Below are 135824 nucleotides of genomic sequence, written 5' to 3' on the forward strand. Positions count from 1 at the left end.
AGTTGTCTCCGTCATAGTCGCACTCTCCACCAAGGAGTATTCGTCCCAGGACGGTGCTGTCGAATACGATTAAGTTGGGTCTGATTGTGAAGAGTCGGTGCTGCACCGAGTGTGTACGGGACGCCATTGTGGTTATTGTTTGTAGGCTTAAAGAAAAGAAAGAGAGAGGGGAGCGAAGGGAGCGGACGTCGAGAAGTGATGTTTGTTGCGTAAGATTCGCTACTGTAAACGCGAAGAGTCTGCACAGCGACAGCCGATCACGCCCTCACCTCTCCGCGAAGAGCCAACACCATAACGGACCTACCGATCATGAGGCCGAGAGGCAACACGAAGGGATAGCACACGTTAGGTCAGCGATAACGACGAGGCGAGCTGGGCAGCAAGCTAGACGAAAAGGTGAGGAAAGAGTGCGCAATGGCGCATAGAGCCAAAAGAAAAAAGATTGCGGAGTTGCGTCATAGTTGATTGCGAAGCCGTTGAAAGCGGATGTGTCGGTGGCTGCTGCAAGACACGTTGATCAATCCAGTATCCGCTCAATGGCCGCAGGTTCAGTTCAGCTCCTCTCTTCCCCTTCTTCCGCCTTGTTGATGTTAAGAGAATGCATGATTGAGTCGACCACGCCTGCCGCAAAATCTGCCGTGTTGTTGTCTCTGGAGGCTTGCATCGTGCGCCATGCCAAGTCCAATTGAGCATTGTCTGTTCTGTCCACACCTAGAGTACCGTAGCTGAATTGCCACCACTCCGCCCACCGATACGGTAGATTTCCTGTTGGGGTTATTCTTGTGAATGCAGCTTCGCTTGTGCCCGAAGGCTCTGTCCATGACATGGTAGATGTAGTCGTATCTGCTTCATTGTCGGTGGCTTTAACAATGACCCTTTCGGTTTGGAGGGCAGCAGCGCCGGCAAGGGACTCGTTGATGCTGGTCAGTCGGAAGCTCTGAGACTGCGAATGGGGTTTGACACGCTTCCGTGCCCGACCGGCGCTGGTCTCCGCCTGTTTCTCAACCGTGTCTGTAGACCTTTCTCTCTTCTTGTCTTCCCTGAGACCCGTCTTGTCCTTGACACTGGTTTGAACTTCGGTGGTGCCAGGCTTCGTCGAGATGCCATATTCCTTCCACTTTGCTTCCACCTCTGCCATATAGCTTGCTTCGCTTGTACGTGCTGGGAAGTCCATGACGGGCACTGCATTGAATCTCTCCACGGCGCTGTCGATGTCCATGTCGTTGTCCCTGATGAAGAAAAGCATGACACGGTTAGCACGCGATAGAGAACGCATGAGTCCCATGTGCTTTTGCACCTCGGGGCGTTCAAAGAATTGAGGGTTGGGGCGATTTCTAAAGGTCAAGATCGGAGGGTGGTGGACTCGGAAGACCATCTCGCTGGCAAATTGCACACCAAGCCGAGCCAGCCCGTCTGCAACGAAATCAGGCGTGTATGCCTGCTCTGTGTGGTGCGTACGGGTGGCGATTGGCCCGAGATACCTCGCCGGATAGAGAATTGAGGGGCCGATGCATGATCCGAGACCTTCTGCGGTAGGTTTGAAAAGGGAAATTCGCAGGCTGGGGGACACGACAGCGCTGGCATGCTCGATGCTGAACTTGGCAGTGATCTTGCGACAGGGCTGTTCGCCATCGTGTCCAAAGAATCCCAGTCGCTGAAGAGAGCCGGGATCTGAGTCGTTCCAGAGAGCGGCTACGGAGGTGAGCTGAAGTGAGCCATGCTCGTCCATAAGTGCGGCGCTCGGCCTTGAGTCGCACCGTGGCGACTGATCGCGCTCAACGGACTTGGCTGCGCTGGGAGCTTGCCGTAGGGCGAGACGCTTGGGCGACATCAAGAAGAAAGGGTGGTTGAGAAAGGCGAAAAGGAAGAGGTGGAGTCGGTGCAGGAAGGCGCGAGACCCTGCAAGGCATCGACGGCAAAACCCCGCTAACCGAATTTGGTCATGCGAGCGGGTTCGGAGGGCGCAATCCCAGAGTGAGCAGCGGAATCATCTGTCCGGACGTGTTTGTGAGATTTTGACACCTGCATTTGCGTCTGGAGATGTTATGAAATACCCATGTAGGAAGCTCGGCACGCCACCATCGTCAGGAGCCTCACTCGCTCCCAGCTTCTCAAAAGCGCCTCTCATGGACTTCTTAAGTCCTGGTCAAAGCCAGCACGGGTCTGGTGAGCTATGGGCAGTTCAATTCGCTATCTGTTGAGCTACAAAAGTAGCAGCATCCGTGGCGACATCACGGACAATGAGCTCAATGAGGTCCCTTGTTCAGATGAAAAGGGTCCTGGGCTGGCCGGGTATTAAAGCACCCTTCTCCGAACAGTGGATATTGGAATCAAGAAATCAAAATTGGGCTAGTCAGTAGATGACGTATACCTACCAAAATGAAGAAAAAGTGTGACCAGTCGTCTCGCAAAAACCTCGGTCACCTCCTCCGAAGAACTATCCCGACAGCAAATATAGAATCAAAAACATTACACGAGGATGCAGAACCTTCGTTTCCTGGCGCATTGAAGAAAATGCAGGATGAGCAAACTTTGAACCTTTAGCTAGCCAAATTCCTGAGCGCTTTTCCAGTACTGAGAGAGTTGAGTCTTTCCCATCTCCAATGGGCACCGGGAACCGCTGGGATACCTGATCCATGACCCACCACTCCACTCCCTGGTATGTCCATTTAGTCGATTTCCATACCGTTGTTGACATCATCCGAGAATTCGGACTTGAGAACATCTTCATCGGTCGCGGTTCCACTGCCGGGCTGAGTGAGCTCGGTAGGAATTTCCCCACGGCGCTTGGTAGGACGTGCCGAGGCAAGCTGATCTGAAATTCTTTTCTCCGTGGCCTGTCCCCAGTGACGACGCGCCATACCGAGCATTTCCGGGTTATCCGGCTCGAGTCCCAAGTGTCGCGCTATACGGGAGTATTCCTCGACCGTTTCGAAGAAGTCGACCGCCGTCTTCCTGCCGCGCGGCCAGGCAAGCGTCGTATTCCTCTCTCGATCCTTGGGCATCTTCGACAGTAGGCGCTCGATGAACAACGGCTGCGGTGCAAGCTGCGTGTGTGTGTCGGCTCTAGCAAGACCGCGTCTACAAAGGTCCTTCTGAACTTGTTCTTGCGTGGTAACCATGCCACCGCCAACATGGAACTGCGGCCAAGAGAGGTCACGATGAGCGGGAAACGTGTAGTGTGTAGGAGGTACGGGCATGTCGAGACCCGGGTTTTCCGTCAGCATAATCCCACAATGGTGAATCGCTGTACGTAGCTGCCGCTCATCCAAGAACCAGAGCTTGAGCTGCGTCCTCGTTGAGAGTTTTCTGAATGCCATCAAATTCTCCAAGTCCACATCCGACTTTAAGGCACCGGGGTTGTTCGGTGCCATGATCATGGGCGGTCCAAGGAGTTGCAGTGGTATGTAATGAACGCCGCCGGCCTGTATAGCCTCTTTGCCATGGATATCGCGCAAGCCGACGAGCAAATCCTGGATGTAGAGTGGAATCTCGTCGCGTTCAGGTGTGACTATGGTGAGAGGTTTGCCAAGGTGGTCGCTACTGATCATGAGGGCGAGTTGACTGGCAGGATCCGCTTCTTTGGGGACTCCTCGCTCGTCGATTGTATCCGGGGAGAAGACGATGCGCAAAGAAGAGGGAGCAGGTCCGTGGCGCTGCCCACTGTGGAATTCGGCGGTGAGGTGTCCAAAACAGGCTTTGTCATCTCGTGCGTTGCACCATCGGCTTGCGATGCATGGAAGAGTGTCCAGGGTATCGGAGTAAGGACGGATGACAGCCGGCTGCTCCATTGCGCTTCAGTAAGATACCGTGTTGGGAGAGTAATGACAAGGGGAGGAGGGATTTTGAGAGCGCAGTGGTGTGTTGCGGGCGACGAAGAGTGTTTGATGGAAGCTTTGAGGGCGGAAACGCGCCAGGAATAGGCGAGGTCGGGCAGTGGAGGAAAGTGGCGCGCTCTTGCTGTTTGTGTTAAGAGTCACGCTCAACTTCTCCAAACCTGGAAGTCGCGGATCACGCCAAATTCCTGCTTCCACTGCCCACGTCTACCTGTCCCCCTGTTGTCGGTCAGTGCTTGCTGCACCTCAAACACGATGCCGATAGCTTACCGCAGACCTACTGCAGCAACTGACTCTGTATTCGGGGGAAATGCCCACGAATAGTTGATCACCGAAGCCGACACAGCTTCGCCTGCGCTGTGGCAGACTAGATAATCGTAACTCTACCAGACAATGATTCAAGCGAGGAGTCGTCGGCAGTGGAGCGGGAGTCGAAAATGGCGAAAAAGTGGATGTATGAGGAGAGGTGGGATCGGATGGTCGAAAAAGGACGCTTGAAGAAGGGGAAGGTGCAAGACTGGATGGGCGGTTCGGTTACGCTAGCGGAGTGCTGGCGAGAAGGCGAGTACGGCGGTGGAGTTGGTGGTAGTGATGAAAGTGGTTTCGGCAGTGGTCATGAGGGCGACCAACCTCCTTGCCACCAACCAGTACATGGTGTTAACCGCCATCCACCGGACAATGCTTGATCCGCATCCCTTTTAAGGCCTCACTCTTCTTACTTCCTCTCCACCGTACCAACTCTTTCCACCTTGCTATCCTCGAGGCAGGACCAACGCAATGTCGGCTCGCAATGTCCACCCCGGCATTGCTACCGAGGCTGCCACTGCTGCCACTATTCAATCATTGAAGGATGGAGACAAGACCGAATGCCCTATCTGCTATGGCACCTTCATCGAAACGCAAGAGCTCCACGGGCTAAGCCACCAGCGAAACACCACCACCATCGGCCTGATGCCCATAACCCCCATCGATCCTTACATGCGCCACTTCGCCGGTCCGCATCACTACGGTCCAATGAACGTCCTGGCAACCATGGGTCACCATGCCTCGGGTACGTTGACGACTCCCAAGCGCTTCTGCACCAACCCGATCAGCCTGATCGCCTGCGGCCACACCTTATGCGCCACCTGCCTGACAACCTGGCTCCGCGCGGACTCGCCCTTCGGCAAACGCACCTGCCCCTACTGCCGCACCGCCCTGGCCGGCCAGCCGCCGCACTGTTTCGACATAATGATCCACTTCGACAACGCCTTCGCGACCATCCACGAGTCCAGCGACCCCCTCGGCATCCTCGCCGAGTCCCACAACGCCTACAACGCCGCCATAGCCACCGGTACAACCGCCCACTTCAGCGCCGGCCACCTCATCGCCGCCGCCGCCGCCATCACCACGGTAGCGGTGCTGACCCAGACCACCTCGCCGACCGCCGCACCGTGGCCACTCCAGCTGGAGTACCTCCAGGCGCACCCGGACGTCTGGCGCGACATGTTCGAGCTCCTCCTCGGCGCCGCGAAGCGCATCGCCCTCGTCCCCGGCGCCCCCGCTTCCACGCCGACATACCGCTACCTCCACCCGCTCTACTCGCGCCGCAACTGGGAGCGGTGCCGACGCCGCGAGCATTCGTGCTTCGGCTTCGAGGCGCCCGCCGAGGAGCTCAAGCGCGCGCTCGTGGCCGAGATATACGGCGCCGCGCTGCGCCACGCCATACCGTTGCTGCCGCCGCCGCCGACGACCGCGCAGCCCGACCGTGAGCCGACCGACCAGGAAGCGGAGGTGGGCAGGAGGCTGTTCAAGCTCGCGGCGGCGGGCCTGCCGGTGGGCGAAGAAGACGAGCAGTCGAAGAAGACGCTGTGGAGGTGCTTGCTGATGGTGACGCCCGTCACATCCGCAACCGGGGAGATGGAGGAAAAGTTCTTCAGGTGCTTGAACGCGCACACTAGCCGAGAGGTGCCGAGCCCGGATCTTGACTGGATGCGCATCAACGCTATCGCCAGGGTTGCGGTCGGCTGGCTTGTTTTGCAGACGGAGAGGGCGGTGCTGGCGGCGGCTTGATGGGGGAAGGGGAACGTTGCTGGACTGCCCCTCCGTCTTTCGGCAGCTGGTGCGGTCGTACTGGACAATGCACGTTGTTGCCGGATCCTTTGCTTGCAGGCGCTGGAAAGGCCGAAGAGGTAACAGGGAGGCTACTGGAACAATAATTTGCTTCTTGAGTGCGCTTCCGACACTGGTAGCTTGCTGGATGATGATTGGGTATGGAGTACTTGGTTATTATACTTAATAAACAATAAAAACGGCGAAATGAACAACATTGCCTGTGAGCTTGCTGTGCTTCGTGAAAAGCGCTACCCTCTTCTCACGTGGGTAGTCGAAGCAAACACCCGGACATAGGAGCGAACTTTGGAATTGCATGTGCAAACGCTTACAGCGAAGAGATTCCACTAATTCAGATAGATGTAGGTAGACTCAGTCCGTTCACAGCCCGCTGTCAGTTCGCCCGCGGTGCATGAGCAGCTGAAATAAGATACAGCTGTACACGGCTGTAGCGTACCCACCTTTAACATGATTTTGCGCAAAACTGCAGACGAACAATGCGTGATCCCCGTTCGACAGCACGATCCGCACGCTACCCATTCTGTCGTTATTGCGACTCCATTATTCCGCGTACTCTTTTGCGCATGATCCTGCCAATTTCTTCATCTCAGCATATTAGCCTGTCCTATTTAAATTGTAACAGGCGCTGGAACATACCATCGAGCGAATAATCATGGCATCAAGCGCAATGTCAAAATTGCTTGAGACTGTACCACGGTATGAATTGCACGCACAAGCTTATCGAAGGCGAAACAATTAAGACTAGTCTGCGCGTACGTCATACAGTATGGGGATGATAATTCTCTGTACTACTTCCAGTAACTGGGCGGGACCGTTGACCATCTTTTCATGCACCTACGGAATGATAACACTTTGTGATGACACCCGGAAACACCCTCATCGGCCACTTCGAGAAGCAACTGACATTGCTCAGCATTGCGCTTGCAACACAGTCTCCGTCTAACCCAATGCTCCTGTTCTCTCAACATCGCATCCAGCGGAGCCTTGAACCTGGTCACTGACCAATGGTGCCTTTATACCTCTTTTGCCATTTTCAAATTTCCACAAATCAGAAAGCTGAGCAATTGCCCAGCGAGACAGAGTCACGTGCAGCCCGTGTGTGCCCCGACGGCGTATCTAAGGGTGCCTAAGCAGATCCGCTGCCAAGACGTCCACGCCCCCGGCGGTTGCTTATATATCCTCGCGCGGTGGCACAAAACCATTCCTCTTCCTCTTCTTCTCTCTTCAGCGCTGTTACTGTCTTTGGCTCAGCGTCTCGCTCTGCCTAGATCAGAACCCGACGTTCCTTTCGTCACTGTGGCCGCGTCGCACGCCAGCATCAGTTCTCGATCTGCGCCAAACGAGCCATCCTTGCGCTCCATCAACAGCCCGGTCGGATCAACGACGCCCTTGACCTACCTAAAAAATTTTCAGATATTCTACCCACGGCGGGGTTGTCCGATCAACGTCCGCAACCTCCACCAGGCCACCACCACACCCCCACTCCAAGATCTCCAAACTCCAAACGACAACACCATGCAGTCCCACAACCCCATCTCACCACACTCGCCCTGGCGCCCGCTCGCGGCCGCCCAGCACGCCGCCCGGCCCATGTCCTCCTTCGAGCGCGCCCACCGCTTCCAAGCCGACATGGAGCGGCGGCAGGCGCGCGACCGGCGCGCCGCCCTCGCCGCCGCCGTCGAGTACACAACCGCCTGCATCGTCGAGTACTACCCGGAGTCGTCGTCGTCGTCGTCTTCCGGCGGCTCCAACAACAGCAACAAGAACAGCAAGGACCGCCGCCCGTCCTTCCTCGGCTGGTTCCCTCCCGCCGACGCGAGCAACGTCGCCAACCCGCCAGACGAATGCCTGCAGTTCCGCGTCGGCATGGACCTGGACACGAGCCGCGTGAAGCGCTTCGGCACCGGCGACGATGGCTACTACGATGAGGATGATGATGAGGAGGAGGAGGACGACGATGGCTGGGACGATTGCGACATCGACGACGATCTGGATAATATCAAGTGCCCCGCCCCGCTGCTCTGGCTGCGCTTCCCGCTGTCCGTCATCCCGCCCGCGGGCGCGCCGGCATCGTCGTCGCGCAGTCAGGCCGCCGCCGCCACCGCCGCAGACATGGAGGCCGTGCACCTCGTCATGCCGGCGCACGTCTTCCTGCCCAAGAGGCTGGGCGCCGCCGCATCCGCCCCCGCCGCGAACAAGCCGTCGACCAAGCCGCCCACCACCGCGCCGTCGTCCCGGTCGACCAAGCCAGCCGCCGCACCCACCGGCGCAAGTACAACCCGCGACCACCCGCATCGCAAAAACCCCAGCAGCAACTCCAGCGACAGCACCACCACCTCATCGTCGACGTCCCCATCCGACAACGACGACCCACCCACCACCGGCCCCTCCATCACCCTAACCCGCTACACAACCGCGCACCTCCGCTCCCCCGCCCGCACCTGGCAGCCACCTTCCTACATCGGCGCCGCCGCGCACGCCGCCGGCATCCCCCTGCACTCGCTCTGCTACATCGACGTCGCGTTACACCCGTCACGCCGCACCGGCCCTCTCGCCTTCGTCCCGGCGCGCTGGATGCGTTTGGCGTCTTTGGTCGAGAACGGGCTCTGCGCGGCCGTGCGCGCGGTGGGCGGCGTGAAGAGCGTAAGGGTGCATTGCGTGTGGACGAGGGACTTGGCGGAGGCGGTGGCGGAGGTGGCGGGGTGCTTGGGGATGGGGCCGAGGAGGGAGGGGGAGGGGGTTGTCGGGGCGATGGAGAGGGCGGTTGAGGGGATGAGGTTGAGGAGGGCGAGGAGGCGGGTTATGGGGAGGGGGGAGCGGGGCGTCGCGGTTGGGGGGTGGGGGAACTTTGTCGAGTGGACGGAGGGCGTGGGAGGGGGTGGGGAGAGGGGGAGCGTGAGGGGGGGTGGGATGAGGCTGTCTTCGTCGGTGGAGGGGTTGGGGGCGGTGGCCGAGGGGGGCAGTGATGGGTACGAGAGTGAGGATGAGGATGAGAGTGAGGGTGGGAGGATGGTGGTTGAGAAGAACAGGAAGAAGAGGAAGGTTGGCCATGGCGAGGGGAAGGGCGATGCGGTGCCGACTGAGGCGAAGGGTCGCAAGGTCTCGAAGAAGGGTAAGGGCGGCAGGGCTTGAGGAAGGGCCAGAGCGGAATTTTCGAGAACCACTGAAATCTTGGCGTGGACGTCAAGGTCACGATGACGAATGGCAACAAAGCTGGACCTTTCAACAATTACAGAGGTCTAAATACGGATGATAATCTCTGCACAAGGACGACAGCAACACGGAGAATTCGACACGATTACTAAAAGAAACAGGCTGGCGATATTTGCTGCGGTTTAGGATTCGGATTGACGAGATATTCGGAGGAATTCTGAGTAGACTTTACTACGGCTTACTCTTCCAAGACGGAAGATATCATTACTGAGTCAGTTTCTCTGCTTTCAAGATAGCTGAACAATGCAAGATGATTTCAACATTCTATTTTTCGTGCTGTCCCTGGCTCATGGTCCATCCAAAATCCATATCGCCAAATTGACATCGTGATTGGCGAGCATGGCGTGGTAGTTGGATCTAGTTTCTAGACGTAAATGCGAGTCTTGATTACGCGCAAAATTTGACTAGATAGTTCATTCAGCCTCCTATGTAAGGATGTCTTTGCGAGGCAGATGCGGGTATGCTCAATTTTTGTCGCATGTTGTGAAGAGGGGAGGGGAGAATGGCGCACTGTTGATGAGGAGCTGGACAATGTTCCTGTAGGCTCCAGGTACTTCAGCGTTCAGCTGCAGCTATTTGAACTTTCAAAGGGCCGCAGGTGGGAATGACGGGTGAAGGCTCGTGTGTAAACGCCTGAATTGACGGACGTTGGAAGGCATGAGCCCTCGGAGTCCAGCGCACGACGAGCCCATCAACAATGGGAGCCGGTGAAAAAACAATTCATGTGCTCTGGTCATGAGCTCCGCACGATTTGTGAGTCAGCTGCGGCTCAAAGCGGGCACGGCCGCGAAAGTCGACTCAAGTGTTCGTCCAATCCAAATGCCCCGGCGCCGAGATATTCGGCTATGGGTGGCGACGACGACCCTTTCCTTGGCAGAAAGATTCAGTAATGAGAGATTCCGGGTTATCCGTAACCAAGGCAAAAGGCAGCACCCCAAGTTCAGTGTGGTTGGCGCCGCCGCTTGGGGCCGTCTGAACGCCAGACGCCGCCGACGCACCCTCTCGACAACTTGGAAGCAGGCTCATCTGTCTCAGCCATTCCGGCGCTCAGCTCGCGCCGCTCTGACTGACATAGAAGACAAACGCTTGAAACCGGCTTGGCGGGTGGCGGCCTGGAGCCCCATGTCCGTGCGGGTGTCCATCCATGGATCACAGACGCAAACGCACCGGACAAGACCACCACCAAATCAGAACAAGCAGCGGACTCGCTTACCCGGACTGCAAAAAGGCAAAAACTCTCCTGCGCGAGCAGGGAACTGAACCCGTAGGCTCAGCAACCGCTCCAGCGCAGGCGAGAAAAACCCTTGGTGCTATTGAGTTTTTGCTACCAGCCTAAACCACTAGGCTAACTGACTCGAACAGTCCATCGGGTGAATCGGGTGCACTCCACGACCCCAGCCTAGTGGTTGATACTGTAGGTCTTGGGGGTCTTAATATATATAGTAAACATTTGGATTTCTGGACAGCCGGCGGGCGGGCAGCGCATCCATCCATGCTCACGAAGCAACGCGCCATCCGCGCTACAGGCGCTGCCCATGGTGTTGCTCCGGTCGTCCTCGTCGCAGTGCCGGTGCCGTAGATTCCGTAGTTCCGTTCGTGTGGCGCGGTCGCGGGCGCTCGTCCGGCGGCCCCAGGCAGCCTCCACTTCACGATCGCCGCTCTCCCTCTTGGTGTTGCACCGCACCGGCGCCCGCACTGCCCTCGCCAACATCCCTACTCTCTTTCCGCTGTACCTCGCGATCCCACGCCCACCGTGTTGTTTTGCCCCGTTCGCCAACAACAACGTCACCACCCTGGCCCGTAACCTCTCAGCCGCCGACGCCAACGCCATCGAGGCGCCTACCACTCTGCTCATCCATGCTCTTCCTCGTCAGGCCTACCCGCCAACAACAAGCCTCCGCGCCGCCCTGGGCGCATACGCTCTCCACCCCCAACCACACCACGTCCAGACCTGCTCCCGCCCACCACGCATTTCACTCCACACCACGTACAGCTCGAGAGCGTCCGGCAAAGCCATCGCGCAGCCACTCCACCAGCGCGCCCAGCGGGTCCGAAAAAAAAAAAAAAGCAATAGCAGCACGCGGGCCCGCACCGCACGCCTTACACGACTCCTCACACCCGTCGGCTCGCAGCGATCTCAACAACCCCTTCAGCAGTCCCTCATCCCGCAAACACCGCCGCGGCACGGCATCACCATCGCCGACTCACATCTTCAAGCAAACAGCAAGGTCCCAGGCGCCCAAGCCCGTCCCGATCGCCCCGCGAAGCCTTCTCCAGCGACGTTGAAACCACCGTTTCCTTACGCATTCCGGTCATTTCCGCCGACGACATCGCTCGAGGGATCGCCGCCGTTCCGGCGCGCGCGACGGAAGCGAAGGCAGGCGGTCCCGGCGAGCGATGTTGTTGCGAACGGCACTTCGGTGCTGGAGTGTTGATGGGGTGAGGTCTGGATTATGCGGGGAAAGAGAAAAAAGCCACCGAGCCGCGGCCGGGATGTCGTGCGTGGCGTGGTTTCTATATTTAGACGGCGGCGCGTGGCAGCGGAGACGATCGGGCGGATTGACGGGTTTGGCATGCTGAGTTGACGCGGTGACGGACGGCTTTGGTGGGGCCGTGACTGTGAGAGCAGACGTATCCTGACGGACGGACGGACGGGGCTGACAGACAGACAGGTGCGAAGCCGCAGGATCAAGCCTATCGTCCTCTCCCACATCGAGAAGGAAGTATGTGTGTACATGTTCGCTTCGAAAAAGCGGTTCGCATTTACATTTACGAGTAGTATATATCGCGAAGGGTTACGCACAATCATTTACAATTTCAAACCTCACTCCTTCTCTGTCCTCTCTCCCATCCACATCCACCACCACCAACTACGCCGCCGCCACGACCTGCGGCGCCCGCCTCCGCGTAGGCTGGTCGTCCGCCCGCACGACGCGGTTCCCATACGAATCCTTGACGTACTCGGCGCCGGCGTCCTTGTGCTGGCGCTTCCACAGCTCGACCTCCATACCTGCAGTGATCACAAAAAACCGTCAGCATTCGCCTCTCAAGAACAACGAGGAGAGAGAGAGAGAGAGAGAGAGAGAGAGAGAGAGAAGCAGAAAAAGAAAGGACCTCAAACCTACCTCCGCGCAGAACACCCACCCTCATCGTACTCAGCAAATTATGCGCCGCATTGCTATGCTCATACACACCCCCATTAAACAACGCCGTCGCATCCCTGCCCACCGCGCCCCGCAGCAACGCACGGCCGCCGGGATGCTCGTCGACGAAGTCGCTAACATCATGAATAACACCAGCGACGGCGATCCAGGCGCGGCCGCCGGTTTTCGCCTGCGCGACGTAGTCGTCCCACGAGACGACGGGCAGGCGGTCGAGCGGGACGCCCCAGTCGAGGGTGGCGCGCACGCGGTCGAGCTTCTTCTGGGCCATCTGCAGCCGCCCCTTTTCGATCTCGTTGGCGCGGAACTGCTTGAGGTCGGAGGCGAGGCCGCATTGCTTCCAGAGCCAGATGAACCATTTGGTCGGGTCGTATTGCCACCATTCTGTGGTGGTGGGGGGTTTGCGTTAGCCGGCGTTCTTGCTTGCTTGCTTGCTTCCGGGGGATCCCATGATCCCACACACCCTAAAACCCGCGGGCGGTGGGGGAAGAAAAAAAAAAAAAAAAGAAGAAGAACGCTCAACGCCCACTCACCGATCGCATTGCGGTAGTCGCTCGGGAACTCGTGGTGGAAGTTATGGTAGCCCTCGCCGAGGGTGGCCAGCGCGGTGATCCAGTGGTCGCGGGGCGAGTTGCGGTCGTCGAAGGGCTGCTCGCCGATCCAGTGCGCGAGGCTGTTGATGCAAAACGTCGCCTGCTGCACGAAGAAGACGCGCAGCACGCCGGCGTAGACGAGGCCCCCCGCGAGGTCGTCCCACAGCAGCCACGCCGCCAGCCCCGGGAAGACGACGCCCATGGCCAGCGCGCACTTGACGTAGTGCCGGTGCTGGAAGATGACGATCGGATCCGCGTTCAGGTCCGAGATGTCGGTGCGTCCGATGCGCCGCGGGTTCTGCTTCATGAGGATCCAGCCCATCTGGGTTCGGTGTTAGTATTGCGGGAAAAGAACACACACGGCCGGTTGGGTTGTATTGTTCCATTTCCCTCGAAAAAAAAAAGAACAGGTGACAGCCGCCGGGACAAAAGCAGAAGGGGGACAGCTTACGTGACTATACCACAACCCCTTCCTCACCGAGTACGGATCCTTATCCGTGTCCGTATACCGATGATGGGCGCGATGATCGCGGCTCCACCAACGAATGGACCCCTCAATCGCCCCCGCCCCGAAAGCCGCCAAGAAGACGCGGAGCGGCAGCGTCGCCGTGTAGGACGTGTGCGACCATAGGCGGTGGTACCCGGCGGTGATGGCTACGACGCGGCGTTAGCATTCTTCGCACACCGTCATTCGTTACGGGTATCAAAATGCGGGGAAAGGGGGTTTGTTCTTTTGTCTCTGGTGGAAGGAATGTGGAGCAGCGGATCCGCTGTCGTGCAGACGGGGTAGGGCTCTTTCATGCGGGGAAGAGAAGGGAGAATCGGGATGGGGAAGGCGGTGCCGCTGCGGCACCGCGTGGGGCGGTTTTGCGACGTTCGATGGTGCGGCAGCGGAGCCGCTTTGGGGCGGACCAGTCGTACGGTTTCGGCGCGGTTTGTCCTGTGTATGTTGAAAGAACTTACAGAGGCCGGTGAAGAAGTCTGCATGTGGGGAGAAGTCGTCAGTAATGTTCAGTCATTGAGGATGTTGGGGCGAAAGGAGTCTCGGCAGTGAAGTAACGTGAGAGCGGCGTACAATATACATATGCGAAGATGGCAGTCTTGAGTTGCAGCGGGACGTAAAAGGCGGCGACGCAGCCAGCAATCGGGATGAGGACGGTCATGAAAACGTTGAGCCAATTGACGTGCTTTGGCCAGTTCCACGCCGTCATGCGCGTCTCGGTGATGTGCGGATGCGCAGCCATCGTGCCGTGACGCTGTTTTCTTTGGCCCGGGAGGGCAAGAGAACGGACGCGACGGATGAGTAATCTCCTGGGGGAGATGAATACCGTTTCGCACCAGAGGAAAAGGGAAAGACAAAAACCGGAAGAGCGGCTAAAAAGGAAGGTTGCGTCTTGGCAGGCCTCTTCTTCACAGCGGTCTCTAGCCGCCGCGGCGGAGATGCAGGGCCTTTAAGATGTAATCGTGCATTGCACTTTCGCCATCTACTCCGGCCATTGATGCAATCTTTGCTGGCTGAAGTCAAGGCTCACGAACGATTGTCTCGCGACTCGCCCAACAAAAGTTGCGGATGGATTGCGGGCGGCCGGATGTGTTGGAGAATCCTGTGGAGTCGGACTGGTGGAAGCTTGCAAAGACTGGGGCTGCCATGGCGCGCGGTCAGGCCACTCGCTCCCAACGACTTTGCGGGGTCACACCATGCGGACGCCACTCTTCTTTTTTCCACAACGCTTGGGCTTTGGCAACGAAATGGCGGAAAGACACACCAACACGCTCTGATGGAGGAAACGCCTTGACTTTGGGAGTTGGAAGCACTGGCATTTGATGTTTTCTCGATTGGGTGGCCGGAAGCTCGAAGGATAGGAGGCCGAGCGACAGACGACGTCCTCGCGGCTTCATCGGAGAGCGTCGAGCTTCGTTCGGATATCATCGTCGCTGAAGCCTGGTTGACCTGTCAACGCGGAGGAGAGGATTGACTGACGATGTTTGCCGTCAACAACTTCGATTTGCAGATGCCAACGACAGCCGGGAGATAGCGGACGCATCGCTCACACGTGATTAGCAACATTGCTGACAGCAGCTCGGAGCTAATCGTCAACCAACATCCGAAGGACGGAGTAGGACGGACGGCGGCCGCAGAGTAGGTGAGCTGGGTGGAAGGATGCGGCATGGACGAAAGGGACACGTCTATTACACGTGTATGTCAAAGGGACAGCAATCATGGTGTTGTACAGGTACGACCCGAGTTCTTCAAAGCAAACCTTGTGATACGCTAGAGACGGCGATGTTCCAGCCAGCTACCGAAAGACCACTGACTGGCTAATGGAGAGCACCCGGTATGATGGCACGTGATATGCACACGCTCCCGTCCTTGGCGCGACTGTCCACAACATCGTCGACCGAATTCCCGGTCGCAGCAGTCAGACAGTAGCCTACCGTGAGGATCGGGGTCTCAGTCAGGGTCTAGCGGGGTGTCCCCGTCGTACCTTGTCCCCGCAGACGGGCCGCTGCATGGTGCAAGTGCAGAAAGCAGGGTTTTTGGCACATTGCTGGAAGGGCGTCCAGGCTGGCGGGTCGGCGGATCTGAGACATTGCAGAAAATCAGCAAACGGCGATGGTGGCATTGTCATCATCATTGGCGAGAGATGGATTGTTTGGTGTTGCCGAGTTGGACGGGCCGGCGACGCTTTGCCCTCTCGGCCTCCCGTTTCCACAAATCTCAAACGCTGCTCGCAATCATCACCGATTGTTTATCCCTTAAAGCTGCAGTACTCACCTGCTGACCTCCGGCTCAGGCGCCCGACGCTTGGTTGCCATTCGACCCCGATGACACCGACACACCACGAGAAAGAGCGCGTGCAGCCGGGCGTGTTGTGCAGCAGCCGCGGGGACGAGGGCGGCGGCACAGCGGCTCCGGGTCTGCATCGGCATCGAAAAGCTTCGGCAGCAAATCCAGACGGTTCGCAGCGGAGAGGAGCCCGCGATTGGGCGGCGCGTCATCCAGGAGAAGCTTGGCGAGACAGGCCAAGACTTTCGCTTCGTCGCGTCCGCGCGGCAAGGTCCACCTCCAAAGCCGATCCAGAGCCGCAGAGAGCAGCACTGAGCGCCCATCGCCCACCTTGCGGCAGGACGTGTGGCGCCGTGCGTAAGCTCTGGGGCGCGACCGAGACGCGCGGGGCGTGGGCAGCGGCGGGAGTGCGGGCCCATCCCTTCGCCTTAGGGTGACGCGCAGCATGCCGTGGCCGACGAGACAGATGCGGTTCGAGTGGCACGGGAGGCTCGAGACAGGCGCCAGCGGAAGTCGGCAGCCAAGCACAGGCTGTGGAAAAGGCGCCTGGGGACGGCGCAGGGGTGCGGGCTAGGGCGGCTGACGACGCCGCGCCGGGCAGTAGCCTTATTTCGATAGGCGCCCCCTCCGCCATGCGTGTGCGCCATGGAACGTCCCCCTCAACACATGCCCAGCGCCCTCCACTGCCGACGCACCAAGAGAGAGCGTCGGCGGTTCTCGCAGCGCTGCTTAATAAAACTCCACGCTCCTCGTCGGCTCCACCGCGCCATGATACTTTTCTTCTCTAGCCTCTTGTAATCCCGCCGTCCGCCAGCCTCATCCCCTTTCGCTCCGACGTTGCAGCTCGATCAAATCTGGCTTGCACACGCATCTGTCTACGTAACCCACGCCCGCAGCCAGCATTTCCCACGGGTACATGATCAGCAATCCTGGGCCCCGGAATCTTTCGCATTTCTCGCATCTCTCGCATCTCCCCCGCTCTTGACTTTTTTTCTTTCTGCATTTCTCTCCGCAATATTGCTCCAATGCCTCTTCTACCATCCGTCCGCCGGGCGTTGTCGTCATTATTATTACTCGCCGCGGCTGCCCACGCCGACCTAATACCCTACATCGCCGATGAGGCCTACGACCGCGGCGATTTCGGGCCCTACCCCTACCAGGAATACCAGACATCACCGCTGAAAGGCCCCCGCGTAAACATCGTCGCCACCAATGACAGCTGCACCAGCGGCGACGACCTCATCTTTCTCAACCCCCGCGGCAAGCAGGTGGTGCCCGGCCCCAATCCGATGATTCTGGACCAGGCGGGAAATCTAATCTGGACGCTGGACGGGAAGCCGTACGGCGAGACGTACAACCTCAACGTCCAGGAGTGGAATGGCGAGCAGTATCTGACCTTCTGGGGCGGCGACGACACCGTCGGGGGACACGGCCAGGGCTACTACTACATGGTGAGCGAGATCCGGTTTAATGCGGGGTCGGTATAGGCGTGGTGGCGCCCGTACGACGGGTGTACCCGTGGTGTTGCAGATCCGGCAGCACGCCATCGGTGCCTAACCATCGCACCATCCGCCCCGCATTCCCGCTCCGAGTAACCGCAGACGACTGACTGTCCATGCCCAGTTCGACTCGTCCTACACGCAGGTGCGGCAGATCTCGGCCGTCGGCCCCATCAAGGGCGACCTGCACGAGTTCCGCTTCACGCCCAACGGCACCGCCCTGCTCAGCGTCTACGAGATCACGCCCATGGACCTGTCCCCGATCGGCGGGCCCGAGGCGGGCTGGGTGTGGGACGGCGCGTTCCAGGAGATCGACCTGGCGACGGGCAACCTGCTCTTCTCGTGGCGGTCCAGCGACCACTACGCCGCCAACGACACGTACCAGCGCTACACGTCGGGCGGCACCTCGGCCTCGTCGCCGTGGGACTACTACCACATCAACTCCGTCGACAAGGACGCCCTCGGCAACTACCTCGTCTCCGCCCGCTACACCCACAGCGTCACCTACATCTCGGGCCGCACCGGCGACGTCCTCTGGCAGCTCGGCGGCAAGCGCAACGACTTCGTCGACCTCTCCGACGGCCGCGCCACCAACTTCGCCTGGCAGCACGACGCGCGCTGGCGCGACGCCGGCGCCGCCATCACCCTCTTCGACAACCGCGCCGCCTCGGGCGTCTACGACGCCCCCGAGTCGCGCGGCGTGCGCATCGCCGTCGACCAGGTCGCCATGACGGCAACGCTCACCCACGAGTACACGAACCCCAACGCGGACATCGTCTCGTCCAGCCAGGGCTCGATGCAGGTGCTCCCCAATGGCAACGTGCTGCTGGGCTACGGCTACAACGGCGTGTACGTCGAGTACGACGGCGCCTCGGGCTCCGTCCTCTGCGACACGCGGCTCGAGCCGGCCGTGCTCTTCGAGAGCGGCGACGTGCAGAGCTACCGCGTGCTGAAAGCCAGCGGGTGGGTCGGCCGGCCAAACACCAACCCCGACATCAAGGTCGAAGGCAGCAGCGTGTACGTCTCCTGGAACGGCGCGACCGAGGTGCACCGCTGGGTCTTGCAAGACGCGGATTACGCCGAGAGGGACGGCGCCGAGAGCGGCGAGGACGGCTGGGAAGATGAGGTCGGCGAGGCGTGGCACAACGTGCAGACGGTCGAGCGCGCCGGCTTCGAGACGGAGCTGCGCTTCGGCGTCAGCACCAGGCGCTACGTCAGGGTGTTGGCGCTCGATCGCGAGGGCAGGGTGCTGGGCGCGAGCGAGCCCGGCGGCACCACGATTGATGATGAGATACGGAATTCGGTAAGCGGCAAAACGCGCCTTTTTTTTTGCCCCCCTTTTTTGTTGTGGGGGTTTCCCAGTGCTGATGGCGTTTTCCCGTTTTTGGCACAGACTATTATTCTTGGCCACCGCTTCAAAGATGGCGATGCGACTATCCTCGCTTTTCTGGTCTGCGTCGCCCTCGTCGCCACCGGCGTCACCATCGTCATGGCTTGGCGCTCGCGTATGGACAAGATCGCGTACCAGAAGCTGTTGGATGAGGAGAAGGAGGATGAGGTCGAGGTCGGCGAAGAGGAGGAGAGGTTGTTGGGTAGGGAGCAATGGCGCGTCGGATCGTGACCTGGCCCTCCTTTTCTCGCATCTGGTTTTTTTTGCATTAGCTGGTTTGGTTGGTGCTCTTGGCGATTACTTTTTTTTTTTTTTTTCCCCTGGGTTTGGTCGATGTTGACGCCATTTTGAGCGACATCTTGGAGGAGTGTGTATGTTTGAGATACCCGCAATACGTGTAGAATTGAGAGATGAGACTTCGTGGTCCAGTACCTCGTCTCGAGTAGCTGTTTGGTAGAAAGTGGAGTGAGTGCCACACGAGCGCTGGGGCGGAACACCAACGACATACAAGCAAAACAGTCTTCATTCCTCCCAGTCGGCGACCGCGCATCAAATAGCGGTCGTGTAGCTTCGTAAAGGTCGGGGAAGAGTCTAGTCGCGAGTGCTGGTAGATGGGAAATGGTGCGCACGGTCGCACAGTAGGGAACAGAAGATTTGAGCATTTAAGCCCTCCAAGCTTGCCGAGGTCGTTACACCTTCTCCTACAGGGGTACTTGAATCTGATATTCAGACGTATACCCAAGTTCTCAGTCGCGTATATTGGAATTCAGATGATGATTCAATTACCAGGACGAGTGGTGTAATATTTCGACGAGGCGGATGCAGGTGGGCTCAGGCGACGAGAAAGATGCCGCTAACCGAGCGAGGGAATCTTAGCTTGGCCAAATAGGGAAAGGTTGGTATCGGCATTACAACGTCATGCCATCGCAAATAAAAGCAATAAAGTTCCTTGAAATCGAGCGTCGAGATCGACGCTGTTCATAAATTATTTCTACTCATCTTGAGACCCATGTTTGCCAATTACCAATCCCTCCAGAATATTCCACGCCGCGTCCGTCCATGCATTCCAAGCAACCCTGTGCCAAGAGGAACTGTCCGGAGTTCAGCTGCTCAGGCCATGCCCAATCAGCCGGCCTGAGGCTCATCATCTGCCTCCTCCTTCTTGATTCCGCCACCCTGCTCACAGACTCGCATGAAAACATCCGCCATGGTCTCCTTGAATGTCTCCTCATCGCCTGCACGGGCTGCCTCCAGTCCAGTAGCGAGAACGCGCTGGGTAGCTACCATAGTGTTCCCGTTAAGTCTGGAGGTAATTGCCATACCGTGGTACTCGCGCCAACGTTCCACGAGCTCGTTGGGAGTGAGACTGCTTGTTTCCGTCGGGCCAGGGGTGGCTAGAGCTTGAGCGGGAGCCGACGAGATGGTTGAGAAGTCAGTCTGCAAGGCAGGGGTGGCTAGAGCTTGGGCGGGAGCCAACGTGACGGTTGAGGAGTCAATCTGCAAGGCAGGAGGTTGGCTGATGACAGGAGGTTGGCTGGTGGCAGGAGGTTGGCTGATGACAGGAGGAGTGGCGTCATTCGACATGGTTAATCCTTGAGCTAGGTTGTCTAGGAAAGTATCCGCCTCTTCGTACCCGTGTTGTGAGACACCGCGCGAGCGGGGCTTATCGAGCTGGAATGGGTTGATTCTTCTATGGCCGCCGCGGCGAGTCCTTCGCTTCTGGTCATGCTGTTGGCGAGAGAGGTGCATGGAGCGCATTGGAGACAGCTCACGAGCGGCGCTACCAGCTCCATCGGGCATCTGAGGGCGAGTGCTGTCGGGCAAAGCAATATGAAGTCCTGATGTGACCTTCGACTGCGGGTTAGCACTGCAAGCAAAGTCTTTTCCGAGAAAGTACAGACCACATCTTCGTTACCGTGACGTCCGGAATCCAACTCGTCCTTATCCTCCCCCTGCTTGACACGCTTGGAGCTGTGGCCGTTGAGGAGATCATCTGACCCCTCCTCAATCTTCCTCTTCACCGTGGTTGTGACGGCCGGCCGATGGTAGACTCTGTATCTATCCCAGTGGGGATCTGAAAGCCCGTTGAGGATGACATGTGTGGGAGCAGTGCGAACAGCTCCACCACCACCACCTCTGTGACTATGTACCGCAATGCTGAAGTTGTACAGGGCGGAATTCACGACATCGTCCCTCATGAAGTACAGCATGACCGATGTGCAACGCGTAAGCGATCTCAGCGTCCGCACACGCGACATCTCGGATTCATCCACGAGGGGCCATACGTTCCGAGGCAAGGCAGCGGTCGGCGGCTGCTTCAGCGTCAAGCTCAGGTTACTGACATTGTCGGCGATCTCTTGTTCGGTGACGTTCTGCCTTTTCTGGTCTGCGAAGGTCTTTCTCGCCTCCTTCTTGATGAGCTTAGGCAGCGTACCATTGGCCGACGACCTATTGTGGGTGAGGGTCCTGATGTTGTTGACCGTGAAGATGATGTCGATGCTTTGCCTGCTTGAGTCGTCGAGGGTTGTGGACGGTATGAGGCTGAGACGTATAGCAGCGGGAATGTTTGAGGAATCTTCGGCGGGCGCGACCTGTGCCATGAGAGCACAGCTGTCGTGTCCACTGCTGGGCTGGAGAACCCCGATAAGCTCGGCCTTCGCATTTTCTCTCACCTGGAACTTCGCGATCGCGGGGAAGAAACACGGCGGTTTGGCGCTTGTCGTCGCCATATTGACAGCGTAGACCGCTTCGAGAGCGGGTACAGAGAGCGACGTTGAAGAGGAGAGGGTTGAAGAAGCGCGGCGGGGCTCGGGCGGAGGAACAGCTCAAGCCAGGCCGCCAGATTTTCGCGCAATGCGGAAGGCGCGTCGGGTCGCTCCTTCCGCCAGCACGTCGGCCAACCCTACTCGCCTTTCCGCGTCTCGGCCTTGGCATCCTTTCCGTCTCTCCGTGCCCCCCGCGGGACCTTGGCATAGACGTCCACTGAGCCGAGCCTCCCTCAACCCTTCTTCCTCTTTCCTCGCCATGTTTCTCCAACTCTACATCAATCCCACTGACACCGCCAGTCGCCGACCATACCCGCCCGCCACGTTTCGTCGGCCTCGTGAGCTGACACATGTTCATCTCCTAGATCCCCATGCGCTGACCTGACCGGCGCCACTTGCCATCGACCTTACTCGCCCTTCGCAGCGCCGTACCTGTCTAACTCCCAGATCCTCACGCACCCGATCCGGGTTACCTTCGATGACTACAACTAGAAGAGCCTCGTGGAAGAACTTCAACCCCCATTAACGCCCGCAGTTCGTCATCCTCAAGAGCTGATACCCGCTCAACTCTGAGATCTTCACCCATCAGCCCGGGACCACTCTCGTGAGCTCGAACGTTGGACAATCAGGAGGAAGAGCTTGGAGGAGCTGAGAATCCTTTGGCAAACAATCGTGTCAGCGGATCCTTGTCAAGCGGTAGCTTAGGGGTGCCTGACCTCTTTCGTTCTCGAGAGAGTCTTGTGCGATTGGCTCGCCCAATCAGGTGAAGCTTGAAGGGGAAGAGGAGGAGAAAGCAAAGAAAGTAAACCAGAAAACACCAGAAACAAGAGACAAAAAAGGGAAAGGAAGAGCAAAGAAAACGAGCTTGAACGGGGACAAAAGATTCCTCCAGATAGCCAGGCAAACAAAGGAGAAATAGAGGAGGAAACGGATTGGACAAAAGACTCCTTTCATCGAACGGGCTCTCTCTGGGCTACCATCCGCTGACTGCACCGCGATCATGGAGAGGACTTGCACGTTCTATTTAGTACTTGTTCCTCCCGTTTGCCAAAGGACCTCCGTGGAACAGTGCTGGCACGTTTACACGGATCGGGGTGCCGTGAGCGCACGTGCTGGATCACTCTTTTGGCAAACAGTCGCGTCAGCGGGCGGTAGCTTGGAGAGGTAGCCTGTTCTCTCTCGTTCTCAAGAGACATTTTTTTCGTTGACACGCCCAACGTGATTGGGATGTTGAGGAAGAATCTTGTCAGCCGCAATGAAATGAAACATGCTTCGCCAATTCTCGAATCTGTATTACCTGTATCGCCGCGTACGCTTCACTTACACAATACAGCCATGCATTCCACCAGCGTTGGAGCCGGTATCGGTTTATGATATCCACTGCAGCACGCCACCACTCAAAGTTGTTTGAGCCCCGGGTACTAGCATGATTCTAGTATAAATTTATTAGCGTCAACTCAAAGTCAAGCTAAAGAGAAGTAGGCAAATTGCAGAAACATAAGCAAGCAAGCACTCAGCTTTATCAAAAGAAGATTGCTTTCTGGCTAGGCCAAATCATTACGCAACCTACCCATGCTGCGCGTTGAGTACACAAATCTCGTGCCCGTGGCGGGAGTCAAAATCAATACGAATCATTAGATATATTAACATCTGTATCTGCCTTCGTATAACTGGAACTACAAATAATCGAGGCGATGGCCGACGTCTTCCTCGGCAAGCTCAAAGAGGAGGAGGAAGGGAAATGCGCGACCATCACACGCCATGCGGGCGGGCGGTTCGATCTATCTGCTACCACACCAGGATCTCGAGAAGGTGAGCCGGTACCGAGCGACCGGCTCACGGTGGCGATCGAAAAGAGGAGGAAATCGGGCACTGATGACACACACGTGTCAAGTGGGCCCATCGGACGTCGCGCGCCGCGGGCGGTTCGCGAGGACGGTCCCCGGGAACTCGACGACACGCCGCCCGGACCCCACAGACGATCCGGAAGATCTCCGCGAAAAGATCTTGTGGCACGTCCTTCTAACTCTGATGCTTTGTGGGTGACGGGTGTTACTGGCCAATAAACGTTTGACGCTAGGCACCCCGGGTGTTAACTCATACAACCCGTGCCGGGAGCGGTTCCATCACTTCCAAAATAAATGGCTTGACCCTCGCCGGGACAACCCTTCCTCCATCCTCTTTACTTCATCACTCTCAATCTCAACCCTGAGATTTTTTTTGGTCCCAACCCTAAAAGTAAGTTTGTGGCACTCACCCTGGGAACCTCTCAAGATACGTTTGATACCAGCCCCACGCTTTTGACGCCAGGATTCACCTTCCATCTTCTGACTCGAAGTCCGCGTGGAATTCAGTCATGTCCGCTTTCGGCAGACCGATTTCCATCCCTGTCATGGCTGAGCAGAGATCCGATCCTATTTCGGGCTCAGCGCCGCTGGGAACGCTTGGGGATGTTCATCCAGCTTGCCACCTTACTGTACAGCTGGAGCACCTAGATCCAGACAGACAGTATCCATGCGTGAAGCTCCGCCTTACGCCCCGGACGACCAATATCAAAGGCACTCCCGGCGGCCATTACCCGCACAGTAGCATCTCGCTGGCATTCGGGACAAAGCACATCGAGAGGATCGACTTGAAGTTACCCAGGATTTTTCCAACAGATCCAACGAATCCCACGGCGTCCGAGGCTGCGCTACAGAGCGAACTAAAGCGCTTGAAGAACCTTTCCCCCACGAAATGGTATTATGGCGCCTACATGAAGTTCACGGTCGAGGCCACTCCCATCTTGCTGATGCCCCGTCGGCCCTTTCCTCTGGTCGACGAGTGGCAGCTACGTCAGGTACAACTCTTCAAGCAACTCATGTCAGCCGAGTCCTTCACTCTTTACTTCGTCTGTGACCGCCCAACCAGGACAAATACTCTTTACCCGTTCACCAGCACGATATCCATGAGCAAGAGAGACATCCCGGGAAACCTCAACACTCTCAGCCATGCCGCCATCCCCAATGCCGTCGACTCTGATTGGAACGGCATCATCGCCCACAGGCTGGTCGGCAGAGGCGCGATTCGTTTGGAGGATCTCGACGGAGCGAACAAGGTTGATCAGTGCGGCAAGAGTTCGGTTGCGAAGCCGCCCAGCGCGTCTGGAGCGGACGACAAAGCCGCCAGCGAGTCCGAAGATCTGGCACATGGCCTGAGCCAGCGGTCCGTTGTATCCTACTCCAAGTCCGCCCATGAGGCACGCGACTGCGTCATGTCGAAAGCTCGAGGCCAGAAGAGGAACGTTGCTTTCGGCCAGAACGACACCGCCTTGGTTTCACGCAGCACTCCTCCGAGTGTACCGATGGAGGACATCGAACACCATCCCCACAGAGGCAAGAAAAGGAGCCACTCCCCAGACACCGAGTCCATCGCGGCTACTCCACCAGCGATCAACACACCCGCCGACGTCCCTCCAGCTAAATCTAAGCCGGACCTACAGATCTACAGCCACGAAGAGCGCTTGGCGCATCTCCGCATCAAGGCCAAGGAGTCGATCGCCGCTTCCAGGGCCAAGGGGCCCGCCGCCGCCGCCGTCGAACCGCAACAGCACGACAGTCTCCCTCTTCGCACCAAGCAGCAGGCAGAGGACGTGAAGCAGACGATCGAGGAACGCCCCGCGAAGCGCGTCCGATGGGCCGACGTGGAAGAAGACGCCATCAGGACGATGGCCGACAACTTCCTCGAGAGCCTCAAGGACGAGATCGAGTCCTCGCGCAGGCCGCCCTCCAACGGTCAGTCGTCGTCAGGATGGTTAGGTTAGGGAGCTTGCGGGTGGTGGATAGATTCAATTTTAGCACGTAAATGGGATCGGTGAATGGTGCTGGGGTAGTTCGCAATGCAGGACGTTTCGGCTACACTAAATTATGAGAAATCTGTCCTTCTTAAGCGCACTCTGCCAGCTATGGTGCTTGTCGAGAGTAGGTTTCAATGAGCTTGAGCTGTATATTTCTCATAAAAGACCACGTAGACAGCTGGACTGGAGATTTTGAAATGGTTGCAATTATGAATTACCCAAGCAAATTGATGTAACATTGTGCTTCATCTTTTGTAAGCTGCTGTGGTCGGCAATTTTCAAAACCCAGTTACGTCTTTCCACAAATCCAAACATTGTTTCCAAACCTCCGCGAAGAAAGTCGTGTGTTAACACAGGATACAGGCGAACAATGTCTGTCAGCGCCTTTGTACGGCGTCCGTCCATCTCTCGCTTCGCGCAAATGTCCAATTCCAACTGAGAGAACTCAGGTTGAAGTCCTTCCTTAAGAACCCACCACAAGTGTTATATCACAAAACGAAGGGAAGGCTCAGTCACTTCGTCAAAAAATAATATCTACCATCGCAATGGCTTCTCTTGCTCCATCCTCCTTACCTCAACTTTTCAGTCGTCACCTTAGACAAGCTCCAACTTAGAACTTGTTCCTCTAGACCACCAAGCCAACGACGACCGCCCGTACTTCCAGTAAGTTCCGCACAACAGCGAACCAGCCCGATCTAACGCCGGCACCCTAGCACCCATCCTCGCGTTTCATAACCGCTCCAAGCACCCCAGCCACCATGGAGCTCAGCGACACCTGGATCTCCATCCCCGCCATCGCCAAATGGAAGCCCTCCGCGCAGCGCGGCACCCTCTCCGTCGGCACCTTCGAATCGACTCCCCACGCCGACTCGGGCTGCCGCCTGTACGCGCGGCTGGAATACCTGCAGCCGGGCCGCCGCAGCCCCCTCCTGCAACTCTGCCTGATGCCTCCGACGAAGCTCGGCGTCCGACGAGACTCCCACCGCAGCGTCCTCCTCGCGTACCCCTCCCGCGCCGTGCACGCCATCACCCTCGGCACGACCGTCGGCCTCGCTCACGGCGCCGACCCAGCGGCCACCATCGCCTCCCTCGATGCCGAAAGGCAGCGCGCGCGGGCATTCGCGCCGTGGAAGACGAACATCCGCGCGGGCGTCATGGACGTCGTCACTTCCCGCGCCCGTCCGGTCTTGCTCAAGCCGCGCGATCCCCTCGTCTTGGCGGACGACGACGACGTCTTGACGCATGAGTTGGCGCTGTTCGAGGAACTGGCGGAGGCGGAGCGCTTCGAGCTGTGTCTTGTGTATGATGGCGTGTTGCAGAATGAGGTGCGCGGGTTTTGCGGGGCGATGGAGAAGAGGGGGGATGGCGTGGCGGGGGGGATTGGTACGGTGAGCCATGTTGCTGTGGTGGAGCCTGGGGCTGCTGATTGGGACGATGTTGTCGTGGTTGCGGGTTGTCCGCTCAAGCGCCGCGGGGGTTTGGCGGTCGAGTGGTCCGACGAGGTGGAGGTCGTTCAGAGTCGGCTGGAGCAGGGAGGGGGGGGATCAGCATCAGCCTATGCGCGGAGGGACGAGGAGCTCGTCGATGGAGGCTGACGCCGTGACGCACGCTTCGGCAGACAGTCCCACCAGCAGTTTCCGTCAAGCGAAGCTCGAGCCCGCCAGTCCGCAAGGCAGCAACCAGGAGTGGCGGATCGCGCAGCTCCGGAAGAAGATTCGCGAGTTCACATGGTCAACGAAGGGGGGCGTCGGGAAGGGCAAGGCGGAGGAAACCAGGCCAGTATCACCGGACCAAGAGGGCCCTCCCTCCAACGGCCAGGCGGAGCAGAGCCAGGCTATGAAGCGCGTCCGGTTCTCCGACGCAGTCGACGCCGAGCAGATGGCCGACGACTTCCTCCGCAACCTCCAGTCCGAGCTCGTCGAGTCGCGCGGCGGCGAGTCCACCACCATTACCACCACCACCACCACCACCGAGCCGGCCGACGAAGGCGCTGCTGCCCACCACGACCACCACCACGACTCCACCGCCACCACCACCACCGCCAGCAGAATCACCACCAGACCCCAGCAGCCTCATACTAACCCTAACCACCACCCCCCAGCCTCACCCGCTTCCCCCATCACAACCCTCCACATCGCCATCATCCTCAGCGGCCCACCCCCCAACACCACCCCGCTACCCACCGACGACGACAACAACAATACCAACAGCAGCAGCGGCGGCGGAGACGCCTTAACCGCCGCCGCCGCGATGCTACCGGGCCTCTGGCGGCGCTGGGCGGCGTGGGTGGACGGGCGGTACAACTGGCCCGATGTCGAGCGGCTGATGGCGGGGGCGCGGGACGCGGCCGAGGAGGGGGATGTGGGGGGGTTCGTTGGGGAGGTGGTGGGGGTTTTGATTGGGTTGCGGGGGTAGGAGGGCTGTTGGGCTTGGGTGGGGGTGGGGCTGAGGGCGGGAAGGAAGAGGGGGAGATGGAGAGAGAGAGAAAGTGCGGGACTGGCGGGGGTTTGTGTTTGGCTGGGTCTGATGGCTGGATGGAGGTGGTATGCAGGGAGGACTGTTGGTTGGCAGGTGGGAAAACGTGTCGGAAACCCCGAGTGATGAACAGGCTGGTATGTGGTGATGCAATTCTTTACTGTGTCATGAGAGCGATTGACAGAGGTGTCTGTCCCTTTTGTTTCGAAGGCAGTGAAGTAAGATCTCATGTTGGCAGTGCTGAGGTCGAGCCGCACATGACGAGGGCAAGGCTAGAAAACACGTCTTTGAACAGTGTGGAAGTTTGACTCGGACACTACTACTCACTTTTGTCGGACCCTGGCTGCGCTTTGTCAGACCAGTCTTCCCGTAAAGGCAAAGGGTGAATGGGCCGGAAACGGTATGAGTAGAGGAACTGTTGCAAGGTGCTGAGGATAGAACAGAATAGAGGATCATGAAAGCCAGCGGTTGTGCCAGTTGTTTGACACACAGATTCTTCCTCAAAGTCCCAGACAGGCCGAGATCTCCAACGAAAAAAAAATTATAAAGAGCCTCAAGTCCGCCATTCAATGCGACGGATGCTTGAGTGCTTGAGCTTTGCCTCAGCTCCGTCATACAAATGGGACGGATGCTTGAGTGCTCGAGCCTTTTGAAAAAAAGGTTGCGAGAGACCATCAACATCGAACGCCACCGCAAGGACAGCAGAACAACATCAACGACGCCCGCCATCCGACAAAAAAAAAAAAAAAAGTCGGATCAAGTAGACCACTCAGAACTGCTTAAAAAGCGCAGAACCGACAACATCATAACCCGAGGGACGTCTCCGCACAAGCATGGTTGCGCCGAACGGCGATGGCCGGTTGCCAACCAGAAGCGCGAAACGCACCCGTGGCCGGTTCTCATCCGCTTCCCTGGGTGTGGCGACACGGCACCTTGCACGACAGGGAAGCTTAGGGGGCTGGACAGAGGAGGTTTCGGCTTCGCCGACGCAGATGTCCAGGGCCACGTCCATGACTACCTGAACACTTGCCCCGGCGGCAGTCCCCCTACTTCGCAACCCATGCCTCTCACATATATCTCCCTCCACCCCGTGCCACCTTGGCCTGTTGTTGCCAAATCCTGAAGTGTCGGGTTGTCGTCGGCCGGAGGTTCGCGGGTTATCGAAGGATCGGTTGTTGAGTCGGAGGGTCGGGTCATCGGGTTGTCGGGAGTCGGATGAACGGTTTGCGAGGATTCGGATATCGGGGAGTGAAGTTGTGGAAAAGGCGGATGATCGAAGGGTCGGATTGTCAAACGGTCTGGGTGTCAAACGGTCGGGTGATCGGAGGCGCAGGTTGTCGAGGATGCGAGTGGTCAAAGGGTCGCGCTGTCCCAGAGTTAGCTGTCCCGCAGGCGGGCTTACTTTCAAGAGGGTGGTTGTCCAAGGTTCGATCGTTCGATCAAGGGTTGGTCGCTTGGGGTTGCTGGCGGCAGAAGAGAGTCGGATTGAGGAGAGGAGTGGAGTGCAGAGGAAAGAAGGCCTTAAGTAAGTGACGGAATGTCTAGGCAGCAGCGCCAGAGCTCGGACCCCGCCGGTGTCGCGCAAACGCTTGCCCGCGAAGTGTTGATGACATCATTGGCGAAGGTCGCGGGTTCAAGCGCGCCAGCACCGGTCGCCGTCACTGTCGCCTCAGGCACCCGCCGAGGCACCTTCACTTAGGCCCGAGCGGGGACCAAACACAAAAAAATAAGCGCGAAAAATTGAAATCATCGCCGCAAGGAATTGAACTGAACCCAGGACTGACAGCACCGCACCACCGCGCTACATGGTCGAGACCCCGCAAGATTCCCTAAGCCGGCCATACTTCGACAAACACTCAATAGCGGAAAGTGGTCATTGTATTTTATTTTGAGCAAAATCTGAAATAGGATTCCTCATTACCCATCTCGATGAGATGCAATTTCTGTCTGACTGGGAGAATTCGTCCCCATCTATTACCAAGAAGCTTCCAAATGGGCACATCCCCAAAACATACAAGAGTTCAAGAGCAGATATTCACACCATACGCTCACAGCTGGACCTCAGACTTGACGCGTGCTTCCGGATATTCTTCATCGTCCTCGACGTTGTTCTGGTACAGTCAGCGGTGTGCATCAGTCAATATTAATTCCAGGCTTACTCACCTCAGTCAACTGGAATTCCTTGAGAGAACGCGAAGCGCCGTTGCCCTTATTCTTAGCCGGAGATGAAGCCAGAACCATCTTATAATGCTGGTGGGGGCAAAACCCCTGCTTGGTCTTCCAGGCATTGCAGATAGGAAGTGTGCAGTAGCCGTTGGGATCGTTCGTATCACCTAGAATCAAGGATAAGCCGAATGGCTTACAAAACGACGGAATAAGATGCACCCACACGGTTCCAGTTCCTTACGAACTTCCGTTGCGGGCTTCGCGGACTTCGCGGACTTCGTGGACTTCGCGGGTCCCTTGGTAGGACCACCTTTGATAATCAACTATGCGTTAGTCAAGTGGGCTTTCAAAATGTAGGATCAAACGTGTCACATGCTCTTGATCTTCTTCGCTGCCACGGCGTTGGCAAGCTGGACGGGTACGGAAGCAGCGCGCTTTCTGGACTCGTTAGATTGTGAAGCAGAGACGTCATGCTTGACAGAAGCGGCCTTGGGCTTGGAGGAGGCGCTCTTCTTGGCATTGGTGTTTCCGACGTTGGCATTGTCGGTGAGGACGCTGTGGCTGCGGTCGTGCGGGTTCACTACGAGGCGCGAAAATCAGCGGGGCTTCTTTAAGAAGAGTCTGAAGGGCGGGCAGACTTACACTCTTCGAAGAGCTGCTCACCGCGATCCCAGGATCCGGGCCACGTGTCGCGAATCTTGCTCAAAATTCTTCGGAGCTGGAGGCGGGAAAGTGGAGTCAGTGGCGCGTCCGAAGAATGGGCGGCTGTAGATATGCTTACCTCCTCGAAGTCGGCATCCCTCTCCTCATTTTTTGCTTTCGCAAGCGCGCGACGAGATTGCGCGTTCATTGTGACGGCCTTGTGTTGTGAGATGGAAAGCCCGACGTGGAGCGTGTTGTTGTGGGTTGGAATATGGACGCGTGCGCGCGCCTGCTGGATGGAGTGGACGGGACCACCACGGTGTCCGGCGGACCAACGCTCCGCGGGCAGGCACGGGAGCCCCGAACTCATTGCACAGCCGCGCTCGGCGGGACCTGAGGAAATCAGCTAGACATAGATATTCTCGCATTTTGCAACCATCAGCTGACAGCCTTATTTCACGGCACTTCAAACGCGCGTCCCAAACACCATCAATGAGACGCCCGCCATTCAGCAGCATGGTCATCATTAGAGATCCAATTGATTTTATATAGACCCAAGTCTCAAGCTACCTAATCTATGGCGGCTTCAATACTTTGGTGTACGGCCAAGCCAAACAGGCTTACCAAGTTACTACCACGAAAATCCTAATCTCGTGGGATCCAAACGTGGACCAAGCTACAAGTCTCCGACGTGGAACTTAGCGAACGCGATTTGGGAAGGAAGAATTCGTGCGAGCAGTCGTCGCCCTTGGTCGCTTAACGTGGCTCCGGTTTCGGGAGGTACGGGATCTCTTCGTCGTCGGCGAGGCTGCTTTGGTAGTCGTTGCCGCCTTCTTCACCGTCTTCCTCGCCGTCGTCCTCGATGTACTCGCTGGCGTAATCCTCTTCCTCTTCAAGATCATCGTCGCCCTCGCTGTCATCTTCATCCTCGCTGTCTCCCACGTCCTCGGCATCTTCACCGTCGTCGCTGTCGCTACTCTCAACGTAGCCACCCTCGTCACCGCTCTCGTCCTCGTCACCGTCGCTGTCGACATCGCTTTCATCGACGATAAATCCTTCGAGGTTGGCGTACTCCTTGGTAACGTAAATGAACTTATCCCGAGTGGAAGTGTCCCGAATGGAGCTGTTCTGCCTGGCGCGCCTCTCACGGCGTCTCTCACTCCTCACGAACTCGGGCCCTTCCTTGCCGATCTCCTTAACGTCCATCTGGAGCTCTTTTTCTCGGTTCTCGCGCTCCTTCAACTGATTGACACGACGCCTTTCCATGACCTGCTTGATGGGACTGAGACTCTCGTACTGGGCCCGGGCGATGTAGTTGTCGACATGCGGCTCATACACCTCATGGTGGCAGATCGAGCCCGGCTTCAGGTGGCAGCGACATATGGTGCCCGTGGGGGAGACTTTGAATGCGCGACCCGTCAGCAGCTTTCTACACGAAAGCATGGGAATGCAGAAAAAGACTCACTTGCCACCAACCCGCCGTTCTCCTTGACGTGCAAATCCATGCCGAGATACGGCTTGCGAGCTTCGACAACTTTGCTTGGATGTCAGCGAACGTCTCTCGCCTCACCCAAACACTGTGAAGTGACGAGCTGCGCACCTGCAACCTTTCGCTTCCGGACCGGCTGGAAGACGCTGAGGTCCTCGTGGTGCGGAGCCGGCCTCTTGCGCGGGGCGGAGGGCTCGCATGCGTAGAGCTGCTGGTTGGGCGGGGTCCTCGGTGGCTCGCGGCGCTGCTGCTTCGAGCCAGGACCTTGTTGCTGTGATGGTCAGTAGCTGCGGCTTGCAAGATCTGAAGCGGGAGAGGCTCACACAACGCAGCCAGTCGTCATAACACTCCTTCATGGAGCGGTGACGCTGGCGCTGCATGCTGGGCAGTCTGACAGCGCGCAGGCGTGGATCGTCAAGGTGTCGGAACGAGAGTGAGGAGGTGAAGAGGGAAAGAGAGCGAGCATAGTGTTGAGCAGGAAGACGGCAATATATAGGAGTAGGCACGTGAGAGAGAGCCGAATGAGCACCTGAGCCTTGAAAAATGAGGTATCATCCTTAGAGGGCTGCCTCTCACTTCATGTCAAGCCCTGCTAGGTCCATGTACCTTCGGGTAAAGCGACATGTCGGGCAGACTCGTGTCGAGGTTAGGGACAGGTGGGGATATTGGTTGAAAGCGAACTTGAAACATAGATCCTCAGCCAGTGATTTTTAAGGGCATGAACGAGGCCTTGGACGGAAGGTGAGGTAGACCGGAGCATTGTTGGAAGGTACCTTCATGTCTCACCACGTGAAAAACATCTCATTCTCACTTCGACCTGCCACGGGCGTATATGCACATCGTCGAGGTCAGATAAACTTTCATTCAGAATGTATGACCACAGCACTTCTGCTCCCAGAGACTCCTGCATGTCGGTGACGTCCAGCCAGTTAGATCCGACTCCCATACATGATTCCTGTGATCCATTCTAGCTGCAGCTAAGCCTTGCTGTTACGGGCTCTGGATTTCTGGGCAATCTCCTCAAAAGCCTTCTCGACAGCCTTCTGCTCTTCCTCTCGTTTCACTGCGGAGAGATCATCTGTAAGCGAATGCAGAAATTGGCATAGCGAGTGGACTAACCATTCTCGATGAGCTCCTTGAGGCGGTCATACTCTCCGGGGAAGTCTCCGAAGAAGTCCTGGAGTTCGAAACGGAGCTGTGATCGGGGAGTTTGTTAGACCGAAGAGAGATCTTTGTAGTAGACGAAGTGGGATGCGTGATGAGAGAGTGCGTGGGCAAGATTCAACGCGTGGGTGACCGCAAGTGGGTGCGCGGGGACAAAACAGCGAGTGAGAGGCCAGACGTACGGAACGGAGGCGCTGCTCCAGCTTTCTCTCGTAGAACGCCTCAGCGCGCTGTTGCTTAGCCTTGTCCATGATTCGGTTGGGCGATAAGCCGTTGAGTGTGGGGAGTCGAAGCAGGAAGATGGGCGGGAAACGAGTGAAGGCAGCCGTTTAGACTAGCTCACACACAAGACAGGCAGGAGAGACCGACCGCCGCCACCCACTCGCACGTGCACCGGCAAAAACCAGAAAGCAGAGACCATCATGTTCGAAAGCGATCAACCAATGAATCGGGTATATCCGCGCTCTACAACTGTCCCGCTCATCCCATATCCCGGCCATCCCATCTACTCCACCCGCCCGCCACTCAACCCCTCGACCACCCAATCCAGCCGCACGGCGCTCACGCCGCGCGCATAGCTCCGATTCGTAAACACAAACTCGGAAAACACAATCGCCTCGACCTTCTTCCCGAACAGCACGCTGCTCGGATGGATCTGGACCGTCTGGTTGCCGACCAAGGTGCGATAACTGCCATCTGGCATCAACCTTGCGGTATTCGGCGCGAAGCCCCTGAGCAGCGACAACAACACATTGCTCGCGACGGCCTCGGTGACGCCGGCGTCCGCGGCCTCGGCCTCGCGCGACGGGTCGAACAGGCCGAGGGAGGCGCACAGCGCGCGCAGCTGCTTGCGGATGTCCAAGACGTTCTGCATGGCGCGGAGCGAGACGAAGCGGCGGTCGCACCAGGCCCTGCGGTCGGCGTGCTCGGCGGCGAAGGCGCGCACCGCCGCGAGCAGCGTGAGGTGGTCGCCCTCGCGCCGGAACAGCTCGCGGCGCGCCGCCTCGGCCTCCTCGCGCTTCTCCTCCGTCGCCACGTTCAGGAACACGTTCTCGACGCTGAGCGCGGCTACGACGTCGATGACGTGCGCCGCCACCCCGCCGCGCGCCTCGGACGCGGCTTCGACGATGCAGCGCGCCAGCGAAGGCGTGAGCGGCAGCTTGGCCATCTGCAGCCCCGTCGCGCTGATGTCGCCTGTGTCGGTGAGGGCGCCGAGCTGGAAGAGGAGGAGTAGCGCTTTTTCGAGCGCTTCGCGGGGGGGCGGGTCGAGGAAGGGGAAGTTGAGGACGTCGTGCACGCCGCGGGCCTTCATGGTGAGCAGTGCGGCGCTCAGGTCGCAGCGCAGGATTTCGGGTGTGGTGTCCTTTTGTAGAGCGAGGTAGTCTTCTTCCGTGTAGAGACGGTAGCAGTTGCCTGCGGCTTCACGGCCAGCACGGCCCTTTCGCTGGATGGATGCGGACTGTGAGATAGACTTGACGAGGAGGGAGTCGAGGTTCAGTTGCGGTCTGAACTGCTTGATCTTCGACTTGCCGCTATCGATGACGTGACGTACGCCAGGAACGGTGACGGAAGTCTCAGCAATGTTGGTGCTCAGAATGACTTTACGTGTTCCTCTCGGAGCCGGCTGGAAGACGCGTTGTTGAAGATTTTGAGGGAGTGCTGCGAAAAGAGGCAGAGTAAGGATCTTGGGAAGCTCAGGCCCTAAACCGGCTGCGTACTCGTTGACCAACTTTTCAAGGGCTTCAACAGTATCCTGGCCCGTCAAGAACACTAGAATGTCGCCGGGGAGTGGCTCCTTGTGATGCACTTGGAAAATGGTCTTGAGCGCAGCCTCAACAAAGTCCTGGGTAGGGTCTGGCAGGTAGTTGACCTTGACCGGGAACATACGTCCTTCGATATAGCATGCCGATATCGAGTCGTGGTGCTTCGTTACTGCCTCCGAATCCTTGGAGCCATTGACAGTTGTTTCAGTAGACTTCTGCGGCAGTGCTTTATCCTTCTTTTTCCCGTCTTTCGATGGCTTAGAGGTCGTCGTGCCATTGGCGGCGCTGGCCTTTTCCTGGAGTGCCGGCGCCGTCTTCCCTTCAGCCTCATCGAAACCCTCGTCGAAAAACCTGAGCAGCCTCTGCGTATCAGCCGTAGCACTCATAACAACGACCTTCAGCCTCCGTCCATTCCTATGCTTCTTCCAATCCCCGCACACGATCCTCCTCAAGAACCCCAGCACCAAATCCACATTAACGCTCCGCTCATGCACCTCATCCACCACAACACACCCATACGCCTTCAACCACGGATCGCGCAACAATTCCTGCAACAGCATGCCCTCCGTCAAAAACTTGACCCGCGTACTCGGCGACGTCGACACATCGAACCTCACGCTATACCCGACCCTGCTGGCCGGCGACGACGCGCCCAGCGGGCTCCCCATCTCCTCGGCGACGCGGCGCGCCAGCGAGATGGCCGCGACCCGCCGCGGCTGCGTGATGGCGATCATGGCCTTCTCGCCCAGCCACGGCTCCGCGAGCAGGAATTGCGGCACCTGCGTCGACTTGCCCGAGCCCGTCTCGCCGACTAGCACCAGCACGTCCCGCGCGTCGCGCAGCGCCGAGCGGATCTCGTCCTGGTGCGCCCAGATGGGCAAAGACTTGCGCACCGCGAGCAGCTGGTCGCGCCGCTTCGCCAAAGGCCCGGAGGAGGAGGGGCGCTTGTCGCGGCTGTTTTTGCCGCCGCCGCCGCCGCCATTGGCGGTGTCGCGGCTGTGTTTCTTGTTGTGGGCGTGGGACGGGCCGGCGTGGGAGTGTTTCGAGGGCTTCTGGGCGTCGTGGGCGGGTCGGCTCGTGGCGGCGTTGTTGTTCGCGTGCGGTTTTTCGTCGCGGTCGCGCTTGCGCTTCTTGCTGGGGTTGAGGGATTCATTGTCGTGTTTGTGCGGCGGCTTGGACGGTTTCGGGGCGCTGCGGCCGCTCTCGAGGGTGGTGCGCACGCGTTCGGCCATTTTTTTTTTGGGGTGGTGGGAGTTGTCGGAGGAGGAGCGGCGGAGGTGAGGCGTGATGGAAGGCCCGCACCAGAAATTTTGACAGGGATTGCGATTAGATTAGATTAGATCGAAGCATCCACACAGGGTTGCTCCGATGCACTATCCTGTCCGCAATGGAATTTTCTTATGTACTCGGACAAAAGGAGGGTAGCAAGCTTTCTACGGATAAACTTCTACTTTATTCAAGTGCGAAGCAGTCAGCAGACCGGCGTGCGGGGAGTCGAACGGCATGAGCAAATATATTACTTTATGAAAGCAGACAGATCTATGGAGAAAAAGAAACATGCGGCACTCATGTTTTCCCCCATGCCTCCATGCTTCCATATCCGAGCTCAAGCAACTATGTAATACCTAATACTACCGTTGTCTACAGTTATATCCCAGCACAGGATGACCAACACATCACCCTACCATCTAGCCAGCCACCCCCAACCCTTCCCACCAGCCGTGGTTCCCCAAGCGCTTCAGCCATGAGATCACGAGAAAAGCAGTGATAGCATCCCCCACCACCGTAGAATCGCACCAGGTTCAGATTTCCACTTGCAATAGATGGTGCAAGGCAAGCCTCAACTCCACAGTCTTCACGGTCCGTCGCCGCCGTCGAAGTTGAATCCGTCCATTGAGAAGGAGGGGTCGAGGAACCAGCTCTCGGCCGGCAAGCCGAGAATCGTCTCGAGCGCTATATCCGGCGGAAAAGCGGTGGTGGCTGGCGGACTGAAGAGGCCGGTGGTGGTGGTGAACTCGGATGCGGCGCCCGCTTGGACCTGTGTGTTATGGCTGCTGCCGTTGAGGTTGAGGGGTGCTGTGTCAGTAACGGCTGTTGTTGCGGTTGGAGTTGTTCCTGCGGCCGTGGTTTTCCCCGCCGCCTGGGCCGCGGGGGAGGCGTTCCTCGTTGTGGTTCTTTTTAGAAACGATTCGACCATCAGGTGGAACTTCTGGTTCGGATAATCTGAAAGTAGACTTGATGTTCGCCGAGAGATGTCGATGAGTGATTTTTCACGAGAGACGTCGGCGTGGGTCTTGGACAGGGTGAGCGCCAGAGCCGCTGTGGGATATTCAGTAGCCAGTTCACTGGTTCGTTGGTTTGCGAGCTGCAGAAAGTACTTACCTGAAAAGGCAATGGTCAATGCAGAGTATGTTGGCGAGAATTGCAGTTGCCATTTAAAAGAGTTCGTTTTCGTGATGAATCGGAGATGGTCGGTGACACAGATCAGTGTCTCTCGGCTAAGTTGGTAGAATGCATCCTGGACGAGACGGCCTCCTCCGGATTTCTGTCGGTGCAGTTCGCTGAGGATTGCGCAGTAGACGAGGATCGTAGCATAATTCTTTTGAACAGCCAAACTGACTCGTTGAAAAGAAGCCATGTCATATCCGTGTCCTGCGACATATGTCAGACATGATGAGAGGGTGAACGGTGCTCAAAGGTCCGACTCTCACCTTCATGTTGCCGGTCCCAGTACATCTCCCAGCAATGAAATGACTCCTTTGCATCCCGCACGAGAGCCATCGCATCTTCCGCAATGTTTGTGTAATCTTCAATGATTTTTTGCCACTTTTCTGCTGACTCATGAGCGGGTAGTCTATGAGTTTGATTCAGACACGTACCTCTTAGCTGCACGAGATCAATAATTGAGAGAAAGCGAAGGTCCAAGTGGCGCGAAAAAACATGGTTACGGAATTTTCGGAGCCCACCTTCGACCCGGGCCAATCGAGATTTTCGAGCGGTGCCGAATGCAATCTCGCGTTCCAAATGGTAGATTATCAGCCACGTTCGAGCCTCTCGGCATAGCTTGCGCTGCTCAGTGACTGGCAAAGTTGTCTCTGCAGTCAGCTTGTGCAGCGAGTTGTCAATCCCGAGATCCAAAGCCACGTTGACTGCGTGGCTCAAAGCAAACCACGACTTTTCTGACCAAGCGGCCAGGATCAGTAGAGCCTGGACAGATTCGAGCTTTGCCGGATTGTCGAAAAGGCTTTCCCCAGCCAGCCGGCTTACTTCTTCATTCAAAAGCCTAGACAGCTCCTCCATCCCTTCCTCCGTCCTGCTTGCTACCGAGAGGATTGATGCAAAGAGAAAAGGCGAAGACCGGCGGATCTTATCAAACGTGTCCAGGGTCGACTCAAAGAGCGGGAGGTATGGATTGCTTCCCGCCATATATCTATTATTCGTTAGCATTGAGGAACGCAAAAGGGGCTCCAACAGAAATGCGTTACGAACACATTGAAAAGGCGGCGAGCCCGATCTTCGTTTATCGAAAGTTTCGTCACCACATCATCAAAATCGCTTTGAACAGCCGTCTGGCCGTCACTAAGGAAACCCGATGGTGGTATGCGTGAATGAAGCAGATGAGCATTCCTCGCCGGTGCCTTTGGGGTGCATGCTGGAGCCAGGTCATGCACCGTACTGACCGGAGCGCTAAGCTGCTCCGGGGAAAGCTCACTCTCTCCTCTTGAATTTGACTCGAGATCCGGTGGCTCAAGAGGACTAGCAGTGTACGTATCCATGGCTGTTGAGGCGGTAGGCCTGATGGACACATCACTTAGCGAAGCAACGTGACGCCGTAGCCTTTCGAGCTCCTCTCGCAGACTGTCTTCCTCGGCACGCTTTCGTTTTCTAGACGACTCAACGGCATCATAGATGCAATCGACCCTGGAAGAAGCGCACCTCTGGCAAGGTGGAAGTCCGTTCCCCTCACAGCGCATCTTCAACCGGCGGCAGTGTCGACACGCCTTGAAAGTCCTGGCCGGAGACGCGTCCGGCTGAGAACCGGCGCCGGAGGAGGAACGGCCGGCGCCATCATCTTTCTGATTGAACATTGGCCTTGCAGCGTTGCCGGACGATATTGATAGACAGACAAGAGGGTTCGGGGGTGTTCGGGGCCTGTGCGGGGTCAAGTCTTCCCTCAGGGTTTGCGCGTCACGACACCGACCGGCGTTTCCGGCGCCGAAGAAGCCCGGCCACGACTTTCCACCGGCCAGTCCGGCGCCGGAGGAGATCACGCAATTGGTGCAGCAGCAGCAATATATATTGGCACTTCTCCGCAAAGGACGCTCGGATTCAAACTATCCCGCAAGGAAAAAGTCAAAACAAGAGAAAGAAGAACACCAACATGCCTCCTCCCTCCTCATCCCTCGACCAACTCCGCGCCCACACCACCATCGTCGCCGACACGGGCGACTTCAACGTCCTCTCCCTCTACCGCTCGCAAGACGCCACAACCAACCCCTCGCACATCCTCGCCGCCAGCCAGCGCCCCGAATACGCGCACCTCCTCCACGCCGCCGTCGCGCACGCCCGCGCCGACACAACCTCCTCCGACCCCGCCGCGCAGGTCGACGCCGCCCTCCTCCACCTCCTCGTCTCCTTCGGCTGCGAGATCCTGCGCCACGTCCCGGGCCGCGTCTCCACCGAAGTCGACCCATCGCTCTCCTTCGACGCCGCCGCAACCGTCGCGTACGCGCGGCGCATCGTAGCTGCCTACGGCGCGCGCGGCGTCGGGCGGGAACGCGTGCTGGTCAAGATCCCGGCGACGTGGGAGGGGCTGCTGGCGGTCGAGGCGCTCGAGCGCGAGGGGATCCGCTGCAATGTCACGCTGCTGTTCGGCTTGCGGCCGCAGGCGATGCGGGCCGCGGAGGTGGGGGCGACGCTGATCAGCCCGTTTGTGGGGCGCACGCTGGATTGGTGGGTTGCGAATCGTCCCGGGGTGGATTTCTCGGGGCGGAAGGATCCGGGGGTTGTGATGTGTAGGGAGGTTTGGGAGTGGTATCGGGGGCGTGGGGTGGAGACGGAGGTGATGGGGGCGAGTATGCGGAGTGTGAGCGAGTGTAAGGAGTTGTGCGGGTTGGATGCGATGACGATCAATGTGGGGTTGTTGGAGGAGTTGAAGGGGGAGGAGGTTGAGATGAGGCCGGTGTTGGTGAGGGAGAAGGGTGAGTGGTTTTGGTTGAGCTTTTTTTGTGAGAGTGCGCGAAGCTGACGGTTGTCGACAGTTGCGAAGCAGGATGCGTCTGTCAAGGTCAAGTCGTATGCCGATGACGAGGCGGCGTTCAGGACGGATCTTTTCAATGACCATGCGGCGCATGATAAGATGACGGATATGCTGCGGCAGTTCTTGCGGGATGGTGCGGCTACGAAGGCTGCGTTGAAGGAGTTACTGCAGTCGAGCTAGACGGTGGATTGATTCTTTCCCGTAGCGGATCGTTGGCTTCCACTCTCTGGCTGCTCAGACACAGCGCGTATTGGATGCAACTTGTGCTCGAACATTGAACTAACCCAATCTTATCAGACGCCGTGAAAAGATCCCCTTTGATTTGTTTCTACAATGGCCATCTGAAGAAAAGAGAGGTTCAAGGTCAAAAAGGCCCCGGCGTTCAAAATGCGAGTATCCCGAGTCCCCAGCACCATCCCTGACAGATTCAACAACCAGGCATCGGAGGTACGGGTGGCCAAGGGGACCGAGAATCACGCTCGTGCATACCACGCCTTGCGCGCCTGCACTCTTGACGTGATTTTCAAATTCATCGCAGGACCATGCCAGCTCTACGGATCGTTGTTGTTGTTGTTGATTGCCCCCATCCGCGATTCTGACGTGTAGTACAGGGTCCCGACGGCGCCCCTGCGGAGGGAGCCATAGGACTCTAATCCTCAAAGTCCACGCATCGAGCCAAAGGTACTGAGAAAGCTTGTCCGGGGCATCTACCAAGTAGTTTTGGTCATGAAGGTCTTTCCAAGCGAGTATGGTGCGGTCCACCAACTCCATCCAGATGCGGATAGGCTTTTCTCCCACCAAACGGGAGTCTGCCATGACCTCGTCGGGATCCCAGCGAGGATGAAACAACGGCCCTTCCCAGCCTGTCCACGACCAGGTGGGGAAACCGGGGCGGCGTTGCTGTCTGCCATTGCCGAGCCACGACAAGCACGACAGGAAAGCGTGGAGTCGCACATCATCGGCCGGGAACACGGGAGATGCCAGCTCTCGCTCGAATAGTATGGGAACCCCCCAAAGGTGATGGACGGGGGGGTCCATCCTTCGAAAGGCCCTCAAGACGCCAGAAAACGCATTGAGGGCATCGCTGGATCGCGTCAATGACCGCAGCGAGTACAGGTCTATCCGCTCCAGGATCGTGTCGTGGGAGTCGCCGGTCCCGGAACAGACCACAGCGTCGAGGTAGTGCGAGTATTTGGAAAGGGGGGAATCCAACGACAGCCGCGATTCAGAGCCTTGGTCGACAGACAAAACCCGACATGCAAACGAAACCTGTTCGTCGGTGAAAACGAGACAGCGTCGCGCAAGCAAGCCCTCTTGGTACGTCCAGCCTCTGGTGTTCCACTTCGACTCTCTGAGCAGCTCGTTCTGGGGGTACCGGTACCGATCCATGCCCATGTCGGCGCTTTTGCGAAAGGCCGAACGGCAGCACACCAACATGTTGCCGATCCGACAGTGCAAACGTGGAACGCGGGAGCGTGTTCCGAACCGGGTTTCTACTCCGGGGAGCCCGTAGTCGGCATCTGCACCCACAGCAGCAACTATTGTAAAGGCGGCATTCTTGTAGATCGAGTCCATGCGGCGGATCTGGTCCATTTTCCCGTCGACGTCTCCCTGGTCGATGCAGTACTTGTCGACCCAGAGATATACGTAACCCATGCTCAAGGTGGCTATCATTGCATCTTCGACGGTCCGCTCCACCTTGGATGGCAGCTGCATAAGCGGTATGCCATCAGGTGCGGGACTTCCGGACTGGCCCCACACGTAACTGAGTGCTACGTATGCTTGTTGGTGGTTGAACGGCTCAATCCTCCGAGTCCTGCAGTTGATGGCGTACATCCCGGGAACGATTTCATCGTCGCCATTGCCGGCGCAGTGGCTTCCGTGCTTTTTCAGGCATAAATGCAGTTTTTCCTTCAAACTCTCAAAATTGACCTTCTTTGGCTCAACGGCCGCGACGTCCGGTTCGATTTCCTCAACGCCACTGGCATCATCGTCTCGTCGTCGTCCAAACTCTCCGCGAGCTTTCTTCTTAACCTGCCTTCGCGGCACGACGAAGACTTCATTGGGCCTAGGGCAGCACAGATCAAGCACACTCAAGCTGGAACTGTCGCCGCCGTCAAAAGTCGATATCATCAGACACATGGGGCAAGACGATTCCGGCTGGTCATCTGTGCTCAATGGGGCCGTGTCTGACAAGGTCCATTGATCGCTTGGAATGAATTCGCGCAGCTTCTCGCGACAATTGGTGCAGATTGTTGGCGCGTCGTCGCCGCGTAGGTGTAACGTGGGGATGACTCGAATGCACCACGCAGGGAAAGTAAGTTTAATCGTATCCGTGGTCAAGTGGTCGCAGCTCCTTTCGTTTTTGGGGCGCATTGATCCTGCAGCGGGCGACGCGGAGGACGGGCCTGGATTTTCCATCGTTCGATCAGGGTCTGTGTTGGTAAGGTCATCCATGTTGAGAGCGTACTCAGAAAATAGAGTCGAGTTTTCTGGGAGGATGGTGTGTTGCACAGTCAGAACGAAGGGATGCGGTTCATGTAGGGTTTGATCTTAAATGCAACTCAGCACACAAACAACTTTAAGCGCCGTCGCATTGGGAAATGGTAAAGGATCACACGTGTCGCGCTTAACAGAACAATGACAGCCAATCGTTTCGAACAAGGAGGTGGCACAGCATTTCAGCGGCAATTCAGAGTAGCAAGTTGCAGGAATTTGCTCACATCCATAGCAAGTTGTGGGATCTGCATGATTAGAAGCCAAAAATAAGAGACTGGGTGCTGACGTTGGGTAGGTGGAGAGTTGAACTTGGTGCTGCTGATCGGCGCTGACGCGGAATAGAAGACGATGCTACACAGATGAGAGTCGCATTACACAGATATCGCCCCAAGGCACTGCAAAAGTACTGCGTCGTAGTGTTGAGTACTAGTCGTTTCTTGAAGAGCCCGAGCGGAGCCCCACCATTCGACCCCGGAGGCGACAGGCCCGGCCCGCAGCGGGCTGAGCTTCGATGAACCAATTTCATGGGTGGTGACGGCACGATCGCGAAAAGCAACGGTAAAACCCGGGATCTGGACTCAAGCCATTAATTAATGTTCGTTGCGTGACGCCTTCCCGCCACTATAGCCATTAGTCATGCGTTGTTTCCTGCGACAGGGAACCATGGATGTTTGACATTGTATGAAGGACCAAACATGATGGATGGAAGGATCGAAACGCCCTTCGATGGCGAGTTGCACAAATACTGCGGCGTAGTTGTCCAAGGATGCTTGGCTGAGATCTCGGATTTCTTTCTTCTCCACGGAGATCAGATTTCGTACCAGGCAAGGGCCCCGCATCCCAAGCCGAACTGCCGGATTTGGTAAGATGGTGGTTGATTTAGCCCCCACACTAAGGAAACAGTGGTGGAGCGCCTAACCAGTCCCACCTATTCAAAGAACTTTCAGCTCGTATGCATGGTTGCACGGCTCGGTTAAGCCGCCAGAAGCAGTCTGGAACCCCAGCAATATACATTTGAAATGCAAGGTGCGGCTCCTTCGGCTTTCAAGGGTGTCAGGATATATAACTGCACGCCGACACCGCTGAACATTCCCGCCCCAGCCCATCGCCAATCAACCGTGAATCGATACATTTATCTGATTCCGGCTCCCAAGCGCATCTGCAACCATGCTGAAGCGCGCACTTTGCCTCTTCGCCCTGGGCGCACAGCTCGTCAACGCCCAAGTCAACGTTGCCGCCGCCGCCCTCGTTCCGGCCTACATCTATCCCAACACTGAGACTACCTGGCAGCCTCTGTACACTCAGTGAGCACCCCGAATCCGCCTTCCCAAGAGCAATGGCTAACCCCAATAATCCACTAGGATCAAAAACTTCCCCAACGTCAAATTCAACGTCATCATCAACACCGACAGCGGACCCGGCACCGGCGCCCTCCCCGACACAAGCTACCAACGCGAAATCCTCAAGCTGCGCACCTTCAAAAACGTCCGGCTAGTCGGCTACGTCGCCGTCAACTACACCAACAAGGCCCTCGCCACCGTCAAGGCCGAAGTTGCCAAATACGCAAGGTAAGCCCACATCAACGACGCCATCTCCCACGCACACACACACACGCGGCCGCCGACGTACTGACACATCTCGGCACGTACAGCTGGCCCACCGCCGCCAAAAACACCGCCCTCTCTGTCGACGGCATCTTCTTCGACGAAGCCCCGACCGCCGCCGCCGCCGCCGCACTGAACTACATGCGCTCCGCGACACAATACACACGCACCTTCGCCTCCGCCGGGCTCGGCGCCAGCCCCTACGTCGTCACCAACCCCGGCTACCCGCCCGCGCGCCCCTACCTCTACAACGCGACATCCCCCGCCGTCGTGCCCGACCTCTCCCTCGTGTACGAGCAGTCGCTGGGCAACTGGACGGCGCACCAGAGCGAGATCGACGAGCTGGTGTGGGCGCTGGATGTGGATGATGCGCGGCTGGCGGTGATGCTGCACGACGTCCCGAAGGCGACGACGTGCGGGGACGTGGGGGCGCTGGTGGATGGGTTGAAGGGGAATACGGGCGTGCAAACGCTGTGGTTCACGGACGATGCGGATTATCAGGTTTGGCCGGATGCGGTGCTGTGGGCGAGGTTTTTGAAGGCGTTTGCGAGTGGGGGGAGTGCGTGTTAGAGCGTTGGGGATGGGGAAAGGGTGGGTGTCTGTCATGGCGATCAGGGCATATACAAGCAATTTCTTAATAAGCGCTTGAGCAGGTCTCTTCCGCGGTGCGTCGTTTTGATTATCCTGTAGTTCCGATTCCCGGATGTGAGGGTGACTAAGGAGTGACCATGCTTGCAAATAGCTGTTTGTATAGTAGTCGCTGCTAACGCAATCATGCGGTTGCTTAGTTAGCGTGTACACGGGCTACTATAGTAAGATTTTTATATACTTTTTTACCTCGATTCGGTAATAAAGTTAGCAGGCAAATGATCCGATCCAGCCAGGGTCATCAGATCAAAAAGGGATCACGAGGTCGCTCATATATGGGTTTTAGTAGTTTTATTGGAGTAGCTAAGTATGCATGCAGTAAGGATATGAAGTCAAGCTCTATCATCTTCTCCGCATAATCTTACAACCAACTTGCAAGTCAGGAAATCAGGAAATCAAACAGACAAGCAGAAATCAATCGTTCAGTTCCAAATCTCTCTTCCTCAATGTTCACACAGCATCCCAGCGCCCATCCACCCGCGTAAGCGAAGTGAACTCCTCCCTCCACTCCCCCATGAACGGCTCGATGGCAATGCCACGGCTCTCCGCCGCGCGCTCGAGACGCTCACAGGCACGCTTCGCCAACGCCAACGTCTCGTCCGAGACATTGGACGGCGGACCTCCCATCACCGGCCCAGACCCCATGTCAGAGCCCATGTCAGAGCCCATGTCCGAGTCGAAACCCCAGTCGGGCTGGCCCTGCTGGCCGTCCGACCGCGCATCGCCGTCGTCGGAGCCATCCTCTGAGAAGGAGAAAGGGGGTGGATCAGCGCCATGGGCGCCCATGCCGGGCCCGGTGGCGTCGCCGTCAAGCTGTGATGGGGAGGAGGAAGGGAAGGAAGGGGAGGAAGAGCCGTCGCCGCAGGCGAAGGGGTCGAACGAAGCCAAGAGCCCACTCATATCGAAGGGAGCCTCGTCCTCCTCCTCCCGGGGGTTGTTCGCAAGGTACGCCTCGTTCCCGGCGCGGTCCCGCTCGCCGTCGTCCAGGTCCAGCACGACGCTGAGGCTCTTCAGACGCGGCAGGAAGGCGGGGTTCGCGAACGCCTCGACCCACTCGTCCATGACGTCGTCGCGCGCGAGCGAGACGGAGCTCTGGAAGCGGAACGTCTCGAGGGTCGCCGGGAGGGACCGGAAGAGCGTCGGCAGCTGGTCGCGGTCGGCGTAGTTGTCGCCCAGCACGAGGACGAGCGTGGTGAGGTGCGTGAGGCGCGGCAGGACGGTCTCGAGGATGCGCTCGGAGCAGACGTTCATGTCGTTGTCGCCGCTGGTGACGAGGCTGAGGGTCTGCAGCGAGGCGAGCAGGTTCGGGTGCGCGGCGTTGTGGTTGTGGAGCATGTCGAGGACGTCGTTGTGGGCGATCTCGAGCGTCTGGAGCTGCGAGTCGGGCTTCGTGTCGTCGGAGGAGTTGTCGGTGCCGTTGGCGTGCTTGTTGCGCTTCCACTCGTCGACGAGGTCGCTAATGGAGATAAAAGGGAAACCGCGGTGGGGAGGGGGGTTTCCTTGAAGTGCCTGCAGCTTGGGCTGGACGAGCTCCTCGTTCGTCGGGCCCTCGAAGCGCAGCCCGGAGGTGTGGTTGAGCACCAGGTGCGGGACCTGACCCTCGAGGATCCAAGGAGACTGGCAGGCCTCGCCGCAGGCGCTGCTGATGGTGATCTTCTCTAGAGGCCAGTGCAGCGGGATGTCGCGGTCGTTGAGCCTCTCGTTCCATCCGCTGTCCAGGTGAAGGCCCTTGACGGAGGTGAAATGGTTCGAGAGCAGGACCCAGTGGTCGTTGCTCGGAATGTCCTTAGCAAGGTAAAGCTTCTCGACATGGCGTGGGGCATTGTTCAGTTGAGGCTGCAGTGCAGCGGTCATGTCAAGCTTCGTAAAACTCTCCATGGTTAAAAGGATGATGCGGTGGATGGTCTGCAAGTTCAAAGTCAGTGCGGAGGTGTAGATGCCTCAAAGGCAGCATGGGATGCTTACACTGTGCGGACTGCGTATGCAGAGTTCACTGGATGAGGAGCTGAGAGTCGAGTCCATCGCTCTGTTTTAAGGGGCTGTCCACAAGCGTTGTCAAGGTATTCAACAGACACTTCTTTGCAAACAACTCCTCGTTATCCATAAACAGTCAACAATGGTCATTGTTTTCTCACGAACCCAAACAAAGGTCAAAGCCTGTGTTTATTGGTCACTTTCAATGGTATGGTTCTTGGCAGCTCTCACAAAGTCACCGAAAACAAGCAGATGGAGCAAGACTGTTACTATACGGTAATGGTGTAGATCCATCACTCCTATCAATAGCTACTCTGACATGTGAGTGGCCAGCTGCGCCGCTTTATACCCTCGTCATCAACGATCCGCATTTTCCTGGTTCGAGTCTCACATTGCACATACCTACCCGACGATTAAAGCCGAGAAGAAAAAAAATCCGAGCCTCCTCACGACCTTAGATAAATGGATTCCTTCGAAAAATAAAGTCTGTAGATCGGATTGTATCATCCCCTAAATAAGGTGATTGCATGGAAACTCTTCTTACGTTCAATTGTGACCGTCGTTGTAAACCCTAAACATGAGGTCTTTACAGTCTTTATAGCGACGAAGAGTCGGAAGATCGTCTAAATGATGTTTAGACGACAGCTTCGAATGTAGCACACCATCATGGCCAAGCATGTGCCGGAGCTTAAACATATATTCACCTTCTCAGACCAACAGGCGATCCACTACATACCCGGACCAAAACGGACGGAACACCCGCACAGCTAAACACCCTAGCTCCACAAAACCCGCGATGCTGTTAGCAATTAATCCCTTAGCACCTCCTTAGACTACCAGGCGATCCATCACCCAGGCCAAAACGGTCGGAACACCTGCACTGCCGAATAAAACAGTCTAGCTCCATAAAACCCGCGATGCCGTTAGCAATCAACCACCCACCACCCGGACCAAAACGGAGCGCGATGCCGTCAGCAATCAATGCGCCCAACCCCTCACCATCTCCCATATAACCCAACCCTCCCCCACCCCAGCAACCAAACCTTCCAGTAGCGCAGCGCCTCTCAGAACCAAACAACACCAACATCGATCCTTGTCCCTCAAACACAACCATGGCGTCCGCGTCCCCGCCCAGCACATCCCGCGCCTACCGCCGCACAACGGGCCCCTACCCCCTCACCCTCACTTCCACCACCACGCCCCTCCCAGCGCTTGGGCCGCACGACGTCCTCCTGCGCATCCGCGCCGTCGCCCTCAACTTCCGCGACGTCGCCATGCTGCACGAGGGCCGCTACCCCGTGCGCGTCGCCGCCGGCGGCATCCCGGGGTCGGACTGCGCGGGCGAGGTCGTCCGAGTCGGCGAGAAAGTGGAGAAGTTCCGCACGGGGGACCGCGTCGCGCCGACGTTTGACCTCGCGCATCTGACGGGGGAGGGCGGGGAGAGGGAGGCGGGGATGTGCGCGTTGGGGGGCGATGTGGATGGCGTGCTCAGGGAGTGGGGGGTTTGGCGGGAGGAGGTGCTGGTGGCGTTGCCGGGGGGGTTGGGGTGGGAGGAGGTGAGTGGTGGCCACCGGATCGTGGGAGAGGGGCGCGGCGGGGCTGGGCTGGGCTGGGCTGACTGTGTGCGTGTGGTAGGCGGCGACGATTACGTGTGCGGGGGTGACGGCGTGGAAGGCGTTGAATTCGCTGCGTGTGCAGAGCGATAGCGTCGCGTTGTTGCAGGGTAGGTGTTTGGGTGACGGGCGGGCGCTGGTTTGCGTTGCTGACATCGTGTGTGCGTAGGTACCGGCGGTGTCAGCATGTTCGCGCTGCAGCTTTGCGTTGCGGCGGGCATCAAGCCGATCATTACGTCCTCCTCGGATGAGAAACTCGAGGCCATCAAGAAGCTGAGCCCCGCGGTCGAGGGAATCAACTACAAGAAGCACGCAGATGTGGCTGCAGAGGTCCTGCGACTCACGGATGGTAAAGGCGTCGATATCGTCGTGAACAACACTGGCATGGGTTCTTTCCCTTCGGACTTCGCCTCTCTGCGTAAGAGATACGGGACAATCTCCTGGGTTGGGTTTCTCGAAGGATTCAAGGGTGACTGGGACCCAAGTCACCTGTTTGCACTGATGACGAAGTCTGCGAAGATTCAGTACGTTAAATTCCAGGAAACTTGCTACTTCTTGCAAGAATACTGACTCCAGATCTCCAGAGGTATCGCGGTGGGCTCGAGGAAGGACTTCGAAGACGTGTGCAAGTTCTTGGAGGACAAGAAGGTGCAGCTCACTCCCATCATTGACAGGGTCTTCACTTTTGACGAGGCCCCGCAAGCGTTTGAATACTTGTATTCGGGAAAGCACACGGGAAAGGTTGTCATCAAGCTCTGAACACATTCGTGGGTTGGTAGAAGTTGTATGCAATCCATGATACATCCAATAGGCCGCAAGTCTGGGAAGCAGCAAATGCGTTGTACGAAGGTGGTAGGCAACAGGCCTTGCTCTGGAGATGTCATGCTTGAGAATCTGTTTCAGTGAACGAAAGCATTGGTAATGACGAACTTTGTAGTATTCTTAGAAGAGATACTTAAATCCTCTTGAGCTTTCGACGTCCACAAACCCAGTGCTACCTCCTCCTACCTGCACCGCCGGCAGCCGCATCTCCTCTCTCCGCCAAGCTAACCACCTCGCTAATACCGGCCTGCTCCTGCTCATCCTCCAGCGCACGGATCTCCTCGCGGCAATCCCACCACTTCTCTTCCGCCCGCTCAAACGCCATCGTCTTGATCTCCTTGGGCATCTTGGCCTCGCCACCGTACTTCCGCGCCAGCTCATCAATGATGACGTTTTGCCACTCATTCGTCGAGCGCGCGTAGAAATCACGCAGCGCCTCGAACGGCCGCGGATGTGGCAGACCGTCTTCCGAGAGCGCAGAAGCGGACTTGTGCTTCTCATCCGCGGTTTCAACCTCGTCCACTTCCTTCTCCTTGGACGGAGCAGCGGAGACGGAGGTAGCAGCGGTGCTCGCAACGTCGTCTTCGTCGCTACCAGCCGCCTCATCGTCTTCATCCTCCTCATCCTCCTCATCTTCATCCTCGTCTTCGTCCTCACTCTCCTCGCCCTGCCAGTCTTCGAGCTCGCGGCGGAAGATCTCCTTGACGCCCTCCAGCTTACCCAAGTCGATCGCCCACATCTCATCGAACGTAAACTCGCGATCCGCCTTCTCGAAGGTGCCGCCGAAGACGTACAGCACGTCGTCCTGCACCGCGAGCGCGGCGTTGAAACGCGGGTGCGGCATTTCAAACTGCACCGCCTTCGGCGGGCGGTCCGGCTTATCCTCGTCATCCTCGTCCCCCTTCTTCCCCTCGCCACTCCCCGGCGTCCCCGCGCCGTCCGCCGGCAGTTCGCCATCCTCATCGGCCCCGGCCAACGTCCCCCTCATCTCCAGCGCCTTCAGGTTCCGCAACAACTCCTCCTCGTCCGCCTTCCCCCGGCCCCTCCTCCCACCACGGTCACCGGCACCCGTCTGCTTCTTCCCCTGCGCGCGCGGCTTGCGCAGCGCGAGCGGGAAGTAGCGGTTGCGATCGATGTTCCACGCAAACAGCTGGTTGAAGAACTCGCTGTCGATGCCCTCCTCGCTCTCCTCGACGTCGTGCACGCCGCCGAACAGGATGCCGCGGCCCTTGTGGAACGCCATGGTGGCGCCGGCGCGCGGCGGGTTGGGCGGGTTCGCGGGCTTCTTGCGGCGCTCCCAGTGCACCTTGGGCAGGGGGGCGCCGTCGACGGGCACGATGCGCAGGAACCACGTGTCCTGGTGCACGACGGGCTTCAGCACGTTGCGGGACGCGGGGCCGCCCTTCCCGCTGCCGCCGCCCTTGGCGGCCTGCTTGACGCGCGAGTAGCCGCCGTACAGCACGGCGCCGGCGTCGCTGGGGAGGAAGGAAAACGACGAGCGCGCGTCGGGGCGCTGGCCGACGGGCGGCAGCTTGGGCTCGTGCCACTGGTACGTCGCCGTGTCGTAGATCCACACGTCGTTGAGGTAGCGCGTCTGCTGGCTGGTGTCCTGGAAGCCGCCGAAGAGGACGATGTAGTTCTTGAAGTACGTCATGCGGTGGCCGCTGCGGGCGGGCGGCCCTTTGCCCTTGGTCTCCAGCCGCATCCACTCGCGCGAGCCCGGCTCCAGGCGCCACAGGTCGTTGTAGTGGTAGAAGGTGCCCTGCTTGGGCGACGAGAACTCGCCGCCGAAGAGGTAGACGGCCTTGTCGTTGCCGCCGCGGGTCCAGGCGTGGCCCGACCGCGGCAGCGGCGTGTTGGGCGACGTGACCTTGCGCCACTCGTCGCGGTGGATGTTGTAGACGAAGAGGTCGTTGTAGAAGTGGGCGAGGGCGCCGTTGAAGTACTCGCCGCCGAACAGGAACAGCTCGTTGTCGTTGGTGGGCGAGCCGATCAGCGTGGCCGAGCCGCGCGCCGACGGCGGCTCGCTGACGGCCTCGGTGACCTTGAGGAACTGCTCCTGCTGCCGCGCGTACTCGGCCAGCACCGCGTCGATGTCGACGTCATCCGCGTCGCTGTCGTCGCCGTTGTCCTTGGGCCGCTTTTGGTTCTTTTGCTCTTTCTTGCCGGCCTTTTTCTCTTGCTTTGCGGCCGTGCGGGCCTTCTTTTCGGCCTTTTTGGCCTTGTCTGCCTTCTTGGCCATTGTCGGAAGTTGAGATTTGAAAAGGGAAGTGTAACACACGGAATTTGAAGCACTGTTTCCGGTGAGGAATGCAGGCAATTCAAATCGGTGAGACAAATCCCTGTCTGCAGCTTGAGCGAGCGTCCCAGCCAAACCGTGCGGAGAAGCGAAAGGGTGTCAAAGAAGGAGCGTCACGGGCGAGGCGGGGCAAGTGCAGGCGGAAGGTGGTGGGTGTGCGGCTTCCAAATTTTTGGCGCCCGCCCCGCTGCCCCGCAGTCTCCGCTCTTGGCACTCCGCCCCCCTGGCGAGATGATCTGACGCTTCGGCGCCGGCAACCCCACCTCCACCCTCCACCAACAACCACCGGTCCCAGCTGACAGCCTTCCCTGTAGACCCACCAAGCCCCGATTGATCTACGAGCTTTTTTTGTGAGCTCTCTAGGCCAATTGTCCTGGTCCGCAGCCAGGAGTAAAGCACATATACACGCCAATTCGGCACCTCCCCCCCAATCCTCGTATCTCGCACATAGCAGCACTCCCACAGCACGTGCCCAACATGATCAAGATATCCCCCGCCAAGATCATCGAGCAGCGCTCGCACATCGTGCCCGGTAGGACGCCTCAGCCGGGCCCCTGCGCCAGCGTGCCACGCACCCCACTAACCCCGGCGCAGGCAAACTCAAAATAACCGAATACTTCTTCGAAGTGCCCACGCACTGGCACAAGCCCGACTCGCGGCCGCTGCGCCTCTTCGCGCGCTCCGCCCGCAAAGCCGAAAAACCCATCGACCCCACCACCACCTCCTCCGACTCGGACGCCGCCGATGAAGAGGCCAAGAAGCAGCAGCAACTGCCCTGGCTACTCTTCCTGCAGGGCGGTCCCGGCTTCGGCTGCCGCTCGCCGCAGGACGTCGGGTGGACGCAGCAGGCGCTGGACCGCGGGTACCAGGTGCTCATGCTGGACCAGCGCGGCACGGGGCTCAGCTCGCCGGTGAGCGCCAGCACGCTCGGGCTGCGCGGCGACGACAGCACGCAGGCCGCGTACCTCAAGTCGTTCCGCGCCGACTCGATCGTGCGCGACGCCGAGGCGGTGCGGCTGGTGCTGACCGAGGGCTGGCCCGAGGAGAAGCGCAAGTGGAGCGTGGCCGGGCAGAGCTTCGGCGGTTTCTGCATCACCACGTACCTGAGCTTCTATCCCGAGGGGCTGCGCGAGGCGTTTTATTTCGGCGGGCTGCCGCCGTTGGTGGAGGAGCCGGATCAGGTGTATCGCCGGACGTTTGCGAAGCTGCGCGAGCGGAACGAGGCGTATTACCGCAAGTATCCCGAGGATGTGAAGAGGGTGCGGGATGTGGTGAAGCTGCTGAAGCGGTTCGGGGACAGCACCGTGAGGCTGTCCGGCGAGGGCAGTCTGTCGGCGCGGCGCTTCATGCAGCTCGGCATCAACTTTGGCTTCCATGGCGGCTTCGACATGATTCACGGTATGGTGGAATGCTCTTCCGCGTGGGCGGACCGTTACTGACCCCGCGCGCGCTCGCAGACATCGTCCTCCGCTGCTCCAACGACCTCGCCGTCTTCGGCCACCTCACCCGCCCCACCACCTCCCTCATCGAGCAGACCATGCCCTTCGACGACCACATCATCTACGCCATCCTCCACGAACCCATCTACTGCCAAGGGTAAGCAAAAAAAAAAAAAAAAAACCACCTTCCTCCGTTCCCGCCTCCAAAAAAGCTTTTTCACTGACCCGACCCCGCGGCACCCCAGCAAACCCGCCAACTGGTCCGCGCACCGCGTCCAACAAACCCTCGACGACTTCTCCCTCGACAAGCCCGACTCCCCGCTCTTCTTCACCGGCGAGATGGTGTTCCCGTGGATGCTCGCCGACTACACGGAGCTGCGCGCGCTCGCCGCCGTCGCCGAGAAGCTGGCGGCCGACGCCGACTGGCCCGCCCTGTACGACGAGGAGCAATTGGCGCGCAACGAGGTGCCCGCGTACGCCGCCGTCTACATGGAGGACATGTACGTCGACTTCGGCTTCAGCATGGAGACGGCGGGGAAGATTAAGGGGTGCAAGACGTTCGTGACGAATGTCATGTATCATGATGCGGTGAGGAGCCGCATGGATGAGGTGTGGAGGAATGTTTGGGCGTTGAGGGATGATGTTATTGATTAGATGGGGGGAGGGGTTGGGTAGATGAGGCTGGCTGACGAGGAGGGGTTTGGGAGATTAGAGGTCTTGCACAGGCTTAGGGGGTTCATATATCATAGATTTGATGGGCTATTTTTCCACCATTGCTTCACACTGAGAAGACTGTCGGGAAGATAGCACTGCGCCGCTTTTGTGCGATCACATCATTCGCTGTGTTGAAAGCAGCAGGAAAAAACCAGGCAACGATGTTTTTGGTGAAGCACTATGGAGTGAAGGCATTCTCCATCTCCTTCCATGCCTCAAACTCCCTAGTTAGTGGGGGTCGCGATCATCGCGCTAGCCTTCGGCTGCGATTGGGTGCTACGCTACAACACAGCGTGTGACGAAAGAAGTTGCCTACCCACATCCGCCTCATGGAAAAATTCTACATAATGTGGGTAGTTGGATACAAGAACCAGAAGTAAATGTAGGTTTTAATTGCGCACGCATATTTACGTCCCGATATTGTCTTCGTCTGTCAAGCAGTTGTCGTGGTTGAGGGTGCACGGACCAAAAGGCGATCTGACGCCGATCCCAGCCACCCGCTCGCTTTATTTAAGAGCGCCGCGCCGCGTCGCGTCGCGCTCGCTTCGCTTGTCCCTCGCGGCGTCTTTGAACCGCGCAACACTCAACATCTTCGAAGCATGCGACTGTTCCCCGCACACGATCGTCAACCTTTCCGGTAGCTGTACGTACTCCAAATTTCCTATTTTCGCCACATTTCGCTTTTGGTTTCGATTTCAGTATGCGCTAGCGTTTAATTCCCCGCGTTACTATAGACGAAAGTCGCGTCGACGACCTATTCTTCTGCGCCGGTCTCGCCCCGCTCCTCGCTGCCCAGCATCAAGTGGCCGGCGCCACGGACCAGTTGACCTCCTACCGGTCTTCCATGTCCTAACGCCTCGCACACAAGCTCGCGGTCGAGGAGCCGACGGGACTCGGCGTTTGTTGACTACACTCCTCACCCACCCATAGAGTGGCGAGGAATGGTCGACCGGATGAATCGGCGTCATACGCGCATCTTGCTGTCCGAGCCAAGGCTGCTCGTGGTTGCAAAAGCCTGGGCGGGTGGGATTCCTGCCGCTGTACCTGCGCGCAGGGGTTGTCGTTTTACACGTTCCTTCTCCGCTGTTGTTACAGAGCATAGCATAGAGCTGAGATTAATATATCGTGTTTCTCAAATAGATGGAGAAATTTGTGTTCGCCAAGTCCCCACCAGGTGATGGCGCCAGGTATCGTGCCTTGCAAGTGCAGTCGGAGGGCATGCATTTCACCCTGTTGGCCCGGTTTGTCGTGACCTGGCGCGATACCGACACAGGCTTCGAGCAGTGCTTGGGTCATCTCTCGACCGATCGCCATGACTCGCCGCCCTGTTTCCTCGCCCTTGGCTTGAGCGTATCGCAAGAGCTCCTGTTGTATTTTCACCTGCCGCTGAAGATCCACGCTACCTCGAAGGGGATGAGGAATATCTACCTGGTAGTTCCTGCGGCATCGTTCGACATGGTCGACGCATCCACCAACAGCCTCGAACTCATCTCAAATCCACAGGAGACTCCAGCCCTGAGCAAAGCAGGTGTAGAGGCGGGCGCCGAGCTCATCCACACCCGATTTGCGCTTCAACAACCAGGCTTCGTCCTCATGACTGCCGGCAAAGCACAGAAGCCCGTGAACGAGCGGTCCCGAGGCCTGCTCCTAAGCCTAAAATCCCTATCCCAAGCACGAAGCTTCGACCTCTACGTCCGGAACCTGGAGTCGAACGCGGACATCATGCGGAAATTCCTCCGCGCCGTGTCTTCAGGCACATGTCGATCTCCCGAAGTCGATCGCAAAGCCACCTTCAACGGACGGCCGTGGGGCGTCAACGCCTGGTACGCGTACAGGCTCCGCGACGACGAGACGTTGTCGAAGGTGTGGAATCCGCTGTTCGACGAGGCGCCGCCGTCGTACGAAGCCACCGTGCAGTCACCACCGCCTGGGGAGGATGCTGCGGCTGCTGGCTTCCAGGAGAAGAAGGGTGGGGCGTCGGCGAACTTGCGTGAGGCCCGCGACGGATCGCATGGCAAAGACGGCGCAAGGGACCATCATGGCGATCTGGCGGACGACAGCGAAGCAGTAGTGCCCGACCCCCCGCACCCCACCGCCAGAGCCCAAGATGCACCGCCACCACCACCATCACCACCACCACCGCCACGAGCCGCGACCGCTCCCACCGCCCAGCCCGAGCCCCTAGCACAAGACCCCCCACAGCAAGACCACCACCACCGCCTCCGCAAACGAAGCGCATCGGCGACAGCCACGGCCATGGCCACGCCAGCACGCCCCCCCAAACGCGTAGCCTTCGCCCCCCTACCCCCACCACCCCCCTCCACCACCGACGAGCCACTCCGCCTCATCTCCCGCGCCCTCCCCCACTACCACCCCCTCTCCATCCTCCACAGCGGGCCCAACCGCCGCCTCTTCTTCCCCTCCTCCTCCTCCTCCCGCTCCTCCACCACCACCACAGCGCCGTACCGCATGTTCTGCGACGCCGTCGTCTACCTCAGCGCACTCTGGACGCGCCGCCACTCCTTCCTCAACGCCGCCGCCCTCGCCGACCTGCGTTTGCTGTGCCGCGCCATACGGCGAAGGGACGGGGCGGGGTACGATGGGTTAAGGGTGCGGGGGATGGTGGGGTTTGTGGAGGGAGAGGGGGATGACGCGGATGACGAGGGCCCGTTCGCGTACAAGGTAGCAGACCAACACCGGTGGCTGGTGGATTTCTTGTATCGCCAGTTTGGCAGGGGGTGGGATGCGTTGGTTGTGGATGAGCTGGTGGCGGTGGCGGAGACGGGGAGGAGGTGGGTGGCGGCTGGCGCGGGGGAGGGGGCGGAAGGGGAGGAGCTGTATGGGAGGTTGCAGGAGGCGTTTTATTTTCAGATGGCGGCGTGTTTGCTTGTGGCTTGCTATAAGTGGTGGGATCGGGAGGATGGGGATGGGGATGGGGATGGGGATGGGCGGGAGGGAGAGAGGCGGGATCAGGGGCTGGCGGGTGGTGGTGATGATGCGGCGGCTGCGCTGGCGACGCGGCTGTAGTCCGCGGTGAGTTAATCGTAATTGAAGGAGCGCTCTACTCTGCGGTGAGGCATGCAGGCTTCACGGCTTCGGGGGAAAGGGAGAAAAAGACTCACTAATGCGTGTCAGATTGCCGAGGCAGCTTGATTGGATCGGAGTGGTTGTCTTTTGTGCCGATGATCCTCGTAGTTCCGGTGATGGCCACATTGTGACTTTCCAAGGCATTTTCCTACAGGATTCTCGGGCCCAAGGCCTCTTAGATCGTATCCCGAGTAGCCGCAGCGTTGTTAATCAAGCAGAGAGTGTGGACCGTCACAACATATTTCTATACGGAGTTGAATCCAATATCCGGATGTAGATGTGCGCCCGTGGTCCTGATAGCACTCGCGCCCTTATCGGAAGACTCCCGACCTATGGCCAGGCAGTAACGCCCGATGGGGCGAAGCGCAGCAGACGATGATGCCTCGAAGGGCTCCTCAACCTCGTCGGGCTGGGCGGTGGGCGAATGGGGGAGCTCGGGAGCGGGACTTGACGACCACGGGATAGCGATCGGGCTCGACGACCAACAAGGGGAAGCCGATGGCGAGCGTAGAAGCTCCGTAACTTCTCGCTCGATAGCCTTCTCGACCCCAGCCTCGCCGGAAATTTCGCCAGTCTCGGCAGTATTCTCGCCAGTCTCGGCAGCATTCTCGCCAGTCTCGCCAGAATTCTCGCCAGCCTCGGCCAGCCTCGCCCTCTTTCGAGCCTTACGCTCGTTCCGCGAGAAGCCATTCTTCCGCTTCCGCTTAGGCTTTTGCACGGAGCGGATATCCTCTTCGCCCTCGGTAACAGGCACGCTATACGCCATAGCGGCAGCATTGGCGAGACGTGTGTGCTTTATCGGCCACATCTATGTCCGGATCTTAGATTCAACTGCCCGTGTAGGAAGAGCGTATCAACCTCGGTGGGCTTAGAAGGCTGAAATCTGCTGTGACCTGTCATGCTGTCATCCGGATTAGAGCTCCTTCGATTTCGGCGGGGCTATGTGTAACCATAGATAGCCTTGCCCACAACGTGAACATGGACTTCTGACCCCGGGCACAGCCAGATTACCATAACTTTCCTCAAAAGGAGACATCGCTCTCAGCCTCTGTGTTCCGGCCGTGTTGCAATATGAGCGTAGTACAGCTCCTTCGCGCAGCCGATGGCTAGCTTAGATCTGTTTTTTGCTCATGTCATAGGTAGTTAAAGCTATCGTCCGGACGTGTATATAGAATTTTTACAGAAAAGGATTCGTATCCATTGCCAGCACAGCAGGACATAATCAATGCAGTTCGGGGATGTAGTTACATCTTCGTGATGGACGCTACATCATTCTTCTATTAGTAACGTATCAAGAAGGAGGATCGCCACAAGCTCACCGTAAATTCCCACCGTGGCCAAGAATCCTTTAAGGTGGCTATTATAGGCTACATTAACTTCGGTTCCTATAGCCAGCGGCAGTTCGACGCGATCTTACGCGATTTTCGCCATTTCTGCAGGGCCTACATCGATAACTTAATAGTTTTCGATACAACTCTAGAGAAGCATCTGCGTCATCTCGATCGCTTCTTCGCCAAAATAGTGGAACACGAGATTATTCTGTCTCCGGTTAAGAGTTTTATCGGTTACCCATGCGCTACCCTTCTCGGCCAACGGGTTAACGCGTTTGGGCTCGCCTCTACAGAGCAGCGCACCAAGGCCATTGTCGAGATGCCGTTTCTAGAAACGCTGAAGGATCTCGAACACTGAATTGGCGCCACCGGATTTCTGCAATCCAAGGTTTAAATTCTATATACACGTCCGGACGATAGCTTTAACTACCTACGTATTGTTTTTTTCTCTAACCGAGCTAAGGCATAGTTACGCCATATTCTGCTATTCTTCGCGCTAGCCATCGGCTGCGAGAGGGGGCTGTAGCAGTAGATAGCTTAGTAAGCGAGGAGCAGGGTATATAAGCGACCCACCGGGGTGCCCCCCTACTGCTCCCATGCCACTCCTCCAACAGGAGTACCAATTCATCTGTTTCCACCCACAATTCAACAAAACTTCCGCGGTCGTGATCGAAATGGGATATGAATGCGAATACTGTGCCAACCTGACAGCCGCCCTGCTGGTGGACCTCGCCGAGAAAGGATTTAAAGGCCATGAGTTCCCCCGCCATGCGTTCTATCAACACCACCGCTCTTTCCACGAACTGGAAAGGTCGGGCGAGACTGGATGCGGCTTCTGCCAACTGGTACTGGAGTGTTTCAAAGGCACGCCTACCGAGTACGATCCCCCTGGACCATTGTGGCCGTCGGAGTGGACTGGACCAGAGTGCGATGTTGAAGACTCCATGTACGCCATCGCCAAACAGCTTCCTGTATCTGACGTTAAGATATGCCTAAACTCGGACCATGTGTATGTTGGGGAGCCGTTGGAGAAAGTCAGTGTGTTCGACGCCATCATGGTTCAGGTTGGACCCATGAGCGAGTATGATGAAAACGGAGACGATCGGATTTTGGGGTTTCCGCCGCTCTTCCTAAGGCTCAGTGCGCCTCCCGGTATGTCGCTTGATAGACTAGTACTGCTCGCGTGAGAACAATGTTGCTGATCGATCTTTCTCCTTCAGGAAGGATCACAAATGTTGGCAAATACAGGATCGGCCGCCTTCAGGTGGACCCCAACCTCGGATCGCATACAAATTTTGCCATTGCGAAACAGTGGCTGAAGGCTTGTCGAACTTCACATTTGTGCTGCCTTTCCGGAGTCGTCACCGAACTCCCCACACGAGTCATTGACGTTGGAACATCTCATGGTTCTCATGAACCTCGGTTGGTTCACTCGCGAGGTGTAAAAGCCGAATATATTGCACTTAGCTACTGCTGGGGCGGGAAAATCTCGCCATTGTTGACCACGGAGACGTTGGACGAATTCCAAAACGAAGTCCCGTACACGTCATTGCCGGCCAACTTTCAAGACGCAATCACTATAACACGACACCTTGGCATCCAATACCTGTGGATCGACTCGTTGTGTATAATTCAGGATTCAAAGCGAGACTGGGAACAGGAGTCCAAGAGGATGGGCCTCGTATACCGCAACTCAACTCTCACAATATCCGCAATATCCTCGCGGGGCAGCACTCACGGAATCTTGAAAGAAGGCTTCAACACGGTTCCCAATCCAAGGCCAACAGCCATGAGAGTGAAGGAAGGCGATGAAAATTCTGTCGAGGTCACAGTTGAAAGGCTAGATGACGACGAAGAAAATATGCGTCGTTTGCAAATGCGCGGCCCTCTTGAGCAGCGTGCATGGACTCTACAAGAGTCGATGCTTTCACCAAGACACCTATACTACGGGAATCGCCAGATATACTGGAGATGCCCTAAAGGGTATGAATCTGCCGACGGTACCCCACCTGGAAACAAAACTCCTGATATCACTTACGACAATCTGTCACCTGTTCTCTACTCGGGCATCTTACGTCAGCCCCGACCCGGGATATACGACGTCCGCGCCCTTCTGCTTGATTATTACCGACTAGTGAACGAGTATTCACGTCGGAGGCTGACATATGATTCTGACAAGCTACCGGCATTCTCGGGATTGGCTCAGCGGCTGCATCCAGAACTGGGAGACCGCTATCTCGCCGGACTCTGGAGCTCCGACATCAACTGTGGTCTACTCTGGTACGACGAGATGGGCCATTGCAAGCATGTCCAGCCATATCGTGCGCCGTCCTGGTCGTGGGCGGTGACCAACGAGATGGTAATCACGCCATCGAACTCGATACCAAAAGGACCTTTGGATCTACAGCTTGTTGATCATGAGATCATTCCTCGGGATAGAGAGAACCCATACGGGGAGATTGTGTCCGGTCATCTCATTGTTGAAGCCTTTACCATGCCGTTGGTTCGTAGTAAGCAGATTGTCGAATCATACTCGCCAGATGACGCGATAGGAGATGTTCACTTCGACGAGGCAAAGGAGGATAGTGGAGACAGATCTGGGAGTTCAACTCTAGCGGTCGTCCTCGCTGACAAGGGGAATTACCTTTTGTCAATCCTGAATACGTTTGGCCGTCACAGCGGGTGGGAGATCGACTTTAACTCTTACTATCCTGAGCAGTATACCGCACTGATAGTCCATGTTTCAGGGTCCGGTGTGCAGGGTTTGGTATTAAAGAATGCGACCAATCAATCGGACGGGGCGTATGAGAGGGCTGGATACTTTTCAATCTCTGAAGAGCCAGGAGTAGGGTTTCTCTCAACTTATATACAAAAGTCAATGCGCCAGAAACTGAAACTCGTTTAAGCAACGCTTTAACTATATCTAGCTTTTCTGTGTGTTCTGAAGAAAGTGAGCATCATCGTGGAGCCCCCGAGGCAGATCATAGATAAAAGACGAGCCAGCATGAATAACGCCGCGGATAACAACACCTATCGCGTCCATACTTGGGTGCGTCGGATTTTCCTTTCTTCAGATCCCACGAACAGAGAGCCGCAGCATAACGCAAAAATCATGGATAACGCAGGGGGAGGTCCGCCGTGCAACGTAGACACGATCATAGCTCTCGACAATCGCTTGATCCCCTCAGATATATCGAGCGCCTTCGCTCCTCTCTATCCTCCAAGAGCATTTTCAAGTAATCCATCAGTACCTGGTCAGTGGCTTTTCGGGTGCTGTCATCAACCATCTGCACTTACGTCAAGAGTGTTCTACAATCTCGAACCTCAGAAACACGCCCTTCTCGTTATCAGGCTGACGAGCTCATCCATCTCTTACTTGCCTGCCACTCTGGCATCACCGCACCCATCCCATGGCAGCAACAAACAAGAAACAAAAAAAAATCCCGAATTCCCGGTTGTCGGGTGACGGAAGATCGGCGTCTCGGGCCGAGCTCGGCCCTACGCGCTAACCGGATCGGGCTGACCCCGTGACATGCCGACCCCTGTGCAAAAATTTGCGCCACCACCTCAACCCCATGTCTAGCTTCAAACCAGGCGTCACGATAGGCAAAAAGCTAGTCTCTCCGACGGGGAATCGAACCCCGGTCTCCCGCGGCTTGTAATAGAGGCTATGACAAGCGGAAATCATCACCACTAGACCATCGAAGATGAGGAGCTCCTTGGAGGAACTGATGGAGGTGTTGTGGAAGAAGCTTGTTTATCAACGTACATATACTGTAATGCATCTGATTCAGCGCTCAAGAGAGGCCCGGGAACTTCTCCTGCCAGGAGCAAACCTTGGTGAAGGGGTGGGTTGGTGGACTGAGCAAACGGGATCGTCACACAAGCAGCGTTGACACGTTGCAAGACAAGGCAACAGCATGTGCGCATAGCATTGCTACGTTGCTACCCAGCGATACATGTGGAGCGTTTGTGGGCCCCGGCAATATTGTGCACCACAATGACAAGCAGAAGCCGATCACTACTCCTTTTCTCCACCATTCGAGGAGTATATGCAAAGGTACACAGTGTCTACCTTCCAGACGTTCCCATTGGTTCACTGGATGACCACGTATCACTTCCCTTGATCAAAGCGCTTACCATGCATCTGCATCTTCTCAACACCAGGCCCCGCCACGGGCAGATATCAGAAAGCAGGAGGGATTTTTACATCATCAGCATCAACATCCTACCATATCCTGACTCGTGCCTACACCCGATCCTGACGCGAAGCACACCGCCATTCCTCGTCGCCGGCGCCAGTTTTCACGGCCCACCGTCGAAGTTGACTCCGTCGATCGAGAACGGGTCGAGGAACCAGCTCTCGGCCGGCGAGCCGAGAACGGCCTCAAGCTCTTTGTCCAGCGGAAAAGCGGTGGAGGCGGGCGGACTGAAGAGGCCGGTGTTGGTGGCGAACTCCGCGGCGACGCTCGGTTGGACTTGCGTGTCCAGGCCGCGGGGGATATCGAGGGCGGTGTTGGTTGTACCGGTAGCACTCACCCCGCGCGTCTAGACCGTCGCCGATGTCGTTAGTGTTGTGCCCGCCTCCGCCGTCGGCTTTTCGGCCGGGGTTTGCGGAGACGAGGCCTTCGCCGTTGATCCACCAAACCAGGGAAATGTAGAGAGTGAGTACAGCGGCGACGCAAAAGATCAGAGATCGAACCTATCACTGTGCTGAATATGCGGGGCTGAAGACTGCGATGGGTTGGAATGCAAATCTAACCTCAACCAAGAGCTGCTATTTCATGAAGGCGAGACTCTGGGAAGCGGGAGATTCGGGCTTGTTAAGAAGGTGACAATGAAGGCCACGACAGAGGTTTTGGCATTGAAAGAGATCATGTGGAGCTTTTTTAACAGGACCAAGCTGCGAGATATCCAGAGAGAGGTCCGCACGCATCGCCGACTGAAACAGTATAACGTTCGTCCTCGTGCAGTCATGGCGGGGTATCTGCAGCGGTCAGTCTGCTTATGAGTGCCTCAGCTGAGCATGGAAGGGTTGGGAGAGTTGTCGCATGTATTTAGCTCCTGTGTCCCTACACGAAAGACGGATGATTAGCCCGACGTCGTCATGCTACATTCCTTTTATCGCATCTGGGCCGGTACTTCCGGTGATATTTCGAGGCAAGACTTTCGGCCCTAAGGGGAAACGAACCTCCAGGACTTCTGGCTACATCATTAACGTCCATTGGCTCTCACCAACTTTGTCGCCTCATGCTGCAATGCACCGTTTCCGCATGAAGTACAGCATCACCTCATGGCTCTAATCAAAACAAACGCCCAGCCTATTTAAACGAGACAACTCTGACACAGACAGTTCATCCAACAAAGAAGACCAAGCCAATGCGACGGTAACGAAGGCATACCACTTCACCGCAACAGCATGCCACGAAACAGGACCAGCTCCTCGGATATCTCTCCAATTTATACCTCCCCCACGAAAGCCCAGCCCCATGTGTCACTTGCCCAGCCCGTCACGCCCCCACATGCATGCCAGCTGCACCCTCCCAGCCAACTTTCTTTCCCCATGCCCACGAGACCAGGCCCCGGCTTCCACCGCGTGATACCCACTCAACGACGCAGTCCGCCTCCCCATAAAAACCTCCTTCACCGCACCTTCCTCTCCGTTCTGCTCAACAACAGAGCCTTGGGAGGGGTGACTATCTCGAAGGAGAGTTGAAAGTTGAAACTGCGGGAGAGCACCAACCTACAATCGTACACTGACTGGCTTGTGGCTTCCGCCGTGTCCATGTTGCGACATTCGGTGCTGACTTTTGCGTTCTCTGTCGCCTCGGCGACGGAAGGAGGTCACTTCTCAACCTTACCGGTGTGAGTTGCGATGCAGTTCCACATGTAGTGCTAATGATGAGCGCCATCACGAATGGTCGTTGATGAAGAGGGTCATGATCGTGATGTGCTGAGCGTCAGTGTGCATTTTCTCTTGTTTCAAGACGAGGAGGGCGGGCGAGAGGGAGAAACCGATTTGAATGAATGGCGAAAAGAGCGAGAAGGGCGCAGTGCAGTGTGCGAGCAACGCTTTGCTCCACGAGTGCACTTTGCCCACGCGCATTCGAAAAGAGACCAAAGCTCGTTTGTTGCAGAAAAGAAAGTGAGCAAGGCCGACAAGCATCTGCGTTTTGTAGGCAGCCAAACGCAAGTGCAAACCTCGACTCGTGCCCAATTCCAACCACATGCCCGGCACATCCGCCGAACCAGGTCAGCTGCCACCAGCCAGTCTTCAACCGATCTCGCCCCTCCTCACGCGCCCAGGTCCCCGCTCACCCCGTCAGCGGGAACGCCTCCCCAGCAGCGTCCTCACCTCTGCATAAAACCTCCCACCATCCACCACAACTCCATCTTTCTTTTCTGGACAACAGAGCCTTCAGTGGAGGTAACTCCAACGGAACTATGGTCTTCGACTGCCGGAAGCGCATACGGTCTCCACCGGTACACGGCTTGTTCTTTTCCCTTCGAAAACGAAATGACCGTACTCGTGCTGCACACTTCTCTTCCCACACTCCCCTCCCTCCGCGACACAAAACCCCCCATAACTCCCTCCCCAGCCCCATCCCGACACCATCACGAACAACAGCAACAACAACCGCCGATGCCGCCGCCCCTCATCACAAACGCTCGATGATGCCGAATAGCAGCGTCAAGCATGCTGATGAACACCACCAGCTCGTCACGAACAAACCACACTGCTGCGGCGGCGACGACAACGGAGGAAGAGGAGAAAGAGGAGTGAATCGGGGTATATGACGAGGGCGAGGGCGAGCCGAGTATAGTGTATCACAGCAGTCGTAGGTCAACTGCCCATGGAAGCAAGCGGGTCGGCCGACCGCCGTTGACCTGTTGCGGAGAGAAGAAGAAGAACGGAAGAGGTGGGTCTTGCTTTTATACATGGCGATGTACTGTACTTGGGGTGGGTGAACGACAGGTGTTTCCACCCCCGTGACATACACATCCGCGCGCATAACCACCACCACTCTCCCCTCTCTGTTCGCCTGACAGACAGACCCAGTTCGTGTGCTTTGTGCTTCGTCGACGCATGCATGGCATGGCACACAATCCCAAGTCAAGTCCTCGTGAACGACGCAATGCGCGGAGGCGCAAGCACTCACCTGCTCTGGAAAGGAAGAACCAAACAAGCAAGAATAGAAATCAATCACAGGAGAAAGCAAGAGGAGAGAGGAGCAAAGACGCATACAAACCCTCCATTCCATCAATTCCATCAATTCTATCGATTCCATCGATTCCACTCCACCACAAAGAATTCCACTCCACCACTCAGAAAGAGAACCATTCCACCCCACCACTCAAAAAGCCCCCCCCCCCCCTTTTCCCCCAAAAAAGGGGCCAAATAAAATAAAGAAATCAAACAATCCCCCCCTCATCAAACACATCCCCCGCCACCTCCGCCGCCACCTCTTCCAAATCCGGCCATCCCATGCGGTACGTCTCCTCGAACGCCAAGATGCTCAGCTGGCCGAGGAAGGGGCCGACGACGCGGGCGACGAAATCCGTCTTGGCCATGGCCTTTGCGTCGGCCGAGTCGCCCAGGACGCCGGCGTCCTGCGCGGCGCGCACGACGGGCTGGAGGAGGGAGCGGCGCTTGTTTTCGTCGCTGTTGTTGTTGCTACTACTACTACCTTGGTCGGTTGTTGCTCTGTTTGTTGTCGATGTCGATGTCGTCGCGGCGGCAGTGGTCCTAGTCGTGGTGGTCGCGGGGCTATTGAGCGAGGAGGCGGCGGCATCACCATCGTCCGCCGCCACGACCGAAGAGGCAGAAGCAGGCTCATCCGCCGCCGCACTGGCAGCGGTGGCGGCGGCATTGTTCGCCAGCCTCTCCTGCAGCGCCTCGGCCACCTCGTCGACGAGCGCGACGGGCCGCCAGTCGAGCGCGGGCCGGTAGACGGCGTCGATGGTGTCGGTCAGGAACAGCCACTCGTGCAGCTGGAAGTCGTCGTGCGCCGTGGTGACGAGCGTGTCCAGCAGCTTGCACGCCTGCAGCACCGAGAGGTTGTTGTACCGCTCGCTGTTGCCGTCGTCCGGCAGCACCGACGCGATGGCGTGCGTGAGCTCCGCCGTGATCACCGGCCACACGGGCGCGAGGTGGACGGGCGAGATGCGCAGGACGAGCGCGCGCAGCAGCAGGAAGATGTCGGCGCGCGTGGCCGACGAGGGCGAGGATGCGGGCGTCGCGGTGAGGAGCTCCGTGAGCTTCTCCAGGATGCCGCCAAGATTGATGGTGTATGTGTCTTCGGGGTTGGCGAGGACGAGGATGGTCATACGGCGCAGGTTGAGCTGCGTCTTGCGGTCCGCTTCGAGCCGCGCGCTTGTTGCGCCGACGCCGAACATGATACCTGCCGTGGTGGGGGCGCTGAGACGGGAGAGCAGCTCTGGCATGCGGTCCTTGTCGTTTTGACTCCACATGCGGAGGACAGGTAGCCACTTCTCCAGTGCCAGCTTCGTTTCGGTGGCGAAGAACTTGGTGTCGTTGAATGCTGCTTCAATATCGCGCTTCCACGCCTTGGTAGCGGCCGGGAGCGAAGAAGTGCGTGTTAGCTCATATATGAGGTCGAGTAGAAGAGGCGAGACGGTCTCGGGGAAAGCCTTTGCGCGGAACGCGGGACCAATGACATTGGTACTGATAGACGTAGCCGCATTCGCGATCCTGTCATTGTCGACGAGAATGAGGGGAAGCTTGGGAAGTATCGACACCAAGACGGTTACAATGTCCGAAGACCGAGTAGCAGTGCTGCCGTTCTCCTCCGGGATCTTGTCGATGGACATTGATGAAGTGTCTTGGAAGTAGCCCATTGGACGGGTTGTGAATGTAGCCGTCAGCAGGCGCATGAAGAGATCCTGATATATCGTCAGTACAGAAAACGTGCAGATTGACTATCAGACTCACCCCTAGGTCACGGCGCATGCGGCGCTGCTCGCCAAAGTTCGTGTTGTCAACCTTCTCCGCAAGTGTGGCAGTGAATTCCAACAGCGCAGGTAAAATCTGACGATGCGGCATAGGGTTGGCCAGGACGTCCCTCAGGAATGTCAAACAGTCCGGCCAGATCTCGTCCATTGCGTCGTCTTCCAGAGATTTGGTGTAGTCAACCAAAAACGCCACCAAATCGGTATCAGCAAGGTCGGATGTCAAAGTCGACATGCGGTGCGGGTCCAGTGCGTGCGGGTTTGTTCTGCTGTAGACGGCATTGAAAATCGCAGGCGTTGTGTGCTTGGGGCTTGACCCATTGAGTACGTTGAGAAGGCTCATGACGGCGTTCGCTTCTTGACTTGCTCGCGGGGACCGACACCAGACGACGGCTAACGTTTCAAGACACTCCAAGGTCTCCGCAGTGAACAAATGCTCAAGAATACGTCTGGCCCTGTTTCTCATCCGCAAGGACGTGTATCCAAAAGACGCAAGAGAGGTATGATCATGCTTGGAATGGCCATAGCCTCCCCAAGACCAGATGCCGAAGCAAATGCGAACCGTGTCCTGGAAGCAAAGAAGGACGGTCAGTCTGCTGTTCGCAGTGACAGCTCGAGTCTGGTTAGCTTCGTTGGCGAAGACACCAGAAACCATGTTGCCAAAGAAGCCCTGAGGCTGCTCCGGTGTTTTCACTGTGGTGACCTTCATTTCCTGCAGGACAAGTCGCTGATGAGCATTTGCCAAAATCTGTTCCAATCCATTCATCAACGCAATCAGCGTGGATTCTGGTGAGATCGAGCCTGGGTGGACCGATTGGCTGAATGTTGACTTGAGCTGGCCGAACGTCAATTGAATCTGCTTGCATAAACACTCGACCAAGGGAAGTAGGTTCTGGAAAATTGTGTCGGCAAAGAGAGGCAAGACTTCAATCAGGAATTTGACCCAGTCGTCCAGAACCAGTCGGCTTGATGGAGAGGAGAACCCGTTTCTGAGGCACTCGACCAATTGAGGTGGCGGCGCAATCACGGGAATTTCTTCCTCCACAGCTTTATCCACTGATTCGCGAATACTACCGGTACGTTCTCGGGACATTCTTTGCTCCACAGGTGACACCGGCACCACAGCGCGCAGGCGGAGTTGAAGAGCAGCCAGCGTGGCTTCGAGTAACAAGGATTGCAACGATGGGCTGGCAGATTGCAGGCGAGCCATGAGAAACGACTCCAACTCGAGATCCTTGAGTGGCAAAGAGTAAGGGTTTAGTAAGATTGCGCGGATGGTCGAGATGGTCGTTCGGTAGAGGGCCTCGATATGCGGTTCTGATCCGGTTGATTTCGCCGAGCCCGAAACAGAAAGTGCACGCATGCAGATGCGGACCAACAGATTCTGCAGCATCAACTCCTGCTCCTCGTTTGCAGATGGGTCCATGACTGGGACGTAGTCTTTGGAGAGGACAACCCAGGTATGATCGGAAGACCAACGAAAGATATTGAGCAGCTGTTGCATGTGGTATAGACACTCCTTCGAGTCGTCTATCAGAACAGGAGGTCGAGAGGCTGACGCCTCCAATTGGTCTGTTGACTGGTACTTGATGCAGTGGAGACTTTGAAGATGAGACATGATTATGTCAAAGACGCGGTTCAAACTGGGCAGGTCCTGAAGCCAGGTCCGGACATAGAAGAAGAGTTCAGTGCCTTCCTCTGCCAGAGCGTCCAGGAGCAAGAAGAGTGGCCGAGTCAGAACGGATTGGTAGCCTCCCACTAAACCGTTAAGGCCGCTCAAAACCGGCAAGCCGCTCGTTCGTCTGGAAAGTCTGCTGGGTTTCTGGGCCTGTTGGTTCTGTTCGTGAATAGTATGGGTCCAGAGTACCGCCAAGCGGCGGCCAGCATCGGCCGCATCTGCTGAACCGGACTTGGTGGTATTTCTTGTTGCCTGCGTCATCAGTGAAGTCACGGCAGCTTCAACGAGATGGTCTGATGCGGTCATGGCCTGAAGTTGCCACAAGCACCGTACTGCCTCGACATGGTACTTTGGTCGGAAAGGAGATAGGTAGTACCAGATGGACACCACTAAGGAATTCACAAGATCCGGCATGCGCTCGGGCGGGAAGAAAGCGGGTGACACGTTGCTGGGTTGGAATGCCGTCATTATTGTCGTGACGGCGATGATTGAAGAGAAAGGAATACAGTGTTCAGAACCACCATGGGATTTCTCCACTCTGATAGCGTCTTCGAATGCCGCCAACAGATCCTTGCTGCTGACAACAGTCGCATCAGAGACTCTTGACAAGATGTTAGAGAGCAGTTTTGTGCTGGTCTCTTTCATGATGTCGGAAGTGCTGGCACGGAGAGAGTGGATGAAAAAGGTTACTGTCTCTCTCAATAACGAATCTCTCAGCTGGACAAAGGAGCACGGGGCGCCTTTCGTTTCGAGATTTCCTTGCTGTTCGTTATAGAATGCTCGTACGAGTTCAACGCTGGGCGTAGCCTTGTCCTCAGAACCCTTGTCAACGAGTGCGCGGTCGGATATACTCTGGACCAGAATGTCCACAATTTCCAGCTTCGTTGTCAAGATGGAATTCTCCGTAGCATTCTGATTGTTGACTGAAGGTGGGGTGTGGTTGAGCATTAGAAGCGTAGCACAGGCTACCAAAGGAATGTGATGGAGCAACATCTCCTCTTCCCGGATGTTGAACCGAGTGATGATGAACTTGGCGAGCTTCAACTTCTGCAACACCTCGCCGCGATCTTTGATATTTTCTGGCATGGCCTCATCCAGGAGTTCGAACAACTTGCCCCAGATGAGTCCGCTTTCCACGCCATCGAAGAAGATGCTGGCACTACGTAATACCTCCTCGAAGTTCTCCTTGCTGGTCGATTCGCCGTAATTACGAGCACTTTCCAGGAGCGGCAGAAATACAGACGGAACAAGGAGTCCGCCCACCTCCCACCGATCCATCAGAGACAAGCAAACTCGGAAAGGCTTTGCATGTGCAGCGGGCGATTGGTCGCGAGTGTTGATCATGGACATGATTCCATTCGTAAGAGGTTTCAAGCCATATCTCTGGAAATAGACGGCGTGATGTGTGTTGACGTCATCCACGGGACTCGTGGGATCCGCTTGCCCATCCGCCCCGTCACCGTCGGTACCAGGGTCGGGTCCCAGGAACCATGACCAAAGTCTCCGGTTCAGGCTCATGTCCCTTCTCGTGACAACGCCGGCGGCGGCCGATACCAGTCGTTCCAGATCCTTCCCATCGATGCGCACTTGGAGAACTTCGGAATGCAGCGGCAACGAGTTGACCAGGAGGTCCAAGTACCCTCTTTGGACCAGGAGTTGGCTGTCACCAAGACCCGCAGCAAAACACCTAATCAGCAAGCCCGGCTCCGGCGCAATGGCAGCCTCTGCGGCCATGGACAGCGCCTCTGCGGGCACATCATCGTCCTCGGTGGTGACTACCGAATTCCGTCTCTGTTTTGTTCCGAACTGCGGTAACCTTCGAACGAGATAGGCGAGGGCTCCTTGGCGGCGGGGAGCATTGGTGATGGTGGCCAGAAAGAAGCACTGCCAGAAGTAGGAGTCCTGCGCGTCGCCAGCACCGTCATTCTTGCGCGCCTCGTCACCACTTATTGTAAACCGCAGCTTGTCCACAATGTGCAGGATGCGCTCAAAGTCCTCGGCGGTCTCGTCTTCCAAGCCGGGCAAAAGGCACAGTATTATTGATTTGAGGGCGGGTCGTAGCGCCTGCGCGTCGACGGCGAGGACGTAGGTCTCGATGAGGGAGAGAAAGGCAGGGCGGACGGAGAGCGAGGCGAAGGACAGGACGGAGGCAAGGCCTGGGAAATAGACGTGGAGATTGCGGGAGAGGGCGGAGTTCTAGGAGGGTGAGCCAATGCCTCGCAGCGCAATGTGGGCGCGGCTGACCTTGAGAATGGAGAAGATGTAGGCGTAGACCTCGAGGGCTTTCTGGTGCACGCCCGAGGGCAGTGAGGGATTCAGGCATTGGGCCAAGCGGGTGGCGATGGTGGCGCTGTGGGGGACATGGGGCACGTCTTGGGGGTGCGTCTGGATGGCCTGCAACAGGTGAGCAGCTAGGCGGGTCGGGGCCGGGCGTGGGCGTACCTTCAACAGGCGGCCCAGAAAGGAAATGTAGTCAGCCCATTCTTGCTGCGGGGTGTCGAACAGGGCGAGGGCGCGCTCGACGTTGGACTCGTAGCGGCGGAAGGCCTTGTCCTTCTTGAGGGGAGCTGCAGGCATGGGTGAGCGGGGGCTGGCAGCTTTCTCGAAGCTTGGTGGAGCTCCAGCGCACGACGTACATACCGTCCTCGAGTGGGCGTCGAGGCGAGCGCACCGCGGGCGATTGGCGGCCGGAGCTGGAGGGCGAGGCAGCGCGGGCCTGCGACTGCGGATCAAGCGACATGGTGCATCAGGGAGATGTCACGGCTCAGCTCGGCGCATTGCGCAGTCCCGAGTCGTCGCGGCCGCGGGCAAGAGGCAAGAGCTCCCACAAAAGCCCACGCGTCAACTCCGGTCTTGGCGCGCCAGGCACCAGGGTCCGACTAAGTAGCTGCCGCCCGCCTCGCACCCGCCGTTCCTCTGCACCATCGTCATCGCCGTCTTCCTTGTCCTCGTCATCTCACCAGCCACCCACACATCGTCTCACCCTTGCACACGCTCTCAACCATTGCTTCGCCTCTCGGCGTCGGCCTTGGGGGAGACGGTTCCTCTCCCGCTGGAACGCGTGGCATTCATTCCGTTGACTCAATTTCCGTTTCTCAAAATAACTGAAAGCGAATGGCATTCATCATCATGCAAATCCATCTCCTCTAGCTTCCTCACCGACGTATAAGAGCTATTCTACATATTCTCCATAAAAAGGGATATCTATAAACGGCTTATAATACCCATGAATGCAGAACATGTGCTTGGCCCAGTTGGAACGACCAAAGGCTCCAAACGGTTGGCAATTGGCGGGGTGGAACTGCAAGTTGCCCTTGCGAATCACACTATTTGCAACACATCAGTCAGCTCCAATACGCCTCGGGCTTCAGAAGAGAGAAGCAGGTCACTTACTACTTGTTTTGCTTCGTGTCGAACTCCCCCTTCTTCCATACCGTCAGGTTGTACTCCTTCCAGCCGCGGACCATGCTGCCGGTGAGCCCGAACCGGTAATTGTCGACATTGCATGCGCCGGTGCCCTCGGCGAGCTGGCTGCTGTTGCCGAAACACATAACGTCGACCCCCGGGAGCGTGAAGGTGGCGAAATCGATTGCGTCTTTGACATTGTCGTAGATGGTGAGTGGCCCTATGTGATAGCGCTCCACGCGCGGTTCTGGTTTATGGTCGGGACTGATGATGGCGGCGGCGCCGCCGAGGAGCGCGAGGACAGTAAACAAACGCATTTTGATGGGGTTGGAGGAGGTTCTGGGGATTGCAGCACACGCCTGTTGGTTATATAGAGATTCATAGGGCTGGGTAGGGCTTCCATGGTTGGTGCGGCCAAAAGTCGTTGGCGGCCATACCCAACCAGCCGTGGCACCATGGTCGTCCGCATATCCAATCCAATGCTTGGCCAGCGGCATCTCCACTCGTCCGAACCAGTGTGCTCTACAACATAGTCTGTGCAAGGGCTCTTCGAGCCACCTGGCCATAGCGGGGCGGAAGTTGAGGTTGAGAAACGACAAATACGATTCTTAACTTGGTGATGTATTGCTTGCTAGCTACTAATGCAAACCCACCTCCTCCAACTTCCTTACTAGAGGAACATGGTGATTCTATGCGCCCAATGGCAGACTTTGCTTGGCATTCCGGCCTTTGTGTAGCAGGTGAGGGGCCCGATATCCGACACCGAATCGACAGTCCGGTACTGGGGACTATTTGCAGCAAAATCCGTCAGCTTCCACACGCACGGCCTCGCTCCTCCCGTCCCCTCCCCTCCCCTCCCCGAGCAATAGGGAACGAGCACGTCACTTACTTCGTCCCGACCGCTTGAGCCAAGGTCAACTTGTAATCCCCGGAGCTGGGAAACTTTTCGTGAGTGAGACCGAACCAGTACGTGGTCGGCGTGGAGCTCTCGGTGTTTTGGTCGCGGAAGCATTGCACAAGGGTGTTGTTCTTGAGGTCGGCCTCCTCGCCTTGACAATTGTACTTGGGCTTCTTGGGGTCGTCGTTCTCGATCGTGAAGCGAACGCTACTCGTTTGGTCCCCCTCCGTCCAGAGCCTCCAGTCAGGGACGCTGACACGATGGGTGGGCTTGACGGTGGCGGCGCTCGCCGCGGCGGCGCAGAGGAGGGCGATGGCGGTAGACAAACGCATTTTGTTGAACTCCGAGAAGGGAGAGAGGGCGAGTGTTGGGTTACAAGTAGTACGGATGTTAGTTTTTATAGACTTTTCGAGGCCTGGTTAAAGCACTAAGGATGCATTTGGTAATATCGCGAACCGTGCGTGCGGCCACGTGGGAACGACCATTTGTAGACTTTTTTGGGTCGTTGGTCTTAGCACCTTGTTAAGGCAGTGCCATGGCCGTGCATGAAGCCCAGAAATCCGATTTTACTACCGCTTCTGGGCAAAGCCCGCCGCTGCTACAATGCGAGAGATTCGTGATGCCCATCCATTCCCATGTCTCAACATTTGGACATGTAAGGCTGATAAAAATACTTTTAGTCTGTAAACCAGAGCGAAAGATGTACGATTCTGAGTTTTCTCGCCAGTCACGCGGCCGTACCTGGTGCCAAGGTTTGTCTCTTCAATGTTCTGCGAGAAGGGACTTGGTAGACCGTATCCATGGTACGCTGGCCACCCTGACCGCCCGCAAAACGTGGGCCGCGGAGACGGGAGGTTTTCTTCCACACAAGCAATCCCGCAGATGCAAGTATGAACAAGGGGCATAATCTCACCGAATCGAAGCCGATGCTGGCGACGCGCGACGAGCACAGCAGCAATACAAGTGATTGCAGCTTTCGGACATCCCGATGGATTGACGGAAGCTTTCCTAGGCATGCTGATCCGAGGAAGCTGATCAAATCCTGGTTTGAAAGGTTGTAGTAGATCGATGAATTAGGAAAGACCAATAGAGGATAACTGATACTCTGCGAATAGTAGATCTGAGAAATTAGAGGGAGCAGAGACGGGTTGGAAGGAAAGGTATTAGTGCATTCAACTTATGCTGAGGATTCCACTCAAACCATTATTTCTTCCTAAAGTACTAACCCGACTGAAAGCTTGGTCCAGGCGTCCCAATCCGAAAAAAAAAAAAAAAGGTCGTAAAGCGTCATCTATCACTAGGTGCTATCATCTACTTCACTTCTCTAATCTCTCCGCGTTCCTCTTTCACGCGCCAACCCAGACCCTGGCCTCAAATGGTCTCAACACACCCTCAACCTCATCCGCATAATTACCCACCACCAACCTCTTCCCCTCCTTCCCCGGCAACTCCACCGGCACCTCCTCCCCTGTAAAGTTCAGCGCGACCACAGCACTCTGTCCCTTCCCCACCTTCTCAAACACAAACGTCTTCTCATTCTCCAGATCCCAAATCCTCGTCGTCCCATACACCAAACTCGGCGCAAACTCCTTCCGCAACCTCAACATGCGCCTCCAAAACGCCAACACGCCATCCTTCCTGGCCAGCTCCCTCTCGACATTCACCTCCCTCCAATTATCATGCACGCGCATCCACGGCTTCTCGGCCGTCGTAAATCCCGCCTGCCTCCCGCCATCCCACTGCATCGGCAACCTCGCATGATCCCTCGCCAAATGCTGCAGCGCCGCCATCGCGCGCGGCATCCCCTCCTCTCTCCCATACCTCTCCTCCATCCACGCCGCGAAGTTCCTGCTGTCCACGTCCTTGTACTCCTCCAACCCCCACTCCCGCGGCGCATTCACCATCCCAATCTCCTGCCCCTGATACACAAACAGCGTGCCACTCAAACACGCCAGCATCACCGCCAACATCATCGCACTGCGCGTCCTCACCTCCTCCGTCGCATCGCCCCCGAACCGCGACACGCACCGCGCCTGGTCATGGTTCTCCATGAACGACGTCGTCCACGCGTCCGTGCCGTCGATCAGGTCCTGCGTGCGCATCACGGCGTCTTTCAGGTCCCGCAGCGTCCATGAACGAGGGGCCGTGTCGAAGCGCTGCACGGCGCCGAAGCCGACGTCGACGACGTCGAACATGAAGGTCATGTCGAGCTGCTTGGCGCGCGCGGAGACGTAGCGGAGGACGTGCGCGCGCGAGTGCGTGTGCGGGAGCTCGCCGACCGTCATGGCGCGGGGGGAGGGGTATTTGGAGAGGATGCCGTGCATTTCGGTGAGGAATTCGTGCATGCGCGGGCCGTTGCAGTAGAGTGCGGATGCGGGTTGGTAGGGCGAGTGCGGGTCGGTGATGGGGGCGTCGGGGTAGGTGGGGGGTTTGGAGTACATCTGCGGGGGGAAGGCGTTAGTTTGGTGGGTTGCCGGGAGTGGTTGGAGCGGTTTCTTTCGGCACCTGGAAGGGAGGAGGGGAGGGATGCGGGAATGCTTTCGTCGTCACGAAAAGAAGGGAAACTGCCAACGTACGTTCACCGTGTCGACGCGGAAGCCGTCGATGCCCTTGCGCAGCCAAAACTCCATGGCGGACTCGTAGATGGCGGCGCGCGTCTCGGGGTTCTCCCAGTTGAGGTCGGGCTGCTCGGGGCAGAAGAGGTGCAGGTAGTACTCCTGGGTGGGCTCGTCCCAGGCCCAGGCGCTGCCGCCGAAGTTGCTGCGCCAGTTGTTCGGCGGCTGGCGGCGGCCCTGCGCGTCGAGCTTGGCCGGCCGCCAGACGTACCAGTCGCGCTTGGGGCTGTCTTTGGATCGGCGCGACTCCTTGAACCACGCGTGCTCGTCCGACGTGTGGTTGATGACCAGGTCCAGCAGCACGCGCAGCCCGCGCTCGTGGCTGGCCGCGATGATGCGCTCCATGTCCTCGACCGTGCCGTACGGCGGGTACACCTTCTCGTAGTCGGAGATGTCGTAGCCCTGTTGGCATGTGAGGATGGCGCTCGGGATGGGGACAAGGGGTGCGCTTACCATGTCATGTTGAGGGCTGTCGTACATGGGACAGATCCAGATGGCATCTACGCCGAGGGATTTGATGTAGTCGAGCTCGGAGAGGATGCCTGGTAGGTCGCCCAGGCCGTCTCCATTGGAGTCTTTGAAACTCGCCGGGTAGATTTGGTAGATGGCAGCATTCTTCCACCAGGGATCGTCGATGATGGTCATGATTGGGCGTGGTTCGGTCCGTGTCAGAGGGCGTGTGTGGCGCCTGCGAATTAGGCGAGGTCGCGGGGAAGGTCAGCTATTGCGGGGATGTGTTGAAGCCCCGGAGAAAATATAAAGGCGCGGACAATCAGGTAAGAAGTCCGGCGGTGATGACCCCGACAGCTGGGAGAGCGCGATAAAAACTCAGGAGCGGGACCGGGGAAGCTAGGCAAGGGCCAAAAGCAAAAAGAGGTGGGTGGCTTGATCCTCAGAGAGGTTGGAATCGCCGTCCTTTATGGCCAGTGTTTCTGGTGGTCGGAATTGGGAAACCGCGATGCTCCGCACAACCGTTCCACTATCGCCTGTTTGCACTACGCAAAGCGGAAGCTCCAGAGGAGATCCAGGGCGAAGCGGGGACGACGAGGGTCTCCCGTCCGGCTCTCATTGGCGCAGTGTCGGTCCGACATGAGATGGGCTCCGAACCGGCGGATGCGGCGGCTGCCATTTGTCCAATGTCGGGCCGGGATCGGTGTCAGCGCAGCTTCTCCGCGCTCCCTCCGCAAATCTGGGGTAACTCCACGCCAAGTCACGCCCATTCCAGGCGAACAGGCGGCTCTTGTGACGCCTGCCGCGCCTTCCCGCCCGGTGCAGGCCTTAGCAGCCAAGCACAAGAGCATGGGCTGCTGCGTCGTTGACGGCCTATACAATTCGCTCAATCTCGGCCCGCTCTAGACTGCAGCGGAAAAAGCGGGCGTTTTTAGCCTCTCTCCCGCCCTTCTAGAGCCTTGTCGTCCGGTGGCGATCCGCTTCCACGGGCTCCATCACGGCCGTCCTACCCAAACCTGGCAGCTGTCGCTAAACACCATGCGCCGCCCTATATAGTTCCCCGGATTCCTCGCTCTGCATTGACTCCTGCACTCTGCAAGCTACCACCTCCCTACTCTGGCCGAGCTCTATCAATTCTCCTATCTCTTGCACTCGATCAGTCTTCGCCAGCATGACTGCCCGCCGGGAGAGCGCCTCGGAGCCCAAGGTCGTGGCCATGGGTGCCGACGAGATCCGCCAAATGTCCGTCAGCCACACTCACCTCGAGGACCTGGCCCGCGATGCCGCCAATGCCACCCATGCCGAGCAGAAGATGAGCCTGTGGCAAGGTTGGTACCATCACACCATCGAACCCTTCACCGTGGTCTGACCATGACGCCACAGGTCTCAAGACATACCCCTACGCTGTGGGCTGGTCCGTCTTTTTGTCGACGTGCATTGTCATGGAGGGGTTCGACAAGGTGCTGATCAACAACCTGTATGCCTACGGGCCTTTCCAGAAGGCCTTTGGCGTGCAGCTGCCCGATGGCACCTATCAGCTCACTGCCGCGTGGCAGTCGGCCATCAGCAACGCTGCGCTGATTGGTGAGATCTTGGGACTCTTGGTCAACGGCATTGCGGCCGAGCGGTTCGGATACAGGAAGACCATGATCGCCGCGCTGGCTGGCGTCATCGCCTTCATCTTCGTTGTCTTCTTCGCCGAGAACACCGTCACTCTACTCATTGGCCAGATCCTGTGCGGGATTCCGTGGGGTGAGTTTCCCAACCGCCGCTCACGTATCACTTGACTCTGACCAAACCATCCCAGGCGTGTTCCAGACCATCACCACCACATACGCTGCCGAAGTGTGCCCCGTTGCCCTCCGCGCGTACTTGACCACGTACATCAACCTCTGCTGGGTCATCGGCCAACTGATCGCATCCTCGGTGCTCCGCGCCATGCTCAGCCGCAGCGACAAGTGGGGCTACAAGATCCCCTTCGCGCTGCAGTGGCTGTGGCCGATCCCCATCATCGTCGGGCTGTGCTACGCGCCGGAGTCGCCGTGGTGGCTCATCCGCAAGGAGCGGCGCGACGACGCCAAGAAGGCGCTGCTCCGGCTCACGTCGTCGGCCAAGGACCCCAACTTCAACGCGGACGAGACGGTGGCGATGATGGAGCTGACCAACGAGCTGGAGAAGGCGCACTCGGCGGGCACGTCGTACAAGGACTGCTTCACGGGGACGGACCTGCGGCGCACCGAGGTGGTGACGCTCACGTGGGCGATCCAGACGCTGTGCGGGGCGTGCAGCTTCATGGGCTTCTCGACCTACTTCTACCAGCAGGCGGGCATGAGCACCGAGCACAGCTTCACCATGTCGATGGCGCAGTACGCGCTCGGGGCGGTGGGCACCGTGTCGTCGTGGGCGCTGATGGGCTGGTGCGGGCGGCGCACGCTGTACCTGGGCGGGCAGGTGGGCATGTTCGTGATGCTGGCCGTCATCGGCTGCCTGGGCATCGTGTCGCGCTCCAACGCGGCGGCGCAGTGGGCGGTCGGCAGCTGCCTGCTGGTGTACACGTTCATCTACGACGCCACCGTCGGCCCCGTCTGCTACTCGCTCGTGTCGGAGCTCAGCTCCAACCGGCTGCGCGCGAAGACGGTCGTGCTCGCCCGCATCCTGTACAACGTCACCGGGCTCGTCAGCAACATCCTGACCCCGCGCATGCTCAACCCGTCGGCCTGGAACTGGGGCGCCAAGACGGGCTTCTTCTGGGCCGCGTCGTGCCTGCTGTGTTGTGTGTGGACGTACTTCCGGCTGCCGGAGCCCAAGGGCCGCACCTACGCCGAGATGGACGTGCTGTTCGAGCGGAAGGTGTCGGCGCGCAAGTTCAGGACCACGGTCGTGGACCAGTTCGTGGCCGGGGCCGGGTCCACGAGCAGCTCGACGGTGGACAAGCAGGAGGTGAAGGTGCAGGTCGAGAAGGTCGAGCACGCGTGAGGTGGATCGAAGTGGTGACGAGTCAGCCGAAAACATGATTTGACGACGGTCCGCGGCACAGCGTCTTTGCTTTTTTCTCTTTTTTTCTCCTCATAATCTATATCACTATAGCCCTATTACTCCGTAGAGTGGGTCCTGCTGTTTCGCCACTCTCCAACCTACTTTGTAATCCACAGCTGTACAGTGATCGGAGCCACGTCCACGCTCAGGGGCTGATGCGTAAGCCCACCACCGGAAGACGCGGATGGTTCTCATTAACAAGTCTGGCAAGAGTAGACTCCTGTGCAAGTAGCTGTGCCGTCGAGTGCAATGCGGTCCTTACCGGTCCACTAAATCCGCGCGCCTATTTTCGGTGATGGCTCCCGATGCGGGCTGCAGGGGAGCAGGCCACATGTGAAGGCTTCGCATGACAGCAGCCCTAGACCGGGCGGATCGAGTGTCAGGAGACGAGAGATTTTCCCGCTGCAGAGACTCCAACACCCATTGTGCAAGGCACAGCCGAGGCGTTTCCCGGCCGGGTTAGCGCAGTGCGGGAGCAGCCCTGGGAAGGAATGCCAAGGATGACGCGCGCTATTTAACCCACCTGCCAAAACCCTTCTCACCACCAGCCATGCTGCCCCACATGTGTCAACCATGGATCCCGCCGCGGCTGCCAACCAACGACGCTCCCAGCAGGCCTGCGATGCGTGCCGCCGCCGCAAGGTCCGCTGCAACGGCCAGCCGCGCTGCCAGCAGTGCTCGCATCTGAACCTCAAGTGCATCTACACCTCGCCCACCCGGGGCTCCTCCAGGAAACATGCCCAAGGCAGGGGTGCCGTCATCCAGTCCTACCGCAAGAGCACGAGCAAGTCGCATTCCCCCAACACGCCCCTCGAAGTCGCCCCCGCTCCAACCCCCGCGCCCACCTCTGCTCTGAGTCCAACCTCGGCCACGACTCTTGCCATCTCTCGGCCCTCTGCCACGGGACATCCGGACCCTTCGTTCTTCCTCGACCTGCTTCCCGAGTACCTCTCAGACGTCTACCCCGTGAGTCCGGTCGTCACCGAAGCCGACGTCCACGCCTGCGTCCAGCGCATGAATACGGACGACGAGGCCATCTCCTTCCTGTACATCTTCGCCGCCGTCACCATCAACCTCGCCCGCGTCGACTTCCTGCAATGCATGCCCGGCATCCGCGAGCAGATAGCGACCCTCGTCCAGCGCTGCTTCGACCACCGCCCGCGCTTCCACCTCGCGCTCAAGCCGACCCCGCTGCAAGTCATGACCAGCATCTTCATCGAGATCTGCCTGATGGGGCTGCAGCAGACGGACCTCGCGCTGCTGCACCTGCGCGAGGCGCAATCGCTCGTCAAGATGATGCACATGGACGACGACAGCGGCGCGGGGCCGTTGAGCAGCCTCAGCGCCTCCGAGCGGGCCAAGTGGCAGCGCGCGTACTGGGAATGCTTCATCCACGAGCGCTTCTCGGCGCTGACGGACTGGGAGCCGGTGCTGCTGGACCCTTTGCCGGGCCCCCCGGCGCACGACCCGTCCATGTCGCCGGCCATCCAGCACGGCTGGAACTACATCATCCAGACGTTTTTGCTGATTGACCGCCAGTTCGTCGACTACTGGCGCGGCGACCGCTCCCGCATCCCGTCCGCCTGGATCAACGCAAAGCACCGCCAGCTCGACGACGAGCGCTGGCCCCGCTCCGAGCTCGCCGCCCTCCCCGCCATGCAGCAGGCCGACATCCTCATCACCCGCCAGTGGCTGCGCACCATGCTGTGGCAGATGGCCATCTCGAGCGTGCTGCTGGCCATCGACGTCCCGGCGGAGCTGCCGCAGCCGCATCCGCATCCGCCGTGCCCGTCGTCGTCGGCGTGCGGCGCGCTGGAAGATGGCGGCGGCGGGGATCCCGGTGCGGAAACGCACCACCTGTCCCTCACGATGCCGCTGCGGCTGTCGAGCGAGCTGCGCCTGTGCATCACCCACCTGTCGCCCCAGGCCGTCGGCATCCACGGCAGCGGCATCCTGCACAAGCTGTTCGAGATCACGAACTCCATCCTCGACGTCGTCATCAACCTGCCGCAGGCGCCCACCGAGGACACGCTGCAGCGCGTCGACGACGTCTTGTTCCTGAAGAAGTTTCTGTTTTCCTTCCCCCGCATCGATCCGAAGCATAAGAGGATCTTGAATCAGAAGTTTGAGAAGATTAAGGAGCTGTATCCGGGCATGGAGGAGATTCAGATGTTGGTTGCGAGTCCGTTGAGTACGGTGGCGTCGTGGGGCGAGTGAGGGTTGCGGGTGGGGTGATGGGTATGGGGAGATGCCTCTGTCTTTTTATCGTCTGTGTTGCTGTTGCTGCTGCTGCTGCCTTTTTTTTTTTTTTTTTGGGTGGAATGGTTACGGATGAACCTCCTGCGTCGATGGGAGGTGGGAGGCAACAATGCACATACGGGAGGGGCGCACTTAGAGATGTATCTAAGCTTTGACGACAAAAACAAGCAACACATTCCTGATCCAAACTTCGTCTGTTCGTTCATCTGTCCTCCGTCCAAATAGCATCACCCGTTGTCTGATTACCCGGCTTCCGCCTGTTCTGTCTGAGAGTGAGCTCAGCCTTGAGATGTGAATATCTTGGTCATGGTCACAGGCGCCCGTCTTGGTTCATATCAGGATCGTTGCACATGATCAGCTGGGCACATGTTCTGACAAGAGGCAAGACAAACTAAAGAGTTTACAAGATTTCTCTTCGGCAACTTTCTCCTTCTGTTCATCACGAAAAGATTTCCACAGTCTGTTCGCATCGAACAAGAAGCGGGCAATCGGCACTTGCGGTTTGGGGCGCTTCTGCCAGGGCTTAGTTTTCCGAAAGAGGTTTCCCATTTGCACGCCCTCACTAGTAAGCCAGCGAGAGATGATGATGGTGACGATGATGGTGATAATGATACTGATGTGCAAAAAAACACATCATGCTGATGGGCTCCACATCTGATCAACGCTGACTCAGGTACATCACGGAAATGCTGAACACGAGGAATAACCTATGCCACCAAACCCGCGAGGTTGCATATGGCAATTATGGAAGGAAGGGCCGCCAGTGTACCATCCGTTGAGGTTCGGATATATTGAATATCCATGCTTGATACGCGTATATGTCAACCAAATAGTACATTACTTTATATACACTTCGGTTGGCAGCATTTCTAAGGCATCACATGCCCCCAGGCTGTCAATATCAGATGGCCACGAAGCGTGAATCTCATCGCGTGCCACAGTGAGCATCCAGCTGCAGCGATTGGAGCTCAATGCCTAGGATCACCTGAGTACATTTTCCACAACAATGGGCAACGTACGGAGAGCAAATGCATATAAGCCATATTCGTCAGCTTCTTCCTCACTCGCCTCAATCGCGTCTCTGTGTAATCATCGCACTACCAGGGAATCCTTGGAAAAACTACTTTTCCTGTCGTGGCTCGTTTCGCCAAAAGCGAGTTTGCAAGATCAGCAGGCCTCGCGCTGAAAACCCTGAAGATTATAATGATGACGCTCGTCAGCAGTGCTACATGACATTGGTGTTCGTATTTGAACGACCATAGTGCTGACGAACTACGAAATGATGAGCAAAGCATGGAGTTGTGTCATATCTTGGCGAGACTTCTGTATCTTGCACATAATTCGGAAGAACGGCCGCGAACCACAGTAACGTTGCAGTCTCTGTTTGGACTGTAAGTTATGAACCTTTAAATAGGAGTGGATTGCACGAGAAGAGTTCACAACAGAATCCCAGACAGTATTTATGCAGAAACAAGAAAGCCATCTACGTCACGCGCCCCATGCCCCAGAAAGCACCCAACGGGAACCATCCAACCAGCTCACGAACCACCCCTACGCAGCCGCCGCCGCCGCCGCCTCCGCCTCCACCCCCATCTCCCCCGCCTTCTCCAACCTCTCCTTCTGCGCCACCCAACACTTCACCATCGCCTTAATCAACTCCTCCGTAATCTCCCTCCCCTGCACCACATCCACCTCCTCAGGACACGCAGGCACATGCAAAAACAGCACCGGCCTCTCGACCTCGCCTTCCCTCTCACCCTCCCTCTCCCTGGCCCAAAACCACGCCAAGCTCGTATAATAGCTAAACCCGCAAAGATACCCCCCCACACTATCGTACGGCCGAATCTCCACTCTCCTCCTCCCCCCTTTCCCCTCCCCCCCGGCCTCCTCCGCCCCGTCCACCACGCCCTCCACCCCCCCATCAACACAGCCCCCCCGCCACCCCTCCCACACCCCCTCAAACCCCAACCCCGTCTCCAACCGCTCGGGAAACGCGTCCGGCGGCCACTTCGCATCGCTCTCCGCCACCGTCCACCGGCGGGCGTCGACGTCGGCGTTGCGCGCGTACCCGCCGCCGGCGGTGCGCTGGGCGCTGCGCTCGACGGCGAAGAAGTCGCGGCCGGCGGCGAGGCCGATGTGCAGGACGAGGTCGGGGCGGAGGGAGGAGAGGAGGTGCGGGAGGGCGGTGGCGGTGGGGTGGTAGGAGACGCGGAGGGGGGAGGGGGGGGAGGGGGCGGTGATGGTGATGGTCGTGGTGCGGGGGGATGAGGGGGACGGGGGGAGGCGGAGCGTGGGGGGGAGCGCGCGGGCGATTTCCCATGATGGGTTTATGGGGTGCGTGGTGAGGAAGGGCTGTTGTGGGCGCGAAGGGGGGAGGCGGGGGGTGGGTGGTTAGCTTTGGGTGTGGTCTTTCTTTTTTTTTTTCTTTCTTGAGGGGGGAGGAGTGTGGTGACGGAGGGGGTGGTGGTGGGAGGGCTGGATCGGCACGTGGTGGTAGGACGGCTTCGACTGCCGGTGCGGTGTTTGTGGTGACGTATTGGAGGGAAAGAGTGGAGACGGGAAGGAAACAAAGGCCGGAATCAGACCGACGGGAGATACAAAGTCGAGTCGGAGATGAGATGACTTACACCAAAGCCAGTAACGAGAACTGTGACTTCCCGCTCGCGGGTGTCGGTGGTTGGGGGATCACGGCGAGCGGCATCGACATCGGACGCTGGAATATCTCCCATGGCGGCGCGGGACGAAAACGGTGCTCAGACGTGGAGGCTGGTCGATGCGCAGCAGCAACTCGTACGAAACCGACGATCTGCAATATCCGAAAGCTTCGACTAAAGCTTGGGAGCGGGAAACAACAGAAGCTTCCTGGGGCCGTGGATGGGGCCGCGAATGGGTCGGGATGGGTCGAGACGGGGCTTCGGGGCCGGCTCGGCAGAGGCTCGTGGGCGATTGTGTGTGCGGGCGGCTCGGACGATGCAATTGCGGATGATGGGATGTTGGAGTAGCGACTGATGGAGAAGCTGAGGAAGCGTTGAGGAAGAGGGCAGGTTGGACGACGGCAAACGATACCCCGCGCCATTACTTAGCTGACGGCGGCCATGATCCCACCGTTACGTCCGGGCGCGGGTCCGCCAATCGAAGGCGTCGTTCATGGCTACTCTGGCGACTACGGAGTTAGGTCCCGCGAGTGTAGCTCGGGTTGCTGCTGGGTGTTTCACTCTCGGTTATACAGTGCGGGACAGAGCGCCGCAGTGGTGTGGCTTTGCGCGCGCACGTGAAAGGCGGCGGCTTGGGTTGCTGCGGCTCGCCGGAGGCCGTCTGGGTGCGGGATCCGACGCACATCATCCACGAACACTGACACCTCAATCGACGACGCATCCACTCCCGCCGACGCATCCTCGCACGACGCGCCTCGCCGCCCCGCTCGCTCGCCACTCCCGCGCACTGCCGGCTGCTACTCTCGACCGCCATGTGAACAGCTGCAGACGCGTCGCGACCGGCCGAGCTGGGGTCGGGGGACGAGCGCACTCTCGGCGTCATAGTGCAGGGTGCGCGCCTCCGTACCCCATACCCGCAGCCCTCATCCGACGAATTTCACCAACCATAGCAGACTATATGTCCCTGACCGAGCTCCCTCACCACGCTCCTCGTACGAAGCCCGTGTTTATAACTGCCCATTGCCGCCGGAGCTGCCCTCGTCCACCACACCAGAGATACCCCGCATCTTCTCCAGACCCCTCATTTCTCCCAGCTCCTCCTCCCCGACTCCCGACACCACCCCCAACATGTCGACCGACCACAGCTTCGACATCGCCGTCGTCGGCGGCGGCATCGCCGGCCTCACCCTCACCATCGGCCTGCTGCGCCAAAACGTCAAGGTCACCCTGTACGAGTCGGCCCACGCCTTCGGCGAGATAGGCGCGGGTGTCGCATTCGGGGCCAACGCCGCGCGCGCCATGTCGCTCATCGCCCCCGAGGTGCGCTCGGGCTTCGAGAGGGTGGCCACCTTCAACCAGTGGGACAGCAAGAAGCACGTCTGGTTCGACTTCCGGCGCGGCATGGGCCACGGCGGCAGCCACGCCGACGCCAACCAGGGCGAGCTGATCCACACGCTGCCGGGCCCCGCCGGCCAGGCCGCCGTGCACCGCGCCCACTTCCTCGACGAGATGGTCAAGCTGGTGCCCGACGACGTCGCCAAGTTCGGCAAGCGGCTGGACCGCATCGAGACGCTGGAGAGCGGCGACGTGAAGCTGCACTTTCTGGACGGCAGCGAGGCGGTGCACTCGGCCGTCGTCGGCTGCGACGGCATCAAGAGCCGCACGCGCCAGATCGTCCTCGGCGACGACCACCCCGCCGCAAAGGCCCGCTTCAGCGGCAAGTACGCCTACCGCGGCCTGATCCCCATGGACAAGGCCGCCGCGCTGCTGGGCGACGAGCTGGCCCGCAACAGCCAGATGTACCTGGGCTACCACGGCCACGTGCTGACCTTCCCCATCGAGCACGGCGCCACCATGAACGGTATGCCTTTTTCTCTCTTCCTCCCTCCTCTCCCTCCTCTCCCCGCATCCAATCCACTAACCTCCTTTTTTCTCGCCAATCCCACAGTCGTCGCCTTCGCCAGCAGCAAAACCTGGGACAACCCGTCCTGGGTCATCCCGACGACAAAGGACGCGCTCCTCGCCGACTTCGCGGGGTGGTCCAAGCACGTCCGCGACATCATGTCGCTCATGCAGAAGACGGACATCTGGGCGCTGTTCGAGCACCCGCCCGCCCCGCGCTACACGCGCGACCGCATCTGCCTCATCGGCGACGCCGCGCACGCCACCACCCCGCACCAGGGATCCGGCGCTGGCATGGCCGTCGAGGACGCGTGGCTGATGGCCGTGTTGCTGGGGGATGTCGCGAAGAGTGGTGGTGTCATTCAAGACGCTTTCGACGCTTTTGAGAAGGTGAGGTTGGATCGCACGCATCGGTTGGTGACGACGAGCAATGAGGCGGGCAGGTTGTACGATTTCGAGCTCCCGGGGTGCGAGGACGATGTCGGGAAGATTGCGGAGAATTTGAGGGATCGGATGGGGTGGATCTGGGATGAGGATTTGGAGGACGAGTTGGTGCGGGCGAGGGGCGTGGTGGAGGAGGCGAGGGGGAAGAGGAAGGCGGAGGGGGCGAGTTTGTAGGGTGGCTGGCCTTTGTTGTTGTGCGATATCCTTGAGTTTTTTTTTTTTTTTTTTTTGCTTAGACTTTTTTTGTAATGTCCGAAAGGTTATGATGGGACTTTTTTGTTGCTCACTCGCTCGCTGCTTGGGCTTAGGAGATGTGAGGGGGCATGTGAAATGCAGTGGGAGGAAAGCGGGCGAAGAAAAAGAAGAAGAGGAAACAGGTGTAGATGAGATAAAAGTGAGACAAGATATGCCAGGTTTCACCAGGGTCCCGTCCGTCCGTCCAGTCGGATGATATATGTCGTGAGATGCCGATCTGCTCTGGCGAATGAGGTCGCAGCTGGTGGATACGATTACGGCGTGCCTGACTGGACTGCCATGTTTATGGCCATACATACGTGCGTGCTGTCTGGCTGGCTGCAGCGTCGTCGTGTTCGGCTCGCTCCGAAGCTCCTTTGGGTCGGGTCTGGTCGAGCCTGATTGGATCGGATCGGATTGAATGGGGCAGGTGGTTCGTCGGTCATGGGGTCGTGGGTTCTGGGCGAATGAATGAGTGAGGGGTCTGTGTCTGTGTCAGCTGGGATTGGGCGATGGGGATGCGTGGGAGAGGGTTTAAATAGGGAGTGTGTTTGGTGCGACTGCGTTTCTTCCTCTTCTCCATCGTTGTTGTGGTTCGGTCGGTTGACGCCAGCAGACAACATCCACAGAAAAATCAATTACTGCCTCCTTCTGGGCCGTTGGTATGGTTACTGATATTCTGCTTCTCTTCGCGTTCATTCTCGCGCTATACTTGGAGAGCTGGCGTTGAGCTCGTCTTCGGATTCAATGTGGCTGCGATTCCTCTGCATGGATGAATGTTGCGCTTCGCCGTTTCTTCGTGTTGATGCTGGACAGCATCGACGATTGAGCTTGCTCTTCACGCTGACTTCTTGTTGGCCAAATGGGATCTTGGAGTGCTTGCATCGCGCAAGCGCCGCCGCACCCGGGACGCCAAAGTGATTCCCGGATGACGTGATTGTGGAGAAAGTCAACGTGAATGTGGTCTGGAGTGAAGCTTGGGTTCTCGACGCCGAAGTTGGTTTGCGGAAAATATGTGCACTTGTGTGGTGCGCTTTATATCCGGACCATCCTCGTGTTTGGACACTTGACATGAGCAAGCGCGCACGTGCAGGGCTTGGGGATGAGGTCAGCAGGCCACCTGGGACTGCTTGTTCCTGTTTCGTGTTTTACCTATAAAAAGGTCTCGCTGGAGGCTGGGATAGATTTGGTCAACCATCGGATTTGATTGTCTGGCAGTCATTCCATTTTTCGGTTCAATGCATGAAACGAGAGATCAACTGGGGAGGCCGTTGTCCTGGGAGAAAACTAGCTCATACCGCTTGTCTGGCTATGGTGAGTCTGGATCCCTGATACTCAGCATTCCCCATGGTTGATGATCATCAGCTTCATCACTTCTGCACATTGGGGATGAGCATATGCATTTACTAATCAGCGAAAAGGCATGTAAAAATATCGGAGACAACCGTGGCTTATCATTCCTCCACCATCATCATCATTATCATCATCATTATCATCATCGCCGTTTGTTGGAGATACTTAGTAACTAAAACCGATGAAGATGCTCAAATGTAGTGTTTAATGGGACAAGGCGAATGCTATTTTCTACGGTTTAAGTTTGGAGTGGGACACCCAGAGTCACACCATCGACTAATACGCTTTTTTGCACCTTAATTCCATTCCTCAGACTAATTACATTTATCAGTTTCGGAAGCTATTTAAGTTCTTATATGTGACTTTAAACGAGGTTAAGATGTTCGCCTATCGCAAGATTGCGCATTGTATCTCCTTAATCGGCATGATCTACAGACACATCCACTAGCACTTCCACTGGCGTGTTTCGATTGATCTAGAGGTGAATATCTAAGAGATGTAGTTGAGAACATGGTGAATTGACGTATTTATAGAGATTTGAAATTTGGTCTACGCCCAGGTGTTTGCTCCAAGTGCCCAAATAGGAAGAACAGGGCTTGGGCGGTTAAAATATATGCGGACTGCTGTGGTACTGGTGAACGTGTTGGCGGATGACGTCGACAAAGTAGATGGTCGCGGTAGTCGTTCATTGCGACGTCGGGACCATGAGACTTGTCAAACTTTACGGCTTCTAAACAAGTGGTTCGACTTCGACTCATCTCAATAGATGGGGCTAAGAGAAATGCATGACTGGAATCGTTGTCGAATGATTCGCGCCGATAGTGCCTTTTCTATTACGGAGGACGTCATGAGCTATGACTAAGACACAGCCCTCCTTTGCCCCGTCGGGGAACAGGTTGGAGAGACAAGGTTGAGCTGCTATCTACACGTGCGGTCATGATCGACCATTGCCGTCGGGCAGCGCTTCCGATCAGCGGGAACTCGATCCCCCGCAGCCAAGGTTACGGTATTACTGTCCGGACCACGACATGACTGGGGCGATCTGCTGTCTGTCACTTGAACAAAGCCTGCTTTCTGTGGAGCCACCCATAGCCACTTGTGGGGATTATGGATGCCGTTGTTTCCGCCCCTCTATTCCCGCCTGGATATCACCCGGCGAGCCAAGCGTATTGGGGCCGAGACGGGCTTTGGGCCTCCGCTGGCAGATATGAGAGGCCAGCGCGGGGAATTACCGAGGAAGCCACTTTTTCAGTCCCAAGAACGGTGAAAGAAGAGATGCGCCGTAGTGCTAATGGATTAGAAGGTCGATCCCGTTGGTATCGCAACAAAGAGGACGGGTATTTGAGATATTCATCTGTACGTGACTGCGAATAGCTTTAGCTATCTCACCTTGTTCAAAAAAAGAAAAAAAAAGAAAAAAGGTCAGACCGAACTCGGATGTTGTTCAGTCAATGCTCCGGAAATGTGGCGTGCGCGAAGAGTGGGCGGCGGCGAGACTCCCGCTTCCTTCGCAACCCAATTTCAACCTCCAACGTGCACACTCCACATCTTGCACAAACAGCACACTTCGTTTCTGCAGCTCGCTGCATGGCTGACGCTTCTCCGTAGAAGTGTTGGCTTCCGGGCTGTCTTCAGATGCCCGAATTGGGGACCACCGATGCAGGCGGGGCAATTCGCATCCATCTCGAGAAACCGTGAATCGGACCCAGATCGCGCTTACTTGAATGACTAACAGCAGCTAGATTGTCAGTCGACCCCACCAACTACGAATCGGAAAATAGACTTGGCGGTGATAAGAACGGGGTGACTTCATGCCCGATCTTCCTGGGCAAGATGCCAAAAGTGGGGATGGGTCGCGGAGTGTTATCTGCAGCCTTGGCCATAAGCGTTCGCCATCTCCGGCCCGTATCAAGATCGTCAAGGTTATATACACCTCCAACGTTGCCGGTGTGCACCTCACCGCGCGCCTGCTTTTCCTCTTCTCTTTGACATCCTTGCTTCCACCATGTCGGAGAAAAAGTCCAGTCTCGACATTGCGCAAACGCCACCTGACCGTGGGGTCGGAGATGCAGAGGCAATCGCGTATGACAAGGAGGTCGAGAATGACTTCGAAGTGTTCAAGAAAGGCGAAGGCGTCGACTTCAGAACGGTCAGCTGGGTGAGTAACAAGATGCTCCCGTCCAATCCCTCAAAACGGAGACTGAACCGAACGCCAACAGGTCAAAGCAACAGTCATCTTCCTCAAGATCATCTTCGCCACGGGCGTCCTGTCCATCCCGACGGCCATGTACACGCTCGGGGCCGTCGGCGGCGCCCTCTCAGTCCTCGGCTGGGGCGCCCTGAACACGTACACGGCCGTCATCCAAGGCAACTTCCGCAACAACCACGGCCACTGCCACTCCATCGCCGACATGGCCGACCACGTCGGCGGCGTCGTGTGCAAAGAAATCGTCGGCGCCCTCTTCATCATCGCGTAAGCCAACACTCTGTCCCCCCAAGCAACCACCACCACCACCACCACCACCACCCACACTAACCCCACCGCCCAGCTACGTCCTCTGCGCCGGCTCCGGCATCATCGGCGTCTCCACCGCCCTCAACGCCCTCTCCACCCACGCCGCCTGCACAAACTACTGGGCGCTCATCGCGACCATCGCCATCATCCTCCTCGCCTCTGTGCGCAAGTTCGAGCAAATCGCCTGGCTCACCTGGGCCGGCTTCATCTCGATCCTCGCCGCCGTCCTCACCGTCGTCATCGCCGTCACCACGCTCTCCCGTCCCGCCGCCGCCCCTCAGTCCGGCCCCTACGACCTCGGCTACCACGCCATCGCCTACCCGTCCTTCGCCGCCGGCATGGCCGCCTCCGCCACCATCTTCGTGTCGTCGGCCGGGACCTCGGCCTTCCTGCCCGTCGTCAGCGAGATGCGGGCGCCGCGCCGCGACTACCGCCGCGCGCTGCTGTCCTGCATGGCGCTCGTGACGGCCATGTACCTGGCCTTCTCGCTCGTCGTGTACCGCTGGTGCGGCGCGTGGGTGGCTTCGCCGTCTTTGGGGTCGGCGGGGCCGACGGTGAAGAAGGCCGCGTATGGCGTCGGCCTCGTCGGGCTGGTTGTCTCGGCGTGTTTGTACCTGCACGTCGCCGCGAAATACGTCTTCGTGCGCGCGCTGCGGACCTCGCGGCACTTGCAGAGCGATACGCTCGTGCACTGGGCGACGTGGTTGGGGTGTGTGGGGGGGCTGGGCGCGGTGAGTTTTGTCCTGGCGCAGAGCATTCCGATTTTTAGTTATATATTGGCGTTGACGGGGACGGTGTGTTTTGCGCCGTTGGCGATTAGCTTGCCCGGCTGGTTGTGGCTGTTTGATCATGGCGAGTGGCGGACCGGGAAGGGGTGGGCCGCGGCGGCGTGGTATTGGTTCCATTGGGGGTTAGTGGCGCTGGGGCTGTTCTTTTTGGTGGGCGGCACGTATGCGGTTGTGCAGCAGATCATTGACGCGTATGCTGATGGGACCATTGGTGAGTTGCTGCCGGACAGCCCGCCGAGGCAGACGTGTCCTGGGATTGGAGAATGTTGCTAATGATTTTTTGACAGGCTCGGCGTTTTCGTGTGCGGACAATTCGGGGTCGACGTAGGGTGAGCTGGTGAGTGCGTCGTGTTCGGGCTGTGAGGAAATCTTTGAATCGCTTGTTTGGTGAGTGAGTGTCGAAGCACCACTACTTGAGTGTACGGGAAAGATCCAATTCTTTCATTTACACGTGTGAGGTGTCAATGCAGCAGACGCTGTATTTGTATGGAGACCACAATTGTTTGAAAGCTGGTCACCTTGCCTCGACGCACTCAAGGAGCCAAGAAGCTGGGTAATACAACGAGTTGTTCTTGATTTGAATTGCCGATTCCTATGTTCCTGATGAATACTAAGAATTTGCCCGTCAATCCACCTCTGGCCTTCAACATCGCGTGAGTCAAAGACAGCGTGACCGGCATCATCATGATCCTCCGAGGTCTCATGCTGTACTTTCTGTCACCCGTAATGTGACTTCAAACATCAAGGACTCATCTTTCAGATATTTCGGTAGGGTCATATCAACGAGCCGTTCCCCTGGGTGATTCAACCGTTCTGTAATCGTCAATGCTCCCAGTTGCGGAGTATACGTGCTTTTCTCGCGAATGATATGCGAAATCCAGTCAAAATCGGCCGCACTCCATGTTTCAGTGCCATTGGAGTTCCGATATCGATGGCTGGCTACCTTGTGAATGTTGGTACGGAATACAATCTAAGCATAGTTAGTTTGCAAGAATCATATTGAATTCGCGGAGATCTCACCTCCAGCTCCTCGAGGGAACGTGGCAAACGGTCTTTAAGGAGGGCTTTCTCGGAATACGGCCGGAAAAAACACTCTGCTGGTATCTCAAGTTTTCGGAGCTTGGAAAAGGTCTGCAAGTTGATGCGGGTGCCGTTGTGAAAATGTAGCCCGGTCGAGTTCGGCCCATCATATCTTCCTACGGCCCAAAATTCGAGGCCAGAAGAGACCATGCAGAGCTCCTCAAGAGTCTCACACGCCTTTTCCAAGGATATTCCTGCGCTGAGTGGGTCCAGGATCGCTTGAATGTTGTATTGCCTGCTCCTCACGGTGCCTCCGAATACATAGGGGCCCAAAGCTCTGGGGATGCTGATTTTGAGCTTCTTCACCCCATTTGCAATCGTCAGAAGCCAATCAATTTGCTCGTTAGTAAGAGAGCACTGTGACAGATCCAACGCCGGTAACGGGTCTGTGCGTGGCCAGTACTTGCGAGTAGGTATTTCCAGTATCCAGGTCATCGCAACGATGGATTCCATTCCTGGCCGGCGGATAAGATCGACGAGGTTTTCCAAAGGCAAAAAAATGTCTTTCATCTCGACGTGGGTAAGCTTTGGTAAAAAGCCATGTTGCAAACCATTAAGCGTCGGGAATTCATGGAAATACTTGGGCAAGAATTCCACGTCCGTATTGAGACGCAACGACGTCAATTCCGTCAAACCTGAACATTTGACGATGTCAAATGCCATATCAGCGATGTAACGATTTTTTGCTCCAGGTTTTTGGGGAATTCTGTTGATATTGAGACTTTTGGCCATGGAAGCACGCTGAAGGCATCTGGCGTCGGCTTCTCCGAATGGTCCACGATTACATAGGCTCCAATAAGCTTCATTGATGGTTTGCATCCTTTCCGCAAGGGTACCATCCAAATTGATTGTGATGTCATGTCCCAAGACCAATGGGTCTTGTTGCTGTGCGGTGTGCGCCATTGTTGCTTTTGAGAGAGCTTTGGGCGACTTGGGTGTGGTCTGCGAGCTGAAAGAAAGTGTGAAGTGGGATACGCGAAGTGGGTAAAGATTCGATACCGGGGTAGCGATACTGGACGACAGTAGACGATGATGATAGGGAGTGCTGCGGCCGCGGCTCGAGAAGCTTTAGCTGGCTGGCATACATGCAGACCGGGAAGGAGCCACCACCAACACTGAAAAGCGCAACCACAGAGTGACGTAGGAAGAACACGCCCGTCCCGCGGCCTCATACGCTCTTGCAGAAACAGTCGCATCGTATCGCCGGCGAATGCAAGAATCCCCCGCGCAACTGATCCCCTCAACATATGCAGGATGTGGACATGGGCTGAACTCCTTCGAGCGGACTTCTCATCGAGTCTCGCTGTTTTCCTTTTGCGCAAAATTCGTATGACGGCCACATCCTCCTCCTCCTCTGTCATCTCGCTCGCATTTCCGCCGACCATCCAAGCTCACCGCCGCCCCAGAGTTAGTCCCTATTACGTCTTGTCCGCCCGGTCCGCCGTTCGTCTCTTCGTCAGTCACGCACCTCCCTCGCACACAACCATCCATCACAAGAAGGAGTGACTGTGAAGCAAGCAATGGGTATGGGCATGGACATGGACATTGCCGTGAGTATGGGACATACAGTTTGGCCGCCAGGTCGCATTTTGACGGGCCGCTCGTGGGAAAATGATGGGAGTCTGAGTGGCTGGCGCGGTGGCTGTCAGGAAGCTGGGCCGGTTTGAGGCTCAAGGTTCCTGGGGTTTTGAGTTCTGGGTTGGCTGTGTTGGGTTGAAAGAGGATGAGGATGGCGCGGAGCCCGAGATGGCGAGAGGGGATGATGCGCGCGGCGGCGGCGGCATGATAAGGCTGGACGTCCGCTGCTGAGGCATTCATGGAATTCTTTTTCGACCGGCATGCTGGATTTTCTTGGTGGACGATAAATAAATGCTTGTCGTTTGAGGCCTCGATGACGAGTGTTCTGCGTTTCTGGAGTGTGGTTGAACCTTGAATTGCAGTGAGTTACAGAAACACTACCACAATAACGCCTTGGTCCCCGCGTTAAGACATCGTAGGGCCATTCTTTCTCGTAGATCCAGCCCTTGGTTATAAAACACTTCTTCCACTTGCTCAGCTTTCTCTTCGGCCTCTCGTAGTCTTCATTGCTGACAAAGCCATCATACTCTCTCTCCAATTCCCATCCATCCATTCATTCCAACTGCCAACCACCCACGCCAGGGGCGCAACCCCGCCCTCCCACAAAAAAGCCTGCCTCTACCCAATCCAATCAAGTATACCACGTAACCTCGGGCACCTCATCCAACAACACCCAGCGTCCCAACTCGCGCTTCTTATACGCCACCGGATCATGCAACGTATGGGTCCTGACATCCCTCCAAAAGCGATCCAGCCCGACCCCCGCCGCCGTCGCCCTGCTGCCAGTAACCTCAAACACGCCATTCGTCACGCTCAACCCCACGTCCGTCGTCACCACCTTCACGCTCGCCACCAACTCCGCAAACTCCCCGCGCTGCCGCGCCGACAATTCCCCGCGGTTGTCGCGGTGCAGCAGCGGCAAGGATGCGTCGGTGGCGATGTGGCGGTGGTTGTACGCGGCGTACAGCGCGGCCGCGGCGGCGCCGGCGCGGTCGGCCAGGGCGTCGGCGCCGGCGAGGTGCGCGTGGAAGTTGCCGTACCGCTCGAGGACGTAGAACTCGTCGAGCGGGGAAGCCTTGGGCGGGTCGCCGGCGGCGTGCGTGATGTGGGGCCAGGCGCGGGTGGATTTGCGCGTGTAGGCGGCGGCGAAGTCGAGGGCGCCTTGGGCGATGCCGAGGTAGAAGTTGGAGAAGACGAGTTGGATGCTGTTGACGTGTGTGAGTTGTGAGGGAGGAGAGGTGGGGGGGAGGGGGGGAAAAAGGACGTACGTTGGTAGTAGTAGTGAGGCGTACGGGATGCCCAGGACGGACGGGTCCGGCCTCCTCGTCAGCCCGTCCCAGCCCAGCGCGTCCGACCACGGCACGACGACGTTGTCGATGCGCACGCTGCCCGACTCGGTCAGGCGCAGGCCGATGTTGTCCCAGTTGTGCGCGAACTGGATGCCGGGCTGCTGCGTGCGCACGACGGTGAAGATGTGGTCATCAGTGCCATCAAGCACGCCCTCGAGAACCGTCAGGTCCGAGACGACGCCGCCCGTGTTGAAGTTCTTGAAGCCCGAAAAAACGATACTATCGCCCTCGGACGTCACCTTAAGGTCGTTGTCGCGCGGGTTGACGGCGCCGCCCAGGAAGAGGTTGTTGCCGACGATGTACTCCTGCAGCGCCTCGGCCTGCTCCGCCGTGCCGACCACGTTGGCCGTCGTGCTCCAGAGCAGGTGGTAGCCCAGGAGCATGCCGATCGAGCTGGTGGACCCATCGTCAGCGAGCGTGAACTCATGCCGACAAAAACATCGAAAAAAAAAAAACTCACCCGTCGCCCTTCGCAACCTCCCGAATGACCCTATACCCCACCGACCACGGCTGCCCGCCACCCCCGTACTGCAGCGGCCCCAGCACCTTCAACAGGCCCGAATGCTTCAGCAGCGCAATCTCCGCCCGCGGCGTCTTGTTCTCGCGGTCGCGCTTCACCGCGTCCCGCGCGAGCACCTCCTTGACCTCGGCGGCGCGCGCGACCCATTCCTCCGCCGTCGACGGCAGGCTCGCCCACCGGAAGCGGTACTCTTCGTAGATGATCGGGTCGGTGGCCGGGGGCGGGATGGTGCCGTGGGCGATGGCGGCGAGCACGGCGCTGCCGTTGGTGGTTGCGGCCATGATGAGGGGTGGGTATCAAGCAAGAAGAGACACGGTGGACTGATGGTAGGAGACGTGATGCGTTTGGACGAGATGGGGATCTGATCAATTGACGACCAATTGAGCGTCAATGGGTTGGGGGAAACGCAGCAAGTTGACACGAGATGACGACGATGAGGGGAAGGAGAAAAAAAAGGCCAGGGAAGCTGCGACCTGTACGCTCGGGGAAGCTGCATGGCAGACAGGCCAGCTACATATAACTACCCGGGGCTGCGGGTCCGGACGCAAGAAAGACGTATGACAGCCCCAGTGTGCCAGCTCAATGTCGCGATTCCACCCAAGCATCGCGAAGCGGGGGTCCAGCGAAGCGATCTGCGCGCTGCAGCTTCTGTCCTGACTAGCCGTGATATGTCAGCCCCGCCGCGGGGAGGGGCGCTCGGAGCTCACGGGCGAGAGAGAGCGGGGGAGACGCGTCCGCATCGCGGTGGGAGGTTGCGCGCGTTGGATGTCGCCATCTTAGCCGTGCCTGACATCAGAACAGTCGTGCTCGGCACGTGATTTGCCTTATCAAGCTACTGCATCTTCAATCATCGAGCTCTGATGCATGTGGCTCCTTTGTCTCGGGTGTTGGAACGGCATTGATTGTTGACATGATAGTGAGATCCCTTCTTCTTCGACTGTCCTTCTCAGTTGATGTGTTTCAGTCCGAACAACCTGGGGAGATGATGGTCTCAAATTTCACCATCTTTGCCAATCGATGGAAAAGCTTATAGTGCGCCAGCCAGCCATTCAGCGAGTCAGATGCGTCCGTGCAACCATTGCCCCGGATGCTTCCCGTAAATCAAGTCACCAAACTTCTGAACGGTTCGAACAACCCTTCTCCAATTGATTAGTAACAATAAATTCGCTCAATTAAATCGTCAAGGTGTCAGGGCAAATCTAAACGAAAGCCGAAAACAGTAAGGCAATCATGCTGCCAATGGTATCCTACGTCGCCTGAGAAACTTCGAACGTATCCCTTCGTCCACAAACGCCTTGGATCCGTGATTGAGGGGGGAGATGCGTTTCCCCTACTTTCCAATCCCATCCTGGCGCCGATTATGCAAATTCTCCCAAAGTGATGCAACTGAAACGAGCACCATTCCTCCCCACATGCCGCTAATTATGACGGGGGCTGTGTGTGATGCATTCTCCCATCTTTTATGGATTCGGAAGCCGCGGGGGGCCTCGGTCGCGCGTCCCACCCCATTTCAACCAATGAACCACAGCTCGACGCCCAGGACGTCGAACTTCTCGCCCTCGTCGCTGAGAGGCTCGTTGCCAAAGGTAGGGCAGGAGCTCGAGATGCCGTTCTCGAGGTTATCGTCGAGCCAGAGACCGTAGTGGCCATCACTTTTTATTGCGACGCGCGTTAGCGTTTGCCCAATTCTACCGCATGTGGCCCGCGCGCGCTCGCGAGAAGAGAGAGAGAGAGAGACTTACCCTCCGCCCACGCTCAGAAACCCCTGCTCGCAGAACAACATGTAGTCGTTGACGCCGCTGTACGGGAACGCCTTGAACCGGATGCGCTCGGGGGTGCTCGCGCCGCTCGGCGCGTTCGAGTGCGGCGGGCTGAGGTGGTTCTTCGGCTGCGCTATTGTCGTCATGCGCTGCGCGTTCGTGGTGTCGGCCGAGGGCGGCGGCGGGAGGTTGGCGAGCGACGGCAGCCCGGGCAGGACGTGGGCGCGCCACAGGAAGCACTCGCCCGTGCCGAAGAAGTGCGGGTTCGGATGGGGAGCGTCGGTCAGGTATGCGCCGAAAACCTACGCCACGCCGGGGGTCAGTCTCATAACTCGAGCATTGCTGACTGATTGCCTCGGGGTTGGGTGTGGAGAGACACAACAGAGAGAGAGAGAGGGAGGGGGATCCCCGACTTACCCCGCCACCGCCGTCTCGCACGACCAAGACGTAACCCCCGCGCTTCCCGCGCAGCTCCTCGCAATTCTTGTACAGCGTCGCCAGGCTGACGCCGTCCTGCTCCAGGCTGTACGCCAGCTTCCAGTCCTCCACCAGCTGCAGCCGCGGCGGGATCAGCAGCCGGATCTCCTCGGCCAGCTGGCGCGACAGCAGCTTCGAGCGGTCCGCGGTGCCGGGCTTCCAGCCCTCCAGGTTCAGGGGCGACAGCGGCGGCGGCTGGAACGGCGACGCGTGGCGCCGCGGCGGCGTGTACACGCCCGGCACCCCGCTGGTGTTGGGCTTCAGCCCGCCCATGGACGCTGGCAGCTCGTTCGACGACGACGGCTCCGTCGAGATGCGCCGCAGCAGGCCGGACACGGTGCGCGACACGGGGTAGCTGAAGAAGGAGCTCGCCGAGTAGCGGTTGGTGTTGTTGGACGAGCGCGAGCGGCCGGCTTGCTGGTGGTGGGAGGGGCGCTGCTCCGCTGCTGCTCCACCCGCGTCGGACGACGAGATCGGGGCGTAGGCCGACATGTGCTTTCGCTGCGGGGAAAAGGATACGCGGGCGGCGGGCGAGGATTGGCCAATCGGTGGTGGGTGGGTTGTCGCGTGCGGGCTGGCTCCTTCGTGGCCGGCCAGGAACGAGCGTGGAGAAGTTGGGCGGGAAAGGCAGACGGGCGTTGGAGGGTGAGCTGATGTGCTGGTTACGTCGACCAAGTTTCATAGGCCGGTCGACCCCAGAATGTGGCCTAAGCTTCCAGCCACCGACGACGTAGGGCTGACACTGGCCGATGGCATTCCCTTGGGGCTTTCTTGTTCTCGTCGTCTGCCGCCATTAACCGCGGGATGCTCGTTTGACTTGATGCTTCACCATCACCACAAGTCGGTCAGCGCCTTTATACTTCGCCCAACATCGCAGCCAAGTCTCGAAAGTTACCTTTTCGGACCATCCGCTCAACTCAACGTTACGTAAACAAATGCCCCAGATGCTCGAATGTTCATGCTGGGCATTATTACAAAACTGAGGTGCCAAGCTCCAGACGTGCCTTTTGTCCAACGGCCGCTGCTACAAGGCTCGGCATTAGTAACTTTCCCTTTATCGGACACTTTACACGACCCTTTACATAAGCGCATCAATGGGTTCCGCTCATTTATGCCACAGCGAACTTTTGAGAGGCTATTATCACCGTTGATCTGCTGATTTTACCTCTGTCTCTCGTCCATGGTGGCACGGTGGGGCCTAATCCTGATGCATCCACCACCCATCCCCACAATCCACACCTAGCGGTCACAACACAAAGCATTGGAGATCAAATGATTACGCAATCAAATCAGAACAGTGGGATTTTAATCGCTCACGCCGTCGTCACGAAACATTTGACGGACACAATCCCTACCGCAGCGGAAAGAAGCCCTAAAGCAGCGGCGACCAACCGTACCACAAGCCCTGAAGCAGTCGCGACCAACCCTACCACAAGCCCTGAAGCAGTCGCGACAAGCCTTGCCACAAACCCCACAGCAGTGGCAACAACACAACCCCTCCAGAATCTGCCCCAGCATCCACAGCCGCCTATTGATCTTGGGGGTCGGCCGCAACGAAGGCGGCGCAGGCGGTCCTCCCTCTGCGACCGTAGGCGTGGGGTTGATCTTAACGGTTTGCCTAGGCGCGGTCTCGGCAGCCTCTGTTTCCGTACTCTGAGCAGGCGGAATATTCTGGAGCTCGATAGGCTGCGTAGTCGAGGGCCCGGCAGGGTCCGTTTCTTTCGCGGGCTTGGCAGGCTTCGAAGATCCAGGCTTCGAAGATCCAGGCTTTGAAGATCCAGGCTTCGAAGATCCAACGTTGATTGGTGGCAGCGGTCCATGCCTTTTGGCGTCGTCACCACTGCCTTCTCCATCTTCTTCGCCGATTAGAAACATCCCATTCGAGAACTCAGTACGACGTGTAGGTTCTTGTGGCCACTTGGTGTTGGTGAGTTCCTCAAACTTGAAAATTCCACCTTCGGGTTGTCTTCGCAGTTGATACTCCGTGGCGTGGCCGTCCCTCGAAGATCCAGCGATGGGTGGTTCACTCGGACGGGCTTGGTTGGTGTCGTCAATGTAGCTGTCCTTGGGTGGTTGATCGTTGAGTGGTTGATAGCCCGGGACGTCCACATTGCCATGAAAGGGTTGGGATTCCATGCTGTCGTCATTGAGCGGTGGAAGTTGGAACCCTCGAAACCCCAAATCGAGATCTTGAAGCCCTTTGGTGTTGCAACAGAGTGATTGGGGCTCTTGGGATTCCATGTTGTGACTTTGAATATCTGCGTTGGTTCGATCGAATGATGCAGACTCTTCACTGTCGGACCTTTCGATCTTTGTCCTTTTGCGACTGCGTGAGTGGGACCTTTCGATGTTCATGCCGGGATTCTGGGGCTCCCTGCTGGCGCCATCCACAGAGCGACCGCGGCTGAGGCCTTTAGTTGACGCGTCACGAGCGTGTTGAACGCGTCCAGCAGACTGCGGGCCGGGAAAGTTGAAAATTATCGAAGCTTTCATTGGCACTGGCTTCACCGATGCCGAATCTTTCTCTGGCACTGACTCGTCTGATGTCGAGCCCTTCTGTGGCGCTGAATTCTCTGGCGTCGAGTACATCGATGCGTCCGACGTTCCTGATGTCGAGTCTGACTCCATAACTGGCACAGACTTCTTTAGTGTCGAGTTCTTTGGTGGCACTGGGCTCTTGTGGTCGATGAGATCGGGGTACATACAGTCCCACGCGCTCGTCTTGTGCTGGCGTGGCGAAGCTAACATTGTAGCGAGTCTTGCCTGTGTATGGGCGTATGTGTGTGTGTGATAAGCGAAAATGTTGAGGGGTGAAAGTGGATCACAGCTCAATGATATGAAGAGTTGAGGTCCAAAAGAATGGAGTTGGCAGCGGCTGCTTGCTTAACGAAGACTCTGGTAGCAATTGGATCGGGATGGTGATGATGAAGAAGAGATGGCGAAGACGGGAGCGCGGCGAAGAGTTAAGGGAGAAGGAGTGGCCCCTGGAGGTAGGTGCGAGGGGAGTCGAATCATCCTTCCGGACGAGGAAGTGTTGCTGCGCCCCTCAGCCGGTAGCCCGTCAAAGTGGGAAGCGGCCACTACCGCCCAAAGAGAGTGCGAGGAGCATTGGCGAAACGGGAAACCATGCATTAAGAGAGTTGAGAAGAAACATTGTGGTATCAGTGTCGATTGCCGCCCAAGGCTGACTGGTTGGACACTTCTGAAGTAGCATTTGAAATTGTGCCAACTTCGTTCTCCAAGAACTTCATGTCCGGCTTCTAGCGGCACGGCGTGGTGCGTAACCTATACCCAGCGTCGCGCATACGGCCGCTCACCCATTTCTGCTACCATCATGTGTCCTCATACCTGGCCTGCTTTCACTGGAACCAGTACCTGAGTGGTGCCATTGGTGGATGTGGTCCTGAGTCGTCAAGAACCACCTCATGCGGCGGCAGCAGGCTGCTGCAGCTGCTGCATCTCAGTTTGCAGAGTGATGATCTGTGCAACGTCAGCACCCCGTCTCCGCGCGCAATGTCCTAGGCAAACCGACCTCGATCTTCTTCTTTTCGCTGCGCTCCTGAATCTCGCTAATTTGCCCTTCGATGCGCTTGCTGCAGCCTTGGTCAGTCCGGGCGCTTCCAACTTGGGCAGCGCTGCAACCAGAAGCTCACATTTCCTTCTCGATGAATTCCAAGCGCCCAATAACAGCAAGAACGGCCTCGGATTTGTCCTGCTTCAGCAAGACCGGGCCCACGAGCTTGTAGATGTTGGCATCGTCGGCGATCTTCTCAAACTCCTGGCAACGCGAGTGATGTGAGACCAGGGTCGGCAAGGAAGAGTCGAGAAGTGCGAACCTGCTGAACACCCTTGTTCTCCTGCTGCTGCGACTCGAGTTTCTGGCGACCGTCGACAGTGCTCTGCAGCTCTGCAAAGGCGTTAGCAAGTGCAGTAGAAATCGAAGCGGGGGGGCAGCGCACCGCCCTGGAGTTTCTGGAACTCGTCGGTGAGATCCTGCAGCTTCTTCTGCTGCTCCGCCATCTCCGCAGGTGGTGTCGGGTGCGATTGAAGGGATGCGTGCGGTGGGGAGGGGATTGGCGGGCGGTGGTGGAGGAGAGAGTCTGGGGCCTTGGCATTCGCGGGGCGGCAGTGGGTGACATGGGCCTTGCTGCGTGCGTGCCTCTGCGTCCGCTCGCCGCCCCAGCTCAAAGCGCAACAACTCTGCCCGCCGCCCACCCCATCCGTGCCCTCGCGCTTCCTCGCCGGTAAATTTTTCGCTGGCGATCTCTCCGAGGCCATAGCTGACATTCTCAGGCGCGTCCTTCTCTGTGCCTGCGCTCCAGCTCCGCGTCGAACACTGCCGTAGCAACCACCCGCTGATCGCTCTGTAAACGCCGACGCCTGCTGCACCAACCCGCAGACACGAGAGTCTCGACGACGGCGGACGCTGCACAGTCATTCTGCCAACCCCGGTCGCATTTTGTGCAACGCAGTCAGCGGCATCGGAAGCGCAGCGCACTCGTACACGCCCAACCCACGTTACCAGCTCACAATGAGCGGCACCGACTTCCTTGGCCGCGCTATCGACGTGGTCAAGAAGGCAATCGACAAAGACACCAACGGCGACTATGAAAGCGCCTACCAGATGTACTACCAGGCTCTCGAGCTGTTCATGCTGGCGCTGAAGTGGGAGAAGAATGCAAAGTCGAAGGAGATGATCCGCGCCAAGGTGGGCGAGTACATGGAGCGCGCCGAGAAGCTCAAGAACCACCTTGCCGAGAACGACACCAACAACCAGAAGAAACCCGGTGCAATAGGCGCGAACGGCAAGGTTGCCGGCGGAAGTGGGAAGGGTCAGGGTGGAGACGAAGAGGAAGACGCCGACTCCAAGAAGCTGCGCGGTGCGCTCGCTGGCGCCATCCTGTCGGAGAAGCCCAACGTCAGGTGGGAAGATGTTGCCGGCTTGGACCAGGCGAAGGAGGCGCTGAAGGAGGCGGTGATATTACCCATCAAGTTCCCCCACCTGTTCACGGGCAAGAGACAGCCGTGGAAGGGTATCCTGATGTACGGCCCGCCCGGTACCGGTAAGAGTTACTTGGCCAAGGCGGTCGCCACCGAGGCGAACAGCACTTTCTTCAGCGTCAGCAGCAGTGACTTGGTCTCGAAATGGATGGGAGAGAGTGAACGGTGAGGCCTGGCTCAATTCTCCCCTCCCTTTACATTTCAATTCTAATTGGTGCACAGCCTGGTCAAGCAATTGTTCAACATGGCAAGAGAGAACAAGCCGTCAATTATCTTCATCGACGAGATCGATGCGCTGTGCGGCCCTCGTGGAGAGGGTGAGTCGGAGGCATCAAGACGCATCAAGACCGAACTCTTGGTGCAAATGGATGGCGTTGGCAAGGATTCGAAGGGCGTGCTAATCCTTGGCGCAACAAACATCCCGTGGCAGCTCGACGCGGCCATTAGGAGACGTTTCCAGAGACGTGTCCACATCAGTTTGCCCGATCTTCCTGCACGAATGAAGATGTTCGAGCTTGCAGTTGGCACCACGCCGTGCCATCTGAAACCTGAGGACTTCAGGGAGCTGGGCAGGTTAAGCGAGGGTTACTCAGGTAGCGATATCAGCATCGCCGTGCAAGATGCACTGATGCAACCGGTGCGGAAGATCCAGACGGCAACGCACTATAAGAAGGTATGGTGGCGAACTTGACTCTGCGAGGTTTTCTTACTGACTTCCTCATCAGGTTATGGTGGACGGTCAGGAAAAGCTCACGCCCTGCTCGCCGGGCGACGCGGGGGCAATGGAAATGCAGTGGACGGACGTTGAGTCTGACCAGCTGCTGGAGCCTCCGCTCATGCTGAAGGACTTCATCAAGGCGATCAAGAGCTCGAGGCCTACGGTCAGCGGCGAAGATCTTACGAGAAACGCAGACTGGACGAAGGAGTTTGGTAGCGAGGGTAACTAAGAACAGATCTGCATGCATTTTGTTTCGCGTACATAGCGGTTGGGTGGACTTGGGCGTTTTACTGTAGCTACGGAGAGCATGATATACCTACCGTCGACCAATACAGCAGAAGTGCACGGGGCAGCACGAGTCAGCGCAGAAGAATTGAGCCCACCCGCATCTGCCTCTAGAATCACTACCACACTCTTACGATAGGTCCTTGCATATAAGATCCGGACGTCAATGTGCGCATTTAAAACTTACATTTACGCCCGGGTCTTGTATGCAACTGCCCTCGTGTGGTGGAAGATTCCTATGAGGCAGATGCGGGTGGGCTCAATTCTTCGTCGCCCGCCGTGGCACGAGTCAGCACACGGACCCTTGCTTGCTGGTCGCCTCCTCCGCCGCATCTTCCGCATCCTGTCCCCTTCTTGGTCTCACCTGATCGCCTGCTATTTAGCTGACGGTCGCACGCCAGGCTGCTGTGGGATGTCCATCTGCAAAGTCCGGGGATTCCCAGACTGATCCTTCGAGAACACAAGCCGCACGTCAGCTTCCTGCGAGCTCCGCGTCAACCCCGGAAGCTAGCTCCAACTACAACGACACCATGTTGCCCAACCTGGCATTGGCAGCCGCCTGCCTGTTCGCCCATCACGCAAGCGCCCATGATGCAAGCAACCATCAGCACCATCTTTCCTCCGCCAGCGTCCCCGCCAAAAGGGTCGCCATTATAGGTACGCAGCCAGCCGCTTAGCTCCCCGTCAAGCTGTGCATCGTATCATGGCTGACGGCTGACGCCCCCTCGCAGGCGCCGGTGCCGGCGGCTCGTCCGCTGCCTACCACCTGTCCGAGTTTGCCTCAGCGGCTGGCATCCCGACCAACATCACCGTCTTCGAGCGGGCGCCCTACATCGGCGGGCGCTCGACCACCGTGTACGCGTACGATGCCCCCTCCCTCCCTGTCGAACTCGGCGCGAGCATCTTCGTTCAGGTCAACCAGATCCTCGTGAATGCCACGGCGCACTTTAACCTGTCCTCCGATGGCTTCCGCAATGCAATCGCCGTCGAAGGAGAGGAAGACGACGACAAAGGACAGGACTTCCTGGGCGTGTGGGACGGGCACCAGTTCGTGCTGACCACCCCGGAGGATATGGGCTGGTGGGACAAGGCCAAGATGCTGTGGAAGTACGGGCTTGCGCCGGTTCGCACCATGCAGCTGATGAAGAAGACGGTTGGCGCCTTCCTGAACATGTACGAGGAGCCGCATTTCCCGTGGACGTCGTTGTCGGAGAAGGCTCATGAGCTGGGGCTGGTGGATGCGTCTGCAGCGACGGGAGCGGAGTTTCTGAGAAAGAACGGCATCGGGGAAGCTTTTGCGCACGACGTGGTGCAGGCAAGGTGAACTCCAGTCACCATCACACTTGATACACAGGGGCGAACAGCTAACCAAACCTCCACAGCACGCGCGTCAACTACGCCCAAAACCTGGCCCTCGTCAACGGCCTCATCTCCATGGTCTGCATGGCGACCGAAGGCGCCATGAGCATCGACGGCGGCAACTGGCAAATCTTCGCCAACATGGCCACCTCCGCAACAAAGGACATCCGGCTCAACACCACCGTCACCGCCCTCGAAAAACAGGCCGACGGCAGCTACACGCTCACCCCTCAAAACGCCAGCACCGGCGCCGCCCACGACGCCGAGCATTTCGACGAAGTCATCCTCGCCGCGCCCTACCAATTCGCCAACATCAGCTTCTCGCCGCAGCCGCCGCAGCACGTCCCCGACACCATCCCCTACGTCCGCCTGCACGTCACCCTCTTCGCGTCCCCGCACCGCCTCGCCCCCGCGGCCTTCAACCTGCCCCCCGGCTCGTCGGTGCCGCAAGTCGTCCTCACCACCCTCGCGCCCGGCGACTCGCCCACGACGGACGAGAAATCCAACGCCGGCACCCCCGGCTTCTTCAGCATCTCCACCCTCCGCACCGTCCGCAACCCCCAGACGGGCGCGCTCGAGCACCTATACAAAATCTTCTCGCCCGCCCCCGTCACCGGCGCCTTCCTCGCCAGCATCCTCGGCGTCCCCACCGACTTCGACGACGGCGAGAGCGCCCTCGGCGAGGACGTGGTCGGCAGGCAAGGCGATGTCTCGTGGCTCCATCGCAAGGTGTGGGACTCGTATCCGGTCGAGCTGCCGCGCGTGACGTTTGAGGAGGTGAGGCTGGATAAGGGGCTGTGGTATACGAGCGCGATTGAGGGCTTGATCAGTACGATGGAGACGAGTGCGTTGGCGGGGAGGAATGTGGCGAGGTTGGTTGTGGATGGGTGGGTTGGTGGGGGGAAGAGTGGTGCGGAGGGTGGTGTGGGGAGGGAGCGGGGGGTTGATGATGAGGAGGAGGGCGGGAAGGAGCTTTGAGGTGTGTTGGGGGCGGGGAATGAAGGAAGGCTTTGAGGATGTGGGGCAGGCACTGGATGAATGTATCGTGGTTGGAAACGGTAGGTGTCGTGACTGAAGAAGGGGAAGTGGGCTTGGTTTGTTTAGCGACTTGTTTTGGGAGGTAGATGTGGATGGTAGCGTTAGCTTATGACCCGTTATTGAATTGAGAGATTGTGTCGCACTACCCAGCGGTCTTTCATACCTGAGTCCTTGTTCACTTGATGTTTGCTGGATGCTTGCCCGTTTGCTTGCGGCTTGAGATCCAACGCCAGTGGGCTGTGTTCGTCGTCGCTCTACTACTTTTATCGTTCTCCCGTAAGACCGCCATCTTTCGCCCTCCCTCCCTTCTTCGCCGAGTTGTTAGGAAATACCACCGTTGCTGGTGGCAAAAGAATACTGTCTACCCTGTACTGCCTATGCACAGGGAGTTGAACAGTCGAATCCAACATCCGGACGTAACGTAAACACGCTCATTCAAAACACGCATCTGCATTCAGCCATCACATCCAACCACTGCCTCACATAAGTTTAACCCGGCAGACTCAAATTTCCCTGCTACCTTTGCTGTGTGCCCCGTCCCTCCCTCCATTCCTCCACCACCGTTCAATGTACCGTAACGTCCAAGCTCATCTGCAAATGAACCAAGCAAAAGATCAATAGATACGTCTCCCATCCGGATGGAAAAAATAGAAAAAAGACGAACTCTTTAAACTCTTCAGTACCCACATGCAATCTCCAGGGGGCAGGATGCGGAGAAAACCCATCATTTTGTGATCTGCAACAGGGGTGTGGTCCCAGGATACGAATACAAAATCCGACTGCCTGGGTCGGGGGGCCAAGATCCGAACCATCTGGAAAGATGTAGCCAGGGTGGTGAGTACGTAACATGCAGGGTTTCCAACACATGGGTAGAGTGGCGATCGTTCCCCTCCGCGCTCTCGAATCTTGTATTCGGCATGGACCTCCAAGCACTCAAACAAGGCGAGCGGATACATACCCATCCAATTCACACGATCGAGCTCAGAGCCAGAGCAGCGGCGGATGAGAGAAAGAGAAATAAGTTTCTAAGTAATTCCTGGGTATCGTAAGTAATATCCTTGCCTGTCCGTCCGTCTCTTAACAAGCCCGCCCCCCCTTTTTCCCCACCTCCCACAATGTCTAACCAAGGACGAGGAAAAAAAACTGAAACGAAAGGGAATTTTCCCCATATACTCCATCCATCCACTTACCCCATCGATGCCTAAACCACCACCTCCTCATCTACTAGACGCGCGACTCGCGCTCCCACTCCTCCCACTACTCCCCCCACTCGAGCTGCCCTCGCTCTCCTTCCTGCTCACATGCCCCCTCGCCGCATGGCCCCCCTTCACCTCCGTCACCGTCGTCTTCACGAGATCGCCGCGCAGGCCCATGACGAGATCGCCTTTCGACTCGGACCCGTAGTTGTGATTATCTTCATACATGCTGGGCGTGCGCGGCAGGCCGGACTCGATATCGTAATCGACCTGGCGCCAGATCTCGAGGGGCATGCTGGAGCCGTGTTCACCGTAGCTACTATTAATGGCCTCCTGGCTACCGTTGATGTCGCGTCCACCGTCCTCCTGGCCGCCGCCGTGGCGGATGGTGCCGTCGTGCACCGTCAGCCCGCCGCCGCCGCCGGTGGAGTGCAGGCTGTGCATGGTGCGGTCGCGGACGGAGCGGAGCTTGCTGAAGCGCTGGGAGGAGGCGCGGAGGGTGCTCTTGCGGTTCGACGACGACTTGCCGGCGCTCGTGCCGGCGTTCAGGGTCGTCTTGTGGCCGTACTCGTCGTACATGTAGCGGTCCTGGGCGGCGGCGCCCTTGGCGCCCGAGATGGAGTTTGTCCAGGAGCCGCCGAGGCCGGTGGCGGAGACGAGCTTGCGGAACAGCGGCCAGCAGCAGGTGGCGTTGGCGACGTAGATGCCGGTGCTGCTCTCGCGCACGTACCAGATCATGTAGACGTGCGACCCCGGCAGGATCCAGTTGTACGTCTTGTTCAGCACCGCCGCCACCACGTTGAACAGGCCGAGCGAGAAGACGGCGACCAGCATGATCTTCTTCTTGCGCTTCATCTGCGCCTTCCAGATGAGCGGGATCGGCACCCACATCAGCAGCAGGTCCGACGACGTGTTGAAGACGAGGATCATGATGCAGTAGTTGCCGTAGTTGGCGCACTGCGCGTTGGATGGGTCGATGGCCCAGTACTGGCTGAACGGCCGGCACCACACGCCGAAGAAGGTGATCTGGATGATGACGTAGCCGAGGAACACGTAGGCGGCGCAGAGCTTGTTGAAGAGGTTCTCGCGCAGCCCTTGGGTCATTTTGTGGTAGAGGATGAGGAGGCTGGCCTTGGTGCCCCATTGCGCGTGGATCATGCACTGTTCCACGGCGAGTGTGATTTTGCTGCCAAAGATGCGGCTCTTGACCTGGGCGGGGTCGGCAAGAACCGCTGGTAGTTCCGAAGGGTGCATGAGGTTGCTCGCGAATCGGACGTTGAAATTAAGGAGCACTATCAGCGCTGTGTAGAAAAGGAACGTCACAATCATAACAAAGTCATCGGCTGCAGCGTAGTTAGCATGATGCTGCATTTTGGAGAGTGGAGAGCCACTTACAAGAAAGTCTCTTAATCGAGCCCGCAGTGATTGCTCTCGACCATCTATGCTGTGTCAGACGCCTGACTGAGTGCTGGAAGCGAGTCTACTTACAGCCTTCCGATGAAGAGAAGGAAAGCGAAAACGTAAAAAATGATGCTCTCAACGAGCACTTCCTCGTGGCTGGGATCTCCCTTGGCCATTGTGAGGTGAGGCTCGCCGGGTGAGAGCGGCTTGATGGGATAGGTCCAAGGGCGGGACTAAGCGGAGCCCGGGGTCTACCTCCGCATTCAGGTCGAGAAGCTTTGACTGGGCGGCACGAAGGGCGGGAAGGCCGGAAAGATAAATGAGCAGTGGGACGCGAATTGACTGGCGGTCGCCAAGGTAGGGCTTGCAGAGCTGAGGTCTGTTGCAAAGAGCGGAGAGAGCGGAGAGAGCGTCGGGCACACGAGGGCACGGGGAATGCGGATGACTGCAAGCTGTCAGTTTGTGCTTCTCTCGCGGCAATGATGATTAGTGGTGTGGGTCTTTTTCGCACTCGCCAGAAGGGTGTCGCGGAGCGAAAATCAATATTCGGGCACGTTGGAAGGGCGGGATTGGGCAGTGAGTTGAGGCGCTGTGCCGGAAGCGGAAAAGATGTGTTGTCTATAGCGATCCACGGCGCACATACTCACTGAATGACGAGCGCCGGAGACAAGACGCGGTGAAGCCGGACAAGCAGGTGCTGACCCGGGGTTGAAATCTTATGCTGGTGTAACAGCGAGGTAAGATGCGGTGGTACGGAGGGACAGCTGCTGCCTGAGATCACGGCATGGCTCCAGGTGGCACGAAAGCAACCAGCGGGACGGGAGCAGGACAGGACGACGTCGACGCAGAGAAGCAACGCAAGCAATTGCAAGCGGCGCATCAGCTTACAATAAAGGCTGCTGCCGGGGACAGTCCCTGCGGCCCCGGTGGGCTGGCTCGGATGGTCCCTGAGCACCAGGCGTCGCGGGGGCGTCATTGGCCTGCGGAGAGCGCGTCGCCATATTTGGGGCTGCCCTATCAGGCGGTCCTTGCGGTGATGAGGCGCAGAGCTGGGTCGTGGTGTGGGCCGCGGCGATGGCGCGCAGAGACAGGCACGCAGGCTAGCCCATGCCGACGCTGCCGCCGACGCTTAGCCGGTTGGAGCACCAGAACGTGGCAGGCGAGGCGAATCATCGATGTGCACCTGCCCTAAGCGAGTCATTCCCCGAGCCCGCCGACAACCTGCCGTGCCTGCCTCCGGCACCGTTCCAACACCATTGCAACCCTGCCGCTGTCTGCGTGGCCGTCACGCCCTACGAGCGTAGCTGTCGATCGGTCCACAGCGCGCCCGGCTGGTGGTGACGGCAGCGCTGCCTCCCGATCGCCCCAGCAAAACGCGCGCTCCGGCGCCGGAGACAGCTGCGCGCCACCCTCAGCCGCACTGCAACTGAAGCCGCGCCGCTGCAGCCCTCTGCCCTCTGACGCGGCGCCTCCTTTGCGCTTGGACGCCAATTCCGCTGTCTTTTCGCGCCGCTATCTTCCGTTGCCGGCCCTGCCAACGCCGCGCCACTCGAGACCACGTTGGTTTTCTCCTCCAACGCCTTCCCGGCCGATGACGAGATCGACTTCACGCGATCAAAAGGGGCCCTCCGAGCGGACCATCCTCGCTCGTCCTCGGCCGTACTTGCTGCCCGTTGTCCCATGGTTGGTCGCCGATGGCCGTCGTGGTCAACTGCTGTCCCGAGCGGTCGCGCCGTCTCTTCGGAATCGCACGTTTCTTTGGCCCCATCCCCCACAGCGAATATCACCGTGAGCTGCAGATCAATGGGGTGATGACGAGAAAGACGGGGCCGCCGTGTGACGACTGCTATCGCCAGCTTGCGAGATCCGATCGGTCCATTTCGCGACTGAGATGTGCAAAGCAGCTTCCGGACGCGGACTCTTCTGCAGGAAGCCATGAAGGATTGAAGGCAGATCTCAGCGCTGCCGAAGCCCCCTTGGCGGCACAGCAACCAACGGCCCTGCATCATGCAAGGCACAGCACCAGTCTCGGCAGCAAAATAGCCCCCCAATCCCTCAATCTGCCGCAGCCACAATCTACACTCTTTTGCCTGAGCATTTTCTGACGCCTTTTGCTGCCTGCATTCTGACGCCCGCCAATGACGCCCTTGGAAGCTGCCGAGATCCTTATCGAATCCTCCTGTACATCGAACCATCTCCTGCCCATCTCGTCCAGATGTCCAAATACTTGCAAGACGACGGGTACGCTATTGGCCCGGCATGTTCCATCGACTCTTGCTCTATAATTTGGAACGCCTCCTCGACAGGGCTGAATTGCGTTTCCGGAAGGATCCCGTGGGATTTCAATGGCTCCGGCATCGCTGATTAGATCTCGAGCATTTGCCGAAGCAGCCCGTGTGAAGACGTGCTTCTAGAATCCAGACGCTTCGCCACAAGTGCGAGCAAATTATGTCTGTTCTGCGGCGTAGCGGTTGCTATAGAAAGCAATGCCCAAGATGCTGACATTGCGGCGCCCCTTCACATGCCGAAGAAGCAACGCCCGAGCGGATCACTGATGTGCATGCAGGCGCTTCACTTGAACAGCAGAAAGACAACACAAAATAGCAGGCTACACATGCACGACGGTTTCTTCTTGCCAAGGCGCCCTAATTGCAAAGTCGGCGGGGTGGCTTGCGCGAACCATGCCGCGTCCGGCAGGTTGAGCGCATCTAACCACACCCGCGACAACCGGCGCGCGGGAAGGACAACGCGTAAGTCTTACTACTGCCCGCACTAACAAACCAAAAGTCACCACCCTTCTGTTCTCCTTCTCTAGTCACCAAATTCTCACGGTCCGACACCGGCAAACATCACACCACTGCCTCCTTTCCCCGGGAAAATTTTAAGGTTCTACTTAGGCGCTTCTTTTCTCGCTCTACCCACAACAATCATCTAAAGATAAAGCAGCGCCCACAAGCCGATGAAGCCGACGTTACCGACGTTGCCTTTAGCCCGCGCGCCCGTGATTTTCCCAAGTTGCCGAAATGGGGCAATTGCCGGCAACCGACAACGACGCCCTACTGCATTGACCTAGCGTGCGGCGCGGGCGTCAGAACACCTTTCCTTCTCTCCCCGTCCATTATTTCCTTACTGTTGTTCTCACTCCCATTCCCACCTACTTTTAGGGGAGGAGAGATACCCGTGATCCGCCGGAATTTTCCCCGGCGTATTCCAGAAGTCGAGAAACACTTCGCACCAGACGTCTCTCCTTTCGAGAGAACTACCACAGCGCTCTATTATGGGATATACCGTTGTTTCGCTATTTCTCCGTGGGCTATTTCCCCTCGTTCCGTTCCACCCCGCTCTCCTTACCCGTTCTTCAAAACTTGCTCACGAGCTCGGAACTGGAGGGCCATGTGACTTGAATGTAATTGTCAAACGCGCAGCCACGTGTTTGACTTATACACATTCTAATAGTCACGACTCGCTCGCTTGAAAGAAGGGTCCATAGGGCGCTGGTGGCTTGGCTTGGCATGGCTTTTGCTCCTACTCTCCATAACCCCTCTCATTGTTGCGGCCGAAAAGGATGCGGGGAGGAATTTGTAGTATGCACTGCTTGATTCAGTAGCCACCGAGGATGCAAATGAATATGGACGGAGATAATGGCTGCGAATGGGAGGAGAGCTGGGACTAAGTGCTCTCACTCTATCGGTGGTGCCTTAAGTGCAACACTTTCGCCCTCGTAACGCCTTCCATCTCCGCCGTCGTCTTCGCTTCTTCACCTCCCCCGACGTCGTCGCTTGTTACATCGCCTGCTTCGTCTCTTCCAAGCTGCACGATCTACAGAACAGGAGATATTGCAGCCGAAGACCAAGAATGCACTCGTTTCCCCTTATACCAGGAAGTCCATCGACTGACCACGGACCAAATTCAGCAGATGCGAGTTGCGAGCATCCATTCCATCGCATCATCGTCCGCCGCATATCAGTTGACAAAATAATGAGGCCTACCACCCGCATCTTCCTCCCAAGATATTGCACCACACTAACAGGTAGTGGAATCCAACAACTAGACGCATTCGAGCGTTTCCAAAACTCGAATCTTCTTCGTCTGGATCTTAGATTCAACGACTTGTGCGAAAAAAAAAAAAAAATTGGTAGAGCTCCAAGGGCGCAATTTGTCCACCACCCGCTTGTGACGCGACCACCACAGTCATATTCCCCCGTTCCGACGCATGCATGCATATGTTTATGCCCTGCCCTGCCCTACCATTTCCTCCCGCTACATAGCTGTTGGCTCCTAGCTCCCATTTCCATGCCCACACATCCCGTCCTCCCTCCCCGAACCACCCGACAAGGCCCGAGACGACAAGCAAAACCCCACGCGCGCGCAAAGCTGCCCGCCCGCCCGCCATGGTTGCGCGGGGCGTCCACCACCACCACCATGTGGAGCGAACATGAATCATTCAACACTGCGAGATTCGTTTCCAACTGCGATGTTCTGTAATTATTATCGGGTCCGGTCCGGTCTGGTCTGGTCTGGTCTGGTTCTGTCAGAAGTAGATGAAAAAAAAAAAAAAACCAGCCAGCCAGGCAAAATACGGCGCGCCGCACGAACCAGGGCTCGCAGCAAGCGGCAAGCGGATTGCAATCTATCAATCAATCCGATTATAATCGTATATTTAAAGCCGATTAACCGGGGTTTTAATCTTAAGCGCTTACGCTTGCAATTAGAGTTTAGAACCCCGATTAATTATAAGCGCTTAGTAAGCGTAATAAAATTAAGGGCGCGCTACGTAAAAAAGATAGTAAGAATCGCCGCTTACGTATTTTCTTAGCTATTTACCGTGCGCGTAAGCGAGGCGGCCTTAAAACGTAGATTATTATAAAAATCTAGCTATATAACGTTATAATACCCTCGCTAGTATTAAAGAGATTACTTAAAACCTATTATTTCGGCCGATACTAATCTAGATAGACACGCGCTAAACCTAGAGTAGCTATAACTCGTATAAGTAAGAAAATCTATCTAAATCTATTTTTTTTAACTCTTCTCTTTTTATACTTATAACTTATTAATACTATTAGGCTATATTATTCGCGTACGTAGATTCGAGCGACTTAGTATTAAAAAAGACTTACGCGATACTACGAAAATTTTTTTAGCCTAATTTTATAATATTATAGATTATAACGCGACGTTAAACGAGCGCGCTAAACGCGCGTTCTACTAGAGATATATATAAACTAATCTTTCGTAGTAAATAACCTCTAAAATAGTAGTATTTCTTTACTTTTATTAAAATTTACTAGTCGATTATCGTTAATATAAGTAATCTAACCCGCTAGATATCGAGAGAAAAAGATAAAGAACGAGATTACTAGCTAATAATATTACTACGTCGTTTACCGCGTTACCGTCGTCTTTCTAGTATAATAACTATCTCTTTTATTAAGCGCCGCGTTTTACGTAGTAGGTTTAATAATAATAATAACGATATTAGCGAAGAACTTTTAAACATCTAGACGACTTTCTTCTACGCCCTATAACGTTTTACTTTACTAGCTAAGAACGAACCGCTAAGTAGACGCGTTAGATTAACGCGTAAGAAGTTATTTACTTCTTCTCTACTAGCGAAAAAACTATCGCTAAGTAATGGGCCCTTCTTAATACTACTACTAGCCGACTCTACTATCTAGTTCTTTAGTATTATCGTCGATAACGAGAACGATAAGTATATACTTAATAAGACGCGCCTTTAAGTAGACTATACGCTAGCTACGCGTAAAATTACTAATAATCGCCGTAAGTAATTCTTTATCTAAACTTACGGCTAGGCCGTTAATAATCGTAGCGATATATTATACTAGCTTTATAAGAGATATAGATTAACTTTATTATTCTTTCGATTCTTCTAATAAAATAGATTATTCGTAGAAAGCTACTAATAACTATATATATCGAAGTAATCGCGTAACGAGCCGGGTAATTAATTATCTACGTATACGCTATCGTATTACGCGTTCGTCTAAGGCTACTACTTCTTTTATAGAGTTACTCGCGCTTTAATCTAGTATTAACTTTATATCTTTAACGTAAGTTAACGCGTAGTAGAGTCGCTTTATTAAGTAGATTATTATCTATAATATCTTATTTCTTACTACTATTTATACGACTCTTCGCCGTCTATTTATTACTTTAAACCTATTAATCGAGCGCGCGCTATCTAGGTCTTTAAATATCGTACGCGACTAGGTTATTTAAGCCTTCTACGCGAAGAAGAATAAAGTAAGAGACTCTATAAGACGCGCGGCAATACGTATTTATATATTATTTAACGGGTAAATAACTTTAAGCTTCTCTTTAGACCTTCTCGATATAAATACCTACTATATTAATACTAATAATATACGCTAAGCTATTTCGCTTACGCTTAGATTTATCTATAGCGGTAAGATACGTTATATAAGCTCGCTACGCGTTGCTTATATAAGCTTACTACTAATAGAGCGGCGAGAATATCGCTAAAGCGCTAGATCTAGTTCTTACTAATTACGATATTAATCGCTACCGCGTTAGCTTCTTTATATACGATAACGCCTATAGTAACGATAGCGCGATCGTTTTACTTTACTTTAGATACGACGTCGATTCTCGCTTATACCGCCTACGTTATACCGGCTATATTTTTAATCTTATTACTAAGTCGCTTCTCTAGATAAGAGATATTAGCTAGCTAAAGAACGTTTTTAAGGTATTTAACTTTACTAATCTAGTTAAGAGTAAGCGTATTAAAAGACTCTTTTATAGTAATCTTAGTATTATTAGACGTCTTCGTAATATCGTTACCTAGATAATAAGTTTACTAGATCGGCGGATAGAGTTTAGAAGCTATTAACCGAGTATATTAAGAAGAAACGGTATAATCTACTATTACGAGCTCGTAAAGAACTTTAAGATTTAGTAGAATTTAACCTACTATATAATCGAGCGCGTTCTATAGCTTAAGCCCGCGGTTATCGTTATATACGCCGCTTATACGAATAAGCTAGCCGACGATATTCTAAGCGAGAGCGACTAGTAGAAGTTAATAATCTATAAGCGATATCTAGAGCCTCTTATATTCGCTACTAAACGGCTAAAAGCGCTAGGCCGTAAAAATAACTCTTATAGATTTCTTTAAAAGTTACTTACTACTATAGATTATCTACTTAATAAGTTTAAGACGCTAACGAGAGAGTTTATATAACGCGAGTCTATAGATCGCCTAAGAATTAATATAGAGATAGCCTATCGTAAGCTTAGTAAGTACTAGACCGCTACTAATAATAGCGCTAGCTATACTCTTACGATCGTACTTTACCCGCGCTTTAAATAAACTCTTATTAAAGAGAAGTAGAATAAGTAAAAGAACTAGATTAAATAGATAAGTAACGCTAGCGACGGTAGCGAGCGACGCGATCGCGGCGGTAATTAATACTATAGCTAATATATAAGTAGATAAAAGCTACTACTATCGACGCCTAAATAGTATATCGCGAAGTAAATTCTTCTCTAGCGCCCTCGTAACGAGCGCCTACTAAAGCTAGGCTAGCGACCTCTTAAGTATTTTTAATACTAGCTCTCTCGCCGTTTAAACGATATCTACGTCTTACGATATCTTTTCCGCCGATTCTTAATAAATACGAGCGCTACTACGCGGCCCTACGACTTATAGAGGCTAAAATGCCTAATAGACCTATATAGTAGTAGATAAATAATAGCGGGGTATATCTAGTACTCTTATAGCTTACTCTAAACCTCTTCGCGGCTTCTAGTATATTAGATAACTACGAGAGATTCTTTAGCGGCTATAATAAAATAATATCTATCGATCGTATAAGCTTAAAGTACGAGACGATAGAAGCTAATTAATACTTAAAGGTCTAGCTAGATCGCGGTATCGTCTTCTTAGATTAAGGTATAAGGCACGAGAAGTAGTAGAAACTACTAAATTATACGTATATTAGATAGTAAATAGGCGTAGAGACGCTATACGAGAATATTAATATTATACTAAGCATCGTAAGTAGTAGCGGTAGCAGCGCGACGGCGGCGATAGTAGTAGTAGTAGTAGCGGTAGTAGTAGATAAGACTTTACGGCGAGTAGTACGGGTCTTAACACTATACTAAGCATCGTAAATAGTAGTAGAAGCGCCTATACTAGTAGTATATAAACTACGAGAAGTACTAAACGGCCTTTTATAAAGTATCTACGCGAGTTATATATTCTAAGAGGTTCTTACTAGATATAGATAATAAATATATAAGAAAGTAGAAGAATAAGCTTATATATATAAGTTATAAAACTTAATACTATACTAAGTATTATTACTATATATAGTATATCGCTAGCGCGTATAACGTTACGTAGATTAATAAGCGCTTATTAATCTATTAATTAATCTAAGCGTAATTCTTAGCGATTAATTAATTAATCTAAGAATATCTCTTTACTTATAATCGAACTCTAGAACCCCGATTACGCTTATTAATTAGGTTAATCGCGAGCCCTAGTACGAATAAACGTACGCATGCTATATAGCCTTAGCGATAAGAAGAAAGGCGAAATAGAGCGTCTAATCTATTATTATTAGATTAGTATATTTTCGATCCGGACTAAGCTTTACGAGGCGAGAGGCGAGAGCGGCGAGATGGTTAATATAAAACGTTTCGACTGCGTTTATTTAATAGAAAGAAGGCGGCGGTACAATAACCGGCGCGATTGGCGAATACGAAAGGCAAAGACTAGAGAAGAAGAAAAAAGAAAAGGGTTTCTTTCGATCGTTTACTAGGTGCGGTGCGGTAGAACGAGTTAGTTAGAAAGGGTTAGTTAATATGCGTAGGGCTAAGGGTAGTATAAGGTTATTAGCTTGTTATATACTTCTTACTAGGTTTTAATTACGTTCCTCCGTATGGCTTTTTACGACTGGGAGGGCAATTCTAATAAGGGTAACGAGTAGGTGTTAGTTTATGCAGAGGCCTGGCTCTAAAGTGATAACAAGATTATACAGTTTATTATGTATACTTTAGAGTCACGTATTATAAAGTTTTCCGTGCTTACTTGTCTTATTTGATGTCATAGCAAGCTCCTTATTTGTGAAATATGGTCTATGGTGTTGAAGTGATTGTTTGTCTTTGGCACCTGGTCCTTTCGCACATCCGGAGCTGATACACAATTTCCCTCTCATGGCATGATCCTATTCTGTTCACTTGTCACATCGAAGTGAGAAAGCTTACAGTGTCTTTCCGAGTTGCTCAAATTGCTCATACGCAGGGTCCTCCTGCCGCCTGTGTGCATATTCCGGGTGACGTCCGGATAAAGCTCTTCACATGCGAAACCGCAAATCAAGGAGGTAAGCCCTGCATATACGCTTGCCCATGTGCCTCCCCTGGTTCATTGGAAAGGCTGTTGCGCGTGGTGCTTCCTTCTCTCTCTCCAATCGCACATGACTCCTCTGTGCACTCGCAGGCGGACATAAGGGTCTTGCACGTCCATGTGGCTTCCCCAAAGCCCCTGATATCGCTCAATTCGGCCAGCACGAGGCATAGAATGACGGCCACGCGCACGACCCTGCATCAAAGAGTCATCACAGGGCTGCAAGCCCTGCCGGTCAACCGCCCCAACCAGTCAGTGCGCTGCACCCGCTCCTACCACTCAGCGTCGCCACCCAGATGGTGGACCCGTGCCTCTGCCGTCGCCGCCTCCCTCCCTCCAGGTATATAACCCCACCCTCTCCTCGACCCAATAACCTCTTCTTCTTTTCTCCTTAGCTCTCTTTGCCTTTTGGCTTAGGTACGTCACCCACTTCTCTCTCTTCCAACCCTCGAGGACCAAACGCTGACCTGTTGTCTCGCCAACAGATCAAGTGTAGTATCTGTTCTTTTTAGTTTAATCTCTAGAACGTCCCTACGGGGACACTTCTTTTGATTAAACTAGTTTTTGGAAGCCGGTCCGGTGGCCGCTGGGCTCCGCCTAACGTCGCTGACCACGGTGTCGCCTGTATTGCACTGTCTCGGGCTGACGCGAACTCGCTTTTTTCGTTGTGTTTCCTTCACCGTGTGTGGGGGCGCGAGGAAGAAAGGCTGCATGCTGGGACTGCGTCACTGACTGCGATGGTGAATGTGAAGGGAACAGCCGTGGACTTTGGGCTGACGAAAGCGATGTGTTTGGCATTCAACCTGCTTCGAGCATGTGCGAGCAGACGTTGGAACGAGCTCCGTCCCATGGCACCGCGGGCATGGCAATGGAGCTCGACGCGAAAAAGATCATTTGTCGATGCAACGGCACGAGCCGCTGGGCCAGCCAATCTCTGACGTGCAAAAATCCATCCGATTCAGTTATCCCTTCCGCTGAGGGCAATTCTCGTCCGGCGGGCTCGTTCTCCCCACGCGGATATGTACACCCACCGCGCAATCCACTTCCCTCAAAAACCACCGCCGCTTCCACCCACTCGCCCCCCGCCATCAATCAAAGCAACAAAAACGCCTCAGGTCTAGTTGGACTCCCTGGGCGTGGGAGCAAAGTACGGCCGCACGAACCTGTTGCAGTGTCAGCATTCCACCACCACCACCACCACCACGTCGTCCCGATCTCCATTTCCCTCGTTCTGAAGAAGGGCACACGCACCTGTCGCTGTTGTAGATCTTGGTCTCGGCGCCGAGCAGCTCCTTCTCGCGGGCCTGGTTGGCCAGGTGGCGGCGGACCTGGTCCCTGTCCTCCTCGGCCTGCAGCAGCGGGATCAGGTGGATGCGGCTCCACATCTTCTCGCGGGCGAGCTCACTAAATCAAAAACGCACACCATCAGCATTGCGCCTTTGTCTCTCTCTCTCTCTCTCTCTCTCTCTCTCTCCCTCTTTCGCGTCCGTCAATTCCTCGCAACCACGATTCCCCCATTCCGTTATCTTCTCGTGACGCGGGGAAGGGATTGGGGGAGGAGGACACGTACTTGTGCTCCCGGATGCCCTGGCCCACGCGGTAGAAGCCGTACGTCATGATGCCGCCCATGATGGCGAGGTAGGCGGCGGGGCGGAAGCCGCGCGCGGGCAGGTTGCGCTTGTACTGGACCGGCTGGTAGCCGCCGGTGGGCGGCATGTCCTGAGGCATTGTGGAGGGTGTGGGTCGCGGTTTTTCGCGGTTGCGGGGGAATTGGTCGGCGTGCGGCTTCGTCGCCTAAGGTGCGCGGTTCGTTGGTGCGATGCGGGCGGTGGTGGTGGTGGTGGTGGTTGTAGGTAGGTCGGTAATGCGGATTGCCTGCGCCGTGAGAGGTCACCGCAGTCGAAATCAGTCAGTAGTAGTGTTGAGAAGCGATTGGCAGGGTTGATCCTCGGCCCAAACCGCGTGCTCCGTGCACGGGCGCGTGCGCCCGCGTTACAGCCTCGCGACTTTATCCATTACCACCTTACCACCACCACCACTACCACCACCTCACCACCGCATCCGCCCTTACCGGCGCGCTTGCTACGCAGCGTCGCAGCTCATCGGCTACTATGTCGGAAGAAGACATCCCCTAGAAGAACAGCAAGAATATAGGGTTTACGAATTAAGAGATTCTAACTATATTTAAATAGTCGCTAGAAGTTCTTTAAGAGTTTAAGAAAGACTTACTTAATCGTTACTATATAGTTAATTAAGATACGAATAACTAAGAAATCGTAAACCTTCGTACGCTTTTAAATAAGATTATATTAAACTAACTCTTTAACGACGTTATTAAAGTATAGAATAAGCGCTTCGAAATAATATATAGTCTCTTAATAAACGAGTTAAAGCTTCGTATTATTTAGATTCTAAGAGCTAGAAAAAATTACGTAAAGAATAAGTAGAAGAAGAAGAAAAAGAGAAGAAAAAAAATAGTAAATAAAAATACTTCGTTAGCTAGAGCTTTAAAGAAGAGGTAGACCGCTACCTCGTATAAGTCTAGTAACGAGTTAGTCCCGCGGAATAAAGCTAAACTATCTTAAGATAGAATATCGAACTTAAAACGCCGTAAGAATAAGTAGTAAAGAGCTATTAACTAAAACTAAAAAACGCCGATAAGTAGCGATATAGCCCTTAATTTATCTATAGTTAATATATTTATCTAGAAGTTCGTAACGTACGTTCTTTAGAAGTCTAACGAGACTAATTAGACTACGAGATAGCTTATTTAACGCTATAAAACTATCTTAGAAACTACGGTTAAGTAGACTATAACTATAGAGATAGATAAAGCCTAGAATAACTAGCTCTAATAAGACTATCTATAGAGTAAAGCTTTAACTAATACGATTTAGCGCGCGTTAACGTAAGACGGCGTCTCTAAGAGTATTTATCTACGAATACTACTATTACGACTATTACTAAGTAGAGTTAAAGTAGGTGCTAAAGAACGAAGTTTCTAAGCTAAGAAAGAAGAAGAGAAAGTAGAAGAAAGAAAAATAGTAGATATACCCTTCGACGTACGGTAACGCTTAGTAAGTAATAAAGAAAAAATAGTTAATTCGGCTTTCGATTACTAGATAAGTACCCGGCGAAGTCTAGTATATTACCCTTAAATATAGGGGCGTAATATTATCTCTTTCTTAAGCGTAAGTTTTTTTAAACTTACTCTACGATTCGCTTATTCTCTACTAACTATTTCTTTAAGGCCTCCGAAGGTCTAGGTTTCTCTAGATATCTATCGTAAAATTTCTTAAGCTTGCGCGGAGCGTAATTAAAATTACTTACTAGATACTATTTAGAATCCGGCGGATAGTCTTCTTAGCGTACCTTATAGTAAACCTTACGCCGAAGTAGCCTCGAGTCTAAAACTTTCTCGACTATATATTCTTTTTCGCTATTAATCTCGATCGGTAGCTACGATATAGATATTTATCTAGAAAGAAGGTCGTTTAGGTTCTTAGTTAGCTTGCTAGCGTATAGAATTGGCGAGATATCGAGCCTAAAAGATAAGTCTAGGCGGTAAGAGTATTCTTCTTTAGCGATAATACTATAAGGTTCGACCCTCTTAAATGCGAGCTTTCTAGAGGGTCGTTTCTATAAGATATTCTTAGTTGTAATAAATACTCTATCGCTAACCTCGAATATAACGTTCTTTCGGTATCTATTCGTATTTCGAATCTAAATCTCTTAGCTACTTTTAAGTTACTTCTTATACTAGGCCTAGATACTTTCTATTTTTTTATCTATAGCCCGTACTCTTTCTCTATTCTAGTTTAAACGTTCGTCCGTGCTGTCTAAGAGCTAATTCTAGTTAAATAAAAGTTAAGGATTATATCTATATATAGCGAAGAAGAGGCTAACCTTCGATAACGCTAATATATTAGCGTTAGCGGCGTACTCGGCTAAGAATATCTAAGTAATCTAGTTATCTTAATAGTAATTAACGAAGTTTCTAAGATAAGCTTTTATTTTCTTATTTATATTTTTCGATTACCTATCCGTTTCGAGATAGTAGGCGGTAGATAGCTTAACTTTAATGCCGAGCAGCTTATATAGCTTATTCTAGAACTAACTAATAAACTACGATTCTCGATCGAAGACGATACTTTCTAATAGCCCGTAGAGTCTCTAGACGTTATCTTAAAATAGCTTAGCTATTTTCGCTATAGTAGTCGTCGTTTTATAAGAAATATAGTATCTTATCTTAGAGAATCGATTTACTACTATTAATACTATATTCTTATCTTCGTAGTAAGAAAGTCGAATAATAAAGTCGTAGATTAAGTATATCTAAGGCCTATCGAAAATAGAGAGTAGCTTTAGAAGCCCGTAGTACTAGTTGTTACTAGGCTTAGCCCTCTTATATAGATAGTAGTTACGTATATACTACTAAATATTCTTCTTTAATTCTTTCTAGTAGTATTTTTCTTTAACGAGGTTAATAGTTCTTCTTTCTCCGGGATGGCCTATAGCCGGCTAATCGTAAATTTCTCGAAGAAGCTCGACTTATAGTTAGTTATCTTTCGAAACTACTAGCCGGTCGTTATAGATAAGAAGACCGTCCTAAAGTTTTTACTAAGATAAGGCGAGACCCGCCTATACTCTTAGATCTTCTAAGCTCGAGTACTACGTATTCGCTTACTTAAGCCTTTTCGTAAGCGGTTCTTAAGAAAGCTTAAGCGGGTTAATCGAGAGCGAGTCGAGAAAATAGCTCTCTTTTAGAATTAGTTAGATTATATACTTAATACGGTCGTTCTCTTTTAACTAGAAGAGATCTTACTCTCTACGAGATAGAGCGTCTACCCTCTAGTTCTAAGTATCTAGAATCGGTAGAATAACGAAATTAAATTTCTAAAGAAAGTTAGACTACCGTATCTATCTTCTAGATAGATACTTAGATTTTATAAAGATCTTAAGCGTCTCGTAGTTCGTATAAACTCTAGCGGCTTCTTTAACGCTCTATAGCTCGAGTCTCTATTTCTTAAAGACTCGTACGACTATTAGTAGTTTCTTATCGTAGATAATATAGTTATACTCTACCGGGTTTAACTTCTTAGAGAAGTAGGCTACTAGGTAAAGCCGTTCTTCGTTATTCTTCTATATTATAACGCCGCCGCTAACGTAGTCTAAGAAATCTACTTCGATGTAGATAGTCTTTCGTAGATCGAAGTACTAAAGAACGAGATTCGAACGAATAGCTATCTTAAGTACTTCGAATGCTTTTTAGTAGACGGCTATCTATTTCTAAGAAAGGTTCTTCTTCGTTAGCCTTATTAATAGTTTTATAATCTTAGAGTATTCTTTAACGAATCGTCGATAGTAGTTATATAGTTCTAGAAATAACTATACTTCTTTAACCGTCTTAGGCGCTTTCTAATCTAGAATAGCCTAGATCTTAGCTAGGTTTATCCTAATACCTTCTCTTAATACGATAAGATCTAAGAACTTATTTTTCGTAATCTTAAATTCGCACTTCTTTAGATCGACCTATAGTCTAGCTTTCTAAAGTTAATCGAGTATCTCTCGTACGTACTACCGATATTTCTTTTTATTCTTACTATAGATAAGTATATTATCTACGAACACTAAGTAGAACTAGTTTAGATAGTCTATTAACGCGTCGTTAATATAGTGTTAAAACGTAGAGGGGCCGTTATAGAGTTCGAAAGATATTACGTTATACTAATATAAACCGTATCTTATACAAAAAGTCGTAAGATTCTTCGAATCGGGGTATATTCGAATCTTATAGAAGGCTTATCGAACGTCGATCTTAATAAAGTACTTCGTCTTCTTTAGCTTAGCTAGAGTCTTATTAATAAGAGAAAGAAGATATCGATTCTTCTTAGTAACGGCGTTTAGTTTACGATAGTTAACGTAAAACCGTAGACCTCCGCCTAGCTTCTTAGCTATTAAGACTAGAGATTCTAAAGGTAATTTACTTAGTTCGATAAATTTCTTTACTCGGTTCTCGTCGATATAGTTCTTAGCCGCCTTAAGTTCTTCTATAGACATCCGAAATAGAGAAGAAGTTCTAAGGTCCGAAGTCTCTTCTAACTCGATCTTATACTTAAAGTTAGATGCCGTAGTAAGCGTGTCTAAAGCTTTCTTCGAGAACGCTTTCTTTCTATTAAGAAGCTAGTCTAGAAGAATCGGTTCTTTTAGCTTAAGATTATTAGATAATACTACCTAAAAGTAGTTAATCTCTAAATCTTTCGGTTCTATTATAAGAGAGTAGAGCTTAGTTTCTTTCTTCTTAAGATACTAAGCGAATCCGACTAGGGTAAGTATTTAATAATCGATTTCTAGTAAAGCCCTCTTTTTTAGAGCTAACTTAGACTATAGATTCTCTAATAGCTTTAGTTCTTTAGTTATCTTTCGTAAGTTATCTCTTTCGTTCTAGAGTTATTTATTTATATCGACTAATCTTTTTAGAATACGCGTAGATTTAGCCTTCTCTTCTACTAAGACTTTCTCCGAGAGTAGAGGTAGAAGAGAGGATAAAGGCGCGGGTCGCTAGAGGTACTAATAATAGTTCTTTCTAAATATAAGACGTCTAGTACTTAGATCTAGTAAAGCTCTATAAGCTTCCATCTAGGCGAGTCTAAGGATTATCTAGTACTTTTCTAGGGTCTATATAATAAAGAGGGATACGGTGCTTTTATAGTATCCTTCTACTTCTATAGAAGAATAGATTTTTTAAATAATAGAAGAACCGCTACTTCTATTAGCTATAGTAAAGAGTACGAGCTCTCTAAGATAGATAGATAAGTATCTTAGGGTTTTTACCGCTTTCTGCGCGAATTCTCTACTTATAACTATATAGAGAAGTACTCTAGTATCTACTAATATATCGACTTATATTATTCTATCTTATAAGAAAAGAGTAACTTAAATAAGAAACGAATCGAAGATAGAAAACTATAGTAAGTAAATCTTAATAGTAGAAAAAAAGAATTTAAAGAAGCTCTTCGACGCGACTATACGAAGAGTAGCTAGTTTTTTAAGTTAAAGGCGTCGCTAAGAGATTTAACTTTACCTATAGAAGTCTACTAAGACTAAGAGGCCTTTAGAGTAGTAATAGCTATCTTTTACTTAGAGTACTAGTAAGCTATATATTCTTTCTCTTTATAATAGAAGTACTAGCCTTTCTTAAGTATTACTTAGTATTTCTTTAAGAAGCGTTTCTTAAAGGTGTTCGTTCTACTAGTATTCTTAGACTTAGAAGTAGTAGTAGCCTAAGTAGCGAGGTTCGATTTCTCTAAGACCGTCTTAAAGATAGTTCTACTTATCTTACTACTACGGTTTGCTATTCTTTACTTCTTTTCGTTAATACTACGTGCCTCGCGATCGACTATACGATCGTATTTAACTAGAGATTCGAAGCTTCTCTTTATTAATATCTTATATCTAACTAAGGCTAAACGTAGCTCGTTAGAGAGGCGAAACTAGAAGTTATCGAACTACTTCGTGCGAGGAAGGTTAGTATTAGTAGCTAGAGTAATATACGTGGTATAGAATTCTCTAAAGAGTTTATTACTCTAGAATAACTTGCGAAGCTACTTCTTCTTATTCTCTACGTAGTAAGAGTTATTAAAGATTTAAGTAAGAAGTTCTATAGTTAAATTCTAGGTCGTAACCTTCTCGCTTTTATTCTTATAGAAGGGTCGAAGTACGGTATTAGCAAGGCCGATAGTACGAGAGAAGAGATATATAATCTTAGTATTCTTCTATCGAAAGTAATTAGTATTAATCGTTATCTTATTTTCTATATCTATCTTCTACTTGCGAAATAAGGGTTTCTTCTTAGAATCTTCGCTAAAGCTCTCCGGGTTAGAAAGCTTTAAGAACTTACTAGAGGATCTAGAACGCTCTATAAGCTAAGCGAGAATATTTATAAGAATAGCGTTATCGATAGTAGTAGATAAGGTTAATTCTTCTCTTCTACCGCGATTCTCTTCGTTAATTCGAATTAGACGGGCGTTCTCTTTAGATAGTTTATCGATAGCCGCGGCCTAGTTAAAGATAGAAGTATTAAGCCTCGTAACTAGGTTATCTATAAGTCTAGAAAGAGATAGTAACGCGTTATAGCCCGTGCTAGACTTTAATATCGAAGTAACGTTAATCTTACCCTCGAAGTAGTTATACTATAAGATAATAGTACTTTCTAAGTTAGTAGATATAGCGTTACTCTTTCGTAAGTAATTATCTAGAAGCATTTTCTTAATAGCTTTCTAGAGCTAGTTTATTCTTTACTCTCGGGTTCTAGTGTTACTAAATTCCGAAGCGGAGCTATCGGAGTTGCGGTTAGTATCTATAGTAATAAGATTAAGTTAGATGTTAGAAGTAGATTTAAAAGTTAAGTTAGAGAGTAGATTCTAAGATAGATTTAAGTAAAAATTTTTCGAAGGTCTATACTAAGTTAAATTTTTCTTAGAATCTAAGTATTAGAGGGTAACGATTCTAAGAGTTCTAGAATTTTAAAGTTTTTTTAGATAAGAATGCCTTCTCTTAGCAAAGTAGGTATAGACGTCTACTTATAGTCTAAAGAGCTTTAAAGTTATAGAGAGCTTAGAAAAGTATTACGACTATTACTAAGTAGAGTTAAAGTAGATACTAAAGAACGAAGTTTCTAAGCTAAGAAAGAAGAAGAGAAAGTAGAAGAAAGAAGAATAGTAGATATATTCTTCGACGCACGATAACGCTTAGTAAGTAATAAAGAAAAAATAGTTAATTCGACTTTCGATTACTAGATAAGTACCCGGCGAAGTCTAGCATATTACCCTTAAATATAGAGGCGTAATAACTACGTCTTAAGCTTTATTATAGTAAATATAGATTCTAGATAGTATTTCTTAAAGTAATCTACTTATCTTAGACGGCGAATATTATGCGTATACGTAGACTAGTAGAGATATTAGATTAAAGAGACTAAGTCGCGGTACGCCTCTATACGATAAAGTTAAAGATATTAAAGAAGAAGATTAGACTATATCGCGGTAAGAACGTTTTTCTTAAAGAATTAATATACGAAGACTTAGTTAATAGTTAAACGATTAATATTAAAGATAATAAGTCGCTTAGAATCGCTATCTACTTATTTTACTAAGCTAATAAGCGTACGTTACCGATTAAAGTCGTCGAGTAGCTAGAGATAACGTAAACGTAAGATAATTTTCTTATAATAAGTCTTCGCGCTAGTAGCCTTATTTATATTTAATTATAGAAAGGGGGTTTTTCTTATATAGCGACGATTTAAGAAAAGATTATAAAATTATCTAAGAATACGTAATAAATATCTTTAACTTATAATATCTATAAAACTACTATACTATAAATAAAAATATCTATCTATAAGAACTATCTATAATATCGCTAATTCTAATTCTACTTTATTATACCGCTCTCTTAGACCTTCTTAATATTTTTAAGCTCTATCTAGGCGTAAGTAGCGGCCTTACTTATCTACTCTTAGAGTTCTTTTATCGTTATTTTATTAGCGAACTACTAGTTTAGCTACTACTTTCTATACGTTATCGTCTTAGATTCGTTAGAAGTAACTAAGATATATACTATAGAGCGTCTATTAACGTCTTCTTTTCTTAAAATTCTATTCTTAAATTATTCGATCTATATACTCCGAGTAAACGGTTTAAGAATAACCGCCTTCTTATAGTAACGGTTAAGATTAAGACTAGTACTTACTACGCCTAGTAATATAATTAGAATATTAAGATATCCGTCTAAGTCGTCTATATTAGTATTAAACTAATAGATAATCTAATCGCGGGCCTTAGAGGGCGTAAGCGAATAGATTTAGCTAATTCTTCTTATACTACTAAAGCGGCTCTTTAAGAAATAGAATATAAGCTATACGTAAGTAGAGTCTAATAAGCCTACTAGAAGTCGTTTTTAAACGTTATAATTAAAGAGGGTTTTATAGAACTCTACTAGTTAAGCGATAAAAGAGTACTTCGAGCTTTTTTTATAAATACGCTAGATTTCGAGCGCGGGCTTAGAGTTCTCGCTATCGTTACTAGTAGAGACCTATTTCTTATCTTAAATATTAGAAAACGTTAGAAGGCTTTTTTCTTTTAAGATAAAATTTATAACCTTCGAAAATATAACTTATTATAATACGCTACGAAAGGCGCCCTCGAATATATTACGCGTTATACGGCTATTCTTATCTTATTTTAAAGTAAATTCGAGGTTCTAGAACGTCTTTAATATATCTATTTTAGTAAAGTATATTATAATAGCTTAGAGAGAAGAAATCTTTTTATTAATAAACGCGGTATTTTTTATTCTACGAATAATGTTACGCCCCTATATTTAAGGGTAACATGCTAGACTTCGCCGAGTACTTATCTAGTAATCGAAAGCCGGATTAACTATTTTTTCTTTATTACTTACTAAGCGTTACCGTGCGTTAGAGGGTATATCTACTACTCTTCTTTCTTCTACTCTCTCTTCTTCTTTTTTAGCTTAGAAACTTCGTTCTTTAGCACCTACTTTAACTCTACTTAGTAATGGTTATAATACTTTTCTAAGCTTCCCACAACTTTAAAGCCCTTTAGACTATAAGTAGACGTCCATATCTACTTTACTAAGAGAAGGTACCCTTATCTAGAAAGACTTTAAAACTCTTAGAACCGTTACCCTCTAATACTTAGACTCTAAGAAAAAATTTAACTTAGTATAGACCTTCGAAAAATTTTTACTTAGACCTACCTTAAAATCTACTCTCTAACTTAACTTTTAAATCTACTTCTAATACCTAACTTAATCTTACTACTATAGATACTAACCGTAACTTCGATAGCCCCGCTCTAAGATTTAGCAACACTAGAACCCGAGAGCAAAGAATAAACTAGCTCTAGAAAGCTATTAAGAAAATACTTCTAGATAACTACTTACGAAAGAGTAACGCCATACCTACTAACTTAGAAAGTACTATTACTCTATAGTATAACTATCTCGAGGATAAGATTAACGTTACTTCGATATTAAAGTCTAGTACGGGCTATAACGCGTTACTATTTCTTTCTAGACTTATAGACAATCTAGTTACGAGGCTTAATACTTCTATCTTTAACTAGGCCGCGGCCATCGATAAACTATCTAAAGAGAACGCCCGCCTAACTCGAATTAACGAAGAGAACCGCGGTAGAAGAGAAGAATTAATCTTATCTACTACTATTAATAACGCTACCCTTATAAATATTCTCGCTTAGCTTATAGAGCGTTCTAGATTCTCTAGTAAGTTCTTAAAGCTTTCTAACTCGAAGAGCTTTAGCGAAGATTCTAAGAAGAAATCCTTATTTCGTAAGTAGAAGATAGATATAGAAAATAAGATAACGGTTAATACCGATTACTTTCGATAGAAGAGTACTAAGGTTATATATCTCTTCTTCCGTATTACCGGCCTTGCTAACACCGTGCTTCGATCCTTCTATAAAAATAGAAGCGAGAAGGTTACGACCTAGAATTCGACTATAAAACTTCTTACTTAAATCTTTAATAACCCTTACTACGTAAAGAATAAGAAGAAGCAGCTCCGTAAGTTATTCTAGAGTAATAAATTCTTTAGAGAATTCTACGCCACGTATATTACTCTAGCTACTAATGCTAATCTTTCTCGTACTAAGTAGTTCGATAACTTCTAGTTTCGCCTCTCTAACGAGCTGCGTTTAGCCTTAGTTAGATATAAGATATCGATAAAGGGAAGCTTTAAATCTCTAGTTAAATACGGTCGTATAGTCGATCGCGAGACACGTAGTATTAACGAGAAGAAGTAAAAAATAGTAGATCGTAGTAGTAAGATAAGTAGAACTATCTTTAAAACGGTCTTAGAGAAATCGAACTCCGCTACTTAGGCTACTACTACTTTTAAGCCTAAGAATACTAGTAAAACGAATACCTTTAAGAAACGCTTCTCGAAGAAATACTAAGTAATACTTAAGAGAGGCTAGTACTTCTACTATAAAGAGAAAGAATATATAGCTTACTAGTACTCTAAGCGAAAGGCAGCTATTACTACTCTAAAGGTCTTTTAGCCTTAGTAGACTTCTATAGGCAAGGTTAAATTTCTTAGCGACGCCTCCGACTCGAAAAACTAGCTGCTCTTCGTATAGTCGCGCCGAAGAGCCTCTCTAAATTCTCTTTTTCTACTATTAAGATTTACTTACTATAGTTTTTTACCCCCGACTCGTTTCTTATTTAAGTCACTCTTTTCTTATAAGATAGAATAATATAAGTCGATATATTAGTAGATACTAAAGCACTTCTCTATATAGTCGTAAGCAGAGAATTCGCGCAGAAAGCGGTAAAAACTCTAAGATACTTATCTATCTATCTTAGAAAGCCCGTACCCTTTACTATAGCTAATAGAAGTAGCGGTTCTTCTATTATTTAAAAAATCTATCCTTCTATAGAAGTAGAAGGATATTATAAAAGCACCGTACCCCTCTTTATTATATAGACCTTAGAAAAGTACTAGATAATTCTCGAACTCGCCTAGATAGAAGCTTATAGAGCTCTACTAGACCTAAGTACTAGGCGTCTTATATTTAGAAAGAACTATTATTAGTATCTCTAGCGATTCGCGCCTTTATTCTCTCTTCTATTTCTACCCCCGAAGAAAGTCTTAGTAGAAGAGAAGGCTAAACCTACGCGTATTCTAAAGAGATTAGTTAGTACGAATAAATAACTATAGAACGAAAGAGACGACTTACGAAAAATAACTAAAGAACTAAAGCTATTAGAGAATCTATAGTCTAAGTTAGCCCTAAAAAAGAGGGCTTTACTAGAAATTAATTATTAAATACTTACCCTAGTCGGATTCGCTTAGTATCTTAAGAAGAAAGAAACTAAGCTCTACTTTCTTATAATAGAACCGAAAGACCTAGAGATTAACTACTTTTAGATAGTATTACCCGATAATCTTAAGCTAAAAGAACCGGTTCTTTTAGACTAGCTTCTTAATAGAAAGAAAGCGTTCTTAAAGAAAGCTTTAGACACGCTTACTACGATATCTAACTTTAAGTATAAGATCGAGTTAGAAGAAACTTCGAACCTTAGAACTTCTTCTCTATTTCGGATATCTATAGAAGAACTTAAGGTAGCTAAAGACTATATCGACGAGAACTAAGTAAAGAAATTTATCGAACTAAGTAAATTACCTTTAGAATTTCTAGTCTTAATAGCTAAGAAGCTAGGCGAAGGTCTACGGTTTTACGTCGACTATCGTAAACTAAACGCCGTTACTAAAAAGAACCGGTACTTTCTTTCTCTTATTAATAAGATTCTAGCTAAGCTAGAGAGAATAAAGTACTTTACTAAGATCGACGTTCGGTAAGTCTTTTATAAGATTCGAATACACCTCGATTCGAAGAATCTTACGACTTTTCGTATAAGATACGGTTTATACCGATATAACGTAATATCTTTCGAACTTTATAACGGCCCCTCTACGTTTTAATACTATATTAACGACGCGTTAATAGACTATCTAGACTAGTTCTACTTAGTATTCGTAAATAATATTCTTATCTATAGTAAGAATAAAAAGAAACACCGGTAGTACGTATAAGAGATACTCGACCGACTTTAGAAAGCTAGACTATAGGCCGATCTAAAGAAGTACGAATTTAAGATTACGGAAATTAAGTTCTTAGGTCTTATCGTATTAAGAGAAGGTATTAGGATAGACCTAGCTAAGATTTAGACTATTCTAGATTAGAAAGCGCCTAAGACGATTAAAGAAGTATAGTCGTTTCTAAAACTATATAACTACTATCGACGATTCGTTAAAGAGTACTCTAAGATTATAAAGCTATTAATAAGACTAACGAAGAAGAACCTTTCTTAAAAATAGATAGCCGCTTACTAGAAAGTATTCGAAGTACTTAAGGTAGCTATTCGTTCGAATCTCGTTCTTTAGTACTTCGATCTACGAAAGACTATCTATATCGAAGTAGACTTCTTAGACTACGTTAGCGGCGGCGTTATAATATAGAAGAACGACGAAGGACGGCTTTACCTAGTAGCCTACTTCTTTAAGAAGTTAAACCCGGTAGAGTATAACTATACTATCTACGATAAGAAACTACTAGTAGTCGTACGAGCCTTTAAGAAATAAAGACCCGAGCTATAGAGCGTTAAAGAAGCCGCTAGAGTTTACACGAATTACGAGACTCTTAAGATCTTTATAAAATCTAAGCATCTATCTAGAAGATAGATACGGTAATCTAACTTTCTTTAGAAATTCGATTTCGTTATTCTGCCGATTCTAGACACTTAGAACTAGAGAGTAGACGCTCTATCTCGCAGAGAGTAAGATCTTCTTTAGTTAAAAAAGAACGACCGTATTAAGTATATAATCTAACTAATTCTAAAAGAAAGCTATTTTCTTAACCCGCTCTTAATTAACCCGCTTAAGCTTTCTTAAGAACCGCTTACGGAAAGGCTTAAGTAAGCGAATACGTAGTACTCGAGCTTAGAAGACCTAAGAGTATAGGCGGGTCCCGCCTTATCTTAGTAAAAACTTTAGAACGGTCTTCTTACCTATAACGACCGGCTAGTAGTTTCGAAAGATAACTAACTACGAGTCGAGCTTCTTCGAGAAATTTACGATTAGCCGGCTATAGACTATCCCGAAGAAAGAAGAATTATTAACCTCGTTAAAGAAAGATACTACTAGAAAGAATTAAAGAAGAATGTTTAGTAGTATATACGCAACTACTATCTATATAAGAGAGCTAAGCCTAGTAACGACTAGTACTACGGGCTTCTAAAGCTACTTTCTATTTTCGATAAGCCTTAGATATACTTAATCTACGACTTCGTTATTCGACTTTCTTACTACGAAGATAAGAATATAGTATTAATAATAGTAGATCGATTCTCTAAGATAAAACACTATATTTCTTATAAAACGACGACTACTATAGCGGAAATAGCTAAGCTATTTTAAGATAACGTCTAGAGACTCTATAGACTACTAAAAAGTATCGTCTTCGATCGAGAATCGCAGTTTATTAGTTAGTTCTAGAATAAGCTATATAAGCTACTCGGTATTAAAGTTAAGCTATCTACCGCCTACTACCCCGAAACGAACGGATAGTCGGAAAATATAAATAAGAGAATAGAAGCTTACCTTAGAAACTTCGTTAATTACTACTAAGATAACTAGGTTACTTAGATATTCTTAGCCGAGTACGCCGCTAACGCTAATATATTAGCGTTATTAAAGGTTAGCCCCTTCTTCGCTATGTATAGATATAACCCTTAACTTTTATTTAACTAGAACTAGCTCTTAGGCAGCACGAACGAACGTCTAAACTAGAATAGAGAAAGAGCACGGGCTATAGATAAAAAAATAGAAAGTATCTAGGCCTAGTATAAGAAGTAACTTAAAAGTAGCTAAGAGATTTAGATTCGAAATACGAATAGGCATCGAAAGAACGTTATATTCGAGGTTAGCGATAAAGTATTTATTACGACTAAGAATATCTTATAGAGACGACCCTTTAGAAAGCTCGCATTTAAGAGGGTCGGGCCTTATAGTATTATCGCTAAAGAAGAATACTTCTATCGCCTAGACTTATCTTCTAGGCTCGACATCTCGCCGGTTCTGCACGCTAGTAAGCTAACTAAGAACCTAAACGACCCTCTTTCTAGATAAATACCTATATCGTAGCTACCGATCGAGATTAATAGCGAAAAGAAATACGTAGTCGAGAAAGTTTTAGACTCGAAGCTACTTCGGCGTAAAGTTTACTATAAGGTACGCTAGAAAGACTATTCGCCGAATTCTAAATAGTATCTAGCGAGTAATTTTAATCACGCTCCGCGTAAACTTAAGGAATTTTACGATAGATATTTAAAGAAATCTAGACCTTCGAAGGCCTTAAAGAAATAGTTAGTAGAGAATAAGCGAATCGTAGAGTAAGTTTAAAGAAACTTACGCTTAAGAAGAAGGGTAATATTACGCCCCTATATTTAAGAATAATATGCTAGACTTCGCCGGGTACTTATCTAGTAACCGAAAGTCGAATTAACTATTTTTTCTTTATTACTTACTAAGCGTTACTATACGTCGAAGGGTATATCTACTACTCTTCTTTCTTCTACTCTCTCTTCTTCTTTCTTAGCTTAGAAACTTCGTTCTTTAGCACCTACTTTAACTCTGCTTAGTAATAGTCGTAATAAATAACGAATAGCTAAAGTACTTATATTAGAGTTACGTTATTTGTTTAATACCGCTTTTCTACTTTCTTTATATCTTCTCGCTTTATAGAGTTATTATAGACATTCGAGAAATCTTTTAATAATTTAAAGTAAGTCTTTACTACGCTATTAATCTCGTTTAGCTTCTTTAGTTACTAGATAATATCGATATAGTCTATTAGAAAGCTATTAATACGAAGAAGATAAGAAAACTAGCCACGTATATCGCTCTTACTAGAGTCGTAGAATATATCTAAAAAAAGTAGAAGCGTATAAAAATTTAAGTTCTTTATCTTCGTCGCGAGGCTCTTATCTCTACGAGAATATTCGTAAAATTCGTCTACGATTACTAGACTATAGCGGTTCTAGAACGCCTCTAAAACCCCTTATACTTACTTACTAAAGAATTACTAGATAGTAATAATTTTTAATCGGTACTTAAACTTTACTAAGCTATCTATAATTAAGCTCGTTTTATTCTTTAGTTATTAATTCTTTTACTCTTCGGTTAACTCTTCGTATCTAATTAGAAGATTTAGTAGTACCGCTAAGATATCGACCTACTTATTAAATTTATAAAGCTAATTCTATAAATTATTCTTTAATACTAAGATAAGAACGAGGTTTCTTATAAGTACTTTCGGGCTTATATTTAAGTAGTTCTTCTTAATATTAAATTTTCTTAAAAATTTATATTTCTACGTCGCGGCCGAGCTTCTAACGATATAGTTATACTAAAAACCGCTACTTTTCTTCTAGTAAGAGAAATAGTTCTAGCTATCGTATCTAATTAAATTATATCGACCGTCTTACTTCTATTAGCTATTAGCTATCTTAGCGTAGTTTTATAATAGTAGACTCTATACGACCTAGATAGTATAGAAAATAAAAGTCTTTTCTAGGCCTATCTCGTCTCTATTAATAAGCCCGTACCGGCGGTTTACGAAATATTAGTTTATTATCTACTAAACTTCGAACATCTAAAATTAGCGTAAGTTAATCTTT

At 54.2% G+C, this 135824-nt stretch overlaps 33 protein-coding genes and 1 non-coding gene across 34 annotated transcripts; 13 read left to right on the top strand and 21 right to left on the bottom strand.

Moving 5' to 3' along the window:
• Window positions 1-553: 553 nt before the first annotated feature.
• Window positions 554-1831, bottom strand: SLS55_005845 (uncharacterized protein; the record flags this gene model as incomplete). The annotated part of the gene is made up of 1 exon (XM_066777287.1): window positions 554-1831. One exon carries the CDS (start codon window positions 1829-1831, stop codon window positions 554-556), a length of 1278 nt encoding a protein of 425 aa, XP_066633129.1.
• Window positions 1832-2669: 838 nt separating this feature from the next.
• On the bottom strand, window positions 2670-3551 carry SLS55_005846 (uncharacterized protein; the record flags this gene model as incomplete). Its single annotated transcript, XM_066777288.1, has 1 exon — window positions 2670-3551. One exon carries the CDS (start codon window positions 3549-3551, stop codon window positions 2670-2672), a length of 882 nt encoding a protein of 293 aa, XP_066633130.1.
• Window positions 3552-4613: 1062 nt separating this feature from the next.
• Window positions 4614-5888, top strand: SLS55_005847 (uncharacterized protein; the record flags this gene model as incomplete). The annotated part of the gene is made up of 1 exon (XM_066777289.1): window positions 4614-5888. One exon carries the CDS (start codon window positions 4614-4616, stop codon window positions 5886-5888), a length of 1275 nt encoding a protein of 424 aa, XP_066633131.1.
• A 1575-nt stretch (window positions 5889-7463) lies between these two features.
• SLS55_005848 (uncharacterized protein) lies at window positions 7464-9080 on the top strand (the record flags this gene model as incomplete). The annotated part of the gene is made up of 2 exons (XM_066777290.1): window positions 7464-8591; window positions 8883-9080. The coding sequence occupies 2 exons, from the start codon at window positions 7464-7466 to the stop codon at window positions 9078-9080; spliced, it is 1326 nt and encodes a 441-aa protein (XP_066633132.1).
• Window positions 9081-12031: 2951 nt separating this feature from the next.
• SLS55_005849 (uncharacterized protein) lies at window positions 12032-14159 on the bottom strand (the record flags this gene model as incomplete). The annotated part of the gene is made up of 4 exons (XM_066777291.1): window positions 12032-12171; window positions 12410-12706; window positions 12856-13237; window positions 13998-14159. 4 exons carry the CDS (start codon window positions 14157-14159, stop codon window positions 12032-12034), a joined length of 981 nt encoding a protein of 326 aa, XP_066633133.1.
• Window positions 14160-16728: 2569 nt separating this feature from the next.
• Window positions 16729-18823, top strand: SLS55_005850 (uncharacterized protein; the record flags this gene model as incomplete). The annotated part of the gene is made up of 3 exons (XM_066777292.1): window positions 16729-17154; window positions 17327-18505; window positions 18596-18823. The coding sequence occupies 3 exons, from the start codon at window positions 16729-16731 to the stop codon at window positions 18821-18823; spliced, it is 1833 nt and encodes a 610-aa protein (XP_066633134.1).
• Window positions 18824-19717: 894 nt separating this feature from the next.
• Window positions 19718-21321, bottom strand: SLS55_005851 (uncharacterized protein; the record flags this gene model as incomplete). The annotated part of the gene is made up of 2 exons (XM_066777293.1): window positions 19718-20392; window positions 20494-21321. 2 exons carry the CDS (start codon window positions 21319-21321, stop codon window positions 19718-19720), a joined length of 1503 nt encoding a protein of 500 aa, XP_066633135.1.
• A 2428-nt stretch (window positions 21322-23749) lies between these two features.
• On the top strand, window positions 23750-25159 carry SLS55_005852 (uncharacterized protein; the record flags this gene model as incomplete). The annotated part of the gene is made up of 1 exon (XM_066777294.1): window positions 23750-25159. The coding sequence occupies one exon, from the start codon at window positions 23750-23752 to the stop codon at window positions 25157-25159; it is 1410 nt and encodes a 469-aa protein (XP_066633136.1).
• A 403-nt stretch (window positions 25160-25562) lies between these two features.
• On the top strand, window positions 25563-26787 carry SLS55_005853 (uncharacterized protein; the record flags this gene model as incomplete). Its single annotated transcript, XM_066777295.1, has 2 exons — window positions 25563-25568; window positions 25906-26787. 2 exons carry the CDS (start codon window positions 25563-25565, stop codon window positions 26785-26787), a joined length of 888 nt encoding a protein of 295 aa, XP_066633137.1.
• A 3414-nt stretch (window positions 26788-30201) lies between these two features.
• SLS55_005854 (uncharacterized protein) lies at window positions 30202-30683 on the bottom strand (the record flags this gene model as incomplete). Its single annotated transcript, XM_066777296.1, has 3 exons — window positions 30202-30413; window positions 30476-30551; window positions 30615-30683. The coding sequence occupies 3 exons, from the start codon at window positions 30681-30683 to the stop codon at window positions 30202-30204; spliced, it is 357 nt and encodes a 118-aa protein (XP_066633138.1).
• A 548-nt stretch (window positions 30684-31231) lies between these two features.
• Window positions 31232-32588, bottom strand: SLS55_005855 (uncharacterized protein; the record flags this gene model as incomplete). The annotated part of the gene is made up of 4 exons (XM_066777297.1): window positions 31232-31875; window positions 31941-32009; window positions 32076-32235; window positions 32571-32588. The coding sequence occupies 4 exons, from the start codon at window positions 32586-32588 to the stop codon at window positions 31232-31234; spliced, it is 891 nt and encodes a 296-aa protein (XP_066633139.1).
• A 353-nt stretch (window positions 32589-32941) lies between these two features.
• On the bottom strand, window positions 32942-33379 carry SLS55_005856 (uncharacterized protein; the record flags this gene model as incomplete). The annotated part of the gene is made up of 3 exons (XM_066777298.1): window positions 32942-33042; window positions 33084-33159; window positions 33311-33379. 3 exons carry the CDS (start codon window positions 33377-33379, stop codon window positions 32942-32944), a joined length of 246 nt encoding a protein of 81 aa, XP_066633140.1.
• Window positions 33380-33633: 254 nt separating this feature from the next.
• Window positions 33634-36123, bottom strand: prh1 (Salivary acidic proline-rich phosphoprotein 1/2; the record flags this gene model as incomplete). Its single annotated transcript, XM_066777299.1, has 1 exon — window positions 33634-36123. The coding sequence occupies one exon, from the start codon at window positions 36121-36123 to the stop codon at window positions 33634-33636; it is 2490 nt and encodes an 829-aa protein (XP_066633141.1).
• Window positions 36124-36746: 623 nt separating this feature from the next.
• SLS55_005858 (uncharacterized protein) lies at window positions 36747-37529 on the bottom strand (the record flags this gene model as incomplete). The annotated part of the gene is made up of 2 exons (XM_066777300.1): window positions 36747-37210; window positions 37274-37529. The coding sequence occupies 2 exons, from the start codon at window positions 37527-37529 to the stop codon at window positions 36747-36749; spliced, it is 720 nt and encodes a 239-aa protein (XP_066633142.1).
• A 6288-nt stretch (window positions 37530-43817) lies between these two features.
• Window positions 43818-44222, top strand: SLS55_005859 (uncharacterized protein; the record flags this gene model as incomplete). The annotated part of the gene is made up of 2 exons (XM_066777301.1): window positions 43818-43954; window positions 44012-44222. The coding sequence occupies 2 exons, from the start codon at window positions 43818-43820 to the stop codon at window positions 44220-44222; spliced, it is 348 nt and encodes a 115-aa protein (XP_066633143.1).
• Window positions 44223-45352: 1130 nt separating this feature from the next.
• Window positions 45353-46780, bottom strand: SLS55_005860 (uncharacterized protein; the record flags this gene model as incomplete). Its single annotated transcript, XM_066777302.1, has 1 exon — window positions 45353-46780. One exon carries the CDS (start codon window positions 46778-46780, stop codon window positions 45353-45355), a length of 1428 nt encoding a protein of 475 aa, XP_066633144.1.
• Window positions 46781-47988: 1208 nt separating this feature from the next.
• On the top strand, window positions 47989-49248 carry SLS55_005861 (uncharacterized protein; the record flags this gene model as incomplete). Its single annotated transcript, XM_066777303.1, has 4 exons — window positions 47989-48180; window positions 48575-48599; window positions 48659-49013; window positions 49074-49248. 4 exons carry the CDS (start codon window positions 47989-47991, stop codon window positions 49246-49248), a joined length of 747 nt encoding a protein of 248 aa, XP_066633145.1.
• A 235-nt stretch (window positions 49249-49483) lies between these two features.
• KEL3 (Kelch repeat-containing protein 3) lies at window positions 49484-51553 on the bottom strand (the record flags this gene model as incomplete). Its single annotated transcript, XM_066777304.1, has 1 exon — window positions 49484-51553. The coding sequence occupies one exon, from the start codon at window positions 51551-51553 to the stop codon at window positions 49484-49486; it is 2070 nt and encodes a 689-aa protein (XP_066633146.1).
• Window positions 51554-52087: 534 nt separating this feature from the next.
• On the top strand, window positions 52088-53703 carry SLS55_005863 (uncharacterized protein; the record flags this gene model as incomplete). Its single annotated transcript, XM_066777305.1, has 4 exons — window positions 52088-52142; window positions 52205-53008; window positions 53068-53206; window positions 53295-53703. 4 exons carry the CDS (start codon window positions 52088-52090, stop codon window positions 53701-53703), a joined length of 1407 nt encoding a protein of 468 aa, XP_066633147.1.
• Window positions 53704-57094: 3391 nt separating this feature from the next.
• On the bottom strand, window positions 57095-57616 carry SLS55_005864 (uncharacterized protein; the record flags this gene model as incomplete). The annotated part of the gene is made up of 1 exon (XM_066777306.1): window positions 57095-57616. One exon carries the CDS (start codon window positions 57614-57616, stop codon window positions 57095-57097), a length of 522 nt encoding a protein of 173 aa, XP_066633148.1.
• A 4184-nt stretch (window positions 57617-61800) lies between these two features.
• Window positions 61801-61889, bottom strand: SLS55_005865. Its single transcript has one exon. It is a non-coding gene; the product is annotated as a tRNA-Asp (tRNA).
• Window positions 61890-65594: 3705 nt separating this feature from the next.
• On the bottom strand, window positions 65595-71406 carry SLS55_005866 (uncharacterized protein; the record flags this gene model as incomplete). The annotated part of the gene is made up of 4 exons (XM_066777307.1): window positions 65595-67085; window positions 67135-71025; window positions 71074-71223; window positions 71272-71406. 4 exons carry the CDS (start codon window positions 71404-71406, stop codon window positions 65595-65597), a joined length of 5667 nt encoding a protein of 1888 aa, XP_066633149.1.
• An 815-nt stretch (window positions 71407-72221) lies between these two features.
• On the bottom strand, window positions 72222-73464 carry SLS55_005867 (uncharacterized protein; the record flags this gene model as incomplete). The annotated part of the gene is made up of 2 exons (XM_066777308.1): window positions 72222-72573; window positions 73124-73464. The coding sequence occupies 2 exons, from the start codon at window positions 73462-73464 to the stop codon at window positions 72222-72224; spliced, it is 693 nt and encodes a 230-aa protein (XP_066633150.1).
• A 1014-nt stretch (window positions 73465-74478) lies between these two features.
• SLS55_005868 (uncharacterized protein) lies at window positions 74479-76392 on the bottom strand (the record flags this gene model as incomplete). Its single annotated transcript, XM_066777309.1, has 2 exons — window positions 74479-75573; window positions 75709-76392. The coding sequence occupies 2 exons, from the start codon at window positions 76390-76392 to the stop codon at window positions 74479-74481; spliced, it is 1779 nt and encodes a 592-aa protein (XP_066633151.1).
• Window positions 76393-77368: 976 nt separating this feature from the next.
• Window positions 77369-79173, top strand: SLS55_005869 (uncharacterized protein; the record flags this gene model as incomplete). Its single annotated transcript, XM_066777310.1, has 3 exons — window positions 77369-77525; window positions 77581-77949; window positions 78005-79173. 3 exons carry the CDS (start codon window positions 77369-77371, stop codon window positions 79171-79173), a joined length of 1695 nt encoding a protein of 564 aa, XP_066633152.1.
• A 633-nt stretch (window positions 79174-79806) lies between these two features.
• Window positions 79807-81450, top strand: SLS55_005870 (uncharacterized protein; the record flags this gene model as incomplete). The annotated part of the gene is made up of 1 exon (XM_066777311.1): window positions 79807-81450. One exon carries the CDS (start codon window positions 79807-79809, stop codon window positions 81448-81450), a length of 1644 nt encoding a protein of 547 aa, XP_066633153.1.
• Window positions 81451-85274: 3824 nt separating this feature from the next.
• SLS55_005871 (uncharacterized protein) lies at window positions 85275-86666 on the top strand (the record flags this gene model as incomplete). The annotated part of the gene is made up of 2 exons (XM_066777312.1): window positions 85275-86007; window positions 86095-86666. The coding sequence occupies 2 exons, from the start codon at window positions 85275-85277 to the stop codon at window positions 86664-86666; spliced, it is 1305 nt and encodes a 434-aa protein (XP_066633154.1).
• Window positions 86667-90084: 3418 nt separating this feature from the next.
• SLS55_005872 (uncharacterized protein) lies at window positions 90085-90556 on the top strand (the record flags this gene model as incomplete). Its single annotated transcript, XM_066777313.1, has 2 exons — window positions 90085-90237; window positions 90299-90556. 2 exons carry the CDS (start codon window positions 90085-90087, stop codon window positions 90554-90556), a joined length of 411 nt encoding a protein of 136 aa, XP_066633155.1.
• Window positions 90557-94671: 4115 nt separating this feature from the next.
• On the bottom strand, window positions 94672-96190 carry SLS55_005873 (uncharacterized protein; the record flags this gene model as incomplete). Its single annotated transcript, XM_066777314.1, has 3 exons — window positions 94672-95245; window positions 95309-95782; window positions 95850-96190. 3 exons carry the CDS (start codon window positions 96188-96190, stop codon window positions 94672-94674), a joined length of 1389 nt encoding a protein of 462 aa, XP_066633156.1.
• Window positions 96191-97419: 1229 nt separating this feature from the next.
• On the bottom strand, window positions 97420-99328 carry OXR1 (oxidation resistance protein 1; the record flags this gene model as incomplete). The annotated part of the gene is made up of 4 exons (XM_066777315.1): window positions 97420-97561; window positions 97652-97971; window positions 98087-98501; window positions 99312-99328. 4 exons carry the CDS (start codon window positions 99326-99328, stop codon window positions 97420-97422), a joined length of 894 nt encoding a protein of 297 aa, XP_066633157.1.
• Window positions 99329-101569: 2241 nt separating this feature from the next.
• YKE2 (Prefoldin subunit 6) lies at window positions 101570-102166 on the bottom strand (the record flags this gene model as incomplete). Its single annotated transcript, XM_066777316.1, has 5 exons — window positions 101570-101626; window positions 101679-101739; window positions 101800-101924; window positions 101983-102053; window positions 102106-102166. 5 exons carry the CDS (start codon window positions 102164-102166, stop codon window positions 101570-101572), a joined length of 375 nt encoding a protein of 124 aa, XP_066633158.1.
• Window positions 102167-102677: 511 nt separating this feature from the next.
• On the top strand, window positions 102678-106487 carry VPS4 (Vacuolar protein sorting-associated protein 4; the record flags this gene model as incomplete). Its single annotated transcript, XM_066777317.1, has 5 exons — window positions 102678-103312; window positions 103370-103820; window positions 103873-104086; window positions 104882-105470; window positions 105533-106487. The coding sequence occupies 5 exons, from the start codon at window positions 102678-102680 to the stop codon at window positions 106485-106487; spliced, it is 2844 nt and encodes a 947-aa protein (XP_066633159.1).
• Window positions 106488-107764: 1277 nt separating this feature from the next.
• On the bottom strand, window positions 107765-109320 carry SLS55_005877 (uncharacterized protein; the record flags this gene model as incomplete). Its single annotated transcript, XM_066777318.1, has 3 exons — window positions 107765-109086; window positions 109139-109182; window positions 109232-109320. The coding sequence occupies 3 exons, from the start codon at window positions 109318-109320 to the stop codon at window positions 107765-107767; spliced, it is 1455 nt and encodes a 484-aa protein (XP_066633160.1).
• Window positions 109321-119629: 10309 nt separating this feature from the next.
• Window positions 119630-120269, bottom strand: SLS55_005878 (uncharacterized protein; the record flags this gene model as incomplete). The annotated part of the gene is made up of 2 exons (XM_066777319.1): window positions 119630-119945; window positions 120112-120269. 2 exons carry the CDS (start codon window positions 120267-120269, stop codon window positions 119630-119632), a joined length of 474 nt encoding a protein of 157 aa, XP_066633161.1.
• Between the last annotated feature and the right edge of the window lie 15555 nt (window positions 120270-135824).

The sequence above is a fragment of the Diplodia seriata genome (genome assembly GCF_021436955.1).
Source record: "Diplodia seriata strain FDS-637 chromosome Unknown scaffold_5, whole genome shotgun sequence".
Taxonomy (NCBI): Eukaryota; Fungi; Ascomycota; class Dothideomycetes; order Botryosphaeriales; family Botryosphaeriaceae; genus Diplodia; species Diplodia seriata.